Genomic DNA, 142127 nt, shown 5'->3' on the forward strand with positions numbered 1-142127 from the left:
AGAGAAAGGAGTGACTATAAGGCTGCGAGAGGGAGAGAAAGGAGTGAGTATGCAGCTGAGAGAAGGAGAGAAAGGAGTGAGTATACAGCTGAGAGAGGGAGAGAAAGGAGTGACTATAAGGCTGAGAGAGGGAGAGAAAGGAGTGAGTATACAGCTGAGAGAGGGAGAGAAAGGAGTGAGTATACAGCTGAGAGGGGGAGAGAAAGGAGTGACTATAAGGCTGCGAGAGGGAGAGAAAGGAGTGAGTATGCAGCTGAGAGAAGGAGAGAAAGGAGTGAGTATACAGCTGAGAGAGGGAGAGAAAGGAGTGACTATAAGGCTGAGAGAGGGAGAGAAAGGAGTGAGTATACAGCTGAGAGAGGGAGAAAAAGGAGTGAGTATAAGGCTGCGAGAGGGAGAGAAAGGAGTGAGTATACATCTGAGAGAGGGAGAGAAAGGAGTGATTATATAGCTGAGAGAGGGAGAAAAGGAGTGAGTATAAAGCTGAGAGAGGGAGAGAAAGGAGTGATTATATAGCTGAGAGAGGGAGAGAAATGAATGAGTATATGGCTGAGAGGGAGAGAGAAAGAAGTGAGTATACAGCTGAGAGAGGGAGAAAAATGAGTGATTATATAGCTGAGAGAGGGAGAAAAGGAGTGAGTATAAGGTTGAGAGAGGGAGAGAAAGGAGTGAGTATAAGGCTGAGAGGGAGAGAGAAAGGAGTGATTATATAGCTGAGAGAGGGAGAAAAGTAGTGAGTATACAGCTGAGAGAGTTAGAGAAAGGAGTGAGTATATGGCTGTGAGGGAGAGAAAGAAGTGGATATAAGGCTGAGAGAGGGAGATAAATGATTTAATATAATGCTGAGAGAGGGAGAGCAAATAGTGAGAATATGGCTGAGAAATGGAGAGAAAGGAGTGAGTATACAGCTGAGAAAGGGAGAGAAAGGAGTGAGTATACAGCTGAGAAAGGGAGAGAAAGGAGTGAGTATATGGCTGAGATAGCTAGGGAAAGGAGTGAGTATATGGCTGAGATAGCTAGGGAAAGGAGTGAGTATGCAGCTGAGAGAAGGAGAGAAAGGAGTGAATTTAAGCCTGAGAGGGAGAGAGAAAGTAGTGAGTATATGGCTGAGAGAGGGAGAGAAAGGAGTGAGTATACAGCTGCAAGAGGGAGAGAAAGGAGTGAGTATAAGGCTGAGAGAGGGAGAGAAAGGAGTGATTATATGGCTGAGAGAAGGAGAGAAAGGTGTGAGTATATGGCTGAGAGAGGGAGAGAAAGGAGTAAGTAATGTATACAGCTGAGATAGGGAGAGAAAGGTGTGAGTATATGGCTGAGAGAGGGAGAGAATGGAGTGAGTATACAGCTGAGAGAGGGAGAGAAAGGTGTGAGTATATGGCTGAGAGAGGGAGAGAATGGAGTGTATATTAGGCTGAGACGGAGAGAGAAAGGAGCGAGTATACAGCTGCGAGAGGGAGAGAAATGAGTGAGTATACAGCTGAGAGAGGGAGAGAAATGAGTGAGTATACAGCTGAGAGAGGGAGAGAAATGAGTGAGTATACAGCTGAGAGAGGGAGAGAAATGAGTGAGTATACAGCTGAGAGAGGGAGAGAAATGAGTGAGTATATGGCTGAGAGGGAGAGAGAAAGGAGTGAGTATACAGCTGAGAGAGGGAGAGAAAGGAGTGAGTATACAGCTGAGAGAGGGAGAAAAATGAGTGAGTATACAGCTGAGATAGGGAGAGAAAGGAGTGACTATAAGGCTGAGAGAGGGAGAGAAAGGAGTGAGTATACAGCTGAGAGAGGGAGAGAAAGGAGTGAGTATATGGCTGAGATAGCTAGGGAAAGGAGTGAGTATATGGCTGAGAGAGGGAGAGAAAGGAGTGACTATAAGGCTGAGAGAGGGAGAGAAAGGAGTGAGTATGCAGCTGAGAGAAGGAGAGAAAGGAGTGAGTATACATCTGAGAGAGGGAGAGAAAGGAGTGATTATATAGCTGAGAGAGGGAGAAAAGGAGTGAGTATACAGCTGAGAGAGGGAGAGAAAGAAGTGAGTATACAGCTGAGAGAGGGAGAGAAAGGAGTGAGTATAAGGCTGAGATGTAGAGAAAGGAGTGAGTATATGGCTGAGAGAGGGAGAAAAGTAGTGAGTATACAGCTGAGAGTTAGAGAAAGGAGTGAGTATATGGCTGTGAGGGAGAGAAAGAAGTGGATATAAGGCTGAGAGAGGGAGAGAAATGATTTAATATAATGCTGAGAGAGGGAGAGCAATGAGTGAGAATATGGCTGAGAGAGGGAGAGAAAGGAGTGAGTAAACAGCTGAGAGAGGGAGAGAAAGGAGTGAGTATATGGCTGAGATAGCTAGGGAAAGGAGTGAGTATGCAGTTGAGAGAAGGAGAGAAAGGAGTGAGTTTAAGCCTGAGAGGGAGAGAGAAAGGAGTGAGTATATGGCTGAGAGAGGGAGAGAAAGGAGTGAGTATACAGCAGATAGAGGGAGAGAAAGGAGTGAGTATAAGGCTGAGAGAGGGAGAGAAAGGAGTGAGAATATGGCTGAGAGGGAGAGAAATGAGTGAGTATACAGCAGATAGAGGGAGAGAAAGGAGTGAGAATATGGCTGAGAGGGAGAGAAAGGAGTGAGTATATGGCTGAGAGAGGGAGAGAAAGGAGTGAGTATACAGCTGAGAAAGGGAGAGAAAGGAGTGAGTATACAGCTGAGAAAGGGAGAGAAAGGAGTGGCTATATGGCTGAGATAGCTAGGGAAAGGAGTGAGTATATGGCTGAGAGAGGGAAAGAAAGGAGTGAGTATATGGCTGAGATAGCTAGGGAAAGGAGTGAGTATATGGCTGAGAGAGGGAGAGAAATGAGTGAGTATACAGCTGAGAAAGGGAGAGAAAGGAGTGTGTATACAGCTGAGAAAGGGAGAGAAAGGAGTGAGTATATGGCTGAGATAGCTAGGGAAAGGAGTGAGTATATGGCTGAGAGAGGGAAAGAAAGGAGTGAGTATACAGCAGATAGAGGGAGAGAAAGGAGTGAGTATAAGGCTGAGAGAGGGAGAGAAAGGAGTGAGAATATGGCTGAGAGAGGGAGAGAAAGGAGTGAGAATATGGCTGAGAGGGAGAGAAATGAGTGAGTATACAGCTGAGAAAGGGAGAGAAAGGAGTGAGTATACAGCTGAGAAAGGGAGAGAAAGGAGTGAGTATATGGCTGAGATAGCTAGGGAAAGGAGTGAGTATATGGCTGAGAGAGGGAGAGAAAGGAGTGTGTATACAGCTGAGAAAGGGAGAGAAAGGAGTGAGTATATGGCTGAGATAGCTAGGGAAAGGAGTGAGTATATGGCTGAGAGAGGGAGAGAAAGGAGTGAGTATATGGCTGAGAGAGGGAGAGAAAGGAGTGAGTATACAGCTGAGAGAAGGAGAGAAAGGAGTGAGTTTAAGCCTGAGAGGGAGAGAGAAAGGAGTGAGTATACAGCAGATAGAGGGAGAGAAAGGAGTGAGAATATGGCTGAGAGGGAGAGAAATGAGTGGCTATATGGCTGAGAGAGGGAGAGAAAGGAGTGAGAATACAGCTGAGAAAGAGAGAGAAAGTAGTGAGTATACAGCTGAGAGAGGGAGAGAAAGGAGTGGGTATAAGGCTGAGAGAAGGAGAGAAAGGAGTGAGTATACAGCTGAGAAAGGGAGAGAAATGAGTGAGAATACAGCTGAGAAAGAGAGAGAAAGTAGTGAGTATACAGCTGAGAGAGGGAGAGAAAGGAGTGGGTATAAGGCTGAGAGAAGGAGAGAAAGGAGTGAGTATACAGCTGAGAAAGGGAGAGAAAGGAGTGAGTATACAGCTGAGAGAGGGAGAGAAATGATTTAATATAATGCTGAGAGAGGGAGAGCAAATAGTGAGAATATGGCTGAGAAATGGAGAGAAAGGAGTGAGTATACAGCTGAGAAAGGGAGAGAAAGGAGTGAGTATACAGCTGAGAAAGGGAGAGAAAGGAGTGAGTATATGGCTGAGATAGCTAGGGAAAGGAGTGAGTATGCAGCTGAGAGAAGGAGAGAAAGGAGTGAATTTAAGCCTGAGAGGGAGAGAGAAAGTAGTGAGTATATGGCTGAGAGAGGGAGAGAAAGGAGTGAGTATAAGGCTGAGAGAGGGAGAGAAAGGAGTGATTATATGGCTGAGAGAAGGAGATAAAGGTGTGAGTATATGGCTGAGAGAGGGAGAGAATGGAGTGTATATTAGGCTGAGACGGAGAGAGAAAGGAGCGAGTATACAGCTGCGAGAGGGAGAGAAATGAGTGAGTATACAGCTGAGAGAGGGAGAGAAATGAGTGAGTATACAGCTGAGAGAGGGAGAGAAATGAGTGAGTATACAGCTGAGAGAGGGAGAGAAATGAGTGAGTATACAGCTGAGAGAGGGAGAGAAATGAGTGAGTATATGGCTGAGAGGGAGAGAGAAAGGAGTGAGTATACAGCTGAGAGAGGGAGAGAAAGGAGTGAGTATACAGCTGAGAGAGGGAGAAAAATGAGTGAGTATACAGCTGAGATAGGGAGAGAAAGGAGTGACTATAAGGCTGAGAGAGGGAGAGAAAGGAGTGAGTATACAGCTGAGAGAGGGAGAGAAATGAGTGAGTATACATCTGAGAGAGGGAGAGAAAGGAGTGATTATATAGCTGAGAGAGGGAGAGAAAGTAGTGAGTATACAGCTGAGAGAGGGAGAAAAGGAGTGAGTATACAGCTGAGAGAGGGAGAGAAAGAAGTGAGTATACAGCTGAGAGAGGGAGAGAAAGGAGTGAGTATAAGGCTGAGATGGAGAGAGAAATGAGTGAGTATACAGCTGAGAGAGGGAGAGAAAGGAGTGAGTATACAGCTGAGAGAGGGAGAGAAAGTAGTGAGTATACAGCTGAGAGAGGGAGAAAAGTAGTGAGTATACAGCTGAGAGAGTTAGAGAAAGGAGTGAGTATATGGCTGTGAGGGAGAGAAAGAAGTGGATATAAGGCTGAGAGAGGGAGAGAAATGATTTAATATAATGCTGAGAGAGGGAGAGCAATGAGTGAGAATATGGCTGAGAGAGGGAGAGAAAGGAGTGAGTAAACAGCTGAGAGAGGGAGAGAAAGGAGTGAGTATATGGCTGAGATAGCTAGGGAAAGGAGTGAGTATGCAGTTGAGAGAAGGAGAGAAAGGAGTGAGTTTAAGCCTGAGAGGGAGAGAGAAAGGAGTGAGTATATGGCTGAGAGAGGGAGAGAAAGGAGTGAGTATACAGCAGATAGAGGGAGAGAAAGGAGTGAGTATAAGGCTGAGAGAGGGAGAGAAAGGAGTGAGAATATGGCTGAGAGGGAGAGAAATGAGTGAGTATACAGCTGAGAAAGGGAGAGAAAGGAGTGTGTATACAGCTGAGAAAGGGAGAGAAAGGAGTGAGTATATGGCTGAGAGAGGGAAAGAAAGAAGTGAGTATACAGCAGATAGAGGGAGAGAAAGGAGTGAGTATAAGGCTGAGAGAGGGAGAGAAAGGAGTGAGAATATGGCTGAGAGAGGGAGAGAAAGGAGTGAGAATATGGCTGAGAGGGAGAGAAATGAGTGAGTATACAGCTGAGAAAGGGAGAGAAAGGAGTGAGTATACAGCTGAGAAAGGGAGAGAAAGGAGTGAGTATATGGCTGAGATAGCTAGGGAAAGGAGTGAGTATATGGCTGAGAGAGGGAGAGAAAGGAGTGAGTATACAGCTGAGAGAAGGAGAGAAAGGAGTGAGTTTAAGCCTGAGAGGGAGAGAGAAAGGAGTGAGTATACAGCAGATAGAGGGAGAGAAAGGAGTGAGTATATGGCTGAGAGGGTGAGAAAGGAGTAGATATAATGCTGAGAGAGGGAGAGAAAAGAGTGAATATAAGGCTGAGAGAGGGAGAGAAAGGAGTGAGTATACAGCTGAGAGAAGGAGAGAAAGGAGTGAGTATATGGCTGAGATAGCTAGGGAAAGGAGTGAGTATATGGCTGAGAGAGGGAGAGAAAGGAGTGAGTATATGGCTGAGAGAGGGAGAGAAAGGAGTGAGTATACAGCTGAGAGAAGGAGAGAAAGGAGTGAGTTTAAGCCTGAGAGGGAGAGAGAAAGGAGTGAGTATACAGCAGATAGAGGGAGAGAAAGGAGTGAGTATATGGCTGAGAGAGGGAGAGAAAGGAGTGAGTATACAGCTGAGAAAGGGAGAGAAAGGAGTGAGTATATGGCTGAGATAGCTAGGGAAAGGAGTGAGTATATGGCTGAGAGAGGGAGAGAAAGGAGTGAGTATATGGCTGAGAGAGGGAGAGAAAGGAGTGAGTATACAGCTGAGAGAAGGAGAGAAAGGAGTGAGTTTAAGCCTGAGAGGGAGAGAGAAAGGAGTGAGTATACAGCAGATAGAGGGAGAGAAAGGAGTGAGTATATGGCTGAGAGGGTGAGAAAGGAGTAGATATAATGCTGAGAGAGGGAGAGAAAAGAGTGAATATAAGGCTGAGAGAGGGAGAGAAAGGAGTGAGTATATGGCTGAGATAGCTAGGGAAAGGAGTGAGTATATGGCTGAGAGAGGGAGAGAAAGGAGTGAGTATACAGCTGAGAAAGGGAGAGAAAGGAGTGAGTATATGGCTGAGATAGCTAGGGAAAGGAGTGAGTATATGGCTGAGAGAGGGAGAGAAAGGAGTGAGTATACAGCTGAGAAAGGGAGAGAAAGGAGTGAGTATATGGCTGAGATAGCTAGGGAAAGGAGTGAGTATATGGCTGAGAGAGGGAGAGAAAGGAGTGAGTATATGGCTGAGAGAGGGAGAGAAAGGAGTGAGTATACAGCTGAGAGAAGGAGAGAAAGGAGTGAGTTTAAGCCTGAGAGGGAGAGAGAAAGGAGTGAGTATACAGCAGATAGAGGGAGAGAAAGGAGTGAGTATATGGCTGAGAGGGTGAGAAAGGAGTAGATATAATGCTGAGAGAGGGAGAGAAAAGAGTGAATATAAGGCTGAGAGAGGGGGAGAAAGGAGTGAGTATATGGCTGAGAGGTAGAGAAAGGAGTGGCTATATGGCTGAGAGAGGGAGAGAAAGGAGTGAGTATACAGCTGAGAAAGGGAGAGAAATGAGTGAGAATACAGCTGAGAAAGAGAGAGAAAGTAGTGAGTATACAGCTGAGAGAGGGAGAGAAAGGAGTGGGTATAAGGCTGAGAGAAGGAGAGAAAGGAGTGAGTATACAGCTGAGAGAGGGAGAGAAAGGAGTGAGTATACAGCTGAGAGAGGGAGAGAAAGGAGTGAGTATATGGCTGAGAGAGGGTGAGAAAGGAGTGATTATATGGCTGAGAGAGGGAGAGAAAGGAGTGAGTATATGGCTGAGAGAGGGAGAGAAAGGAGTGATTATATGGCTGAGATAGGGAGAGAAAGGAGAGGGTATATGGCTGAGAGAGGGAGAGAAAGGAGTGAGTATATGGATGATGGTCAGTAGAGATGCCCAATATTGATGACAACATTGTCCATCAACCTTTACCATATTCTCTTGTTTTCATAATACTATCTTTACGTATTAAATAGTAGACCTAATAATAACTTTTTATATGAATCACTTTTCATACCTTTTGCTCAAAGCACTAGCTAAAAACAGTTACAAATATTAAATTGATTAAATATTGATTGATGACAGTAGTAATTATCTCTTACTATTCAACCCTCTGCCCTCACTCTTTCTGTCTTTCTCTCTATCCCTGTTTATACCTGTTGCTAACATGGGTCCTTTGTCCTGATCCTTTCTACATTCTGATTGTGCCCATATTTCCAGAAATGTGTCTGAACATGGTATTAAAATGTCTGTTATCCGCCCACTGTGTATGCATTGTGACCAGATTACCTGGTCCCTTCCTTTATGCAAATTATTACACAGCTATTCTTTCAAAATGACATTTATTTATTTATTGTAAGACCCCGACCAAACCTGAACGACGCTGGGCCAATTGTGTGCCGCCCTATGACACTCCCAATCACACCCGGTTGTGATCCAGCCTGGAATCTAACCCGGGTCTATAGTGGCGCCCCTAGCACTGAGATGCAGTGCCTTAAACCGCTGTGCCACTCAGGAGCCCACAATGTATGTCTGACTACTTCCGGAGGTGGGCATGATGATCTGATCACAATCAGATCACAATGGGTCGTTTGGTTGTCTACACCTGTCTACAAATGTGGGAACAATCAGAATGTGGACAAGACTAGGACAAAGGATGCATTTTAGAACCAGGTATAAACAGGGCTTCTGTGACTGTTCTTTCCTCCTGCCATTCAGTCTTCTTTTACAATCATTCACTCCATTATTATCATTACATTTTAATAGAGAATTTGTAGAGCCAATTTTGTTTATCTTTTCCCTCGGTCCCATTCTTCTCTCGCCGAATTCTTCTCCCCTGTTCCCTCATCCCCAAGTCTATTTCTCTCTGCTGTTTCATCAGAGGGTGTAGGTGGGCCTAATGTTGCAAAATTTCAAGAACTTTCAATAAATTCCCTGGTTTTCCTGAAATCCTGATTGGACGATTCATGGAATAAGCAGGAAATACTTCAAAAATATTTTCTGGAAAACCAGGGAATTTATTGAAAGTTCCTGGAATGTTGCAACCTTAGGTGTGCCTGTACTCTTCTAGCACATAATGATCTTTGTCAAGACAGCACCTTTTTGCTTCTTGATGCACCGTCAAAGAAAGGAGTTTGTCAATAGCTTCAACTAAATCCATGGAAATAGTACTGTAGAATCTTGATTAAACTGATCCCATACTGATTGTGATTGTGATGACGTCAGTGTTATTGGAGGTGATTTGATTTCAATGTGATTTCACTCACATTGGCATGCATTGATACAGTGTGTGTGTGTGCGTGCGGGTGTGCGTGCGTGCGTGTGTGTGTGTGTGTGTGTGCGGTGCGATTCAGAGCAGTCGACTCTGAAGGTGGGGATTGGTGCAGGGTTGAAATACTGCAGGCCTTTATTATAATGCATGGCATACACAGAGTGGAGGACTGGTTAAATAGTGTGTGAGTGTAACCGAGCTGCTTCACCAGCCTATGCTTGCCTGATACTTGGAGACTCACGTTAGCTTCCTAATCTGATTCCCAGGCTTTAGCTCAGTGAGTCACAACAAGAATACAACACACCATGGGGTAATTTGCGTTGGTGTGTGTGTGTGTGTGTGTGTGTGTGTGTGTGTGTGTGTGTGTGTGTGTGTGTGTGTGTGTGTGTGTGTGTGTGTGTGTGTGTGTGTGTGTGTGTGTGTGTGTGTGTGTGTCAACTAGCTCTCACAGACTCACGTCAGAATTAGACGTTCATCCATGTTCCTCAAACATCAAATTTCGAAGTCAAACCAAATGTCAAACTGAAGGTTCATTTTAGGCATTACCTGCAGGAGTGTGCACTGCATTGCAGTGTAGGTCACTAAGCGATGAATTAAAACACTAGCCTCTCCTCTATCGTGGTACAAGCCACTACTGCCCAAGGGCAGTCTGATTGATCAGTACTGTGTGTGTGTGTGTGTGTGTGTGTGTGTGTGTGTGTGTGTGTGTGTGTGTGTGTGTGTGTGTGTGTGTGTGTGTGTGTGTGAAGGAAATGATGCAGGCCAAATGGCCAACACAAAAGGCCAACAATCAATATACGTATATAAATATAAAATGTCTGTGCTGTCTAACTTCAAGGATTTTCTATCACACAGGAGTAAGTGCTAGGATTTATAGTGTGTGAATATTGGTGTGATGTGAACGTGTGCTATTATAGCCTTTGTGAGCACATATTTATAAACATGTGGTTCTGTGACAGCTCTCTCTCTCTCTCTCTCTCTCTCTCTGTGTGTGTGTGTGTGTGTAGCAGTATGGGGTTGAGTGAATCTCTCTTTTCACCATCACCATTACTGCATGAAAGACCTGTCACTCTGCATTAGCTCTCTTCAGCTCCCCTTCTTCCGTGCGTGTGTGTATGTATGTGTGTGTGTGTGTGTGTGTGTGTGTGTGTGTGTGTGTGTGTGTGTGTGTGTGTGTGTGTGTGTGTGTGTGTGTGTGTGTGTGTGTGTGTGTGTGTGTGTGTGTGTGTAAGATAGAGAGGGTGATGAAGAGAGAGGAAGGGAGGAAGGGAATGGGTAAAGCCATTTCATTAAAGCCATTGAAGGTCATCTTTCAGTCAGTCCTCTGGTCGCCTGGTTCACACACAAATACGCACTGAATTAGAATAGTGGCAGTGTACAGGAACCACTGGCTATATGTCAACCTACAAACCAGCCGTTGTTGAATCATGCCTCAGACGATGACAGTATTTCCAGCAGCAGTGTGTATTTGAGTCAAGGAGATGATGACATAATTCTTATCAGGCGTGGAAAACCGGGCATTTTACCTTCTGTGGTCTCGAATCACCATCTTACCAAAAATAGCCTACCGTTAACGTTTTTATCACCTCCGCTCTATACAATTATGCGTGGCATCTCTCTCTCTCTCTCTCTCTCTCTCTCTGCGGAACTGTGCTACCGCAATGCTCATAACCTTGCATTTCTTTAGACAGCGGTGAAAATGGCCATCATATTCTGTTGTATGAAAAAAACAAAAAATCCCGATGAATCTCCATCCTGCCGACCTTCAACAAAATATCGACATCAATAACACTCTTAACTTGGTCATGGCTAGCATGCAATTTAGGCGTGCACGCAACTGACGCACATACACACACGCTCCAATAACCACGTGTAGAAAAATTATGATTGCCAAAAGACGGTGGTTTTAGCATCTGTGTTGCCCCAAACAGAAGAGCCCTGTTGTAGCCTACGTGCACAGCAGCAAATGAATAGCCAGTTTATTCGGATTTTCGAGTAGTCAATCTTATCCGTTCACATCACTGAAGAGTTCCGTCGGATGCGACAAGTTGCTTACGTCGATGGCTCGGTGTGAGAGATAGATAGAGGAACGGACGGGCAGACAGAGCGAACGGGCACTCGCGCAACTGGAGGGGAGGGGGAGACGCATTCTCACGGAGTACACACACGCATTGGCTACATCTACTGTAGACAAATTCGTGTTTCACTGATGTGTCTGTGTATCCGCTGTATATCTGTTAAAACCATTTCATCATATGGCTGAGTTATGTTTAGTAGAGAAATGACATACAGTTTCTTACACGGTATTTTTTTCACGTAATTTTGTCTTATTACCCCCCTGTTTGTTATTTCGAGGCCGTTATTTTGTCGTCCACCCCCTCTCTCTTTTTCTCTCCATCTCATTTTCCTCTCTTTGGGAGTGCGACGGTCTTCGAATAAGCTTCTGAAATAATAAACCGGCAGGTAAGACTTGTCTATAAGACTATTTACATTCGGGGCTTGTAATATGGGTTATAATATTGGTCATTGTTTAAGTGCTTGTATTTGGTTTAACGAAAAACCAATCAATCGATGGCTATTTGCAAGCTACATTCTCCTGCCAATTCGTTTCACACTGCATACAACTTACTAAAACAGTAACAGACCATGAATGTAGGCAATTAAACGTCCAATTAATGTGCCTTTGTTCTGCAAATTACAATACAAGAGCAGAAATGATGCTTCGAATGCAACTACATATCCCCATAATATCGCGTTTGAGCGCGGGCGACAGCGCATCCATATAAATCCGATTTTACAGGTGTTTAATATGTGTGTATGAGAATGTCCTGCACATTTTCAGTGTGTTTGAGGTCATAGTGTGTGAATGTGTCTTTGATCCTAAGTCAAACGAGTTCTCACGCACTATGCCGGTCGGTCGGTCGCGTAACACTAGGCGTCCATTTTCCACGGTGGAGGCAGTGCAGTTAGTGTGATGTGTATACTGTATTAATGAATGCACTGCGGTCCGCATCGCCGTATTTCAGTCTCTCCATGCTCTCCGCCGCGGCTCTGTCTGTCGTGCTGTATCGAACATGTGTCTGTGTGGCATTGCTTTCATATCATCCATCCTTCACACTGTCTATCACTGCCTGAATGCTCAAGCGCGCCAATAACTATGGAAGCCTATATTCGTTTCTTGCTGCAGCCTAAATGCACCGCATGATCTTATGGGCATGTCATTTGTGACCATCTTGTTTTGAGGCCTCTGCCTCCTCTCCCCAGAGGACCACCACACATGCCTTTTTTCTCTTAGATCCATACATAACTATTTATCCCACACATAGGTTGTCCAATCCTTAATTCTCCATAGGATTATGAAATCTGAGGTGGAATGGTGTGCCCCAGTGGTATTTCACATTAGTGGGTTTGAGTGACCAGAGTGCAGAACAGCATCTTTGGTATGACATGTAGCTCATAAGTATTTGTATTTTTTTTCTCTATAAATGGCCATTTGCTCAGTTGTCACCAACATCTCTCTCTCATATATACAGCTCTGCTAGTCATCCGTTCCATCCTTAGAATTAACAGGCATTCAATTCCAAGCAATGTTCGACTACATTTGGACTGGGAACCCTATACCATTTGAAATGTCGGATTACTTGACGATTATATCAAGCCATCTCTTGGAATTCACCATCTTTCCCAGTAACCTATTTCTACACCTGCTACAGTGGCACATTATGTTATTCCACTATGTTGGCTGGAGGTGGAAGAATCATGGGGGATTTTGGAGCTGAACTGTAAGGCCATTCTGTCCATTGTATTGCTATGGTTCTTTCTGCAGCTCTGTTTTCTCCTGACCCCACAACATCCCCCTCAGACATGCACTCTGTATTGGTTGTTGTTCTGTGATGATGTGTGTGACTGTCCAGAGGGCCCTGGCTCTTCCATGCATGTAGCCATCACTGCAGCTGCAGCACTGTCAGGAACCATGCCATTGCATCGTCTGACCTCTTGATCGTCTGTTCCAAACACCCTTTCTTAAAGCAGCCCTGTAAGATAGAACAGGGATTCCCAAAGTTTTTCACTCTGGGCCCCCTTCCAGCATTGGGGAACATTGTGCGTTATAAATAGCTCGCTAAGTTATGCTATGACTGACATGACAAGAGGAACTGAGGATGCACTACCAAATTTTGAAATTGTACCTTGTGCATTCTACTATTACAACTTGAAAGAGTAAGTTTAAAGCCGGTCTGAGTTCCTTTAAAAAATAAATGTATAATAATAATAATTTGGGGGAGGGTGACCCCCCCATCGACCCCCTGTCGAACCCTCGCTCAACAGTTTGGGAACCACTGTGATAGAGCACCTATGGGAAGTTGAGCTAGCTGGATAGACTTGTAGACCGTGAGCTAGCTGAATAGACCTGTAGACCGTGAGCTAGCTGAATAGACTTGTAGACCGTGAGCTAGCTGGATAGACTTGTAGACCGTGACCTCGCTGGATAGACTTGTAGACCGTGACCTCGCTGGATAGACTTGTAGACAGTGAGCTAGCTGTATAGACTTGAAGACCGTGAGCTAGCTGGATAGACTTGTAGACCGTGAGCTAGCTGGATAGACTTGTTGACCGTGAGCGAGCAGAATAGACTTGTAGACTGTGAGCTAGCTGGATAGACTTGAAGACCGTGAGCTAGCTGGATAGACTTGTAGACCGTGACCTCGCTGGATAGACTTGTAGACCGTGAGCTAGCTGGATAGACTTGTAGACCGTGACCTCGCTGGATAGACTTGTAGACCGTGACCTCGCTGGATAGACTTGTAGACCGTGACCTCGCTGGATAGACTTGTAGACCGTGACCTCGCTGGATAGACTTGAAGACCGTGACCTCGCTGGATAGACTTGTAGACCGTGACCTCGCTGGATAGACTAGAAGACCGTGAGCTAGCTGGATAGACTTGTAGACCGTGAGCTAGCTGGATAGACTTGTAGACCGTGAGCTAGCAGAATAGACTTGTAGACTGTGAGCTAGCTGGATAGACTTGTAGACCTTGACCTCACTGGATAGACTTGTGGACCGTGACCTCGCTGGATAGACTTGTAGACCGTGACCTCGCTGGATAGACTTGTAGACCGTGAGCTAGCTGGATAGACTTGAAGACCGTGAGCTAGCTGGATAGACTTGTAGACCGTGACCTCGCTGGATAGACTTGTAGACCGTGAGCTAGCTGGATAGACTTGTAGCACATGTTGAAGCCACATTGAAAGCTGTTTGATTTATTGTCACTCACCAAACTGCTTCTCCATTGTGTGTTGATCATTGTTCTATGCAGAAAGGTCAAATCCATGCTACTACGCTGGTGTATTGGTGAGACCCAGTAGGATAAGGATCCATGTCAACTCAACCCATTGACTCTGTGATTTAACAGTGAATGTTGGGCCTGCAACAGTTTGTGTATAGTACTAATCAACTAGTTGAATCCGGGGAGGAATCTGGGGAGGTCCCCCCCGTATTCTGAAATTGCATTTTAGTCCCCCCCCCCCCAGTTTTATCATTGGAATGTGATAGAAAATGAGGCAACGGTGAGCTTTAGGACGATGTGGACGCCTCCGAGCTGTTGGGTAGACTGTTTGGAGTTTTTATCCGACTGGATACATTTTTGTTATATAAAAAAATTATGCCCCCCCCACTTCTAAAACCAAAGTTGGGCCCCTGGAATGTTCTAGATCTGGAGGTCTCCCATAGATAATCAATAATAGATACGCAGTACCCCCATTGATATTACATTTACATTGAACAGATAGTACAGTTTGATCAGTTTGAGATGTAATGTCATAGTCAATTTACGACAAACCATCGGGATCTTCTGACAATTAGACAGAGACATCCAGGCCTCCATGCATCCAGCACGTGTCTTTAAACGGCATGATATATAAGTGTTACGCACTAATTAATCAAACGTTTCTTAGGTGATTCATAAAAAGTGTAATTCTTTATGACATAAGTTTATAGAGGGCCCTATCAGCTCCACTTATCTGACTCTCAATCTGTCATCTGTTGTGCTCTTACTGTTCTGGTGTTACTGAGGCCAGGCCTCTGCTCTGTCTAGCTCTGCTGCCTGCCTGGAGATCATTATTGGCCACTGACTATTGTCCTCCTTCCTTCTCTGTTTGAGGACACTGTTTCCAGGTTGCTCTGATGGAAGTGCTGGGTCATTCCATCTCCGAAATGTGGCTCCAATTCGTTTCTGTTGGTAATCTTGGTGTTGGGCAGGTTTGAATATACGTTTTTGTTCAAAATTACAAATTGCTTTACATTGAAAGGGGGGAACTCACTTCATCCAATGTCAATGTGGAACACCCACTACCCAATGAGGAGCACTGGCCTAGGGGTAAAAGTGATATCAGCCAATTTATGGGTGACCTAGAACAGTTGGACAGAATATCTGAAACTTTTTTGAACATTTCCTCTTTCTTTTCCCCTTTCCATCTCTTTTCATTTCACTACACTGTAATTCCAGTCCCAGGAAGGAATGATTTCCCCCCGTCTCCCTTTCTCTCACTCCTTCTGTTTCTCTCTTTAGTGAAACGCAGTAGTTGAGTTCTGCAATGATCATCATTTCTGTCATGCAGCAATTGTTCAGAGGATCAATGCTTTTGTAGCAGGGTTGCCTTTTATGACTATGGTTCTGGGCTCCCATTCTTCTAACCAGCCTCTCCTTACCCAGTCTCTCCTTACCCAGCCTCTCATTAACCAGGCTCTCCTTACCCAGTCTCTCCTTACCCAGCCTCTCATTAACCAGCCTCTCCTTACCCAGTCTCTCCTTACCCAGCCTCTCATTAACCAGGCTCTCCTTACCCAGCCTCTCATTATAGTGTACCCAGTCTCTGCAATCTCTCCCCCAGTCTCTTCCCAGTCTCTTCCCAGTTTCCAACCAGTCCCTCCCCAGTCTCTCTCAGTCTCTCCCCAGTCTCTCTCCAGTCTCTCCTCATCTTTATCCAGTGTCTCTCCAGTCTTGCGTCCCCAGTCTCTCTCCAGTCTCTCTCCCCGGTCTCTCTCCCCAGTCCCTCTCTCCAGTCTCTCCCCAGTCTCTCTCCCCAGTCCCTCTCTCCAGTCTCTCCCCAGTCTCTCCCCAGTCCCTCTCTCCATTCTCTCCCCAGTTTCTCCCCAGTGTCTCTCCCCAGTCCCTCTCTCCCCAGTCCCTCTCTCCAGTCTCTCTCCAGTCTCTCCCCAGTCCCTCTCTCCCCAGTCCCTCTCTCCAGTCTCTCTCCCCAGTCTCTCCCCAGTCCCTCTCTCCAGTCTCTCCCCAGTTTCTCCCCAGTGTCTCTCCCCAGTCCCTCTCTCCAGTCTCTCCCCAGTCTCTCCCCAGTCTCTCCCCAGTCTCTCCCCAGTCTCTCCCCAGTCCCTCTCTCCAGTCTCTCCCCAGTCTCTCTCCCCGGTCTCTCTCCCCAGTCTCTCTCCCCAGTCACTCTCTCCATTCTCTCCCCAGTTTCTCCCCAGTGTCTCTCCCCAGTCCCTCTCTCCAGTCTCTCCCCAGTCTCTCTCCCCAGTCCCTCTCTCCATTCTCTCCCCAGTTTCTCCCCAGTGTCTCTCCCCAGTCCCTCTCTCCAGTCTCTCCCCAGTCTCTCCCCAGTCTCTCCCCAGTCCCTCTCTCCAGTCTCTCCCCAGTCTCTCTCCCCGGTCTCTCTCCCCAGTCTCTCTCCCCAGTCCCTCTCTCTATTCTCTCCCCAGTTTCTCCCCAGTGTCTCTCCCCAGTCCCTCTCTCCCCAGTCCCTCTCTCCAGTCTCTCCCCAGTCTCTCTCCCCAGTCCCTCTCTCCAGTCTCTCTCCCCAGTCCCTCTCTCCATTCTCTCCCCAGTCTCTCTCCCCAGTCCCTCTCTCCAGTCTCTCTCCCCAGTCCCTCTCTCCATTCTCTCCCCAGTTTCTCCCCAGTGTCTCTCCCCAGTCCCTCTCTCCCCAGTCCCTCTCTCCAGTCTCTCTCCAGTCTCTCCCCAGTCCCTCTCTCCAGTCTCTCCCCAGTCTCTCCCCAGTCCCTCTCTCCAGTCTCTCCCCAGTTTCTCCCCAGTGTCTCTCCCCAGTCCCTCTCTCCAGTCTCTCTCCAGTCTCTCCCCAGTCCCTCTCTCCAGTCTCTCCCCAGTCCCTCTCTCCATTCTCTCTCCAGTCTCTCCCCAGTCCCTCTCTCCCCAGTCCCTCTCTCCATTCTCTCCCCAGTTTCTCCCCAGTCTCTCTCTCCAGTCCCTCTCTCCCCAGTCCCTCTCTCCATTCTCTCCCCAGTTTCTCCCCAGTCTCTCTCTCCATTCTCTCCCCAGTCCCTCTCTCCAGTCTCTCTCCAGTCTCTCCCCAGTCCCTCTCTCCAGTCTCTCCCCAGTCTCTCCCCAGTCCCTCTCTCCATTCTCTCCCCAGTTTCTCCCCAGTGTCTCTCCCCAGTCCCTCTCTCCCCAGTCCCTCTCTCCATTCTCTCCCCAGTCTCTCCCCAGTCCCTCTCTCCAGTCTCTCTCCCCAGTCTCTCCCCAGTCCCTCTCTCCATTCTCTCCCCAGTTTCTCCCCAGTGTCTCTCCCCAGTCCCTCTCTCCCCAGTCCCTCTCTCCATTCTCTCCCCAGTCTCTCCCCAGTCCCTCTCTCCAGTCTCTCTCCCCAGTCCCTCTCTCCAGTCCCTCTCTCCCCAGTCCCTCTCTCCATTCTCTCCCCAGTTTCTCCCCAGTGTCTCTCCCCAGTCCCTCTCTCCAGTCTCTCTCCAGTCTCTCCCCAGTCCCTCTCTCCAGTCTCTCCCCAGTCTCTCCCCAGTCCCTCTCTCCATTCTCTCCCCAGTTTCTCCCCAGTCCCTCTCTCCCCAGTCCCTCTCTCCAGTCTCTCCCCAGTCCCTCTCTCCCCAGTCCCTCTCTCCATTCTCTCCCCAGTTTCTCTCCAGTCTCTCTCCCCAGTCCCTCTCTCCATTCTCTCCCCAGTTTCTCCCCAGTGTCTCTCCCCAGTCCCTCTCTCCCCAGTCCCTCTCTCCAGTCTCTCTCCAGTCTCTCCCCAGTCCCTCTCTCCAGTCTCTCCCCAGTCTCTCCCCAGTCCCTCTCTCCAGTCTCTCCCCAGTTTCTCCCCAGTGTCTCTCCCCAGTCCCTCTCTCCAGTCTCTCTCCAGTCTCTCCCCAGTCCCTCTCTCCAGTCTCTCCCCAGTCTCTCCCCAGTCCCTCTCTCCAGTCTCTCCCCAGTCTCTCCCCAGTCCCTCTCTCCAGTCTCTCCCCAGTTTCTCCCCAGTGTCTCTCCCCAGTCCCTCTCTCCAGTCTCTCCCCAGTCGCTCTCCCCAGTCTCTCCCCAGTTTCTCCCCAGTGTCTCTCCCCAGTCCCTCTCTCCAGTCTCTCCCCAGTCCCTCTCTCCAGTCTCTCCCCAGTCGCTCTCCCCAGTCTCTCCCCAGTCCCTCTCTCCAGTCTCTCCCCAGTCCCTCTCTCCAGTCTCTCCCCAGTCGCTCTCCCCAGTCTCTCCCCAGTTTCTCCCCAGTGTCTCTCCAGTCTCTCCCCAGTGTCTCTCCCCAGTCCCTCTCCCCAGTCCCTCTCTCCAGTCTCTCCCCAGTCCCTCTCCCCAGTGTCTCTCCAGTCTCTCCCCAGTCCCTCTCCCCAGTGTCTCTCCAGTCTCTCCCCAGTCCCTCTCCCCAGTGTCTTTCCAGTCTCTCCCCAGTCCCCCTCCCCAGTCTCTCCCCAGTCCCTCTCTCCAGTCTCTCCCCAGTCCCTCTCTCCAGTCTCTCCCCAGTGTCTCTCCAGTCTCTCCCCAGTCTCTCCCCAGTGTCTCTCCAGTCTCTCCCCAGTCCCTCTCCCCAGTGTCTCTCCAGTCTCTCTCCAGTCTCTCCCCAGTCCCTCTCCCCAGTCCCTCTCCCCAGTCTCTCTCCCCAGTCTCTCTCCCCAGTCCCTCTCCCCAGTGTCTCTCCAGTCTCTCCCCAGTCCCTCTCTCCAGTCTCTCCCCAGTCCCTCTCCCCAGTGTCTCTCCAGTCTCTCTCCAGTCTCTCCCCAGTCCCTCTCCCCAGTGTCTCTCCAGTCTCTCCCCAGTCCCTCTCTCCAGTCTCTCTCCCCAGTCTCTCTCCCCAGTCCCTCTCCCCAGTGTCTCTCCAGTCTCTCCCCAGTGTCTCTCCCCAGTGTCTCTCCAGTCTCTCCCCAGTCCCTCTCCCCAGTCCCTCTCCCCAGTGTCTCTCCAGTCTCTCTCCCCAGTCTCTCTCCCCAGTCCCTCTCCCCAGTGTCTCTCCAGTCTCTCCCCAGTGTCTCTCCCCAGTGTCTCTCCAGTCTCTCCCCAGTCCCTCTCCCCAGTCCCTCTCCCCAGTGTCTCTCCAGTCTCTCCCCAGTCCCTCTCCCCAGTCTCTCCAGTCTCTCCCCAGTCCCTCTCTCAAGTCTCTCCCCAGTCTCTCTCCCCAGTCCCTCATCCCCAGTGTCTCTCCAGTCTCTCCCCGGTGTCTCTCCAGTCTCTTCCCAGTCAAATGTGTCTCACGTTGTCTACTGATTGAGAGAGGATCAAGTCTTTCTATCAGCGCAGCCAATGTCTGCTTATAGTGCGAGCACATCATGCCTGCTCCACTTCCTCATTGCTAGCTGTAGCCTGTCCTGAGGAAACACTGCTTATAGTGTGAGCACATCATGCCTGCCCCACTTCCTCATTGCTAGCTGTAGACTGTCCTGAGGAAACACTGCTTTCACTGGGAGTCTGGGCTGCATCACCACTTATTATGCTGCACAGAAGTTAACACACTTGAAAAATGCAACACGGCATGTAGAAATATTTCAACTGTTAATTACTGTTCACATAACAATGTCCATTAAAGGCTAGAACACTTTACAATGCAATAAGATACCGGTAGCTTCCAGCTTTGTAGGCTAACTTTCATTGCTAGCTTACAAGTGAAGCTAACATCAATTCACTACCATAGTACCTTTTTTGCAAACTATTGAGCAAAATATTGCTGATTTCAAAGCTGATTGTCACCAAAAATGTTATTAATTCACTTTTGCCTCACATCGCCAGCCTCGAACTGATTGTGTGTGTGAATGACGTCATGGGTCTGAAAAAGACAGCAATAACTTTTATAAAATAAGTCCCAAATGGAAGAGAAACATATTGTTTTTCAACTGTAGCCAAAACAAGCTCAATAACTCAATGCATGCACACTTGAGGTCGACCGATTCTGATTTTTCAACGCCGATATTGATTATTGGAGGACCAAAAAAAGCAGATACCGATTAATCGGACAATTATTTTTTTGATTGTTTTTTATAAGATAAGTTTAATGCTAGCTAGCAACTTATTTTGGCTCATTGCAGCCACAAGGTCCTTTTGACGCTGCACTCGCGTAACAGGTGGTCATTCTGGAGTAAAAATTCTGGTATCGTGACAACACTAATACACATCTACTTTGACAAAACAAATGTAACTAAGGCTGGGAATGTCAATACAATCAAACTAGCAAGGGCAATGATCACAAGCCATAATCATAATGTGATAATGTGGCTAGTATGCTAGTGGATCTATTTATGTATCAAGCTAAAAACACAGGGCCTAACTTTAGCTAGATAGCTAGCTGCTCGGAGAACGTCATGTCATTGACAGAATGGGTGAGTGACTTTTTGTCCTCGTATCATTTTTCGGTGGCTACACAGCTAGAGATGCACATGTCATTTGGTTAACTAGCAAGAAATGTGAATAGCTTTTATAGCTAGCTAGGTATGCTGAACGACTGTTATCCAGTTAGCAAATTCACTCTGGCTAGCTATCTACTCCGATTTCAGACCACTCTTGTCTTAGTGTGCCAGAGTGAAGAATAACTGATGAATTTAGGAACGTGCAAGACCCTCTGAATATGACTGGTGCTAGTAAAAAAGAAAAGTCATAGTTAGTCACGAACACTCTGGATAACATGTAAACAGCCTAACCAGCTCTGCTAAGGCGAGTAAAATGGTCAGTGAGGTGTTTTCTCATTTGTGTCTGGAAGTAGCTAGCTAGCAAGCTAGCCAACTTTAGCCAGTTAGTTGGGTGCTTGGTTGGGACAATGCATGCATTGGCAGGCAAGCTGCAGAAAGATGAGAAGGCTGCAATTATCCGTCGTTTATCAGTGCAATTATGACAGCAATCAAGCTGAAAAGGATTGAGGATTTATCTAATGTTCGTTAGATATTAGCTCACCATGCTTTGGCTAGCATTAGTTGTTGATCTTGTACTTGTTGATATGCATATAGGCAAAGATAGCCTACCTTTTTATGGTTGTTTGATCAATAGAACTGTATAGTTCCCAAATGTAAGAGGACTCCCATGGTATTTAGATACATATTTGCAGAAATCCAATCAGTAGACGACGTGAGTCTGATAAAACAAAATATAACTATTTGGCCATAATGACCATTGTTATGTTTGGAGGAAAAGGAGGAGGCTTGCAAGCCGAAGAACACCATCCCAACTGTGAAGCATGGGGGTGGCAGCATCAGATGTGGGTGCTATGCTGCAGGAGGGACTGGTGCACTTCACAAAATAGATGGCATCATGAGACAGGAAAAGTATGTGGATATATTGAAGTAACTTCTCAAGACATCAGGCAGGAAGTTAAAGCTTGGTTGCAAATGGTTCTTCCAAAGGGACAATGACCTCAAACATACTTCCAAAGTTGTGGCAAAATAGCTTCAGGATAACAAAGTCAAGGTATTGGAGTGGCCATCACAAAGCCCTGACCTCAATCCTTTAGAACCTTTGTGGGCAGAACTGAAAAGGTGTGTGCGAGCGAGGAGGCCTACAAACCTGACTCAGTTACACCAGCTCTGTCAGGAGGAATGGGCCAACATTCACCCAATTTATTGTGGGAAGCTTGTGGAAGGCTACCGAAACGTTTGACCCAAGTTCAACAATTTAAAGGCAATGCTACCAAATACTAATTGAGTGTATGTAAACATCTGACCCACTGGGAATGTGATGAAGGAAATAAAAGCTGAAATAAATCCTTCTCTCTACTATTATTCTGGCATTTCACATTCTTAAAATTAAGTGGTGATTCTAATTAACCTAAGACAGGGAATCTTTACTACGATTTAATGTCAGAAATTGTGAAAACTGAGTTTTTAAATGTATTTGGCTAAGGTGTATGTAAACTTCCAACTTCAACTGTATATACAGTCGTGGCCAAAAGTTTTGAGAATGACACAAATATTAATTTTCACAGAGTTTGCTGCTTCAGTGTCTTTAGATATTTTTGTCAGATGTTACTGTGGAATACTGAAGTATAATTACAAGCATTTCATAAGTGTCAAAGGCTTTTATTGACAATTACATGAAGTTTATGCAGAGTCAATATTTGCAGTGTTGACCCTTCTTTTTCAAGACTTCTGCAATCTGTCCTGGCATGCTGTCAATTAACTTCTGGGCCACATCCTGACTGATGGCAGCCCATTCTTGCATAATCAATGCTTGGTTTGTCTTCTCAGGACAAGCTTTTTTCCGGATGCCCCAAACAATCTGAAAGGGGATTCATCAGAGAAAATGACTTTACCCCAGTCCTCAGCAGTCCAATCCCTGTACCTTTTGCAGAATATCAGTCTGTCCCTGATGTTTTTCCTGGAGAGAAGTGGTTTCTTTGCTGCCCTTCTTGACACCAGGCCATCCTCCAAAAGTCTTCACCTCACTGTGCATGCAGATGCAATCACACCTGCCTGCTGCCATTTCTGAGCAAGCTCTGTACTGGTGGTGCCCCGATCCCGCAGCTGAATCAACTTTAGGAGACGGTCCTGGGGCTTGCTGGACTTTCTTGGGCGCCCTGAAGCCTTCTTCACAACAATTGAACCAATCTCCTTGAAGTTCTTGATGATCCAATAAATGGTTGATTTAGGTGCAATCTTACTGGCAGCAATATCGTTGCCTGTGAAGCCCTTTTTGTGCAAAGCAATGATGACGGCACGTATTTCCTTGCAGGTAACCATGATTGACAGAGGAAAAACAATGATTCCAAGCACCACCCTCCTTTTGAAGCTTCCAGTCTGTTATTTGAACTTAATCAGCATGACAGCGTGATCTCCAGCCTTGTCCTCGTCAGCACTCACACCTGTGTTAACGAGAGAATCCCTGACATGATGTCAGCTGGTCCTTTTGTGGCAGGGCTGAAATGCAGTGGAAATATTTTGGGGGGATTCAGTTCATTTGCATGGCAAAGAGGGACTTTGCAATTAATTGCAATTCATCTGATCACTCTTCATAACATTCTGGAGTATATGCAAATTGCCCTCATACAAACTAAGGCTGCAGATTTTGTGAAAATTAATATTTGTGTCATTCTCAAAACTTTTGGCCACGACTGTACATCACCTGTGTTTTCCTGTCATGGAAATGAACTAGCTGGTGTATTGCATGATGTGGTGGTGCTGTATATCAGTGTGATGAATCAGCCCTATGGTATCAGAGACATAAAGCCACTCTGCCTGTGTAGAGTCACTGAGTGTATAGAGCAGAGATAAAAGACTTCACAGAGCCGCCTCCTCCTTCTGACTGTCATGCTCAGTGAACAACAGTCACACAACATGGGCCCCCTGCCTGTGTGTGTGTGTGTCCTTGTGTGCTTGTGTGTGTATGCGTGGGCCCATGACAATGTAGTTGGCTAAAGCACTTTCCATTGATCTACTGTAAAGTGATGGAGTGTTAATGGTTTAGATGTTTAGATGATGTATATATTGACTGTGTATTATGCTTGTGTGTGTGTGTGTGCATGCCCACATTGCTGTTGTTTGTGTTGTCTCTGTATCATCCAATGAGACTCTATGGCATATAAGACTCAGTTTTACAGTGTAAAAGTGCTGATGAGTGGTCATATAAGACTCAGTTTTACAGTGTAAAAGTGCTGATGAGTGGTCATATAAGACTCAGTTTTACAGTGTAATAGTGCTGATGAGTGGTCATATAAGACTCAGTTTTACAGTGTAAAAGTGCTGATGAGTGGTCATATAAGACTCAGTTTTACAGTGTAAAAGTGCTGATGAGTGGTCATATACGACTCAGTTTCACAGTGTAAAAGTGCTGATGAGTGGTCATATAAGACTCAGTTTCACAGTGTAAAAGTGCTGATGAGTGGTCATATAAGACTCAGTTTCACAGTGTAAAAGTGCTGATGAGTGGTCATATAAGACTGTTTTAAAGTTACACTCGCCCCGTCCTGAACTTTTCCTAAATGAGTCTATTCAACACACTGCCTTTGTTAGAATTTCCATAACTAAGCAGTTTTAGGAGGACATGTCACCCCCCCCCCCCCTTTCTTCACCCAACAGTTGGCTGCCATCTGACAATGGCCTACTGTACACCTAAACTAGATCAAAACTAATTTCACACATAGGCCTATAATAATAGGTGTAGCCTAAAAACAAGTTTAAATTGACAATAGTCTGATGGGTGACAATATTATCAATTGCCTTGTGAATGAAGAGATTGCAGTGCAGTATGGGTAATTGACAAAGGGAACAGAGCTCACCAGAAAAGCAACTTAAAAAGCAAATCATCCTTCCTGCAGGTACGACATTTTGATTTCATAACCAATTGGAAAGAGCAGGTTAGAATGTTTCTAAAACACATACTGTACATTTGCCAAGCAACTCTTAAAATTAAGGCAAGGGCTCTATTTCAAAATGTTGAATATTCTATCCGCTATTCCATGCGATCTATAATTGAGCACTTGCAGCAGCGTAGCCATATCCAGTAAGCACAGACTAGTAACATAATACAAGTTCAAATATGCTCTTCTGTTCATTTGAAATACAATACATTTTTGTACGTTTCTTAAGACCTGCCTTAATGAAATAATAATGCATTTCTTTGTGATGGTGTAAAACACTTGAATTGTTTTTACAGCCTACAGTAACATTAACAAATGAAAAACATTTGTTACCGAAGACCTTCATAAACATAACCAAAGGATTATTTTTGCAATAGCATATATGCAATGTATTTATTAGGCTTTATTAGTCTGAATGCATTGGCTCAGAAGGGGATTGCTCAATGTTCATAGTCAGAGTAGAGAAACACAACATTTTGTACGACTCCGGGTCCAAATACGACAAAGATTCAGCAAAAAAAAAGGACCATATTTCAGGTAAAATAACAACCCAACGTTCATCTTCCAGGACATTTAGTTAGCAACATCAAGCTAGTTAAATGTCCATGAGTCTTTCATGTGTGTTTTGACATGCTCCCAAATGAATTGGTCCACAGTTGGTTTTGCTATTTTAACCTGCGTGTCATCTGGTGTGGATAGAAAATCAACATGTGTGCGATGGGGCATGTGGACAAAATTGGTTGCACAAAATAATTTCACAATGAATTAACTACATTTTCAATGCATGTCCTTTATCGGCCAAATTAAAATGTGTCCCTACGTAGCATCTGTAGATTAGAGAGGCATAATCCAAGGGGGGCAGTGCTGTTCAACCAAACCTGTATTCCAGTATTTCTGTGATAAGACAGAGATATAGCATTACTCTTCCAGGTGCTGTTTGATTGATGTGCTCTGTGACTAAATACTTTCCACTGGGTGACACAAAAATGAATCTCAACTGCTTATATAATTTGTCTTTGTCTCTGCATGAACATTTTACTCTATGCATGTGCGCACGTGAGTGTGTGCGTGCGTGCATGCATGCATGCGTGCGTGTGTGTCCGTGCATGCAAGCATGTGAGTGCGTGTGTGTGTGTGTGTGGGTGTCTGTCCGTGTGGAGCCTTGCTCAAGGTGCCAGCTGTGTAGACCCAGGAGTGAGGACCGTGCTCAGGTGTTCCAGCTCAGCCTCCTCCTCCTGCCAGACTCTCATCTGCAGCCTGATCTTACACACAACCCTCCCTGCTCATAATGACTGTGATGCTTTCAGTTGGTCTGTGTGTTGGATGTTGATAATGTTGTTGTAGTCTTATGAGCCAGACTTCTAAGCTTCCTGTTTCTGTTCTCAGAGACTTGGTTGGTGAATGAGACTAATGTCACAGAGAAGCTACAGACACAGAACATCTGTTAGTTTGTCTTCTATTCTCTGTTATGTTCTGATGTATTTTAGTCTATTGCTTCTATTGTGTTGTCATTTGAGTCCTGTAGATTCCACAAAGTATCGCTCATGAGAAATCTATTTTCAGTGCCTATCTATATTTGTATCATTCAGGGATGCAGTCATGCCAATATCATAAGTGTGTCTTAGTAGATTTCGTCCTCCTCCCTTTGTCACGGATTCCCCCGGTACTGCTGCTCATTCCGTGCACCAGTTCCGGAGGTCTACGTCACCGGACTCTAGGCGTCACTGAACTGTCTCATTGTGCACACCTGATTCCAATTCCCCTGATTAGTAATTGTATATATGTGCCCTCTGTTCACCATTGTCTTGACGGTTATTGTTCCCATGTCCGTCGGTCTTGTGAGTACCTGAACTTCGTTGTTTCGGCTTTCGCGCTGCGTGTATTGTGTACTCATTATTACAGGTCTCGTCCCTTGTATTGTTATTACGGGTCTCATCCCTTGTATTTGTTGTGCACTTGTTATTATGGGTCTCGTCCCGTGTGTTGTTATTACGGGTCTCGTCCTGTGTATTGTTATTACGGGTTTCGTCCCGTGTATTGTTATTACGGGTCTCGTCCCGTGTATTGTTATTACGGATCTCGTCCCGTGTATTGTTATCACGGGTCTCGTCCCGTGTATTGTTATCACGGGTCTCGACCCGTGTATTGTTATTACGGGTCTCGTCCCGTGTATTGTTATCACGGGCCTCGTCCCTTGTATTGTTATTACGGGTCTCATCCCTTGTATTTGTTGTGCACTTGTTATTATGGGTCTCGTCCCGTGTGTTGTTATTACGGGTCTCGTCCTGTGTATTGTTATTACGGGTCTCGTCCCGTGTATTGTTATTACGGGTCTCGTCCCGTGTATTGTTATTACGGGTCTCGTCCCGTGTATTGTTATTACGGGTCTCGTCCCGTGTATTGTTATTACGGGTCTCATCCCTTGTATTTGTTGTGCACTTGTTATTATGGGTCTCGTCCCGTGTGTTGTTATTACGGGTCTCGTCCCGTGTATTGTTATTACGGGTCTCGTCCCGTGTATTGTTATTACGGGTCTCGTCCCGTGTATTGTTATTACGGGTCTCGTCCCGTGTATTGTTATTACGGGTCTCGTCCCGTTTATTGTTATCACGGGTCTCGTCCCCGTATTGTTATCACGGGTCTCGTCCCGTGTATTGTTATCACGGGTCTCGTCCCGTGTATTGTTATCACGGGTCTCGTCCCGTGTATTGTTATCACGGGTCTCGTCCCGTGTATTGTTATCACGGGTCTCGTCCCGTGTATTGTTATTACGGGTCTCGTCCGTGTATTGTTATTACGGGTCTCGTCCCGTGTATTGTTATCACGGGTCTCGTCCCGTGTATTGTTATCACGGGTCTCGTCCCCGTGTATTGTTATTACGGATCTCGTCCCGTGTATTGTTATCACGGGTCTCGTCCCGTGTATTGTTATCACGGGTCTCGACCCGTGTATTGTTATTACGGGTCTCGTCCCGTGTATTGTTATTACGGGTCTCGTCCCGTGTATTGTTATTACGGGTCTCGTCCCGTGTATTGTTATTACGGGTCTCGTCCCGTGTATTGTTATTACGGGTCTGATCCCTTGTATTTGTTGTGCACTTGTTATTATGGGTCTCGTCCCGTGTGTTGTTATTACGGGTCTCGTCCCGTGTATTGTTATTACGGGTCTCGTCCTGTGTATTGTTATTACGGGTCTCGTCCCGTGTATTGTTATTACGGGTCTCGTCCCGTGTATTGTTATTACGGGTCTCGTCCCGTGTATTGTTATTACGGGTCTCGTCCCGTGTATTGTTATCACGGGTCTCGTCCCGTGTATTGTTATCACGGGTCTCGTCCCGTATATTGTTATCACGGGTCTCGTCCCGTGTATTGTTATCACGGGTCTCGTCCCGTGTATTGTTATCACGGGTCTCGTCCCGTGTATTGTTATTACGGGTCTCGTCCCGTGTATTGTTATTACGGGTCTCGTCCCGTGTATTGTTATCACGGGTCTCGTCCCGTGTATTGTTATCACGGGTCTCGTCCCGTGTATTGTTATTACGGATCTCGTCCCGTGTATTGTTATCACGGGTCTCGTCCCGTGTATTGTTATCACGGGTCTCGACCCGTGTATTGTTATTACGGGTCTCGTCCCGTGTATTGTTATCACGGGCCTCGTCCCGTGTGTTGTTATTACGGGTCTCGTCCCGTGTATTTATTAGAGGTTCAACCTCGCTCTTTTGTTTGGGTTACATCTCTGTGTTTTTGTATACGTGTTTGTTTTGGGCTTCGTCCTCGTGCCTTTCATGGCATGTTGTATTTTTGGGTGGAGTATTAAAACCCCTATTATGTATTCCAATCATTTATACAATGTGACACCCTTATGGAACACAGACGAAGGTCCTGAGAGGTTGATGCATATAGTTGGACATGAGATTCCAAACCTTGGCACTATAAGGTTCTAGCTGACATTATATGGTTCTTCATAGATGGTTTAGATGGTCCTCTCTGCATAAACCCATTTGAATGTGATGCTATAACGTTCTATCTTCAATCACAAGCCTGAACAAATACACATGGACCAATCAGAACTAGAGCTCGACCGATTAACCGGAATGGCTGATTAATTAGGGCCGATTTCAAGTTGTCGTAACAATCGGAAATCGGTATTTTTGGGAGCCGATTTGCCGTTTTTTAAAATATACATTTACATTTAAGTCATTTAGCAGACGCTCTTATCCAGAGCGACTTACAAATTGGTGAATTCACCTTCTGACATCAGTGGAACAGCCACTTTACAATAGTGCATCTAAATCATTTAAGGGGGGGGGTGAGAAGGATTACTTTATCCTATCCTAGGTATTCCTTGAAGAGGTGGGGTTTCAGGTGTCTCCGGAAGGTGGTGATTGACTCCGCTGTCCTGGCGTCGTGAGGGAGTTTGTTCCACCATTGGGGGGCCAGAGCAGCGAACAGTTTTGACTGGGCTGAGCGGGAACTGTACTTCCTCAGTGGTAGGGAGGCGAGCAGGCCAGAGGTGGATGAACGCAGTGCCCTTGTTTGTGTGTAGGGCCTGATCAGAGCCTGGAGGTACTGCGGTGCCGTTCCCCTCACAGCTCCGTAGGCAAGCACCATGGTCTTGTAGCGGATGCGAGCTTCAACTGGAAGCCAGTGGAGAGAGCGGAGGAGCGGGGTGACGTGAGAGAACTTGGGAAGGTTGAACACCAGACGGGCTGCGGCGTTCTGGATGAGTTGTAGGGGTTTAATGGCACAGGCAGGGAGCCCAGCCAACAGGGAGTTGCAGTAATCCAGACGGGAGATGACAAGTGCCTGGATTAGGACCTGCGCCGCTTCCTGTGTGAGGCAGGGTCGTACTCTGCGGATGTTGTAGAGCATGAACCTACAGGAACGGGCCACCGCCTTGATGTTAGTTGAGAACGACAGGGTGTTGTCCAGGATCACGCCAAGGTTCTTAGCGCTCTGGGAGGAGGACACAATGGAGTTGTCAACCGTGATGGCGAGATCATGGAACGGGCAGTCCTTCCCCGGGAGGAAGAGCAGCTCCGTCTTGCTGAGGTTCAGCTTGAGGTGGTGATCCGTCATCCACACTGATATGTCTGCCAGACATGCAGAGATGCGATTCGCCACCTGGTCATCAGAAGGGGGAAAGGAGAAGATTAATTGTGTGTCGTCTGCATAGCAATGATAGGAGAGACCATGTGAGGTTATGACAGAGCCAAGTGACTTGGTGTATAGCGAGAATAGGAGAGGGCCTAGAACAGAGCCCTGGGGGACACCAGTGGTGAGAGCGCGTGGCGAGGAGACAGATTCTCGCCACGCCACCTGGTAGGAGCGACCTGTCAGGTAGGACGCAATCCAAGCGTGGGCCGCGCCGGAGATGCCCAACTCGGAGAGGGTGGAGAGGAGGATCTGATGGTTCACAGTATCGAAGGCAGCCGATAGGTCTAGAAGGATGAGAGCAGAGGAGAGAGAGTTAGCTTTAGCAGTGCGGAGCGCCTCCGTGATACAGAGAAGAGCAGTCTCAGTTGAATGACTAGTCTTGAAACCTGACTGATTTGGATCAAGAAGGTCATTCTGAGAGAGATAGCGGGAGAGCTGGCCAAGGACGGCACGTTCAAGAGTTTTGGAGAGAAAAGAAAGAAGGGATACTGGTCTGTAGTTGTTGACATCGGAGGGATCGAGTGTAGGTTTTTTCAGAAGGGGTGCAACTCTCGCTCTCTTGAAGACGGAAGGGACGTAGCCAGCGGTCAGGGATGAGTTGATGAGCGAGGTGAGGTAAGGGAGAAGGTCTCCGGAAATGGTCTGGAGAAGAGAGGAGGGGATAGGGTCAAGCGGGCAGGTTGTTGGGTGGCCGGCCGTCACAAGAAGCGAGATTTCATCTGGAGAGAGAGGGGAGAAAGAGGTCAGAGCACAGGGTAGGGCAGTGTGAGCTGAACCAGCGGTGTCGTTTGACTTAGCAAACGAGGATCGGATGTCGTCGACCTTCTTTTCAAAATGGTTGACGAAGTCATCTGCAGAGAGGGAGGAGGGGGGGGAGGGGGAGGAGGATTCAGGAGGGAGGAGAAGGTGGCAAAGAGCTTCCTAAGGTTAGAGGCAGATGCTTGGAATTTAGAGTGGTAGAAAGTGGCTTTAGCAGCAGAGACAGAGGAGGAAAATGTAGAGAGGAGGGAGTGAAAGGATGCCAGGTCCGCAGGGAGGCGAGTTTTCCTCCATTTCCGCTCGGCTGCCCGGAGCACTATAATTTTATACCTTTATTTAACTAGGCAAGTCAGTTAATAAACATTCTTATTTTCAATGACGGCCTAGGAACGGTGGGTTAACTGCCTCTTTCAGGGGCAAAACGACAGATTTTCACATTATCTGCTCGGAGGATCCAATCTTACAGTTAGCTAGTCCAACGCAATAACGACCTGCCTCTCTCTCGTTGCACTCCACAAGGAGACTGCCTGTTACGCGAATGCAGTAAGCCACGGTAAGTTGCTAGCTAGCATTAAACTTATCTTATAAAAAACAATCAATCATAGTCACTAGTTAACTACACACGGTTGATGATATTACTAGATATTATCTAGCGTGTCCTGCGTTGCATATAATCTGACTGAGCATACAAGCATACAAGTATCTAAGTATCTGACTGAGCGGTGGTAGGCAGAAGCAGGCGTGTAACCATTCATTCAATCAGCACTTTTGTGCGTTTTGCCAGCAGCTCTTCATTGTGCATCAAGCATTGCGCTGTTTATGACTTCAAGCCTATCAGCTCCCGAGATGAGGCTGGTGTGACCGAAGTGAAATGGCTAGCTAGTTAGCGCGTGCTAATAGCGTTTCAAATGTCACTCGTTCTGAGCCTTCTAGTAGTTGTTCCCCTTGCTCTGCATGGGTATCGCTGCTTCGATGGTGGCTGTTGTCGTTGTGTTGCTGGTTCGAGCCCAGGGAGGAGCGAGGAGGGGGACGGAAGCTATACTGTTACCCTGGCAATACTAAAGTGTCTATAAGAACATCCAATAGTCAAAGGTATATGAAATACAAATGGTATAGAGAGAAATAGTCCTATAATTCCTATAATAACTACAACCTAAAACTTCTTACCTGGGAATATTGAAGACTCATGTTATAAAAGGAACCACCAGCTTTCATATGTTCTCATGTTCAGAGCAAGGAACTTAAACGTTAGCTTTCTACTTTGTGATCCGAACACCTCAAACATAGATTCGTCTGTCCATATCACTTTTTCCCAATCTTCCTGTCCAGTGCCTGTGTTCCTTTGCCCATCTTAATCTTTTATTTCTATTGGCCGGTCTGAGAAGTCTTTCTCTTTGCAACTCTGCCTAGAAGGCCAGCATCCCGGATTCACCTCTTCACTGCAGGGTAGCCTAGTGGTTAGAGTGTTGGACTAATAACAGAAAGGCTGCAAGTTCAAATCCCCGAGCTGACAAGGTACAAATCTGTCGTTCTGCCCCTGAACAGGCAGTTAACCCACTGTTCCTAGGCCGTCATTGAAAATAAGAATTTGTTCTTAACTGACTTGCCTAATTAAATTAAAATAAAACTGTTGACGATGAGACTGGTGTTTTGCAGGTACTATTTAATGAAGCTGCTAGTTGAGGACTTGTGAGGCGTCCGTTTCTCAAACTAGACACTAATGTACTTGTCCTCTTGCTCAGTTGTGCACCGGGGCCTCCCACTCCTCTTTATATTCTGGTTAGAGTCAGTTTGCGCTGTTCTGTGAAGGGAATTGTTCACAGAGTTGTACAAGATCTTCAGTTTCTTGGACATTTCTCGCATTGAATAGCCTTCATTTCTCAGAACAAGAATAGACTGACGAGTTTCAAAAGAAAGTTATTTGTTTCTGGCCATTTTGAGCCTATAATCGAAGTCACAAATGCTGATGCTCCAGATACTCAACTTGTCTAAAGAAGGCCAGTTTTATTGCTTCTTTAATCAGAACATATTTGCAAAATGGTTTTCTAATGATCAATTAGCATTTTAAAATGATAAACTTGGATTAGCTAACACAACATGCCATTGGAACACAGGAGTGATGGTTGTTGATAATGGGCCTCTGTACGCCTATGTAGATATTCCACAAAAAATCTGCAGTTTCCAGCTACAATAGTCATTTACAACATTAACAATGTCTACACTGTATTTCTGATCAACTTGATGTTATTTTAATGAACAAAAAAAATATATTTCAAAAACAAGGACATTTCTAAGTGACCCCAAACGTTTGAACGGTAGTGTATGTCTTTGCCTTCTCCCTCTAAGTATGGGCTAGGCTAGTCTAGCTTGCAACAATGGCACATAAGCAATAAAACAGTTTGAAATCTTAAAATAAATGATGCTGTCACGTCGTTGTTCAGTGATGACTAATTCATCTAATGACCATAATTACATGTCTTAATGTATTTCAGGATGTGTTGACTCTCTCTTGGTAGAATAGTGCTGTTGAATTATGTATTCAAATAGCTACATTCTTCTTAAAAAACTGAACATGTGGAATTCAGAAGTTTCAGATAAAACCTTATGGTTGAACCCAGATTGACATTTCAGAGCCACAAGGTTCCATGTGCGATTGCACCCCCCTAAAAAATGATTTACAAATGTCTCACGATTTTGATACTTTAGGTACCTGTTAAAGATGATGACCCTAATGGGTTATAAAAAAATGATTCACTACAAGAATGTTTTGAGGTCTGGGATGTGAAAACTTTGATGCTCAATATCTCAGAATTAGAGTATGCTTTGTGACTCTGAACTCTGTGAATCTCTAACTGTGGTGTGTAGTCTTTAGGCTGGGCACCTTACTGGACAGAATGTTCTGTCGCGTGTTCACTCTCCAGTCACGTACAGATGTAGGACCTTCATTTGAGACAGTTTGCTACAGCAGGAATATAATCCTGCAGCAACAGGAAATGTGAATTATTATGTGGATTATAATTAACGTACATTTTTGTAGGGGTTGATCAATTTTTCATAAGGGAAAATCAAGTCTGAAATTTCCAAGTGGGAATTACAAACTTCAGAAGCCTTTTTAAACCTCAAATACACGTTTTATATGTCCTTAATAGCAGGAAAGTTATCCTGCACCAGAGTGATCAAATTAAGATCCTACTTCTGTAGACCTTCTGCACTTCACGTGTGTGAGGAAAGTTATCCTGCACCAGAGTGATCAAATGAAGATCCTACTTCTGTAGACCTTCTGCACTTCACGTGTGTGAGGAAAGTTATCCTGCACCAGAGTGATCAAATTAAGATCCTACTTCTGTAGACCTTCTGCACTTCACGTGTGTGAGGAAAGTTATCCTGCACCAGAGTGATCAAATGAAGATCCTACTTCTGTAGACCTTCTGCACTTCACGTGTGTGACGAAAGTTATCATAGCCGTCATCATTTATTCAAAGAGCAATTTGGTAGTTGATCTGTGCAATGAATAGCTAATGCTGCAGCTGCTAAAATATCCACATCTCCTTTGTGATTTATGGGGCTGTTTTTGGAAGGAGCGGTTTATGTTTTTACTTTTCATATTCGTGAAGGTGATCTGTGGTGTGATTAGGATCCACTTCAAATCACTAATTCTTATTCGGCCATAAATGCAAAGACAACACTTGTCTTGTCTACAAAGACAACACTTGTCTTGTCTACAAAGACAACACTTTTCTTGTCTATAACGTTATATTGGATTATAATGGAATCTACAGAGAAACATTTTATTCTACCTCTCTCCCCTTCTCTCTCTCTAACTCTCTCTTACTCACTCTCTCTCGCTTTCAAACTCTCTCGCACCCTTCCCTCCAATCTTCATTGTCCATAATTAAATGACAGCAGACACAGGGGAGCTGAGGCTAAGGGGAATAACTCAGCAGCTTTTTAGTAAGGTCATTCACTAAATACTCAGAGGCACGGGATAAAATCATTTGGTTTGTGTTTTAAGGTCACACACAACCACTCCCGCTCTCTATACCTCTCTCTCTCTCTCATGCACAAACACACACACACACACACACATGCAATTGGACACAGCCACAATGGTTAGAAAGAGGGAGTTTTTGAGAGGCATTATCCACCCAGTGAGAGACAGAAACACTAGTGAAGGGGGTTATCTATAGCACAATGAAAGAGATGAGGGGGTCATCTGTAGCACAACGAAAGAGATGAGGGGGTTATCTGTAGCACAACGAAAGAGATGAGGGGGTTATCTATAGCACAATGAAAGAGATGAGGGGGTTATCTATAGCACAACGAAAGAGATGAGGGGGTTATCTGTAGCACAACGAAAGAGATGAGGGGGTCATCTATAGCACAATGAAAGAGATGAGGGGGTCATCTATAGCACAACGAAAGAGATGAGGGGGTCATCTATAGCACAATGAAAGAGATGAGGGGGTTATCTATAGCACAATGAAAGAGATGAGGGGGTTATCTATAGCACAACGAAAGAGATGAGGGGGTTATCTATAGCACAATGAAAGAGATGAGGGGGTTATCTATAGCACAACGAAAGAGATGAGGGGGTTATCTATAGCACAACGAAAGAGATGAGGGGGTTATCTATAGCACAATGAAAGAGATGAGGGGGTTATCTATAGCACAACGAAAGAGATGAGGGGGTTATCTATAGCACAATGAAAGAGATGAGGGGGTTATCTATAGCACAACGAAAGAGATGAGGGGGTTATCTATAGCACAACGAAAGAGATGAAGGGGTCATCTATAGCACAACGAAAGAGATGAGGGGGTCATCTATAGCACAACGAAAGAGATGAGGGGGTCATCTATAGCACAATGAAAGAGATGAGGGGGTTATCTATAGCACAATGAAAGAGATGAGGGGGTCATCTATAGCACAATGAAAGAGATGAGGGGGTAATCTATAGCACAATGAAAGAGATGAGGGGGTAATCTATAGCACAATGAAAGAGATGAGGGGGTCATCTATAGCACAATGAAAGAGATGAGGGGGTCTTCTATAGCACAATGAAAGAGATGAGGGGGTTATCTATAGCACAATGAAAGAGATGAGGGGGTCATCTATAGCACAATGAAAGAGATGAGGGGGTCATCTATAGCACAATGAAAGAGATGAGGGGGTCATCTATAGCACAATGAAAGAGATGAGGGGGTTATCTATAGCACAATGAAAGAGATGAGGGGGTTATCTATAGCACAATGAAAGAGATGAGGGGGTCATCTATAGCACAATGAAAGAGATGAGGGGGTCATCTATAGCACAATGAAAGAGATGAGGGGGTCATCTATAGCACAATGAAAGAGATGAGGGGGTTATCTATAGCACAAGGAAAGAGATGAGGGGGTCATCTATAGCACAATGAAAGAGATGAGGGGGTTATCTATAGCACAATGAAAGAGATGAGGGGGTCATCTATAGCACAACGAAAGAGATGAGGGGGTTACCTATAGCACAATGAAAGAGACGAGGGGGTTATCTATAGCACAATGAAAGAGATGAGGGGGTCATCTATAGCACAACGAAAGAGATGAGGGGGTTATCTATAGCACAATGAAAGAGATGAGGGGGTTATCTATAGCACAATGAAAGAGATGAGGGGGTCATCTATAGCACAATGAAAGAGATGAGGGGGTCATCTATAGCACAATGAAAGAGATGAGGGGGTCATCTATAGCACAATGAAAGAGATGAGGGGTTATCTATAGCACAATGAAAGAGATGAGGGGGTTATCTATAGCACAATGAAAGAGATGAGGGGGTCATCTATAGCACAATGAAAGAGATGAGGGGGTCATCTATAGCACAATGAAAGAGATGAGGGGGTTATCTATAGCACAATGAAAGAGATGAGGGGTTATCTATAGCACAATGAAAGAGATGAGGGGGTCATCTATAGCACAATGAAAGAGATGAGGGGGTCATCTATAGCACAATGAAAGAGATGAGGGGGTCATCTATAGCACAATGAAAGAGATGAGGGGGTTATCTATAGCACAACGAAAGAGATGAGGGGGTCATCTATAGCACAATGAAAGAGATGAGGGGGTCATCTATAGCACAATGAAAGAGATGAGGGGGTCATCTATAGCACAATGAAAGAGATGAGGGGGTCATCTATAGCACAATGAAAGAGATGAGGGGGTCTTCTATAGCACAATGAAAGAGATGAGGGGGTTATCTATAGCACAACGAAAGAGATGAGGGGGTCATCTATAGCACAATGAAAGAGATGAGGGGGTCATCTATAGCACAATGAAAGAGATGAGGGGGTCATCTATAGCACAATGAAAGAGATGAGGGGGTCATCTATAGCACAATGAAAGAGATGAGGGGGTCATCTATAGCACAATGAAAGAGATGAGGGGGTTATCTATAGCACAATGAAAGAGATGAGGGGGTCATCTATAGCACAATGAAAGAGATGAGGGGGTTATCTATAGCACAACGAAAGAGATGGGGGGTCATCTGTAGCACAACGAAAGAGATGAGGGGGTCATCTATAGCACAACAAAAGAGATGAGTGGGTCATCTGTAGCACAACGAAAGAGATGAGGGGGTCATCTGTAGCACAACGAAAGAGATGAGGGGGTCATCTGTAGCACAACGAAAGAGATGGGGGGGTCATCTATAGCACAATGAAGGAGATGGGGGGGGGGTTATCTGTAGCACAACGAAAGAGATGAGGGGGTCATCTATAGCACAACGAAAGAGATGGGGGGTCATCTATAGCACAATGAAAGAGATGAGGGGGTCATCTGTAGCACAACGAAAGAGATGAGGGGGTCATCTGTAGCACAATGAAAGAGATGAGGGGGTTATCTATAGCACAACGAAAGAGATGAGGGGGTCATCTGTAGCACAACGAAAGAGATGAGGGGGTCATCTGTAGCACAATGAAGGAGATGAGGGGGTCATCTATAGCACAACGAAAGAGATGAGGGGGTCATCTATAGCACAATGAAAGAGATGAGGGGGTCATCTATAGCACAACGAAAGAGATGAGGGGGTCATCTGTAGCACAATGAAAGAGATGAGGGGGTCATCTGTAGCACAATGAAGGAGATGGGGGGGGGTCATCTGTAGCACAATGAAGGAGATGAGGGGGTCATCTGTAGCACAACGAAAGAGATGAGGGGGTCATCTGTAGCACAATGAAAGAGATGAGGGGGTCATCTGTAGCACAATGAAGGAGATGGGGGGGGGTCATCTGTAGCACAATGAAGGAGATGAGGGGGTCATCTGTAGCACAATGAAGGAGATGAGGGGGTCATCTGTAACACAATGAAAGAGATGAGGGGGTCATCTGTAGCACAATGAAGGAGATGAGGGGGTCATCTATAACACAATGAAAGAGATGAGGGGGTCATCTGTAGCACAATGAAAGAGAGGATGGGGTCATCTGTAGCACAATGAAAGAGATGAGCGGGTCATCTGTAGCACAATGAAAGAGATGGGGGGTCATCTGTAGCACAATGAAAGAGATGGGGGGTCATCTGTAGCACAATGAAAGAGATGAGGGGTCATCTATAGCACAATGAAAGAGATGAGGGGGTCATCTGTAGCACAATGAAAGAGATGGGGGGTCATCTGTAGCACAATGAAAGAGATGAGGGGGTCATCTATAGCACAATGAAAGAGATGGGGGGGTCATCTGTAGCACAATGAAAGAGATGGGGGGTCATCTGTAGCACAATGAAAGAGATGAGAGGGTCATCTGTAGCACAATGAAAGAGATGAGGGGGTCATCTGTAGCACAGATCACTATGAGAGAGAGGGACAGATCACTTTGAGAGAGGGGGACAGATCACTTTGAGAGAGTGAGACAGATCACTTTGAGTGAGAGGGACAGATCACTTTGAGAGAGAGGGACAGATCACTTTGAGAGAGAGGGACAGATCACTTTGAGAGAGAGGGACAGATCACTTTGAGAGAGAGGGACAGATCACTTTGAGGGAGAGGAACAGATCACTTTGAGAGAGAGGGACCGATCACTTCATGAGAGAGGGACAGAAACTCTCTCCCCCTCTCTCTCCCTTTCTCTACCCCTCTCCCCCCCTCTCTCTCTCTCTCCCTCTTTCTCCCTCTCGCTCTCTTTCTCTGTCTGTCTTACTCTCTCTCTTTTGAGGCAGTTCCCTGTTTTAGGTCTCACAATCCAAACAGGATGTAACCTATTTTGATCAGGGTGCCATATTGCATCATCAAATATTGATGCCTCTAGACCGCGCTGCCTTATATTGGCTAAATTATGCGTGCCCCTTTATTGTTCTTCACATTTTTTAAGCACTACACACTGGGATTACATCGTGTGTGTGTGTGTGTGCGTGTGTGTGTGTGTGTGTGTGAGACTGTCGCTGTGGTCACACACATGCTGGTTGTTGATACAGCGCTTATACATTTAACTGCTTGAAGTGCAACGTGTGTACCTACTTCAAGTTTTCAATTGTTCTTACAATCTCTCTGTCCCTCTCTCTCTGTCCTTCTCTCTCTCTGTCCCTCTCTGTCTCTCTCTCTGTCCCTCTCTCTCTCTCTGTCCCTCTCTCTCTCTCTGTCCCTCTCTCTCTCTCTGTCCCTCTCTCTCTCTGTCCCTCTCTCTCTCAGTCCCTCTCCCTCTCAGTACCTCTCTCTCTCTCTCTCTCTCTCTCTCTCTATATATATATCTCTGTCCCTCCCTCTCTCTCTCTCTCTCTCTCTCTCTCTCTCTCTCTCTCTCTCTCAGTACCTCTCTCTCTATCTCTCTGTCCCTCTATCTGTCTCTCTCTCTCTCTTTGTCCCTCTCTCTCTCTCGCTCAGTCTTTCTCTCTCCTGCTCAGTCCCTCTCTCTCCCTCTCTCTCTCTCTCTCTCTCAGTCCCTCTCTCTCTCTGTCCCCTTCTCTCTCTCATCCCTCTCTCAGTTCTTCTCTCTGTCTGTCTCTCTCTCTCTTGCTCAGTCTCTCTCTCTGTCCCTCTCTACATTCATTCTCTCTTTCTCTCTCAGACCCTCTCTCTTTCTCTCTCTCTCAGTCCCTCTCTCTCGCTCTCTCTCAGTCCCTCTCTCTCGCTCTCTCTTTCGCTCACTCAGTCTCTCTATCTCTCTCTCTCTCTTGCTCAGTCTCTCTCTCTCAGCCCCTCTCTACATTCATTCTCTCTCTCTCTCTCAGTCTCTCTCTCTCTCATCAGACCATCTCTCTCTGTCCCTCTCTCTCGTTCTCTCTCTCAGTCCCTCTCTCTCACTCTCTCTTTCACTCACTCAGTCTCTCTATCTCTCTCTCTCTCTCTTTTCTCTCTCTCTCTCTCTCTCTCTCTCTCTCTCTCTTTCTCTCTCTCTCAAATTCAAGCTGCTTTATTGGCATGAAAAACATTGTCAATATTGCCGAAGCAACAATGTATACAATACACATTGTAATAAAATTATTAACATTAATACATTATAATTTTAAATTATACTAAATAAAAAATAATATAAAAAGCTATACATGGAAGATAAAACTATAACTAACTTAGAACTAAATAACTGTCATCTTCACCATTACATCAGTACTACAACTACCGTGATCATTACTACTACTACAACCACCACTACTTTTTGGAATGATAAACAATAATAATAGTAATAATAGTAATAACAATAATAGCAATAACAATAATACTCATAATAAGTAAGTTACTATTTACTATGCAGATGTTATTATCCAGTGTCCCTCAGGCTATTGCAGGTAAATACATATTTGCCTGCAAGAGGAGCCATTGCTCCTTCACCCATGAGTATTTTTAGTTTCTCCTCTGGGTTTAATAAGTTCAAATTTGGAATAAATGTAGTAATTTCTGTGAATAATGAATCTCTTGGTGCAGAATATTTCTCAGTGTAAAGGAGAAAATGCATCTCTGTCTCTACCTCCCCTGTTATGCAGTGACCACATACACGCTCTTCTTTGGGTAGCCATGTCTTTTTATGTCTGCCGGTTACTATTGCCAATCGGTGGTCACTCAGCCTGTACTTGGTAAGGATCTGTCTCTGCTTCGTATCTCTGACAGAGTAGAGATAATCCCACAATTCATATTCTCTGTTCAGGGTCAGATAGGAATTTAGTTTTGGGATTTTGTTTCATTTTTCCAATGTTGTAAATATGATTCCTTTGATTGGTTCATGATTTTGCTTATTGGAATTCTTTCTTTTGAAGCAGTGCTGGTGTCAGCTTGGTTGGTTAGGTCCCACACCAGCTGACTGAGAGGGCTCGTTTCTGGGCTCAGCTCTTGAGTTTGAAGTGCTTTAAATTGCAGACTTAAATTTTGACTTTTTTTAATGCTCTTTTCTGTATTTTCATTACCACTGGAAAGCGGCCCAGTTCTGCCCTACATGCATTAGTTGGTGTATTTCTCTGGACTTGTAGGATTTTTTGACAGAATTCTACATGTAGGGCTTCAATTGGATGTTTGTCCCACATTTTAAAGTCCAATTTATTAAGTGGCCCCCAAACCTCACTTCTGTAAAGAGCTATTGGTAGGATTACACTGTCAAATATTTTGGTCCAAATTCTAATTGGGATGTTGATTTTGAAAATTTCATTTTTATTGCATACAATGCTCTGCGGGCTTTTTCTTTGAGTGCATTCACTACCATATTAAAGCTTCCCGATGCAGATATGGTCTGGCCAAGGTATGTGTAATTTTTAGTATGTTCCATTATGGTGTTGTTCAGGGTGAATTTATATTTGTGTTTCTGACACCTGTTTTTAGGGGGGAAATTGTGATTTTCATTTTTTTTTTTTTTTACTTCCAGGGCCCAATTATGGCAATATTGCTGTAGAATATTAATGTTCTGTTGAAGACATTCTTTGGTTGGTGATAGAAGTACCAAGTCATCAGCATATAGCAGGTATTTCACCTCTGTGTCAAATAGTGTGAGTCCTGGCGCTGGAGAATGGTCCATGTCTGCTAATTCACTGATATATGTCACGGTCGTCGTAGTGAGGAGACCAAAGCGCAGCGTGGTGTGAATACATACTTTTAAAGAATGACGAAAAAACACAAAGTACACTAAACAAACAAACAAAATAACAAAACGAACGTGACCGCTATTGAAACTGAGTGCTAACATGCAACATCACATAGACAATAACCCACCAACCACAATACAAAACAGGCTGCCTAAATATGGTTCCCAATCAGAGACAACGACAAACACCTGCCACTGATTGAGAACCATATCAGGCCAAAACATAGAATGCCCACTCATATCACACCCTGACCAAACAAAACATAGAAACAAACAACTCAAATAATGGTCAGTGTGACAATATAAATATTGAAAAGATTTCTCTCTCTGTCCCTCTCTCACTGTCCTCTCTCTCTCTGTCCCTCTCTGTCCTTCTCTGTCCCTCTCTCTCTCTCTCTCTCTCTCTCTCTCTCTCTCTCTCTCTCTCTCTCTCTCTCTCTGTCCATCTCACGCGCCTTCTCTCTATCTCTCAGTCCCTCCCTCTATGCTGATCCAGACTTTGGAATTCAATGTTGCCTTGGTAACAATGTTGAGTGCACCCTCTCTACTCTCCCCCTTTCTCGCTCGTCTATTCAGACCAGATCTGTTATTTCTAGCTCTATATTCAGATGCACCATTTGTATTCTATTCTGTTATACTGGTATGAGAGTGGAATTGATAGGTTTTAGTTTTCTGTTATTTGTGTTTTTAGAACGTGACTTTATAACGTGACTTGTTAAAAGTCTGAACTTTCTGAATTGATCACTGTTTTTAGATAAACAGGCCTCATAACTGCACAAAACAACTAATGTTATCATTCTCCTTCTTCGTGTCTTTCTTTGGCAGCAGCCCAACTAGCATGTCCTCCTCAGTGACTGCTTCCTGAGAATCAAGAGGACCAGAGCGAGAGCGTCCAATCACAATCAGGCCTCCACCAGCACATCTGTCCAGTGAGAGAGAGAGAGAGATAGAGGCCAGAGAGAGAGAGAGAAACGAGTGCAGGAAGGAGAGGGGGAGAGAGTGAGAACAGTCGATGGATGCAGTCTGGATTGAGGCGCATTCTTCATTAACGAGGAAAAGAAAGATTTCTAAATGGAGTCGAAGGATAGAAACTCGGCGGCAGGTAAGTCTTACCTCAGCTGATGGAAATGTATACCTTGGTAACGCAATGGGGTCCCACTTTACATCAAGTGGCACTATAATCAATGTATTTACGTGGTTATTACATAGGCGGTTACAGTGTAATTACATTGCAGGTACACATTGTTAATAGTACTTTGCACAATTTCAAAGATTTGCAAATGAAGTCACAATGGAGGTAAATGTGTCATCTAGAACAGGGTGAGATGAAGCCAAATAAAATAAAACTGTTCAGATGTTATCGCAGGTGTAGCGAAATGCTTTTGTCCCTAGTTCCGACAGTGTAGTAATACCTAACAATACAAAACAATACAGGCAAATACCATAAATGTAAAGAAAGGAATGAAGAAATATGGGAATATTAGAACGAGCAATGTCAGAGTCCGGAATATAAATCTATATGTATATGATGGTGTGTATAGACATTATAGACACTGTATGAATAGAAAAGGTGTGTACAGCAGTAGTTATATAGGATGAGCCATGACTAGAATACAGAATGTACGTATGAAGTGGGTAAAACAGTATGTAAACATGATTAATGTGACCAGTGTTCCATGACTCTGTACACAGGGCAGCAGCCTCTAAGCTGCAGGGTAGAGTGGTAGCGGGTGGTAGCGGGCCAGTAACAGTGACTAAGTTCAGGGCAGGGTGCTGGGCAGAGGCCTACGTAAGCATCATGTGAAGGAACAGGTTTTAGCACCACTTCATGTACAAGGGGACCAGAGGGGTATACCATGGTGGTGGTGGAGGTAAGAAGAGGATAGGAACACTGATACTGTATCGGATTGATTGTATAAGCCTAAATGGTTGATTGATTGTTTCATTGATTGATTGAGTTGCGACAATGAAGATTTCCTGTTGAGTCTTGCTTTGTTCCTGTATGTGCTGATGTTGCTGCTGTGTTCCTGCACTGTGTGTGTGTGTGTGTGTGTGTGTGTGTGTGTGTGTGTGTGTGTGTGTGTGTGTGTGTGTGTGTGTGTGTGTGTGTGTGTGTGTGTGTGTGTGTGTGTGTGTGTGTGTGTGTGTGTGTGTGTGTGTGTGTGTGTGTGTTCTGTCTCATCGAGTGTGTTGTGTATTCTGTGCTCGCCCTGTCTATGCTGATTATGTGGGGGAGAGAGTGGTGTCATGGTCATGAATATGGAGCACATTGAGATTCTCAGAGTGTAATTTGTTGTGTTCACCATCAATTCCTTCCTGTTAAGACGAGTCAGCAGTGTCGTCCAACTCCCCTTCCAAGGACACCTCATATAACCACTTATACCCCTCCTCTTTCTCTCTTTATTTCTCTCTGCATCTCTCTCTTCCTCTCTCTCTGCATCTCTCTCTTCCTCTCTCTCTGAATCTCTCTCTGCCTCTTTCTCTCTCTTGGCCTCTCTCTCTGCCTTTTTCTGAATCGGCTTCTTTCTCTCTCTCTGCCTCTTTCTCTCTCGGCCTCTTTCTCTCTCTCGGCCTCTCTCTCGGCCTCTTTCTCTCTCTTTGCCTCCTTCTCGGCCTCTTTCTTTCTCTCTGCCTCTCTCTCTGCCTCTCTCTCTGCCTCCCTCTCTGCCTCTTTCTCTCTCTGTCTCTCTCTGCCTCCCTCTCTGCCTCTTTTTCTCTCTGTCTCTCTCTGCCTCCCTCTCTGCCTCTTTTTCTCTCTCTCCCTCTCTGCCTCTTTCTTTCTCTCTGCCTCTCTCTCTGCCTCTCTCTCTGCCTCTTTCTCTCTCTGTCTCTCTCTGCCTCCCTCTCTGCCTCTTTTTCTCTCTCTCTCTCTCTCTGCCTCTTTCTCTCTCCCTCTTTCTCTCTGCCTCTTTCTCTCTCTGCCTCTCTCTGCATCTATTTTTCCTGTCCAATCCTTTTTCATTCTCTCTCCTCCCTCTCCCTCAACTCTCCTTTCTCCTTTTTCATTCTCTCTCCTTCCTCTCCAACTCCCCTTTCTCCCTTTTTCTATCTCATCTGTTCCTCTCGTCTCTACTGCACTTCTTCTCCTTCTTCCACCCTCCACCTTTCTCATCCCTTTTCTATTTCTCCCTTTTCTTCTTCCTTGTCCCTTCTCTACTTCTCATCCCCCCTCTCTCTCTCTCTCTCTCTCTCATCCTCCTCTGCCCTCCTCTCTAGGGATGGTTTGTGAGAAGGGGATCCAGATCCTCCTCACCACCGTGGGTGCCTTTGCAGCCTTCTGCCTGATGACGGTTTCTATAGGGACGGACTACTGGCTGTACTCCCGCGCCTCCATCTGCAACAGCACCCGCAACCACTCGGACGACCCCCACAACAAGGACAAGAAGGACCCCGGAGCCCTCACCCACTCTGGCCTCTGGAGGATCTGCTGCCTGGAAGGTAGGCTACTGAAACCCACAGATCCAAGACACCATCTAATGTTCCTAGCGAACCAGTAAGGCCAGCAGGTGTGTGTGTGTATGTGTGTGTGTGTGTGTGTGTGTGTGTGTGTGTGTGTGTGTGTGTGTGTGTGTGTGTGCAATTTTGGAGGGGATGAGTTAGGACTGCTTCCATTTAAGCCTTTTGTCTTAATGTCTTTTATAGATTTAAAGGTGTGCTATGGAGAAATCATTCCCCCATTTCCTGGTTGCTAAAATTTGAATAGTTCTCATAATTTCAGTTTATGTGACAAAACAAGCAGGTATAGTGTAGAGAATCATTGTACCATCTAAACCGCTGTGAAATATATTTCCATTACCCAAAAATATAGTTTTTTCAGCTGTTTGAAGCTGGTATACAAAACCGAAAGTAAAAGACTCAAAAATTTAACTTAAGAATGGGAAGCATAGAAATAGTTCATATAGAACAGATCTACCACTTCTGACTTTATTGTCCCCATGGGTAAATGTTGTTGCAGTGTCATGTACACGTTTAAAGTGTCGTATAAACACAAAGAAAATTGACAATACAACTTTCATAACAGTTACATACCAATAAAAAGAGACTGGCCTGCTGGCCTTACTGGGTCGCTATGAACATTAGCCTGCTGGCCTTACTGGGTCGCTAGGAACATTAGCCCGAGCTGTTAAGGAGGGATATCACACCTGGCACAAATTATTGTCTAGTTCTGTTTTTCCTGCCGACGAGTGCCCTATACCTGTGCCCAGAGGGGAGTAGTACAAAGTCCGGGTACAGGGGGTGGTTTGATTTTAGACTTGCTTTCAATGAGAATGTCAGATCTATAACTCACATTTCTATGTGAATTTGGTTGGGTCACCCAAAAAGTTACATACTGCAGTTAAGAGATTCAATACTATAAATACTATGTATAATATATTGAATGTAATAGTAATAGTTGGCTAAAGCTGGTAATAGTTGGTAATAGCTGGTCATAGTTGGTCATAGCTGGTGATAGCTGGTCATAGCTGGTCATAGCTGGTAATAGTTGATAAAAGCTGGTAAAAGCTGGTAATAGCTGGTAATAATTGGAAAAAGGTGGTAATAGCTGGTAATAGTTGGTCATAGTTGGTCATAGCTGGTCATAGTTGGTCATAGTTGGTCATAGCTGGTCATAGCTGGTCATAGCTGGTAATAGCTGGTAATAGTTGGTAAAAGCTGGTAATAGCTGGTAATAATTGGAAAAAGGTGGTAATAGCTGGTAATAGTTGGTAATAGCTGGTAATAGGTGAAATTAGTTGGTAATACAGTGGGGCAAAAAAAGTATTTAGTTAGCCACCAATTGTGCAAGTTCTCCCACTTAAAAAGATGAGAGAGGCCTGTACATTTTGATCATAGGTACACTTCAACTATGACAGACAAAATTAGAAGAAAAAAATCCAGAAAATCACATTGTAGGAATTTTAATGAATTTCTTTGCAAATTATGGTGGAAAATAAGTATTTGGTCACCTACAAACAAGCAAGATTTCTGGCTCTCACAGACCTGTAACTTCTTCTTTAAGAGGCTCCTCTGTCCTCCACTCGTTGCCTGTATTAATGGCACCTGTTTGAACTTGTTATCAGTATAAAAGACACCTGTCCACAACCTCAAACAGTCACACTCCAAACTCCACTATGGCCAAGACCAAAGAGCTGTCAAAGGACGCCAGAAACAAAATTGTAGACCTGCACCAGGCTGGGAAGACTGAATCTGCAATAGGTAAGCAGCTTGGTTTGAAGAAATCAACTGTGGGAGCAATTATTAGGAAATGGAAGACATACAAGACCACTGATAATCTCCCTCGATCTGGGGCTCCACGCAAGATCTCACCGCGTGGGGTCAAAATGATCACAAAAATCCCAGAACCACACGGGTGGACCTAGTGAATGACCTGCAGAGAGCTGGGACCAAAGTAACAAAGCCTACCATCAGTAACACACTACGCCGCCAGGGACTCAAATCCTGCAGTGCCAGACGTGTCCCCCTGCTTAAGCCAGTACATGTCCAGGCCTGTCTGAAGTTTGCAAGAGAGCATTTGGATGATCCAGAAGAAGATTGGGAGAATGTCATATGGTCAGATGAAACCAAAATAGAACTTTTTGGTAAAAACTCAACTCGTCGTGTTTGGAGGACAAAGAATGCTGAGTTGCATCCAAAGAACACCATACCTACTGTGAAGCATGGGGGTGGAAACATGTTTTTCTGCAAAGTGACCAGGACGACTGATCCGTGTAAAGGAAAGAATGAATGGGGCCATGTATCGTGAGATTTTGAGTGAAAACCTCCTTCCATCAGCAAGGGGATTGAAGATGAAACGTGGCTGGGTCTTTCAGCATGACAATGATCCCTAACACACCGCCCGGGCAACGAAGGAGTGGCTTCGTAAGAAGCATTTCAAGGTCCTGGAGTGACCTAGCCAGTCTCCAGATCTCAACCCCATAGAAAATCTTTGGAGGGAGTTGAAAGTCCATGTTGCCCAGCAACAGCCCCAAAACATCACTGCTCTAGAGGAGATCTGCATGGAGGAATGGGCCAAAATACCAGCAACTGTGTGAAAACCTTGTGACCTCTGTCATTGCCAACAAAGGGTATATAACAAAGTATTGAGATAAACTTTTGTTATTGACCAAATACTTATTTTCCACTATAATTTGCAAATAAATTCATTAAAAATCCTACCATGTGATATTCTGGATTTTTTTTCTCATTTTGTCTGTCATAGTTGAAGTGTACCTATGATGAAAATTACAGGCCTCATCTTTTTAAGTGGGAGAACTTGCACAATTGGTGGCTGACTAAATACTTTTTTGCCCCACTGTAGCTGGTAATAGTTGGTAAATAGGTGGTAATAGCTGATAATAGTTGGTGATAGCTGGTATGATCAAAGTAAGGACTGTGGCCATTTTGGATCTGATGCAATTCCAGTGCAGACCTCATGTCTGTGTCCTAATGCACTTTAAAGGAATAAGGACTGAATGGAATGGAGGGTCCATTACAGGGAAGCTCAGGGTTGATGTTGTGCAGTTGTTTCGTGTCAGATGAGAGTGAATGGATGGTATGTTACCATATGTTTCAGTGGAATTATATAGTCAGCAGTGCTGCCGTAAAGGTCATCACTCAGCAATGCACATGCTGAGTTTATGAGCTCCTTGGAAGATCTGGAACGTGGAAATGCTGGAAGAGGAAACTCTTTCCTAGACTTTCCCAGTGGACTGATGTTTCTGTTGAATGATTTCCAAGGAGCATCAAATCAATTGTTATTGATCACATACACGTGTTTAGCAGATGTTATTGTGGGTGTAGTTAAATGCTTGTGCTTCTAGTTCTTACAATGCATCAGTATCTTACAAGTAATATCTAATAATTTCACAACATATACCCAATACACACAAACCTAAGTAAAGGAATGGAATTTAGAATATTTAAATATATGGACGAGCAATGTCAGAGTTAAGATACAGTATATATACTACATTAAGATACAGTAGAATAGTATAGAATACAGTATATATACTACTGTTTCAAAGTTTGGGGTAACTTACAACTGCCTAGAAGGCCAGCATCCCGGAGTCGCCTCTTCACTGTTGATGTTGAGACTGGTGTTTTGCAGGTACTATTTAATGAAGCTGCCAGTTGAGGACTTGTGAGGCGTCTGTTTCTCAAACAAGACACTCTAATGTACTTGTCCTCTTGCTCAGTCGTGCACCGGGGCTACCCACTCCTCTTTCTATTCTGGTTAGAGACAATTGGTGCTGTTCTGTGAAGGGAGTAGTACACAGCATTGTACGAGATCTTCAGGTTCTTGGACATTTCTCGGATGGAATAGCCTTCATTTTTCAGAACAAGAATAGACTGACGAGTTTCAGAAGAAAGGTCTTTGTTTCTGGCCATTTTGAGCCTGTAATCGAACCCACAAATGCTGATGCTCCAGATACTCAACTAGTCTAAAGAAGGCCAGTTTTTTTGCTTCTTTAATCAGAACAAAAGTTTTCAGCTGTGCTAACATAATTGCAAAAGGTTTTTCTAATGATCAATTAGCCTTTTAAAATAATAAACTTGGGTTAGCTAACACAACGTGCCATTGGAACACAGGAGTGATGGTTGCTGATAATTGGCCTCTGTACACCTATGTAGATATTCCACAAGAAATCAGCCTTTTCCAGATACAATAGTCATTTACAACATTAACAATGTCTACACTGTATTTCTGATCAATTTGATGTTATTTTAATGGACAAAAAAATAGGTTTTCTTTCAAAAACAAGGACATTTCTAAGTGGCCCTAAACGTTTCAACGTAGTGTATATATGAGATGAGTAATGGGAGATGTGTAAACATTATTAAAATGACATTATTAAAGTGACTAGTGATCCATTTAATGAAGTGGCCAATGATTTCAAGTCTGTGTATATAGGCAGCAGCCTCTCTGTGTTAGTGATGGCTATTTAACAGTCTGATGGCCTTGAGATAGAGGCTATTTTTCAGTCTCTCGGTCCCAGCTTTGATGCACCTGTACTGACCTCGCCTTCTGGATGATAGCGGGGTGAACAGGCAGTGGCTCGGGTGGTTGTTGTCCTTGATGATATTTTTGGCCTTGTGACATCGGGTGCTGTAGGTGTCCTGGAGGGCAGGTAGTTTGCGCCCGGTGATGCGTTGGGCATAAGAACAACAGCTTTAGAGTGGGTTCACATGAAGTTAAAGAGGTCTGAACTGTGTCTGTGCAGAGAGCTAGTACAGTGCAGGCACTTTATCTATGAACACTGGATGTTTGTGGAGATTGTGGAGATTGTAATTTCTACCCTTCAAATGAATTTGTCGTAAGGATACCACTTCATCCCTGAACTAAGGATGACCCCAGTGGTGAAGTAGGTAACAGGAGCTGATGGTCTAGATGTACAGTATACAGTGTTCCTCATGTTCCATTGTGTCAGCAGATCAGGAAGTTGAAATCTCATCTCACCCCATTCCTTCCATCACTGTATTTAATATACAGTGCCTTGCGAAAGTATTCGGCCCCCTTGAACTTTGCGACCTTTTGCCACATTTCAGGCTTCAAACATAAAGATATAAAACTGTATTTTTTTGTGAAGTATCAACAACAAGTGGGACACAATCATGAAGTGGAACGACATTTATTGGATATTTCAAACTTTTTTAACAAATCTAAAACTGAAAAATTGGGCGTGAAAATTATTTAGCCCCTTTACTTTCAGTGCAGCAAACTCTCTCCAGAAGTTCAGTGAGGATCTCTGAATGATCCAATGTTGACCTAAATGACTAATGATGATAAATACAATCCACCTGTGTGTAATCAATTCTCCGTATAAATGCACCTGCACTGTGATAGTCTCAGAGGTCCGTTAAAAGCGCAGAGAGCATCATGAAGAACAAGGAACACACCAGGCAGGTCCGAGATACTGTTGTGAAGAAGTTTAAAGCCGGATTTGGATACAAAAAGATTTCCCAAGCTTTAAACATCCCAAGGAGCACTGTGCAAGCGATAATATTGAAATGGAAGGAGTATCATACCACTGCAAATCTACCAAGACCTGGCCGTCCCTCTAAACTTTCAGCTCATACAAGGAGAAGACTGATCAGAGATGCAGCCAAGAGGCCCATGATCACTCTGGATGAACTGCAGAGATCTACACCTGAGGTGGGAGACTCTGTCCATAGGACAACAATATTGCACAAATCTGGCCTTTATGGAAGAGTGGCAAGAAGAAAGCCATTTCTTAAAGATATCCATAAAAAGTGTCGTTTAAAGTTTGCCACAAGCCACCTGGGAGACACACCAAACATGTGGAAGAAGGTGCTCTGGTCAGATGAAACCAAAATTGAACTTTTTGGCAACAATGCAAAACGTTATGTTTGGCGTAAAAGCAACACAGCTCATCACCCTGAACACACCATACCCACTGTCAAACATGGTGGTGGCAGCATCATGGTTTGGGCCTTTTTTTTCTTCAGCAGGGACAAGGAAGATGGTTAAAATTGATGGGAAGATGGATGGAGCCAAATACAGGACCATTCTGGAAGAAAACCTGATGGAGTCTGCAAAAGACCTGAGACTGGGACCGAGATTTGTCTTCCAACAAGACAATGATCCAAAACATAAAGCAAAATCTACAATGGAATGGTTCAAAAATAAACATATCCAGGAGTTAGAATGGCCAAGTCAAAGTCCAGACCTGAATCCAATCGAGAATCTGTGGAAAGAACTGAAAACTGCTGTTCACAAATGCTCTCCATCCAACCTCACTGAGCTCGAGCTGTTTTGCAAGGAGGAATGGGAAAAAATGTCAGTCACTCGATGTGCAAAACTGATAGAGACATACCCCAAGCGACTTACAGCTGTAATCGCAGCAAAAGGTGGCGCAACAAAGTATTATCTTAAGGGGGCTGAATAATTGTGCACGCCCAATTTTTCAGTTTTTGATTTGTTAAAAAAGTTTGAAATATCCAATAAATGTCGTTCCACTTCATGATCGTGTCCCACTTGTTGTTGATTCTTCACAAAAAATACAGTTTTATATCTTTATGTTTGAAGCCTGAAATGAGGCAAAAGGTCGCAAAGTTCAAGGGGGCTGAATACTTTCGCAAGGCATTGTATAACCTACCTTACACGCATCACCCACTAGCACTGTGCTCACCAACCATGTGTTGGAAACCTGATTCAACTAGATCCATCAATCCTTTGTTAAGCTGAATCAGGTGTATTACAGCTGGCCCTACAAACTCACTGCAGAACTTGTTGCCCAACCCTGCACCAGCCCAGCGATTTAGCTGACGGGATCTCTGAAAATGACAGTAGCCATCACGCCATCTTCACTGCGGAACAAGCAGCTAATTTATAATACATTAAACTGCTGCTCTGACATACAGGCTTTAGAAGGGGGAAGACAGGACAGGGCTGGATAGGACAGAATAGGACAGTAGTTGAAGCTGAATGAATGGTGTTAGCTAGCTGCCGTATGTTTGTAGTCCCATCACTACTCCTCTATAAGGCATGCAGGGTAAATCCCATCCTTGGCCTGGTCATTGTGCAAAGCTCATTTATCCTCATCTCTAAGCTTCCTGATAACAAAGCAGCCAATTAGAGATAAGCCCCAGCCCTCACAGCAATGCTGCAGTGCTCCTCTCTCTCTCTCTCTCTCGCTCGCTCTCATGCTCGCTCTCATGCTCTCTCTCGATCTCTCTCCCTTTCTCTGCTCTCTCTCTCTTTACTCTCACTCTGCCCTCTCTCCCCCCCTCTCTCTCTCTCTGTTCTCTCTCTTCCCACTCTCTCCCTCTGTCGTCTCTGCCTCTCTCATACTCCCTCTACCTCTGTCTGCTATCTCTCCCTTTACGCTCTCTCTGCCCCCCCTGCTCTCTCTTTCTCTCTCTCTCTCTCTCGACTCTCTCGCTCTCTTTCCCTTTCTTTCTCTCTCTCCTCTCTTTCTTTCTTTCTCTCCTCTCTTTCTTTCTGCTGTGCAGTGGAGCCTTCAGTGCTTTGGTATGGCTTAGAGGTCAAGTATCCTTGATGTCCTTAGAGTATTGAGTCAAGATGGATGCTCAGAAGCCATGCAGTGATGCAGTGAAGTGTAGGTGCAATGGAAACAGAGGACATATTGGCTCTAAAAGATTTAAGCCCGCGGGTGGATGTCACACCTTGCTGTGTTAGGGGCCGAAGGAGTGAATAGATGGGGTATTATCTGATTCGGCAGGTTGAGAGGATTCCAGATTTGTATTTGTATTTATTTGTACCTTTATTTAACCAGGCAAAATACTAGTAGGTCAGTACAGTCTCTCCCTTAGCTTTTAGTCAGAGGCCCCTAACATCACATTGTGGGCTGCAAATATTCAATATTCAACTGAAACTAATGGAGAGCAAGAGTTTTATGTGCATGGCATCAGACAAGCCACCATTCAACAGCAGTGATATGAGTGTTGATGCTTTAGATTGAATGCTGTTGTGGTGCTGGCTCAAATAGAGAACACTGATCTTTGGGGCAGTACTTAGAGGCAGCCTCTACTGCCCATGTAGGTCAGTGTCACCCTCCAGTACTTTTCTTACAGAGTTACCAGGTAAGTGAATGGAAGTGTGTGAAACTCAGGTCATTTTGGCTCTAGCCAGCTGTTTCTCTGTTTCCGGAGTAGCCAGTACAGCTGTAGAGTAGTTGCTCCCTAGATACTGGTTTTCCCACCTAATTGTTATGGTTAGCATTGGGAGAGAGGGTTAACTGATCCTAGATCTGTACCAATGGGGAACTACTTCCTGGTTTAGAGCCAAAATGGTGTCTGTCGGGGTTTAGCTGACACTCTGTGCCCCCATCTCTTTCTTTACAGACAACAACCATGGAAATAAAAGAACTATGAGAAAGAGACAAGCTCACCCCACATCTGTCCTTCTCTCCCTCCTCTGTCTGTGTCTCATCATTCCATCACTCCAACTCTCTCACAATCCATCCATCAGCCAGCACCAGTCGTGTGCTGTCATCACCGTGCGTCCGTCCGTCCATCTGTCTGTCTGCAATAGAGCCACAAGACCCCAGCGGGTAGCTATCTGTCTGCCTGTCTGCCTGTATGGATGGCTCTCTGTGTTGGGGTGTGTGTGGGGGTGAGTTAGTGTGTTCATTCAGTTACTGCATGCTCTTATTCAGAAATGACCACCGTGTAATTACTATTAAGTGAATATTAGTAGCTGTGGTTCACTCTAAATAAAACCTTTCTTATTAGAACTATACATACATACAGTGGGGAGAACAAGTATTTGATACACTGCCGATTTTGCAGGTTTTCCTACTTACAAAGCATGTAGAGGTCTATAATTTTTATCATAGGTACACTTCAACTGTGAAAGACGGAATCTAAAACAAAAATCCCGAAAATCACGTTGTATGATTTTATGTAATTAATTAGCATTGTATTGCATGACATAAGTATTTGATACATCAGAAAAGCAGAACTTAATATTTGGTACAGAAACCTTTGTCTGCAATTACAGAGATCATAAGTTTCCTGTAGTTCTTGACCAGGTTTGCACACACTGCAGCAAGGATTTTGTCCCACTCCTCCATACAGACCTTCTTCAGATCCTTCAGGTTTAGTGGCTGTCGCTGGGCAAAACGGACTATTGGGTTCAGGTCTGGAGACTGGCTAGGCCACTCCAGGACCTTGAGATGCTTCTTACGGAGCCACTCCTTGGTTGCCCTGGCTGTGTGTTTCGGGTCGTTGTCATGCTGGAAGACCCAGCCACGACCCATCTTCAATGCTCTTACTGAGGGAAGGAGGTTGTTGGCCAAGATCTTGCAATACATGGCCCCATCCATCCTCCCCTCAATACTGTGCAGTTGTCCTGTCCCCTTTCAGAAAAGCATCCCCAAAGAATGTTTCCACCTCCATGCTTCACGGTTGGGATGGTGTTCTTGGGGTTGTACTCATCCTTCTTCCTCCTCCAAACACGGCGAGTGGAGTTTAGACCAAAAAGCTCTATTTTTGTCTCATCCGACGACATGACCTTCTCCCATTCCGCCTCTGGATCATCCAGATGGTCATTGGCAAACTTCAGACGGTCCTGGACATGCGCTGGCTTGAGCAGGGGGACCTTGCGTGCGCTGCAGGATTTTAATCCATGACGGCGTAGTTTGTTACTAATGGTTTTCTTTGAGACTGTGGTCCCAGTTCTCTTCAGGTCATTGACCAGATCCTCAACTTCCTCATTATCATTGATGCCCCACGAGGTGAGATCTTACATGGAGCCCCAGACCGAGGGTGATTAACCGTCATCTTGAACTTCTTCCATTTTCTAATAATTGGGCCAACAGTTGTTGCCTTCTCACCAAGCTGCTTGCCTATTGTTCTGTAGTCCATCCCAGCCTTGTGCAGGTCTACAATTTAGCCCTGATGTCCTTACACAGCTCTCTGGTCTTGGCCATTGTGGAGAGGTGGGAGTCTGTTTGATTGAGTGTGTGGACAGGTGTCTTTTATACAGGTAATGAGTTCAAATATGTGTAGTTAATACAGGTAATGAGTGGAGAACAGGAGGACTTCTTAAAGAAAAACTAACAGGTCTGTGAGAGCCAGAATTCTTACTGGTTGGTAGGTGATCAAATACTTATTGCATGCAATAAATTGCAAATGAATTACTTAAAAATCATACAATGTGATTTTCTGGATTTTTGTTTTAGATTCCGTCTCTCACAGTTGAAGTGTACCTATGATAAAAATTACAGACCTCGACATGCTTTGTAAGTAGGAAAACCTGCAAAATTATCAGTGTATCAATAACTTGTTCTCCCCACTGTATATGCTGGTACCCTTTCTACATTAAATATTTTACATTAGTATTTTTCTACCCAGCACCTGATGACAAATCATGTATATATGTGAGTGTGATACTAATGAGATACTGCATGACCTTAACGGGTCAAGGACATCTGATCTAGAATCAGTTCCTAAGGGCAGAGATTGTGGATGTTTTGTGTTGGGGATGCGTACTGTTCTGTCCTCAGACCTACCTGGGAAGGGTGAACAATGACAGGACAGAACCTGAGGCACAACCAGTCTGCAGTTTCTCTCATGCCTTTTTCTCTTCCTCTTTCTCTCTTGCTCTCTTTTTATATGCTAATATAAACTGCTGTTTCTTTTTCTGATGAATCTCTGTGGAGTGGAGTTGGTGTGTGTGTGTGTGCGTGTGTGTGTGCGTGTGTGTGTGCGTGTGTGTGTGTGCGTGTGTGTGTGTGTGTGTGTGTGTGTGTGTGTGTGTGTGTGTGTGTGTGTGTGTGTGTGTGTGTGTGTGTGTGTGTGTGTGTGTGTGTGTGTGTGTGTGTGTGTGTGTGTGTGTGTGTGTGAGATAGAGAGTGTGTGTATTCTGTTCTAACCCCACCCCTCCCTCTCTCTCTCAGGGGTGAAAAGGGGAGTGTGTTCTCAGATCAACCACTTCCCTGAGGATGCTGACTTTGACCATGATGGGCCAGAGTATGTTCTACGTAAGTCAACATCTGATGGACCTGAAGTGGAGATGCAGGCTTTTGTTCCAGCCCAGCTCTAATATACCTGATTCAAATTAAATCAAAAGTTATTAGTCACATGCGCCAAATACAACAGGTGTAGTAGACCTTACATTGAAATGCTGAATACAACAGGTGTAGTAGACCTTACATTGAAATGCTGAATACAACAGGTGTAGTAGACCTTACATTGAAATGCTGAATACAACAGGTGTAGTAGACCTTACATTGAAATGCTGAATACAACAGGTGTAGTAGACCTTACATTGAAATGCTTACTGACAAGCCCTTAACCAACAATGCAGTTTTAAGAGAACAAAATAATTAAGATAATATTTACTAAATAAACTAAAGTAAAAAAATAATAAAAAAAGTAGCACAATAAAATAACAATAACGAGGCTATATACAGGGGGTACCAGTACCAAGTCAATGTGGAGGCTATATACAGGGGGTACCGGTACCTAGTCAGTGTGGAGACTATATACAGGGGGTACCGGTACCTAGTCAGTGTGGATACTATATACTGGGGGTACCAGTACCAAGTCAATGTGGAGGCTATATACAGGGGGTACCGGTACCTAGTCAGTGTGGAGGCTATATACAGGGGGTACCGGTACCTAGTCAGTGTGGATACTATATACTGAGGGTACCGGTACCTAGTCAATGTGGAGACTATATACAGGGGGTACCAGTACCAAGTCAATGTGGAGGCTATATACAGGGGGTACCGGTACCTAGTCAGTGTGGATACTATATACTGAGGGTACCGGTACCTAGTCAATGTGGAGACTATATACAGGGGGTACCGGTACCTAGTCAATGTGGAGACTATATACTGGGGGTAACGGTACCTAGTCAGTGTGGAGACTATATACTGGGGGTACCGGTACCTAGTCAATGTGGAGACTATATACTGGGGGTACCGGTACCGAGTCAGTGTGGAGACTATATACTGGGGGTACCGGTACCTAGTCAATGTGGAGACTATATACAGGGGATACCGGTACCGAGTCAATGTGGAGACTATATACAGGGGGTACCGGTACCTAGTCAGTGTGGAGACTATATACAGGGGGTACCGGTACCGAGTCAATGTGGAGACTATATACAGGGGGTACCAGTACCAAGTCAATGTGGAGGCTATATACAGGGGGTACCGGTACCTAGTCAGTGTGGAGGCTATATACAGGGGGTACCGGTACCTAGTCAGTGTGGATACTATATACTGAGGGTACCGGTACCTAGTCAATGTGGAGACTATATACAGGGGGTACCAGTACCAAGTCAATGTGGAGGCTATATACAGGGGGTACCGGTACCTAGTCAGTGTGGATACTATATACTGAGGGTACCGGTACCTAGTCAATGTGGAGACTATATACAGGGGGTACCGGTACCTAGTCAATGTGGAGACTATATACTGGGTGTAACGGTACCTAGTCAGTGTGGAGACTATATACTGGGGGTACCGGTACCTAGTCAATGTGGAGACTATATACTGGGGGTACCGGTACCGAGTCAGTGTGGAGACTATATACTGGGGGTACCGGTACCTAGTCAATGTGGAGACTATATACAGGGGATACCGGTACCGAGTCAATGTGGAGACTATATACAGGGGGTACCGGTACCTAGTCAGTGTGGAGACTATATACAGGGGGTACCGGTACCGAGTCAATGTGGAGACTATATACAGGGGGTACCGGTACCTAGTCAGTGTGGAGACTATATACAGGGGGTACCGGTACCTAGTCAGTGTGGAGACTATATACTGGGGGTACCGGTACCGAGTCAATGTGTGGGGATACAGGTTTGTCAAGGTATTTTGTACATGTAGGTAGGGGTAAAGTGACTATGCATAGATAATAAACAGCTAGTAGCAGCAGTGTAAATTGATGAATTGTTCAGCAGTCTTATGGTTTGGAGGTAGAAGCTGATAAGGAGCCCTTTGGACCTAGACTTGGTGCTCCAGGACCGCCTGCCGTGTGGTAGCAAGAGAACAGTCTACGATTTGAGTGGCTGGAGTCTTTGACAATTTTTTGTGGTCTGAAATGAAAATCATTTGAACAGGTGTGTTGGGCAGGGCTGGAACAAAACCCTGCACACACCGTTGCCACCCCCAGGACGGGAGTTCCCCATAACTGATACACAGCTGTAACTCATCCACAACTGTAAACCACTTTTTACAGAAGCCTTAGACCACATAGAGTAGTTAGATCTCACCCCTGAAGACCGGGAGAAAATAGGCTGTGTTTGAATGAAACATGTTAGTGTTTGTATGAAGTTGAGGGATAATGTGCTGCCCTAGTTCACGGGTGTTCCTCCAGGCCACAAAGGTGTGGGTGTTCCATCCTGCACTATGTGTGCCCACCCCACAATGCAGCAGGAGAAGACTGTGTACTGTTTACTATGTAGCCTCGGCATTTGGCTGGCATATACTTTGGCATTTCTGTCCTCTGGCCTATGTCCTAGATGGGAAAGGAGTGGTGAAGGGGGTGTGTGTGTCTGTCCTGGGGGTATCAGAGTTGATGCCTCTTGGGAAAGACCTGATACATTAAACACTCACTAGCTTGGCCACATGGTAATTAATTTGCTCACAGCATAATAGAGCTGTTTATTTCTCATCTTCTCCCTCTGATTCTATCTGCTACTTTGACCTTTTCTCTTTCCCCTCCCTCTCTCTTTATCACCAACTTCCTCTCTCTCTTATTCTCTCTCTCTTTCTCTCTACTTCTCTCTCACTTATTCTCTCTCACTCCCCTCCCTCTCTCTTTATCACCTGCTTCCTCACTTCTTTTTCTCTCTCTCTTCCTCTCTCACTCTCTTCCTCTCTTTCTTCTCTCTCACTTGTTCTCTCTCACTTCCCCTCACTCTCCCCGTCTCTCTCCTGTCCCTCTCTCTCGGTAGGTATGGTCAGGGCTTCCAACATCTTCCCTATCCTCAGTGCTATCCTGCTGTTGATGGGAGGGGTGTGTATCGGTCTCAGTCGCTTCTATAAGCACAAGAGGAACATCGTCCTGGGAGCAGGCATTCTCTTTGTGGCTGCAGGTGCACTAACTAACTCCTGTCAGACCTGTCTGTGTATGTGTCTGTGATTATCTCTGTGTCTTTGTGTGTCTATCTAAGTCTCTTAGTATGTATACATATGTTTATGTTCTGTTGATGAAAAGTCATGTTTTTCCTCTTGCTCCCCTGTTCTGGATAACATGACAGAGAGAGAGAGAGAGAGAGTGTGTGTGTCTGTGTGTCTGTGTGTGCATGTGTATCCTCCCCTGTGTGTGTGTGCATGTGTGTATGTGTGTTTGTGTGTGTGTATATATATCCTCATCTGTGTGTGTGTGTGTATGTATATCCTCATCTATGTGCGTGAGTGCATGTGTGTGTGTGTGCATGCGTGCTTGTATATCCTCATCTATCCCCTGTCTCCCCCAGGTCTGAGCAACATCATCGGTGTGATCGTGTACATCTCTGCAGCGCTGGGAGACATCTCCCCTAAGAAGGACGAGGACAAGAAGTGGCAGTACAGCTACGGCTGGTCCTTCTACTTCGGAGGCCTGTCCTTCATCATGGCTGAGATGGTGGGCGTTCTGGCCGTCAACATCTACATCGAAAAGAACAAGGAGCTTCGCTGCCGCTCGCGCACTGACATCTTCAAGGGGACCACGCACGCCATGCTCCGCCTACCCAGCTACCGCTTCCGCCGTCGCTCCCGCTCCTCATCCCGCTCTACTGACCCCTCACGCTCCCGAGACCCCTCGCCGGTGGGGGAGGCGGGGGAAGAACTTTGGCCTGCCCCCTCGGCCATGCTCTCCCAGGGGCCCATGTCTGTGGCCACGCTGCCCAACCCTCACTCTCGCTCCCACACCACCCTGGCGGGGGGCGACATCTCCCTCTACACTCTGTCCCGCGACCCCAAGCTGGCTGGCCTGCCCCCCATGTACGGCACCGTGGACCGTGCCACCCTCTACCAGCTCCACAACTGCTTCCCCAAGGACGGGGGAGGAGGGGGAGGAGGGGGTGTGATGATGAGCGGCACACTGCCCTCTCTGAAGTCCCACAACCCCTCGCTGTCCCAGAATTCCTCCAACTCCAATGCACCTATGGGCAACTCGGTGGGCTCGGGGCCCCCACCCTTCTCCTCGTCCACGGTGGAGAGAGAACGAGGGATGGGAACGCTGGACAGGCTAAAGGGAGATAGAGAGAGCAACTCCAATACGCTCAACAGGAAGACAACACCAGTGTAGAGAGGAGGGGGGGAGAGAGGGAGGGAACAGGGAAGGAAGAGAGAGAGAGAGAGAGAGATATAGAGGAGGGGATTGGGATAAAGGAGTATTAAAGGGTATTGAGATAAAGGAATGGAGAGGAGAGAGAGAATCTTTTTCACTGTTATAATTAGTCTACTGTATCTCACTGAGAAACAAAAGGAAACAAGTAATAACAGAACGTGATAATTACAACAATAATGAACTTTCACAACAAAACTATTTTACTATTCCAACGCACTAGAAATAATTTATTTTGTTAATGATCCAACGCGATGAACCGTGGGCTACTATTTTAAACAATCCACTTTCTTTAGTGCAATACTAACTCTGATTTAACAAGATCATATTTGACGTCAATTGTTGTTGTGATTATTATTAGCGTTATTACGAGCTAGCTCTGCTTGCAATGCTATCGTTTTAGAATGATGATATGATTTGTATAATTTTCACTCTGATTTTGGATCCTGACGACGTTTACTGTGAATTTCTTAAACACAGACACGCTGGTATGATCAGTGGGATGTGTAACTGTGTCATCGGTGTCAAGCATGAGTGTCTACAACGTATGAGAAGATGTGTGTATTATGATTTATATGATTACATTTTTATCTAATAATAATAATGATATATCATATATAATGTATTATTATTACTATTATTACAACTTGTTCTTTGGTGGAGTTCAGTTAATTTGTTTTTACCTCTATTAGGATTTCCTACCCCTTGGTTGTAACACACAGTTAAGTTGTGTGAATACTGTACATTGTCTTCCAATATTGTAACTGAAGGCTACAATAAGTGAGTGACTGAGGCAACTGAGCAACCTCAGTGTTATTCTGAGTCTGTTTTCTATGGGCCTGTGTTAGTCTGAGTTCCATTCTAATCAATGTTAGCACTAGTCGTAGCTGTAGTCGTGTTGAAGATGTTTGTTTTCTGGGCATTAACAGAAACCTCTGTCTTGAGGAGAGAAGGAGAGAAACTGATATATTTGTACAGAGAGAAAAGAAGAGAAACATGTATTCATTATTTTCTACAAGCGAGAGACCCAAAATTATTCTTTAGAACAGACACAACAGACATGCTGTCCATCCATTATTAAAATGAAATTGACAATGAAAAATGTCAATTAAATAAATGTGTGGATGGAGGTGGGGGGTTAAAATACACTATAGAGAACTTTTGAAATGAAACATGTACATTGTAATTAACGCATACCTATATTTGCAAACTCTATAAATACTTTCTTTAGGACCTCTGGTATGAAAACAGGGTGTGTATTTTGGGAAGGGGAGGGTGATGTGTTTTTGATCCTCTGTATGGGTACAGGCTACCCCCCAGTTCTCATGGGGTGCGCTGCCTCTCCCCACCCTGCCCTGCCCTGCCCTGCCCCACCCTAGCTTGGTCCCGCCCTGCCCGTTTTGGGCATGTCTTCTCCTCTGTCACATGACCCATGACAGAATCACTATGGAGACGAACATCCAAACCCCACCCCCAAAGAAAAAACTCTCACTGTGCTTCCCACGTGACCCTTGAACCTTGAACTTTGACCCCTTCTGTTTATGTTGATGAGAATGTATACACGTGTAAACACTCTCCTGCACCTCATGTATTGTCTGGAGTGATGGCAGGACTGGGATGGACACTATTGGACACCCTGCTACATTACAGACTGGGGAAAGGAAATGAAACCACCTGACGCTTCCACATTCTTTTGGATTTTGGTTTCTTCTTTTTATTTCATTTGAGAGAAAAAATAATAATGTGACAAAACTGCACACAGATAGCATTTATGTGGGCAATATGAATACTATGTAGTTGAGAATAGATATATCTAGACAAAATGATTATGGTTTATCTAAATGTGTGATAAACTCAAACACTGTATTGCACGAAGTTTATAAAAAACAACAATAACAGACCGATTTACAGACTGATGATTGTTTTCTTTAAAGGAGTGACAGCATGAGATGATCAGGGATGGAGAGAGAGAGAGATGGAGGGAATGACAGAGAGAGAAAGAATAGAAAAAGTGAGAGTTGGCGGGAATGACAGACAGAGAGAGAGTGACTTGACACAACTTTAGACCAAAGGTATGAAAACATTTATTTGCAATATCCTGTTAATGAATGTGACCATAGCATTTTATTTATTTACTTTATTTAACCAGGAATTTGTATTATTATTTTTTTTATTTAACCTTTATTTAACTAGGCAAGCCAGTCAAGAACAAATTCTTATTTACAATGACGGCCCACACCGGCCAAACCCGGACGGCGCTGGGCCAATTGTGCACCGCCCTATGGGAATCCGAATCACGGCCGGTTGTGATCCAGCCTGGAAAGAGGTGATACTACATTTGTCAGCCAAAATTTTCACACTCTTAGGTGTGAGGTGTACACTCTGAGGTGTGAGGTGTACACTCTGAGGAGTGAGGTGTACACTCTGAGGTGTACACCTGGTACAAGCCAGAAGTGCTTCTATTGCTCTCGTCAAAGAGGCTGTGCAGAACCATTAAACAGCTATATATACTATCTGAACACCGTGTCATGTGTCAGCACTGGTTTCAGTTTCTGCTCAATGGGAGCGGTGGAGGGCTAGAGTGTATGTGTGTTGGTGGTCTCTGTACCCCCCCCTTGGACAATTAGGGCAGAGGGGGTCCAAAAGGAAGGGAACAGACATGGAAGGAGGTTCTAGGACCCTTCTGACCTAGTACACCACCTCTGGGCCAATGGGGTGAGGGCAACAGAGGTGGGGGGCTTGGGAAGAGGTGCTCCCCTAGAGACAGGAGAGAAAGTGGGGTTGGGAGATGTGGGGGTGCAAGTGCACATTGGGGTAAGGGTGAGGGTAGGGGTGAGGTACATAGTTTACATTCATGGATAAGGTTTCTCAGGGATGAGCAATGTACTAATTTTAGAGGGAGAGAGTTGGGGGGGTTGGTACGTCTGTTGATAAGGGTTAAAAAACGGGTTGCATTTAAGTTCGAAGGGAGAAAAGGACTCGAAGACAAGACAAAGTATGAGAGCGTTTATTTGTCAAGTCTATTTATTTCAAAAGCAAACCCAGTGAGACATACATATGATCATAGGACCATTTATGCACAATGTGCATTTCCCCAAACAAACATGTCGGTAGAGAAAGACAAGGTGGGCTTTATTATGACAAATAAAACACATGATGAAAAAAGGGTTTGAATAAGCTAAAAACTAAAAACACCCCCCTAAGCTTGAACAAAAGGCTACAGTGTGCAGGTATAAATAAAATACAAACACATATTTTATATAAAGAGCTGTGCTTGTAAAGTGAGTCTATACAATACACTCTCAAATATAAATCTTTATCTTCCATACATACGTTAAATCATTTACACATTCTTACGTAAAAACAGCATTCATTCATGTGGACAATGTGTAGATAATAAATAGATAATATATTATTTCTAGGTATTAAGTGTAAGACGTCATAATCATTCATAATAGATTAATAGTGACAACCTCCAATCGTTTCATGTAGCAGGGATGGCTATGCCACTTCCTGGAAACAATATAGAATTTCCTCCCTTCGCAACGGTAGTGACCTACATGTTACCATGGTTACCATGTTACCATTTCATTGGCTAAGTAACATTATCAATAAGTAATGGTTAGTACATAGTTCATAGTACAGACAGGATGCTGCACCCCACTGCTGGGTCTTTTTTTGTTTAACCCAGCATTACCCCGCTGGTAAAGACCGGGAACTGCTTAGAAACATTGCTTGTTCTTTGGTAGGTCGTCAGAAACTTCTAAAAGCTATAGGTTGGTCATGATGCCAAAACGTGGAGAAGTTGTGGTCTATGTAGTGTTTTCTGGTAAGGTCGCAGGCTTTAGGGCAGGCTTGTGGAGTTCAAGGCACAGTTAGTGAGCATCATTGTTATTGCATTAAGTAAACACTGTGTCGACCTACAAGTTAGTCAGTCTTTCAGTTCAGTTTGACAATATAACTGACAATAAAAACAAGGGTCTCCAACTCAACCCCTGGGTGGCATCAGTGTCTACTGGTTGTAGCTGTTCTGATCAGTGTCTGATTTATACTTGACAACTAAAGCCTGTAGACAGTGCTTCCCTCGAGGACTGGAGTTTGATTGCAATCCTGATATAAAACTCAATTTTTTCCCACAGCTTTTGGGCCTCCCATGTGCTAGGTAGTGCTGCTGTTGCGTTGAGGCAAACATTTTTCCCATGGGCTATAGGGGAGGGAGAGGAACAGGAAAAGGATCCCCCCCATGATGAGGATGGCCCCAGCGAAGCCCACACAGGCCACGGACCAGGAGAGCTCGTGGTGGAGCGGTATGGAGTGGTCAGATGACAACAGGGCCAACACTGACTGGTGAAACACCAGTATAGACAGCAGGACCAGTAGACCTGAGGGAGGGAGGGAAGGAGGGAGGGAGGGAGGGAGGAGTAGGAAGGTGAGACGGAGAGGAGGTGTGAGGGGAGAGAGAGTGAGAAAGAGAGAGCTATACAAATTGATGGAAAGTGGTGTTGAGGGAAAAACATACAACATTCTAAAATCCATGTAGACAAGCAACAAATGTGCAGTTAAAATTGGCAAAAAAAAACATTTCTTTCCACAGGGCTGGGGGTGAGACAGGGATGCAGCTTAAGCCCGACCCTCTTCAACATATACATCAACGAATTGACGAGAACAGTCTGCAGCACCCGGCCTCACCCTACTAGAATCTGAAGTCAAATGTCTACTGTTTGCTGATGATCTGGTGCTTCTGTCCCCAACCAAATCATGAGAAAACAAAAAGATAATTACGTGACACATTGGAAAGAATTTACAAAAATATCGAGCAAACTGGAATGGTATTTGGCACTAAACAGAGAGTACACAGTGGCAGAATACCTGACCACTATTACTGACCCAAAAATAAGGAAATCTTTGACAATGTGCAGACTCAGTGAGCATAGCCTTGCTATTGAGAGAGGGTGCCGTAGGCAGACCTGGCTCTGAAGAGAAGACAGACTATGTGCACACGTCCCACAAAATGAGGTGGAAACTGAGCTGCACTTCCTGACCTGCCAAATGTATGACAATTTGTCACATGTTTCCCTCAGATTACACAGACCCACAAAGCATTTGAAAAACAAATGCAATTTCGATAAACTCCCATATCTATTGCGTGAAATACCACAGTGAGCCATCACAGCAGCAAGATTTGTGAACTGTTGCCACAAGAAAGGGCAACCAGTGAAGAACAAACACTATTGTAAATACGACCTATATTTATGTGTATTCATTTTCAATTTTGTATTTTGCACATAATTACAATACTGTACAGTCGTGGCCAAAAGTTTTGAGAATGACACATTAATTTTCACAAAGTCTGCTACCTACCTTATATGATGGCAATTTGCATATACTCCAGAATGTTATGAAGAGTGATCAGATGAATTGCAATTAATTGCAAAGTCCCCCTTTGCCATGCAAATGAACTGAATCCTAAAAAAAAAACATTTCCACTGCATTTCAACCCTGCCACAAAAGGATCAGCTGACATCATGTCAGTGATTCTCTCGTTAACAGACTGGAAGTTTCAAAAGGAGGGTGGTGCTTGGAATCATTGAATCATTGTTCTTCCTCTGTCAAACATGATTACCTGCAAGGAAACACATGCCGTCATCATTGCTTTGCACAAAAAGGGCTTCACAGGCAAGTATATTGCTGCCAGTAAGATTGCACCTAAATCAACCATTTATCGGATCATCAAGAACTTCAAGGAGAGTGGTTCAATTGTTGTGAAGAATGTTTCAGGGCGCCCAAGAAAGTCCAGCAAGCGCCAGGACCGTCTCCTAAAGTTGATTCAGCTGTGGGATCGGGGCACCACCAGTACAGAGCTTGCTCAGGAATGGCAGCAGGCAGGTGTGAGTGCATCGGCACGCACAGTGAGGTGAAGACTTTTGCAGCATGGCCTGGTGTCAGGAAGGGCAGCAAACAAACCACTTCTCTCCCAGAAAAACATCAGGGACAGACTGATGTTCTGTAAAAATGTACAGGGATTGGACTGCTGAAGACTGGGGTAAAGTCATTTTCTCTGATGAATCTCCTTTCCGATTGTTTGGGGCATCCGGAAAAAAGCTTGTCCGGAGAAGACAAGGAGAGCTCTACCATCAGTCCTGTGTCATGACAACAGTAAAGCATCCTGAGACCATTCATGTGTGGGGTTGCTTCTCAGCCAAGGGAGTGGGCTCACTCACAATTTTGCCTAAGAACACAGCCATGAATAAAGAATGGTACCAACACATCCTCCGAGAGCAACTTCTCCCAACCATCCAGGAACAGTTTGGTGATGAATAATGCCTTTTCCAGCATGATGGAGCACCTTGCCATTAGGCAAAAGTGATAACTGAGTGGCTCTGGGAACAAAACATTGATATTTTGGGTCCATGGCCAGGAAACTCCCCAGACCTTGATCCCATTGAGAACTTGTGGTCAATCCTCAAGAGGCGGGTGGACTAACAAAACCCCACAAATTCTGACAAACTCCAAGCATTGATTATGCAAGAATGGGCTGCGATCAGTCAGGATGTGGCCCAGAAGTTAATTGGCAGCATGCCAGGGCGGATTGCAGTGGTCTTGAAAAAGAAGGGTCAACACTGCAAATATTGACTCTTTACATCAACTTCATGTAATTGTCAATAAAAGCCTTTGACACTTACGAAATGCTTGTAATTATACTTCAATATTCCATAGTAACATCTGACAAAAATATCTAAAGACACTGAGGTAGCAGACTTTGTGAAAATTAATATTTGTGTCATTCTCAGAACTTTTGGCCACAACTGTATATAGACATAATATGACATTTGAAATGTCTTTATTCTGTTGGAACTTTTGCGAGCGTAATGTTTACTGTACATTTTTGATTGTTTATTTCCCTACAGGGAGGTCTAAGTCTACACCCAGAATAGTGGCTGCTCTCTTTGTAGTCTATTTCCCGTTACCTGATAGGATGAAGCAGAAGGAGGCGGGCTTGAGGAAGAAGGGCACTCCTTTACTGAGGGACATGGTGATACAGATTGCTCCCATCACCATCATAGACAGAGCTATCATTGCTAGGATAGCAGCCGCTATGTTCAGGTCTGGGGGAGGTGGGAGAGAGAGGCGGGGGAGAAGGGGAGGTGAAAGAGACCGAATGAGAGGAGGAGGAGAGAGGGATGGAGAGGAAGTGAATAGAGGGAGAAGTGGTTAGAGAAAGAGTGAAGAGGTGTTGGAGAGGAAGACAGGGGAGAATGAGGGAGGGAGGGCAGAGTTACACCTCAGTGAGCATTGTGCATCTGAGAGTGACATCACAGGGGATAAATACAGCACTGTGAGAAAGAGAGAGAAGGTGAGAGGGAGAGAAGGAGGGGTAAGGTGAGAGGGAGAGACGGAGGGGGAAGGTGAGAGGGAGAAAAGGAGGGGGAAGGTGAGAGGGAGAGAAGGAGGGGGAAGGTGACAGGGAGAGAAAGAGAGGGAGAGAGGGAGAGAAGGAGGAGGAGGCGAGACTTAAGATGCTGACTTACTCTTGTGGGTTGTCTTCATAAATATGACTGCGTTGTCTCCATTGGTGAAGAATTTGAAGTAAGTGCAGTTGGATTCTGAGAAGAAAACAGAGAGGGAACATCACACACACAGTATATTGCTGGTCCCTGTGCATCCATCCCCTCTGTCCTCCTAGACATGAAGACACACTTTATCTGTGTGGTGGGAGCACCAAGAGAAACACTGCTCACTGCTCTACACAGTCCCACATCCACAGCACATATGGTGCCACGAGAGAGGTGAGAGAGAGGGGGGATGGAAGAGAGGGAGATGGACAGATAGAAAGAGGGGGCAGGTGGAGGGGAAGGAGAGAAAGCAAGACATTTGTAGGGAGGAAGAGACAGAGAAGGAGAGAAGGAGAGAGCGAGAGAGCGCAGAGAACATGAGAAAGAGGGGGAAGGAGAGATAGGGAGTGATAGAGTGGGCAGATGGAGGGAGGGGTGAGAACAAAGAGAAAGAGGGAAACAGATGGAGAGGGAGGTGAACGAGATGAAAGAAGGAAAAGAGAGAGGATCACAGGGGCTTGGTTAATACAGCATTAGATAGACACTCTTCCTCTCTGTCTTTCATATACATTATCTCGTCCTCTGCTGCTCATCCTCTCTCTCACTCTCTCTCTCTCTCTCTCTCTCTATGTTTAATATATATTTTCTCGTCCTCTGCTGCTCGTCCACTCTCTCTCTCTTTTATATATATTTTCTCGTCCTCTGCTGCTCATCCTCTCTCTCTCGCTCTCTCTCTCTCTCTCTCTGTGTTTTATATATATTCTCTCGGCCTCTGCTGCTCGTCCTCTCTATCTCTGCCTTTATATATATTTTCTCGTCCTCTGCTGCTCGTCCTCTCTCTCTCTCTCTCTCTCTCTCTCTCTCTGTGTGTGTTTTGTATATATTCTCTCGGCCTTAGCTGCGCGTCCTCTCTATCTCTGCCTTTATATATATTTTCTCATCCTCTGCTGCTCGTCCTCTCTCTCTCTCTCTCTCTCTCTCTCTCTCTCTCTCTCTCTCTGTGTCTTATATATATTCTCTCGGCCTCTGCTGCTCGTCCTCTGCTGCTCGTCCTCTCTATCTCTGCCTTTATGTATATTTTCTCGTCCTCTGCTGCTCGTCCTCTCTCTCTCTCTCTCTCTCTCTCTCTCTCTCTCTCTCTGTGTGTTTTATATATATTCTCTCGGCCTTAGCTGCGCGTCCTCTCTATCTCTGCCTTTATGTATATTTTCTCATCCTCTACTGCTCGTCCTCTCTCTCTCTCTCTCTCTCTCTCTCTCTCTGTGTTTTATATATATTCTCTCGGCCTTTGCTGCGCGTCCTCTATATCTCTGCCTTTATATATATTTTTTCGTCCTCTGCTGCTCGTCCTCTCTCTTTCTCTCTCTCTCTCTCGCTGTCTTTTATATATATTTAATCATCCTCTTCTGCTCGTCCTCTCTCTTTCTCTGTCTTTTATATATATTTTCTCGTCCTCTGCTGCTCGTCCTCTCTCTTTCTCTCTCTCTCTCTCGCTGTCTTTTATATATATTTTCTCATCCTCTGCTGCTTGTCCTCTCTTTCTCTCTCTGTTTTTTATATATATTTTCTCGTCCTCTGCTGCTCGTCCTCTCTCTCTCTCTGTCTTTTATATATATTTTCTCATCCTCTGCTACTCGTCCTCTCTCTCTTTTATATATATTTTCTCATCCTCTGCTGCTCATCCTCTCTCTCTCTCTCTCTCTCTCTCTCTCTCTCTCTGTGTTTTATATATATTCTCTCGGCCTTAGCTGCGCGTCCTCTCTATCTCTGCCTTTATATATATTTTCTCATCCTCTGCTGCTCGTCCTCTCTCTCTCTCTCTCTCTCTCTCTCTCTGTTTTATATATATTCCCTCGGCCTTTGCTGCGCGTCCTCTCTATCTCTGCCTTTATATATATTTTTTCGTCCTCTGCTGCTCGTCCTCTCTCTTTCTCTCTCTCTCTCTCTGTCTTTTATATATATTTAATCGTCCTCTTCTGCTCGTCCTCTCTCTTTCTCTGTGTCTTTTATATATATTTTCTCCTCCTCTGCTGCTCGTTCTCTCTCTCTCTCTCTCTCTGTCTTTTATATACATTTTCTCGTCCTCTGCTGCTTGTCCTCTCTTTCTCTCTCTGTTTTTTATATATATTTTCTCGTCCTCTGCTGCTCGTCCTCGCTCTCTCTCTCTGTCTTTTATATATATTTTCTCGTCCTCTGCTGCTCGTCCTCTCTCTCTCTCTCTCTTTTATATATATTTTCTCATCCTCTGCTGCTCGTCCTCTCTCTCTCTCTCTCTCTCTCTCTGTGTTTTATATATATTCTCTCGGCCTCTGCTGCTCGTCCTCTCTCTCTCTCTCTCTCTTTTATATATATATATTCTCGTCCTCTGCTGCTCGTCCTCTCTCTCTCTCTCTCTCTGTGTATTTTATATATATTCTCTCGGCCTTAGCTGCGCGTCCTCTCTATCTCTGCCTTTATATATATTTTTTCGTCCTCTGCTGCTCGTCCTCTCTCTTTCTCTCTCTCTCTCTGTCTTTTATATATATTTAATCGTCCTCTTCTGCTCGTCCTCTCTCTTTCTCTGTGTCTTTTATATATATTTTCTCCTCCTCTGCTGCTCGTCCCCTCTCTCTCTCTCTCTGTATTTAATACATATTTTCTCGTCCTCTGCTGCTTGTCCTCTCTTTCTCTCTCTGTTTTTTATATACATTTTCTCGTCCTCTGCTGCTCGTCCTCTCTCTCTCTCTCTGTCTTTTATATATATTTTCTCGTCCTCTGCTGCTCGTCCTCTCTCTCTCTTTTATATACATTCTCTCGTCCTCTGCTGCTCATCCTCTCTCTCTCTCTCTCTCTCTCTCTCTCTCTCTGTGTTTTATATATATTTTCTCGGCCTCTGCTGCTCGTCCTCTCTATCTCTGCCTTTATATATATTTTCTCGTCCTCTGCTGCTTCTCCTCTCTCTCTCTCTCTCTCTCTCTCTGTGTTTTATATATATTCTCTCGGCCTTTACTGAGCGTCCTCTCTATCTCTGCCTTTATATATATTTTTTCGTCCTCTGCTGCTCGTCCTCTCTCTTTCTCTCTCACTCTCTCTCTGTCTTTTATATATATTTAATCATCCTCTTCTGCTCGTCCTCTCTCTTTCTCTGTGTCTTTTATATATATTTCCTCCTCCTCTGCTGCTCGTCCCCTCTCTCTCTCTCTGTCTTTTATATATATTTTCTCGTCCTCTGCTGCTTGTCCTCTCTTTCTCTCTCTGTTTTTTATATAAATTTTCTCATCCTCTGCTGCTCGTCCTCTCTCTCTCTCTCTCTCTCTCTGTGTTTTATATATATTCTCTCGGCCTTTGCTGCGCGTCCTCTCTATCTCTGCCTTTATATATTTTTTTTCGTCCTCTGCTGCTCGTCCTCTCTCTTTCTCTCTCTCTCTCTCTGTCTTTTATATATATTTAATCGTCCTCTTCTGCTCGTCCTCTCTCTTTCTCTGTGTCTATTATATATATTTTCTCCTCATCTGCTGCTCGTCCCCTCTCTCTCTCTCTCTCTCTCTCTGTCTTTATATATATTTTCTCGTCCTCTGCTGCTTGTCCTCTCTTTCTCTCTCTGTTTTTTATATATATTTTCTCGTCCTCTGCTGCTCGTCCTCCCTCTCTCTCTCTGTCTTTTATATATATTTTCTCGTCCTCTGCTGCTCGTCATCTCTCTCTCTCTTTTATATATATTTTCTCATCCTCTGCGGCTCGTCCTCTCTCTCTCTCTCTCTCTCTCTCTCTCTCTGTGTTTTATATATATTCTCTCGGCCTCTGCTGCTCGTCCTCTCTCTCTCTCTCTCTCTTTTATATATATATATTCTCGTCCTCTGCTGCTCGTCCTCTCTCTCTCTCTCTCTCTGTGTATTTTATATATATTCTCTCGGCCTTAGCTGCGCGTCCTCTCTATCTCTGCCTTTATATATATTTTTTCGTCCTCTGCTGCTCGTCCTCTCTCTTTCTCTCTCTCTCTCTGTCTTTTAAATATATTTAATCGTCCTCTTCTGCTCGTCCTCTCTCTTTCTCTGTGTCTTTTATATATATTTTCTCCTCCTCTGCTGCTCGTCCCCTCTCTCTCTCTCTCTGTATTTAATACATATTTTCTCGTCCTCTGCTGCTTGTCCTCTCTTTCTCTCTCTGTTTTTTATATACATTTTCTCGTCCTCTGCTGCTCGTCCTCTCTCTCTCTCTCTGTCTTTTATATATATTTTCTCGTCCTCTGCTGCTCGTCCTCTCTCTCTCTTTTATATACATTCTCTCGTCCTCTGCTGCTCATCCTCTCTCTCTCTCTCTCTCTCTCTCTCTCTGTGTTTTATATATATTTTCTCGGCCTCTGCTGCTCGTCCTCTCTATCTCTGCCTTTATATATATTTTCTCGTCCTCTGCTGCTCGTCTTCTCTCTCTCTCTCTCTCTCTCTGTGTTTTATATATATTCTCTCGGCCTTAGCTGCGCGTCCTCTCTATCTCTGCCTTTATATATATTTTCTCGTCCTCTGCTGCTCCTCCTCTCTCTCTCTCTCTCTCTGTGTTTTATATATATTCTCTTGTCCTCTGCTGCTCGTCCTCTCTATCTCTGCCTTTATATATATTTTCTCATCCTCTGCTGCTCGTCCTCTCTCTCTCTCTCTCTCTCTCTCTCTCTCTGTGTTTTATATATATTCTCTCGGCCTTTACTGAGCGTCCTCTCTATCTCTGCCTTTATATATATTTTTTCGTCCTCTGCTGCTCGTCCTCTCTCTTTCTCTCTCACTCTCTCTCTGTCTTTTATATATATTTAATCATCCTCTTCTGCTCGTCCTCTCTCTTTCTCTGTGTCTTTTATATATATTTCCTCCTCCTCTGCTGCTCGTCCCCTCTCTCTCTCTCTGTCTTTTATATATATTTTCTCGTCCTCTGCTGCTTGTCCTCTCTTTCTCTCTCTGTTTTTTATATATATTTTCTCGTCCTCTGCTGCTCGTCCTCCCTCTCTCTCTCTGTCTTTTATATATATTTTCTCGTCCTCTGCTGCTCGTCATCTCTCTCTCTCTTTTATATATATTTTCTCATCCTCTGCTGCTCGTCCTCTCTCTCTCTCTCTCTCTCTCTCTGTGTTTTATATATATTCTCTCGGCCTCTGCTGCTCGTCCTCTCTCTCTCTCTCTCTCTCTTTTATATATATATATTCTCGTCCTCTGCTGCTCGTCCTCTCTCTCTCTCTCTCTCTGTGTATTTTATATATATTCTCTCGGCCTTAGCTGCGCGTCCTCTCTATCTCTGCTTTATATATATTTTCTCATCCTCTGCTGCTCGTCCTCTCTCTCTCTCTCTCTCTCTCTCTGTGTTATATATATTCTCTCGGCCTCTGCTGCCCGTCCTCTGCTGCTCGTCCTCTCTATCTCTGCCTTTATATATATTTTCTCGTCCTCTGCTGCTCCTCCTCTCTCTCTCTCTCTCTCTCTGTGTTTTATATATATTCTCTCGGCCTCTGCTGCTCGTCCTCTCTATCTCTGCCTTTATATATATTTTCTCATCCTCTGCTGCTCGTCCTCTCTCTCTCTCTCTCTCTCTCTCTCTCTCTCTGTGTTTTATATATATTCTCTCGGCCTTTACTGAGCGTCCTCTCTATCTCTGCCTTTATATATATTTTTTCGTCCTCTGCTGCTCGTCCTCTCTCTTTCTCTCTCACTCTCTCTCTGTCTTTTATATATATTTAATCATCCTCTTCTGCTCGTCCTCTCTCTTTCTCTGTGTCTTTTATATATATTTCCTCCTCCTCTGCTGCTCGTCCCCTCTCTCTCTCTCTGTCTTTTATATATATTTTCTCGTCCTCTGCTGCTTGTCCTCTCTTTCTCTCTCTGTTTTTTATATATATTTTCTCATCCTCTGCTGCTCGTCCTCTCTCTCTCTCTCTCTCTCTGTGTTTTATATATATTCTCTCGGCCTTTGCTGCGCGTCCTCTCTATCTCTGCCTTTATATATATTTTTTCGTCCTCTGCTGCTCGTCCTCTCTCTTTCTCTCTCTCTCTCTCTGTCTTTTATATATATTTAATCGTCCTCTTCTGCTCGTCCTCTCTCTTTCTCTGTGTCTATTATATATATTTTCTCCTCATCTGCTGCTCGTCCCCTCTCTCTCTCTCTCTCTCTGTCTTTATATATATTTTCTCGTCCTCTGCTGCTTGTCCTCTCTTTCTCTCTCTGTTTTTTATATATATTTTCTCGTCCTCTGCTGCTCGTCCTCCCTCTCTCTCTCTGTCTTTTATATATATTTTCTCGTCCTCTGCTGCTCGTCATCTCTCTCTCTCTTTTATATATATTTTCTCATCCTCTGCTGCTCGTCCTCTCTCTATCTCTCTCTCTCTCTCTCTCTCTGTGTTTTATATATATTCTCTCGGCCTCTGCTGCTTGTCCTCTATATCTCTGCCTTTATATATATATTCTCGTCCTCTGCTGCTCGTCCTCTCTCTCTCTCTCTCTCACTCTCTGTGTTTTATATATATTCTCTCGGCCTTAGCTGCGCGTCCTCTCTATCTCTGCCTTTATATATATTTTCTCATCCTCTTCTGCTCGTCCTCTCTCTCTCTCTCTCTCTCTGTGTTTTATATATATTCTCTCGGCCTTTGCTGCACATCCTCTCTATCTCTGCCTTTATATATATTTTTTCGTCCTCTGCTGCTCCTCCTCTCTCTTTCTCTCTCTCTCTCTCTCTGTCTGTTATATACATTTAATCGTCCTCTTCTGCTCGTCCTCTCTCTCTCTCTGTCTTTTATACATATTTTCTCGTCCTCTGCTGCTTGTCCTCTCTTTCTCTCTCTGTTTTTTATATATATTTTCTCATCCTCTGCTTCTCGTCCTCTCTCTCTCTCTGTCTTTTATATATATTTTCTCGTCCTCTGCTGCTCGTCCTCTCTCTCTCTTTTATATACATTCTCTCGTCCTCTGCTGCTCATCCTCTCTCTCTCTCTCTCTCTCTCTCTCTGTGTTTTATATATATTCACTCGGCCTCTGCTGCTAGTCCTCTCTATCTCTGCCTTTATATATATTTTCTCGTCCTCTGCTGCTCGTCTTCTCTCTCATCCTCTCTCTCTCTCTCTCTCTCTCTCTCTGTGTTTTATATATATTCTCTCGGCCTCTGCTGCCCGTCCTCTGCTGCTCGTCCTCTCTGTCTCTGCCTTTATATATATTTTCTCATCCTCTGCTGCTCGTTCTCTCTCTCTCTCTCTCTCTCTCTCTCTCTGTGTTTTATATATATTCTCTCGGCCTTAGCTGCGCGTCCTCTCTATCTCTGCCTTTATATATATTTTCTCCTCCTCTGCTGCTCGTCCCCTCTCTCTCTCTCTGTCTTTTATATATATTTTCTCGTCCTCTGCTGCTTGTCCTCTCTTTCTCTCTCTGTTTTTTATATATATTTTCTCATCCTCTGCTGATCGTCCTCTCTCTCTCTCTCTGTGTTTTATATATATTCTCTTGTCCTTTGCTGCGCATCCTCTCTATCTCTGCCTTTATATATATTTTTTCGTCCTCTGCTGCTCCTCCTCTCAATTTCTCTCTCTCTCTCTCTGTCTTTTATATATATTTAATCGTCCTCTTCTGCTCGTCCTCTCTCTTTCTCTGTCTTTTATATATATTTTCTCCTCCTCTGCTGCTTGTCCCCTCTCTCTCTCTCTCTGTCTTTTATACATATTTTCTCGTCCTCTGCTGCTTGTCCTCTCTTTCTCTCTCTGTTTTTTTATATATTTTCTCGTCCTCTGCTGCTCGTCCTCTCTCTTTTATATACATTCTCTCGTCCTCTGCTGCTCATCCTCTCTCTCTCTCTCTCTCTCTCTCTCTCTCTCTCTGTGTTTTATATATATTCTCTCGGTCTCTGCTGCTTGTCCTCTCTATCTCTGCCTTTATATATATTTTCTCATCCTCTGCTGCTCGTCCTCTCTCTCTCTCTCTCTCTCTCTGTGTTTTATATATATTCTCTCGGCCTTTGCTGCGCGTCCTCTCTATCTCTGCCTTTATATATATTTTTTGTCCTCTGCTGCTCCTCCTCTCTCTTTCTCTCTCTCTCTCTCTCTGTCTTTTATATATATTTAATCGTCCTCTTCTGCTCGTCCTCTCTCTTTCTCTGTGTCTTTTATATATATTTTCTCCTCCTCTGCTGCTCGTCCCCTCTCTCTCTCTCTCTGTCTTTTATACATATTTTCTCGTCCTCTGCTGCTCGTCCTCTCTCTCTCTCTGTCTTTTATATATATTTTCTCGTCCTCTGCTGCTCGTCCTCTCTCTCTCTTTTATATACATTCTCTCGTCCTCTGCTGCTCATCCTCTCTCTCTCTCTCTCTCTCTCTCTCTCTCTCTCTCTCTCTCTCTCTCTCTGTGTTTTATATATATTCTCTCGGCCTCTGCTGCTCGTCCTCTCTATCCCTGCCTTTATATATATTTTCTCGTCCTCTGCTGCTTGTCTTCTCTCTCTCTCTCTCTCTCTCTCTCTCTCTGTGTTTTATATATATTCTCTCGGCCTTAGCTGCGTGTCCTCTCTATCTCTGCTTTATATATATTTTCTCATCCTATGCTGCTCGTCCTCTCTCTCTCTCTCTCTCTCTCTCTCTGTGTTTTATATATATTCTCTCGGTCTCTGCTGCTTGTCCTCTCTATCTCTGCCTTTATATATATTTTCTCATCCTCTGCTGCTCGTCTCTCTCTCTCTCTCTCTCTCTCTCTCTCTGTGTTTTATATATATTCTCTCGGCCTTTGCTGCGCGTCCTCTCTATCTCTGCCTTTATATATATTTTTTCGTCCTCTGCTGCTCGTCCTCTCTCTTTCTCTCTCACTCTCTCTCTGTCTTTTATATATATTTAATCATCCTCTTCTGCTCGTCCTCTCTCTTTCTCTGTGTCTTTTATATATATTTTCTCGTCCTCTGCTGCTCGTCCTCTCTCTCTCTCTCTCTCTCTCTGTCTTTTATATATATTTTCTCGTCCTCTGCTGCTCGTCCTCTCTCTCTCTCTTTTATATATATTTTCTCATCCTCTGCTGCTCATCCTCTCTCTCTCTCTCTCTCTCTCTCTCTGTGTTTTATATATATTCTCTCGGCCTCTGCTGCTCGTCCTCTCTATCTCTGCCTTTATATATATTTTCTCATCCTCTGCTGCTCATCCTCTCTCTCTCTCTCTCTCTGTGTTTTATATATATTTTCTCGGCCTTAGCTGCGCGTCCTCTCTATCTCTGCCTTTATATATATTTTTTCGTCCTCTGCTGCTCGTCCTCTCTCTTTCTCTCTCTCTCTCTCTGTCTTTTATATATATTTAATCATCCTCTTCTGCTCGTCCTCTCTCTTTCTCTGTGTCTTTTATATATATTTTCTCCTCCTCTGCTGCTCGTCCCCTCTCTCTCTCTCTCTGTCTTTTATATATATTTTCTCGTCCTCTGCTGCTTGTCCTCTCTTTCTCTCTCTGTTTCTATATATATTTTCTCGTCCTCTGCTGCTCGTCCTCTCTCTCTCTCTCTCTCTCTCTCTCTCTGTGTTTTATATATATTCTCTCGGCCTTTGCTGCGCGTCCTCTCTATCTCTGCCTTTATATATATTTTTTCGTCCTCTGCTGCTCGTCCTCTCTCTTTCTCTCTCTCTCTCTCTGTCTTTTATATATATTTAATCGTCCTCTTCTGCTCGTCCTCTCTCTTTCTCTGTGTCTTTTATATATATTTTCTCCTCCTCTGCTGCTCGTCCCCTCTCTCTCTCGCTCTCTGTCTTTATATATATTTTCTCGTCCTCTGCTGCTTGTCCTCTCTTTCTCTCTCTGTTTTTTATATTTATTTTCTCGTCCTCTGCTGCTCGTCCTCTCTCTCTCTCTCTGTCTTTTATATATATTTTCTCGTCCTCTGCTGCTCGTCCTCTCTCTCTCTCGTTTATATATATTTTCTCATCCTCTGCTGCTCGTCCTCTCTCTCTCTCTCTCTCTCTCTCTCTCTCTCTCTCTCTCTGTGTTTTATATATATTATCTCGGCCTCTGCTGCTTGTCCTCTCTATCTCTGCCTTTATATATATATTCTCGTCCTCTGCTGCTCGTCCTCTCTCTCTCTCTCTCTCTGTGTTTTATATATATTCTCTCGGCCTTAGCTGCGCGTCCTCTCTATCTCTGCCTTTATATATATTTTCTCATCCTCTGCTGATCGTCCTCTCTCTCTCTCTCTCTCTCTGTGTTTTATATATATTCTCTTGGCCTTTGCTGCGCATCCTCTCTATCTCTGCCTTTATATATATTTTTTCGTCCTCTGCTGCTCCTCCTCTCAATTTCTCTCTCTCTCTCTCTCTCTCTCTCTTTTATATATATTTAATCGTCCTCTTCTGCTCGTCCTCTCTCTTTCTCTGTGTCTTTTATATATATTTTCTCCTCCTCTGCTGCTCGTCCCCTCTCTCTCTCGCTCTCTGTCTTTATATATATTTTCTCGTCCTCTGCTGCTTGTCCTCTCTTTCTCTCTCTGTTTTTTATATTTATTTTCTCGTCCTCTGCTGCTCGTCCTCTCTCTCTCTCTCTGTCTTTTATATATATTTTCTCGTCCTCTGCTGCTCGTCCTCTCTCTCTTTTATATATATTTTCTCATCCTCTGCTGCTCGTCCTCTCTCTCTCTCTCTCTCTCTCTCTCTCTCTCTCTCTCTCTCTCTCTCTCTCTCTGTGTTTTATATATATTCTCTCGGCCTTAGCTGTGCTTCCTCTCTATCTCTGCCTTTATATATATTTTCTCATCCTCTGCTGATCGTCCTCTCTCTCTCTCTCTGTGTTTTATATATATTCTCTTGTCCTTTGCTGCGCATCCTCTCTATCTCTGCCTTTATATATATTTTTTCGTCCTCTGCTGCTCCTCCTCTCAATTTCTCTCTCTCTCTCTCTGTCTTTTATATATATTTAATCGTCCTCTTCTGCTCGTCCTCTCTCTTTCTCTGTCTTTTATATATATTTTCTCCTCCTCTGCTGCTTGTCCCCTCTCTCTCTGTCTTTTATACATATTTTCTCGTCCTCTGCTGCTTGTCCTCTCTTTCTCTCTCTGTTTTTTTATATATTTTCTCGTCCTCTGCTGCTCGTCTTCTCTCTTTTATATACATTCTCTCGTCCTCTGCTGCTCATCCTCTCTCTCTCTCTCTCTCTCTCTCTCTCTCTCTGTGTTTTATATATATTCTCTCGGTCTCTGCTGCTTGTCCTCTCTATCTCTGCCTTTATATATATTTTCTCATCCTCTGCTGCTGCGTCCTCTCTCTCTCTCTCTCTCTGTGTTTTATATATATTCTCTCGGCCTTTGCTGCGCGTCCTCTCTATCTCTGCCTTTATATATATTTTTTCGTCCTCTGCTGCTCCTCCTCTCTCTTTCTCTCTCTCTCTCTCTCTGTCTTTTATATATATTTAATCGTCCTCTTCTGCTCGTCCTCTCTCTTTCTCTGTGTCTTTTATATATATTTTCTCCTCCTCTGCTGCTCGTCCCCTCTCTCTCTCTCTCTGTCTTTTATACATATTTTCTCGTCCTCTGCTGCTCGTCCTCTCTCTCTCTCTGTCTTTTATATATATTTTCTCGTCCTCTGCTGCTCGTCCTCTCTCTCTCTTTTATATACATTCTCTCGTCCTCTGCTGCTCATCCTCTCTCTCTCTCTCTCTCTCTCTCTCTCTCTCTCTCTCTCTCTCTCTCTGTGTTTTATATATATTCTCTCGGCCTCTGCTGCTCGTCCTCTCTATCCCTGCCTTTATATATATTTTCTCGTCCTCTGCTGCTTGTCTTCTCTCTCTCTCTCTCTCTCTCTCTCTCTCTCTCTCTCTCTCTGTGTTTTATATATATTCTCTCGGCCTTAGCTGCGTGTCCTCTCTATCTCTGCTTTATATATATTTTCTCATCCTATGCTGCTCGTCCTCTCTCTCTCTCTCTCTCTCTCTCTCTCTCTCTGTGTTTTATATATATTCTCTCGGTCTCTGCTGCTTGTCCTCTCTATCTCTGCCTTTATATATATTTTCTCATCCTCTGCTGCTCGTCCTCTCTCTCTCTCTCTCTCTCTCTGTGTTTTATATATATTCTCTCGGCCTTTGCTGCGCGTCCTCTCTATCTCTGCCTTTATATATATTTTTTCGTCCTCTGCTGCTCCTCCTCTCTCTTTCTCTCTCTCTCTCTCTGTCTTTTATATATATTTAATCGTCCTCTTCTGCTCATCCTCTCTCTTTCTCTGTGTCTTTTATATATATTTTCTCCTCCTCTGCTGCTCGTCCCCTCTCTCTCTCTCTCTGTCTTTTATACATATTTTCTTGTCCTCTGTTGCTTGTCCTCTCTTTCTCTTCCTGTTTTTTATATATATTTTCTTGTCCTCTGCTGCTCGTCCTCTCTCTCTCTCTGTCTTTCATATATATTTTCTTGTCCTCTGCTGCTCGTCCTCTCTCTCTCTTTTATATACATTCTCTCGTCCTCTGCTGCTCATCCTCTCTCTCTCTCTCTCTCTCTCTCTCTCTCTCTCTCTCTGTGTTTATTATATATTCTCTCAGCCTCTGCTGCTCGTCCTCTCTATCCCTGCCTTTATATATATTTTCTCGTCCTCTGCTGCTTGTCTTCTCTCTCTCTCTCTCTCTCTCTCTCTCTCTCTCTGTGTTTTATATATATTCTCTCGGCCTTAGCTGTTCGTCCTCTCTATCTCTGCTTTATATATATTTTCTCATCCTATGCTGCTCGTCCTCTCTCTCTCTCTCTCTCTCTCTCTCTCTCTCTGTGTTTTATATATATTCTTTCGGCCTCTGCTGCCCGTCCTCTGCTGCCTGTCCTCTCTATCTCTGCCTTTATATATATTTTCTCGTCCTCTGCTGCTCGGTCTCTCTCTCTCTCTCTCTCTCTCTCTCTCTCTCTTTTCTCTCTGTGTTTTATATATATTCTCTCGGCCTTTGCTGCGCGTCCTCTCTATCTCTGCCTTTCTATATATTTTTTCGTCCTCTGCTGCTCGTCCTCTCTCTTTCTCTCTCACTCTCTCTCTGTCTTTTATATATATTTAATCATCCTCTTCTGCTCGTCCTCTCTCTTTCTCTGTGTCTTTTATATTTATTTTCTCGTCCTCTGCTGCTCGTCCTCTCTCTCTCTCTCTCTCTCTGTCTTTTATATATATTTTCTTGTCCTCTGCTGCTCGTCCTCTCTCTCTCTCTTTTATATATATTTTCTCATCCTCTGCTGCTCATCCTCTCTCTCTCTCTCTCTCTCTCTCTCTCTGTGTTTTATATATATTCTCTCGGCCTCTGCTGCTCGTCCTCTCTATCTCTGCCTTTATATATATTTTCTCATCCTCTGCTGCTCGTCCTCTCTCTCTCTCTCTCTCTCTCTCTCTCTCTCTCTGTGTTTTATATATATTTTCTCGGCCTTAGCTGCGCGTCCTCTCTATCTCTGCCTTTATATATATTTTTTCGTCCTCTGCTGCTCGTGCTCTCTCTTTCTCTCTCTCTCTCTGTCTTTTATATATATTTAATCATCCTCTTCTGCTCGTCCTCTCTCTTTCTCTGTGTCTTTTATATATATTTTCTCCTCCTCTGCTGCTCGTCCCCTCTCTCTCTCTCTGTCTTTTATATATATTTTCTCGTCCTCTGCTGCTTGTCCTCTCTTTCTCTCTCTGTTTTTATATATATTTTCTCGTCCTCTGCTGCTCGTCCTCTCTCTCTCTCTCTCTCTCTCTCTGTGTTTTATATATATTCTCTCGGCCTTTGCTGTGCGTCCTCTCTATCTCTGCCTTTATATATATTTTTTCGTCCTCTGCTGCTCGTCCTCTCTCTTTCTCTCTCTCTCTCTCTGTCTTTTATATATATTTAATCGTCCTCTTCTGCTCGTCCTCTCTCTTTCTCTGTGTCTTTTATATATATTTTCTCCTCCTCTGCTGCTCGTCCCCTCTCTCTCTCGCTCTCTGTCTTTATATATATTTTCTCGTCCTCTGCTGCTTGTCCTCTCTTTCTCTCTCTGTTTTTTATATTTATTTTCTCGTCCTCTGCTGCTCGTCCTCTCTCTCTCTTTTATATACATTCTCTCGTCCTCTGCTGCTCATCCTCTCTCTCTCTCTCTCTCTCTCTCTCTCTGTGTTTTATATATATTCTCTCGTCCTCTGCTGCTCATCCTCTCTCTCTCTCTCTCTCTCTGTGTTTTATATATATTCTCTCGGCCTCTGCTGCTTGTCCTCTCTATCTCTGCCTTTATATATATTTTCTCATCCTCTGCTGCTCGTCCTCTCTCTCTCTCTCTCTCTCTGTGTTTTATATATATTCTCTCGGCCTTTGCTGCGCGTCCTCTCTATCTCTGCCTTTATATATATTTTTTCGTCCTCTGCTGCTCCTCCTCTCTCTTTCTCTCTCTCTCTCTCTCTCTGTCTTTTATATATATTTAATCGTCCTCTTCTGCTCGTCCTCTCTCTTTCTCTGTGTCTTTTATATATATTTTCTCCTCCTCTGCTGCTCGTCCCCTCTCTCTCTCTCTCTGTCTTTTATACATATTTTCTCGTCCTCTGTTGCTTGTCCTCTCTTTCTCTTCCTGTTTTTTATATATATTTTCTCGTCCTCTGCTGCTTGTCCTCTCTCTCTCTCTGTCTTTTATATATATTTTCTCGTCCTCTGCTGCTCGTCCACTCTCTCTCTTTTATATACATTCTCTCGTCCTCTGCTGCTCATCCTCTCTCTCTCTCTCTCTCTCTCTGTGTTTTATATATATTCTCTCGGCCTTAGCTGCGCGTCCTCTCTATCTCTGCTTTATATATATTTTCTCATCCTCTGCTGCTCGTCCTCTCTCTCTCTCTCTCTCTCTCTCTCTCTGTGTTTTATATATATTCTCTCGGCCTCTGCTGCACGTCCTCTGCTGCTCGTCCTCTCTATCTCTGCCTTTATATATATTTTCTCATCCTCTGCTGCTCGTTCTCTCTCTCTCTCTCTCTCTCTCTTTCTCTCTCTGTGTTTTATATATATTCTCTCGGCCTTTGCTGCGCGTCCTCTCTCTCTCTGCCTTTATATATATATTTTCGTCCTCTGCTGCTCGTCCTCTCTTTCTCTCTCACTCTCTCTCTGTCTTTTATATATATTTAATCATCCTCTTCTGCTCGTCCTCTCTCTTTCTGTGTCTTTTATATATATTTTCTCGTCCTCTGCTGCTCGTCCTCTCTCTCTCTCTCTCTCTCTGTCTTTTATATATATTTTCTCGTCCTCTGCTGCTCGTCCTCTCTCTCTTTTATATATATTTTCTCATCCTCTGCTGCTCCTCTCTCTCTCTCTCTCTCTCTCTCTCTCTCTCTCTGTTTTATATATATTCTCTCGGCCTCTGCTGCTCGTCCTCTCTATCTCTGCCTTTATATATATTTTCTCATCCTCTGCTGCTCGTCCTCTCTCTCTCTCTCTCTGTGTTTTATATATATTTTCTCGGCCTTAGCTGCGCGTCCTCTCTATCTCTGCCTTTATATATATTTTTTCGTCCTCTGCTGCTCGTCCTCTCTCTTTCTCTCTCTCTCTCTCTGTCTTTTATATATATTTAATCATCCTCTTCTGCTCGTCCTCTCTCTTTCTCTGTGTCTTTTATATATATTTTCTCCTCCTCTGCTGCTCGTCCCCTCTCTCTCTCTCTGTCTTTTATATATATTTTCTCGTCCTCTGCTGCTTGTCCTCTCTTTCTCTCTCTGTTTTTATATATATTTTCTCGTTCTCTGCTGCTCGTCCTCTCTCTCTCTCTCTCTCTCTCTGTGTTTTATATATATTCTCTCGGCCTTTGCTGCGCGTCCTCTCTATCTCTGCCTTTATATATATTTTTTCGTCCTCTGCTGCTCGTCCTCTCTCTTTATCTCTCTCTCTCTCTGTCTTTTATATACATTCTCTCGTCCTCTGCTGCTCATCCTCTCTCTCTCTCTCTCTCTCTCTCTCTCTCTCTGTGTTTTATATATATTCTCTCGTCCTCTGCTGCTCATCCTCTCTCTCTCTCTCTCTCTCTCTGTGTTTTATATATATTCTCTCGGCCTCTGCTGCTTGTCCTCTCTATCTCTGCCTTTATATATATATTCTCGTCCTCTGCTGCTCGTCCTCTCTCTCTCTCTCTCTCTGTGTTTTATATATATTCTCTCGGCCTTAGCTGCTCGTCCTCTCTATCTCTGCCTTTATATATATTTTCTCATCCTCTGCTGCTCGTCCTCTCTCTCTCTCTCTGTGTTTTATATATATTTTCTCGGCCTTAGCTGCGCGTCCTCTCTATCTCTGCCTTTATATATATTTTTTCGTCCTCTGCTGCTCGTCCTCTCTCTTTCTCTCTCTCTCTCTCTGTCTTTTATATATATTTAATCATCCTCTTCTGCTTGTCCTCTCTCTTTCTCTGTGTCTTTTATATATATTTTCTCCTCCTCTGCTGCTCGTTCCCTCTCTCTCTCTCTGTCTTTTATATATATTTTCTCGTCCTCTGCTGCTTGTCCTCTCTTTCTCTCTCTGTTTTTATATATATTTTCTCGTCCTCTGCTGCTCGTCCTCTCTCTCTCTCTCTCTCTCTGTGTGTTTTATATATATTCTCTCGTCCTCTGCTGCTCATCCTCTCTCTCTCTCTCTCTCTCTCTCTCTCTGTGTTTTATATATATTCTCTCGTCCTCTGCTGCTCATCCTCTCTCTCTCTCTCTCTCTCTGTGTTTTATATATATTCTCTCGGCCTCTGCTGCTTGTCCTCTCTATCTCTGCCTTTATATATATTTTCTCATCCTCTGCTGCTCGTCCTCTCTCTCTCTCTCTCTCTCTGTGTTTTATATATATTCTCTCGGCCTTTGCTGCGCGTCCTCTCTATCTCTGCCTTTATATATATTTTTTCGTCCTCTGCTGCTCCTCCTCTCTCTTTCTCTCTCTCTCTCTCTCTGTCTTTTATATATATTTAATCGTCCTCTTCTGCTCGTCCTCTCTCTTTCTCTGTGTCTTTTATATATATTTTCTCCTCCTCTGCTGCTCGTCCCCTCTCTCTCTCTCTCTGTCTTTTATACATATTTTCTCGTCCTCTGTTGCTTGTCCTCTCTTTCTCTTCCTGTTTTTTATATATATTTTCTCGTCCTCTGCTGCTTGTCCCCTCTCTCTCTCTGTCTTTTATATATATTTTCTCGTCCTCTGCTGCTCGTCCTCTCTCTCTCTTTTATATACATTCTCTCGTCCTCTGCTGCTCATCCTCTCTCTCTCTCTCTCTCTCTGTGTTTTATATATATTCTCTCGGCCTTAGCTGCGCGTCCTCTCTATCTCTGCTTTATATATATTTTCTCATCCTCTGCTGCTCGTCCTCTCTCTCTCTCTCTCTCTCTCTCTCTCTGTGTTTTATATATATTCTCTCGGCCTCTGCTGCCCGTCCTCTGCTGCTCGTCCTCTCTATCTCTGCCTTTATATATATTTTCTCATCCTCTGCTGCTCGTTCTCTCTCTCTCTCTCTCTCTTTCTCTCTCTGTGTTTTATATATATTCTCTCGGCCTTTGCTGCGCGTCCTCTCTCTCTCTGCCTTTATATATATATTTTCGTCCTCTGCTGCTCGTCCTCTCTTTCTCTCTCACTCTCTCTCTGTCTTTTATATATATTTAATCATCCTCTTCTGCTCGTCCTCTCTCTTTCTCTGTCTTTTATATATATTTTCTCATCCTCTGCTGCTCGTCCTCTCTCTCTCTCTCTCTCTCTCTGTCTTTTATATATATTTTCTCGTCCTCTGCTGCTCGTCCTCTCTCTCTTTTATATATATTTTCTCATCCTCTGCTGCTCCTCCTCCTTCTCTCTCTCTCTCTCTCTCTCTCTCTCTGTTTTATATATATTCTCTCGGCCTCTGCTGCTCGTCCTCTCTATCTCTGCCTTTATATATATTTTCTCATCCTCTGCTGCTCGTCCTCTCTCTCTCTCTCTGTGTTTTATATATATTTTCTCGGCCTTAGCTGCGCGTCCTCTCTATCTCTGCCTTTATATATATTTTTTCGTCCACTGCTGCTCGTCCTCTCTCTTTCTCTCTCTCTCTCTGTCTTTTATATATATTTAATCATCCTCTTCTGCTCGTCCTCTCTCTTTCTCTGTGTCTTTTATATATATTTTCTCCTCCTCTGCTGCTCGTCCCCTCTCTCTCTCTCTCTGTCTTTTATATATATTTTCTCGTCCTCTGCTGCTTGTCCTCTCTTTCTCTCTCTGTTTTTATATATATTTTCTCGTTCTCTGCTGCTCGTCCTCTCTCTCTCTCTCTCTCTCTCTGTGTTTTATATATATTCTCTCGGCCTTTGCTGCGCGTCCTCTCTATCTCTGCCTTTATATACATTCTCTCGTCCTCTGCTGCTCATCCTCTCTCTCTCTCTCTCTCTCTCTCTCTCTCTCTCTCTCTGTGTTTTATATATATTCTCTCGTCCTCTGCTGCTCATCCTCTCTCTCTCTCTCTCTCTCTCTGTGTTTTATATATATTCTCTCGGCCTCTGCTGCTTGTCCTCTCTATCTCTGCCTTTATATATATATTCTCGTCCTCTGCTGCTCGTCCTCTTTATCTCTGCCTTTATATATATTTAATCATCCTCTTCTGCTCGTCCTCTCTCTTTCTCTGTCTTTTATATATATTTTCTCATCCTCTGCTGCTCGTCCTCTCTCTCTCTCTCTCTCTCTCTGTCTTTTATATATATTTTCTCGTCCTCTGCTGCTCGTCCTCTCTCTCTTTTATATATATTTTCTCATCCTCTGCTGCTCCTCCTCTCTCTCTCTCTCTCTCTCTCTCTCTCTCTGTTTTATATATATTCTCTCGGCCTCTGCTGCTCGTCCTCTCTATCTCTGCCTTTATATATATTTTCTCATCCTCTGCTGCTCGTCCTCTCTCTCTCTCTCTCTGTGTTTTATATATATTTTCTCGGCCTTAGCTGCGCGTCCTCTCTATCTCTGCCTTTATATATATTTTTTCGTCCACTGCTGCTCGTCCTCTCTCTTTCTCTCTCTCTCTCTGTCTTTTATATATATTTAATCATCCTCTTCTGCTCGTCCTCTCTCTTTCTCTGTGTCTTTTATATATATTTTCTCCTCCTCTGCTGCTCGTCCCCTCTCTCTCTCTCTCTGTCTTTTATATATATTTTCTCGTCCTCTGCTGCTTGTCCTCTCTTTCTCTCTCTGTTTTTATATATATTTTCTCGTTCTCTGCTGCTCGTCCTCTCTCTCTCTCTCTCTCTCTCTCTGTGTTTTATATATATTCTCTCGGCCTTTGCTGCGCGTCCTCTCTATCTCTGCCTTTATATACATTCTCTCGTCCTCTGCTGCTCATCCTCTCTCTCTCTCTCTCTCTCTCTCTCTCTCTCTCTCTCTCTCTCTCTGTGTTTTATATATATTCTCTCGTCCTCTGCTGCTCATCCTCTCTCTCTCTCTCTCTCTCTCTGTGTTTTATATATATTCTCTCGGCCTCTGCTGCTTGTCCTCTCTATCTCTGCCTTTATATATATATTCTCGTCCTCTGCTGCTCGTCCTCTTTATCTCTGCCTTTATATATATTTTCTCATCCTCTGCTGCTCGTCCTCTCTCTCTCTCTCTGTGTTTTATATATATTTTCTCGGCCTTAGCTGCGCGTCCTCTCTATCTCTGCCTTTATATATATTTTTTCGTCCTCTGCTGCTCGTCCTCTCTCTTTTTCTCTCTCTCTCTCTGTCTTTTATATATATTTAATCATCCTCTTCTGCTCGTCCTCTCTCTTTCTCTGTGTCTTTTATATATATTTTCTCCTCCTCTGCTGCTCGTTCCCTCTCTCTCTCTCTGTCTTTTATATATATTTTCTCATCCTCTGCTGCTTGTCCTCTCTTTCTCTCTCTGTTTTTATATATATTTTCTCGTCCTCTGCTGCTCGTCCTCTCTCTCTCTCTCTCTCTCTCTGTGTTTTATATATATTCTCTCGGCCTTTGCTGCGCGTCCTCTCTATCTCTGCCTTTATATATATTTTTTCGTCCTCTAATGCTCGTCCTCTCTCTTTCTCTCTCTCTCTCTCTGTCTTTTATATATATTTAATCGTCCTCTTCTGCTCGTCCTCTCTCTTTCTCTGTGTCTTTTATATATATTTTCTCCTCCTCTGCTGCTCGTCCCCTCTCTCTCTCGCTCTCTGTCTTTATATATATTTTCTCGTCCTCTGCTGCTTGTCCTCTCTTTCTCTCTCTGTTTTTTATATTTATTTTCTCGTCCTCTGCTGCTCGTCCTCTCTCTCTCTCTCTGTCTTTTATATATATTTTCTCTTCCTCTGCTGCTCTTCCTCTCTCTCTTTTATATATATTTTCTCATCCTCTGCTGCTCGTCCTCTATCTCTCTCTCTCTCTCTCTCTCTCTCACTCTCTCTCTCTCTCTCTCTGTGTGTTTTATATATATTCTCTCGGCCTCTGCTGCTTGTCCTCTCTATCTCTGCCTTTATATATATTTTCTCATCCTCTGCTGATCGTCCTCTCTCTCTCTCTCTCTCTCTGTGTTTTATATATATTCTCTTGGCCTTTGCTGCGCATCCTCTCTATCTCTGCCTTTATATATATTTTTTCGTCCTCTGCTGCTCCTCCTCTCAATTTCTCTCTCTCTCTCTCTCTGTCTTTTATATATATTTAATCGTCCTCTTCTGCTCGTCCTCTCTCTTTCTCTGTCTTTTATATATATTTTCTCCTCCTCTGCTGCTCGTCCCCTCTCTCTCTCTCTCTGTCTTTTATACATATTTTCTCGTCCTCTGCTCCTTGTCCTCTCTTTCTCTCTCTGTTTTTTATATATATTTTCTCGTCCTCTGCTGCTCGTCCTCTCTCTCTCTTTTATATACATTCTCTCGTCCTCTGCTGCTCATCCTCTCTCTCTCTCTCTCTCTCTCTCTCTCTCTCTCTGTGTTTTATATATATTCTCTCGTCCTCTGCTGCTCATCCTCTCTCTCTCTCTCTCTCTCTCTGTGTTTTATATATATTCTCTCGGCCTCTGCTGCTTGTCCTCTCTATCTCTGCCTTTATATATATTTTCTCATCCTCTGCTGCTCGTCCTCTCTCTCTCTCTCTCTCTCTCTCTGTGTTTTATATATATTCTCTCGGCCTTTGCTGCGCGTCCTCTCTATCTCTGCCTTTATATATATTTTTTCGTCCTCTGCTGCTCCTCCTCTCTCTTTCTCTCTCTCTCTCTCTCTCTGTCTTTTATATATATTTAATCGTCCTCTTCTGCTCGTCCTCTCTCTTTCTCTGTGTCTTTTATATATATTTTCTCCTCCTCTGCTGCTCGTCCCCTCTCTCTCTCTCTCTGTCTTTTATACATATTTTCTCGTCCTCTGTTGCTTGTCCTCTCTTTCTCTTCCTGTTTTTTATATATATTTTCTCGTCCTCTGCCTCTTGTCCTCTCTCTCTCTCTGTCTTTTATATATATTTTCTCGTCCTCTGCTGCTCGTCCTCTCTCTCTCTTTTATATACATTCTCTCGTCCTCTGCTGCTCATCCTCTCTCTCTCTCTCTCTCTCTCTCTCTCTGTGTTTTATATATATTCTCTCGGCCTTAGCTGCGCGTCCTCTCTATCTCTGCTTTATATATATTTTCTCATCCTCTGCTGCTCGTCCTCTCTCTCTCTCTCTCTCTCTCTCTCTGTGTTTTATATATATTCTCTCGGCCTCTGCTGCCCGTCCTCTGCTGCTCGTCCTCTCTATCTCTGCCTTTATATATATTTTCTCATCCTCTGCTGCTCGTTCTCTCTCTCTCTCTCTCTTTCTCTCTCTGTGTTTTATATATATTCTCTCGGCCTTTGCTGCGCGTCCTCTCTATCTCTGCCTTTATATATATATTTTCGTCCTCTGCTGCTCGTCCTATCTCTTTCTCTCTCACTCTCTCTCTGTCTTTTATATATATTTAATCATCCTCTTCTGCTCGTCCTCTCTCTTTCTCTGTGTCTTTTATATATATTTTCTCGTCCTCTGCTGCTCGTCCTCTCTCTCTCTCTCTTTTATATATATTTTCTCATCCTCTGCTGCTCATCCTCTCTCTCTCTCTCTCTCTCTCTCTCTCTCTCTCTGTGTTTTATATATATTCTCTCGGCCTCTGCTGCTCGTCCTCTCTATCTCTGCCTTTATATATATTTTCTCATCCTCTGCTGCTCGTCCTCTCTCTCTCTCTCTCTCTCTCTGTCTTTTATATATATTTAATCGTCCTCTTCTGCTCGTCCTCTCTCTTTCTCTGTGTCTTTTATATATATTTTCTCCTCCTCTGCTGCTCGTCCCCTCTCTCTCTCGCTCTCTGTCTTTATATATATTTTCTCGTCCTCTGCTGCTTGTCCTCTCTTTCTCTCTCTGTTTTTTATATTTATTTTCTCGTCCTCTGCTGCTCGTCCTCTCTCTCTCTCTCTGTCTTTTATATATATTTTCTCTTCCTCTGCTGCTCTTCCTCTCTCTCTTTTATATATATTTTCTCATCCTCTGCTGCTCGTCCTCTATCTCTCTCTCTCTCTCTCTCTCACTCTCTCTCTCTCTCTCTCTGTGTGTTTTATATATATTCTCTCGGCCTCTGCTGCTTGTCCTCTCTATCTCTGCCTTTATATATATTTTCTCATCCTCTGCTGATCGTCCTCTCTCTCTCTCTCTCTCTCTGTGTTTTATATATATTCTCTTGGCCTTTGCTGCGCATCCTCTCTATCTCTGCCTTTATATATATTTTTTCGTCCTCTGCTGCTCCTCCTCTCAATTTCTCTCTCTCTCTGTCTTTTATATATATTTAATCGTCCTCTTCTGCTCGTCCTCTCTCTTTCTCTGTCTTTTATATATATTTTCTCCTCCTCTGCTGCTCGTCCCCTCTCTCTCTCTCTCTGTCTTTTATACATATTTTCTCGTCCTCTGCTCCTTGTCCTCTCTTTCTCTCTCTGTTTTTTATATATATTTTCTCGTCCTCTGCTGCTCGTCCTCTCTCTCTCTTTTATATACATTCTCTCGTCCTCTGCTGCTCATCCTCTCTCTCTCTCTCTCTCTCTCTCTCTCTCTCTGTGTTTTATATATATTCTCTCGTCCTCTGCTGCTCATCCTCTCTCTCTCTCTCTCTCTCTGTGTTTTATATATATTCTCTCGGCCTCTGCTGCTTGTCCTCTCTATCTCTGCCTTTATATATATTTTCTCATCCTCTTCTGCTCGTCCTCTCTCTCTCTCTCTCTCTCTCTCTGTGTTTTATATATATTCTCTCGGCCTTTGCTGCGCGTCCTCTCTATCTCTGCCTTTATATATATTTTTTCGTCCTCTGCTGCTCCTCCTCTCTCTTTCTCTCTCTCTCTCTCTCTGTCTTTTATATATATTTAATCGTCCTCTTCTGCTCGTCCTCTCTCTTTCTCTGTGTCTTTTATATATATTTTCTCCTCCTCTGCTGCTCGTCCCCTCTCTCTCTCTCTCTGTCTTTTATACATATTTTCTCGTCCTCTGTTGCTTGTCCTCTCTTTCTCTTCCTGTTTTTTATATATATTTTCTCGTCCTCTGCCTCTTGTCCTCTCTCTCTCTCTGTCTTTTATATATATTTTCTCGTCCTCTGCTGCTCGTCCTCTCTCTCTCTTTTATATACATTCTCTCGTCCTCTGCTGCTCATCCTCTCTCTCTCTCTCTCTCTCTCTCTCTCTCTCTCTGTGTTTTATATATATTCTCTCGGCCTTAGCTGCGCGTCCTCTCTATCTCTGCTTTATATATATTTTCTCATCCTCTGCTGCTCGTCCTCTCTCTCTCTCTCTCTCTCTCTCTCTCTCTGTGTTTTATATATATTCTCTCGGCCTCTGCTGCCCGTCCTCTGCTGCTCGTCCTCTCTATCTCTGCCTTTATATATATTTTCTCATCCTCTGCTGCTCGTTCTCTCTCTCTCTCTCTCTTTCTCTCTCTGTGTTTTATATATATTCTCTCGGCCTTTGCTGCGCGTCCTCTCTATCTCTGCCTTTATATATATATTTTCGTCCTCTGCTGCTCGTCCTATCTCTTTCTCTCTCACTCTCTCTCTGTCTTTTATATATATTTAATCATCCTCTTCTGCTCGTCCTCTCTCTTTCTCTGTGTCTTTTATATATATTTTCTCGTCCTCTGCTGCTCGTCCTCTCTCTCTCTTTTATATATATTTTCTCATCCTCTGCTGCTCATCCTCTCTCTCTCTCTCTCTCTCTCTCTCTGTGTTTTATATATATTCTCTCGGCCTCTGCTGCTCGTCCTCTCTATCTCTGCCTTTATATATATTTTCTCATCCTCTGCTGCTCGTCCTCTCTCTCTCTCTCTCTCTCTGTGTTTTATATATATTTTCTCGGCCTTAGCTGCGCGTCCTCTCTATCTCTGCCTTTAGATATATTTTTTCGTCCTCTGCTGCTCGTCCTCTCTCTTTCTCTCTCTCTCTCTCTGTCTTTTATATATATTTAATCATCCTCTTCTGCTCGTCCTCTCTCTTTCTCTGTGTCTTTTATATATATTTTCTCCTCCTCTGCTGCTCGTCCCCTCTCTCTCTCTCTCTGTCTTTTATATATATTTTCTCGTCCTCTGCTGCTTGTCCTCTCTTTCTCTCTCTGTTTTTATATATATTTTCTCGTCCTCTGCTGCTCGTCCTCTCTCTCTCTCTGTCTTTTATATATATTTTCTCGTCCTCTGCTGCTCGTCCTCTCTCTCTCTTTTATATATATTCTCTCGTCCTCTGCTGCTCATCCTCTCTCTCTCTCTCTCTCTCTCTCTCTCTCTCTCTCTCTCTCTCTCTCTGTGTTTTATATATATTCTCTCGGCCTCTGCTGCTCGTCCTCTCTATCTCTAGCTTTATATATATTTTCTCGTCCTCTGCTGCTCGTCCTCTCTCTCTCTCTCTCTCTCTCTGTGTTTTATATATATTTTCTCATCCTCTTCTGCTCGTCCTCTCTCTTTCTCTGTGTCTTTTATATACATTTTCTCGTCCTCTGCTGCTCGTCCTCTCTCTCTCTCTCTGTCTTTTATATATATTTTCTCGTCCTCTGCTGCTCGTCCTCTCTCTCTCTCTTTTATATATATTTTCTCATCCTCTGCTGCTCATCCTCTCTCTCTCTCTCTCTCTCTCTCTCTGTGTTTTATATATATTCTCTCGGCCTCTGCTGCTCGTCCTCTCTATCTCTGCCTTTATATATATTTTCTCATCCTCTGCTGCTCGTCCTCTCTCTCTCTCTCTCTCTCTGTGTTTTATATATATTTTCTCGTCCTCTGCTGCTCGTCCTCTCTCTCTCTCTCTGTCTTTTAGATATATTGTCTCATCCTCTGCTGCTCGTCCTCTCTCTCTCTTTTATATATATTTTCTCGTCCTCTGCTGCTCATCCTCTCTCTTTCTCTCTCTCTCTCTGTCTTTTATATATATTTAATTGTCCTCTTCTGCTCGTCCTCTCTCACTGTCTTTTATATATATCTTCTCATCCTCTGCTGCTCTTCCTCTCTCTCTCTGTCTTTTATATATATTTAGTCCTCCTCTTCTGCTCGTCCTCTCTCTCTCTCTCACTGTCTTTTATATATATTTTCTCATCCTCTCCTGCTCGTCCTCTCTCTCTCTCTCTCTCTGTCTTTGGTATATATTCTCTCGTCCTCTGCTGCTTGTCCTCTCTCTCTCTCTGTCTTTTATATATATTCGCTCGTCCTCTGCTGCTCGTCCTCTCTCTCTCTCTCTCTCTCTGTCTTTGGTATATATTCTCTCGTCCTCTGCTGCTTGTCCTCTCTCTCTCTCTCTGTCTTTTATATATATTCGCTCGTCCTCTGCTGCTCGTCCTCTCTCTCTCTCTCTCTCTCTCTGTCTTTGGTATATATTCTCTCGTCCTCTGCTGCTTGTCCTCTCTCTCTCTCTCTGTCTTTTATATATATTATCTCGTCCTCTGCTGCTTGTCCTCTCTCTCACTCTCTCTGTCTTTTATATATATTCTCTCGTCCTCTGCTGCTCATCCTCTCTCTCTGTCTTTTATATATATTCTCTCGTCCTCTGCTGCTCGTCCTCTCTCTCTCTCTGTCTTTTATATATATTCTCTCTTCCTCTGCTGTTCTTCCTCGATCCCCTGTCTGGTAGTCACCCCTGCATACTCTATGTGGTCAGAGACGCAGAGGGACCCACAAACACACAGCCATACACACATGTTAGTTTTACTATCCATGTGGGGACCAAACAACTGATTCCCATTCAAAATCCTATTTTCCCAAACCTTATCCCCAAACCCTACCCCTAAACCTTAGCCTAAAATAACATGTTTCCTTGTTTGGTCATCACAAGTATAGTAAAACCAAACACACACACAAGTACAAACACATACAGCAGACTCTCCTATCAACCTTAATGCTATTCTGTCTGCAACACTGGTGCGTTACAGGAAACCTGTATATGAAAACCACAGATAAATAGTGAGATCTACTTCTCAAGCTCTCCAACTGTCCATCTGTAATCCTGTCCACCTGTCCACTAGTCCACCTCTGAGTGGCTTAGTCAGTTAGTCAGAGGTTAAGGTAATGTACAGTAGCAGTGAGTGAATGATGTATTAGTTGGTCTGGCACTGACAGACAGTGACAGAGAATGACTGTGATGTTGTTTCCCAGGGACAGGCGCCAGGGGCATGTAAACATGAATGTGAAATAGAGACGCACAGACGGAGAAACAGTTGTTTTTCTCCAAACATGAGAAGTCCACACACACACACACAGCAGAGCCTGTCTGTCAGGCGCTGTGGGCCAACAGTGTTTTGACGCAAGGAGACGAGGAAGTGTCAGAATAGATATTGACTCGACTCCAACACACAGACCGTCATCGTAAACACAGATGTTTATCTGCTAGACAAGACACACAAGGTGAGTCAGACATAGATGTTTATCGACTAGACATCCAAGGTGAATCAGCCCTCTAAAATACCGGAGGCTGATAAACAATGCACCAGATGGATATAGCGTGTAATCTACATTGTAATAGATATGAACATTCATAGGATTCATCCACCCTAATAAAACAAGCTAAATCAAGACTGCAAAATGAAATACATCAAGTTTATATTTATACAATGTCAAATATATATACATCCTATTAAAAACAATACATACATCATATTGGTCATGTATCAAAGCCAACCACTGCTAGCCTGGCTGAATATCAGACTATTCTGGCAGATAAAGCACGAATACAGGAGATAGCTACCTCATCATACCGTAGGCCCTGTCTGGCCCCCTCTGTGGGACAAGTGCTTTAATACCTGCATTCATCCACCACTGGACGATCCCTACAGACAGAAACGGGTCATTCCACAGATAACAGACTTACATGGAGGAACGTAACAGTACAGGATGGAGGAAGTGGCTGAAAATTGTAGTTTATTAGCTTTCTTTTCCTGAAATGTCAAAAAGTAAAATGTTTAATATAATGACGAATTCCTGCAATCAAAATATATTTCGGACTGATCATTCAATAAATGAAAATTCTAAAACTAAAATATATTGAAATTAAATAATAATCCATTGAAATATTCCGAAAGACGAAGCTCCATCATGCAGTAAAAGGGAAGCATCTGTCTTATTTAAACACACTGAAAGTTTGGATCTTTACAAGGATACTGGAAACATCCTTTTCTGACTCACCAACGATTCTAAATAACTAACAGACAGACCAGTAACCACATTCAGATTTGTCAAATTCAGACTGGCTCCATTTCAAAGCAGTATTCCTTTAAGGACTCAATTTGCACATTATCTGTAGGATGACCCAGATACACACGCAGCAAAGCTGGCATACACGCCTCCCAGTCACACATGTTTGCATAAGCACATGCGCGCGCACGCACGCACGCACGCACGCACACACACACACACACAAGTGCATGCACACGCATACATACAATATACACATGCATACACACACCCACATATTGATGCACATTCCTGGAAGACATCCAACACATTGCTTCCACCTATCCTATGTTTACAGATCATTATAGAGGACGGGGAGGAAGCCCTAACTAACACACACAGCACTGCAGTGCAATCAGGGGTTGGTCATGAAATCAGTGCCCCAGTTACCTCCATCATTACCTCCATCTCTGCGGTTGTGATTTGAGGGAGTCCAGCTACGACCGGAAGAGGTTTTTCGTAGCAGGTTAGGAGAGCATTTTAGCTAACCTTAACCCTTTTCCTAACCTTAACCTAAGTCTCCTAACCTGCCACATTAATTATCCTAACCTGCTGTGCACATTCTCCTAACCTGTTACGAAAAAATCCCTTCCGGTCGTAGCTTTACTCCCTCTAGTCAGAACCCATTTTTACAATGTTGTCATCAAAATGAGACCCTAAGGATATTAACTAGCCTGTCCCCAAAATCAACTCATGGCCTGCCCTAATGCAACAGACAGACAGGTTCCTCACCTCCGGGCAGGTCGGCGGGGCCACAGCTCTCTCTCTCGGGGTCGATGTCGTCCACCCACAGGGTGCGGGTACACCCCTTCCACAGGCCATAGTGGGCTGTCTGACACGTCTGGTTGTTACTCCAGGTCTTGGGTGTGGCCAGCTCCACCCAGAACTCTGTTCCCACCCCCAGCACTGTCAGGGTCACGCCCACAATGGCCACAAAGAACGCCAGCTTGATTTTCCCCTCCTGGCTGTCACTCATCCTAGGGGTCCGCCTTGTAGCACGCCCAACTCCCTTCACCCCTGCCAGGCCCCCATGGGGCCCTGCTCCTACCACCCCCATACGGCCATCCTCCTCCGGCTGGACAATGTAGTTGGCCCACATGGTGACCTCTACCAGAGGCCAACAGAGGCTGGATGGAGAGAGGAAGGGAGGGAAAGAGGGAAGAGGATGGGAAAGAGGGTGAAGAGAGAGAAGCAGGGAAATAATTGAAGGAGGGTGAACCCCAAAAAGAAGAAAGGAAGGTTGAAGACAGAAGGAAGGGAGAGACACAGATAACAGCAGTTCAGAGGTGGATGTGGGGATGGAGAATGGAGAACGGGGGGAGGAAAGGGGAGAGAGAGATGGATGGTTCAGTATGGGAGTAGAAAAGATGGGAGAAAGGGAGTGATGAGAGAAAGATGGAGGAGGAGAGGACTGGGTGACGAGGAAGGATGACGTCTATTTTTTCTGGAACACCTGAATATAAACAAGGAAAGAAGAAGAAAAAACGGTTAACGACGACAACACCCTCTTTGTCCCCATCCATAACAAGAGAGATGATGATTCCCTAAAAAGGGGCATCAAGTTCAGGTGGGAAAAAACACTTCGGCCAACACTGATCTCTCTGTGGATAAAACTGTCTGTCTGCCAGGAGTAGAGATCCTTTGTTGCTGCCCTATGCAGCAGAGTACAAGCCTAGATACAGCAGGTAGCCTAGTGGTTAGAGCGTTGGGACAGTAACTGTAAAAGTCACTAGTTTGGATCCCTGCATTGACAAGGTGAAAAGAACATATGTTAATGTGCCTTTGAGCAAGGCAATATCCCAACTCCCCTGTTAATGTGCCTTAACAATGGCTGACTGTGACCCCACTCTGAAGGTGTCTCAGGGGGAGTTGGGAAATGTAAAAACACACATTTCCAATTCATACATGTGTGAAATAGTACAAATACAAGCACCCACCAAATCATTTCTTCTTATTAAAGAACTGCCTGGGTTGGTCATGTTTTTGTTGCTGTCCTATACACCAGAGAGAGTATGAGCCAAATACAAGCTATTAGAGCAGACTGCTGTCAGGGTCAAGGTGAGTGTTGAATCCTCCATTAGGAACTGTGCTGGCTCTGGGCCAGACAGCCATAAGGAAAGTCTATTGTTTTCGCCAGACGCCGACCAATAACCCAGCCAGGTATCCCTGGGTCCGCCCCTACAGATCCTCCTCGCAGGTTGCTATTAGTACCCTCTCTGAAATATATATTCTGCATTACACTGAGTGTAATGTACAGTTGAAGTCAGAAGTTTACATACACTTAGGTTGGAGTCATTAAAACTCATTTTTCAACCACTCCACACATTTCTTGTTTAACAAACTATAGTTTTGGCATGTCGATTAGGACATCTACTTTGTGAATGACACAAGTCATTTTTCCAACAATTGTTTCCAGACAGGTTATTTCACTTATAATTCACTGTATCACAATTCCAGTGGGTCAGAAGTTTACATACACTAAGTTAACTGTGCCTTTAAACAGCTTGGAAAATTCCAGAAAACTATGTCATGGCTTCAGAAGCTTCTGATTGGCTAATTGACATCATTTGGAGGTGTACCTGTGGATGTATTTCAAGGACTACCTTCAAACTCAGTGCCTCTTTGCTTGACATCATGGGAAAATCAAAAGAAATCAGTAAAGACCTAATAGACTTTCACAAGTCTGGTTCATCCTTGGGAGCAATTTCCAAATGCCTGAAGGTACCAAGTTCATCTGTACAAACAATAGTACGCAAGTATAAACACCATGTGACCATGCAGCCGTCATACAGCTCAGGAAGGAGATGCGTTCTGTCTCCAAGAGATTAACGTACTTTGGTGTAAAAAGTGCAAATTAATCCCAGAACAACAGCAAAGGACCTTGTGAAGATGCTGGAGGAAACAGGTGCAAAAGTATCTATATCCACAGTAATCTGAAAGACATTACCTGAAATGCTGCTCAGCAAGGAAGAAGCCACTGCTCAAAAACGTCCATAAAAAAGCCAGACTACAGTTTGCAACTGCACATGGAGACAAAGATCATACTTTTTGGTCTGATGAAACATAAATAGAACTGTTTGGCCATAATGACCATCGTTATGTTTGAAGGAAAAAGGGGTAGGATTGCAAGCCAAAAAACACCATTCCAACCGTGAAGCACGGGAGTGGCGGCATCATGTTGTGGGGGAGCTTTGCTGCAGGAGGGACTGATGCACTTCACAAAATAGATGGCATCATGAGGCAAGAAAATTATGTGGATATATTGAAGCAACATCTCAAGACATCAGTCAGAAAGTTAAAGCTTGGTCACAAATGGGTCTTCCAAATGGACAATGACCCCAAGTATACTTCCAAAGTTGTGGCAAAATGGCTTAAGGACAACAAAACCAAGGTACTGGAGTGGCCAGCACAAAGCCCTGACTTCAATCCCGTAGAAAATGTGTGGGCAGAACTGAAAAAGCATGTGTGAGCAAGCAGGCCTACAAACCTGACTTAGTTACACCAGCTCTGTCAGGAGGAATGGGCCAAAATTCGCCCAACTTATTGTGGGAAGCTTGTGGAAGGCTACCCGAAACGTTTGACCCAAGTTAAACAATTGAAAGGCAATGCTACCAAATACAAATTGAGTGCATGTAAACTTCTGACCCACTGGGAATGTGATGAAAGAAATAAAAGCTGAAATAAATAATTCTCTCTACTAATATTCTGACATTTCACATTCTTAAAATAAAGTGGTGATCCTAACTGACCTAAGACAGGGATTTTTTTACTAGGAATAAATGTCAGGAATTGTAAAAAACTTTAAATGTATTTGGCTAAGGTTTGTGTGTGTGTGTGTGTGTGTGTGTGTGTGTGTGTGTGTGTGTGTGTGTGTGTGTGTGTGTGTGTGTGTGTGTGTGTGTGTGTGTGTGTGTGTGTGTGTGTGTGTGTGTGTGTGTGTGTGTGTGTGTGTGTGTGTGTGTGTGTGTGTGTGTGTGTGTGTTCTGTCTCATCAAGTGTGTTGTGTATTCTGTGCTCGCCCTGTCTATGCTGATTATGTGGGGCAGAGAGTGGTGTCATGGTCATGAATATGGAGCACATTGAGATTCTCAGAGTGTAATTTGTTGTGTTCACCATCAATTCCTTCCTGTTAAGACGAGTCAGCAGTGTCGTCCAACTCCCCTTCCAAGGACACCTCATATAACCACTTATACCCCTCCTGAGTGAGTGAGTGAGATAATTCAGCCCTGGGTGGCAATTAATGGCGAGCGCAGATAGTGGTGGTGGACAGATTGAGTGTCCCAGGGATAGGTCCCACATCAGGGGACAGGGCGGTGGAGTGAGTCCCATGGACAGCTCCCAGGTTGGGGCACAGCCAGTCAGACAGCAGGTGAAAAAAGAAAGACTTGATCCTAAGTGTCTTCTCTACTATCAAACTGGAATCCTAAATCAACCCATTGCCTACACATAAGTAAAATAGATGAAAAGTCCTCGTAGCCTATAGGAGGGTACGTTGGTATACTTTGCTTATACATACAATCCACTAACATCTACACAAGTGCCTGAGGGGTTAGGGACAAAGTTGAGTTGGGGCAACGTGATAGGATAGGAGACAGCAGTTCCATTTAAATGTGGGAATTTGGGAGTTTGAATGACTATCTAAATGTGATAGAAATGTGGGGAAGGAGTGAGGATAGGCTGGTGGGAGGAGCTATCGGATGGCTGGAATGGAATAAAAGGAACGGAGTCAAACGTGATTTCCATATATTTGATACCGTTCCATGAATTCCATTCCAGCCATTACAATGAGCCCGTCCCTCTATAGCTCCTCCCACCAGCCTCCACTGCTGTGTTGTAATCCATTAGGTGTGCACTCTGCTATCAGTCTATATCTCCTCCCACCAGCCTCCACTGCTGTGTAGTAATCCATTAGGTGTGTACTCTGCTATCAGTCTATATCTCCAAACCAAAGTCAAACGGCTGAGAACTGTCTGCCCTTTTTTAAATGTTGCACTGGGACGTCCTTCTGACAGATCTGGCAACCACAGTGGAAGGGATCACTTTCTGTCTGTCAAAGAGCATCATGTGCTCCCTATGGAATGTCCCACAGAACCAAAATAAAGATTATTTAATGGCATACACTATTAGAGATATGTATATCCAATGGCTAGACCGAAACTTCTCTTGCACATGAAGTAACCTATAGCTTATATCTATAGCATAAGGCATAGCACTGAACCTAATGGAAAATAACAAGAGCAACTGCTGACAGTTGAATTAGGAGCTGTAGAATTACACACACCTCACATGGATAGATATCCCATTACATCACGCACTGCAAAAAGTGACATCTAAGCAAGCAAACATATGTTATATTGAGTGATAAGTCACTTATGTTCTTTTTTTTGCTTAACTAAATTATGTAACGTCATTGCCAGATTATTTAGCTTATTTTAATAAGGCGATTATATATCTTGAAAAAATATATTCAAATAAGATAAATGACTTGTATTTAGCCTTTTTTAGGTTAAAAGAAGCCAAATATCTGCCAGTGACGTTAGATATTTTAGCTTAGTAAGTCAAGAAACACTCATTTCAAGTGAATTATCACTCTAGAAAACATATTTAAGTTGCTTAGATGTCACTTTTTGCTGTGCAACGTCCGTGATTTCCTAGTCATGGTCAAAATAGTCAAAATAACACAGCAAACTGTTTTACCAATCAGATCAAACCTAATCGCGTGTACATATCCGTCAAAACTAAGATCGACTGCAGAAATGTTTCATTTCAAAAGAATCTGTCCATTACTTGTTGAGCAGTAGAACTAAAACGGCAGGCTCTAACTGCTCACACATGTTAGGAAAAAAGACATCTGTGAAAATCAGCAACACTCTCTCCTACTTAACCACCACTACTGCAACCAGCACAACATGCAGCTATAAGCACGATCTAAAGCCCAGCACCAATAACAACAAGGAGAAAAGTAAGTCTGACCTGTTTGGAATATGTTGTTCACGTCAGATTGAAAGAAGCTTGGAACTTAATAGAGGGGAGAAAGTTGGGAGTGTTGGAGAGGGAGAGGGGGGAGAGAGAGAGAGAGAGAGAGACACACAGAGAGAGAGACAGAGAGACAGAGAGAGAAAGGAAGAGAGAGAGAGACCCGTTTATACCTGGTGCTAACATAGGTCCTTTGTCCTGATTGTTTACATTCTGATTGTGCCCACATTTCCATATTTCCTGGTCCCTCCCTGTATGCAAATTAACTGTGTTATTCTTTTAAAATAATATTTATTTATTTATTTTAAGACACACATATTGATGTCATAATTTAATGGTGCCACCTGTCAATGATTTTAGAAGGTGGGAAAATGATGATTTCAATTGTTTCTCTGTCCAGATCCGTCTACTGTACACACAATAGAAAACATTGAGACACAATGCATGTTTGACTACCTCTGGGGATGGTCAGAAAGATCTGATCAAAATCAGATCGCAATGCGTATTGTTAATCGTCTACACCTGTCTAAAAATGTGGGCACAATCAGAATGTGGACCAGATCAGGACAGATGATGCATGTTGTTAAAACCAGGTATAAATGGGGCTAAAGAAAGAGAGAGGCAGAAGAGAGAGATAGTCAGTGTGTGTTAAGGGGGTGGGGTAAGTAAAGGATATGGAAAGAGAGAGTAAGAGGAGAGGGAGCGCTGGGTAGGTTGGTTCTGTGGTTGATTAGCTTTGTCTACTGGCCTCTGACCCTCAGAATGTGTGTTTGTGTGTATCCAGGTCCATGTTCAAACTCAACTCTACATTTGTTTAAAATATTTATGGTTTTGTCTTCTGCCATGATGACAGGCAACGTTTGTGTGGGTAAAAACATTGTGTGTGTGTGTCTATTTAAGAAAGCCAGCTGTTAATGACATTAAGTGGTGGAAAAGGAGGGGCCTCTGTACTGTTTATATGAGTGGTGGCCAGGGTAGCACTTCACAGCAATCCATAACACACTGTTAATCAGAGAGAGAGAAGATGAAGAGAAAGAGAGAGGGGGGGATTAGTGGAGAAAGACAGAAGGAAAGAAAGACAGAGAGAGACAAACTGGAACAGAATGACAGACAGAAAAACACTGGAAAGAGAGCACTACAGAGGAAAAGAAGAGGTGGAAAGAAAAAGAGAGTGTGTTGGAGAAAGAGATGACAAGAGCAGTCAAGGTCCAACTACATTTCATACAGTTTGCTTTCCTGTAGAGCTGCAGAACCATAGTTGTTGTTCTAAAGCAGAGTGGAACCCCATTCAACGTTCTAAAGACAATTAGAACTGTAATCACTATTCTAAAGCACAATCAGAAGCCCAGTCAGTGGTCTATAGTACATAACCTCCCTTTAAGGAAGCAGAGTGTAGAGAGAGGTCCAGCCTGGTCTCATGGAAGTTCTCCACATGATCCAGCTCCTGCTCTGCTTTACTGCTCACAGTTTGGGTTACACGTGACACGTGGCACAGAGAGAGAGAGAGAGATGCAGAGAAAGAGATGTAAACATAGAGCGGGAGAGAGAGAGAGACAGAGAGAGAAAGAGAGAGAGAGAGAGAGAGAGAGAGAGAGAGAGAGAGAGAGAGAGAAAGAGAGTGTCACGGGGAACTCGGTGAATGAGGTACGGGGCTGACAGGAATACCCCTCCCCCAGTCACCACTCATCTCAGTTCCTCACCACTTCCTGGGATTGCAGCATAACAACACGCTTGTTCTGTAGGTGATGATTATTTTCATAAAGTGGACAATATGGTGGGCATATCGGCTTGATGAATAGCCAAACATCCATTCAACTAGATTCATTTTCCTAGCACCCTGTGTGGGTGGGCAAGGGTCCAGAAACACGCAAGGCATGAGGGAAGGGGGGCTGTCAGATTTGACAAAGAAATGCATTGAATTAATGTGGTATCAATCATAAAAGGTGGCCTACAGTATTTCATCTTGCCTATGCAAATTAGCTTTCCTGACAAAATACAATTATACTTGTGTGCTTTATTTCATAACTTTTTTCTAGTTTACCTCTCCTCCCTCATATGGTCTGATAGGAAGACAGTGGTAATCTCAGCTCTTTTATAATACACGGTGTGCTGATGTGATCAACCTCAGGCTCTCATATACACATCACTCAAAGTTCTTCTGTCACCACTGGAGTGATGTGTGCTCACACTCACACACACACACACACTCATGCAAGCACGTACACCAAAACGCACGCGAGCGCGGACACACAATGACACGCACACACACTGCATGATGTCATCTATAAAATATTCTATAGTTGAACTAAGGACTGCGTAGAAGAGTAAAAACACTAAATGTTTGTTTGATCTACTGCTCTGTGATGCCATGACAAGAGAAATCTGAACCTTAAACCTATGCATTTACAAATTGTGCTCTACTTTCACACACACAGGCACACACATGCACATGCCCACACAGGCACACACATGCACAAGTGCCTCCATCCCTTGATGTAGTGTTTAGAGTTGCTCTCTCCCTAGCTACTGCAGCGTTCCATCTTTCTGAATGAAGATCAGTTGGGAGGCGTGGTGTAGAATGACAAGGACCAGCGCCAGTGGTGTGGACTTCCCACTAGAGGGCAGCAGTACATGGATATACGACTGCAGCATCAGACCTGCCTGGTCTGGGCTCCTATAGTGGGTTACAATGGAAAGATCTCAATTGCATACTCCTCGCATCCTCTCTCCTTGTCTCCTTCTCAAAACCATTTGGAGGAGAAGGTCAGAGGGGCAGGTCCTCTGGCTTTCTCATCCAATGGGTTTTGAGGAGGAGACGAGGAGAGAAGATGGAATGAGTACGCAATTGAGATCTTCCCTGAGTCTCTATACTGATTCCCATTGGAGTAGGATGAAGTTGTTCCTCTTGGGATTGGGGTGGGTAAACTGATCTTAGATTCTGTGCTTTCTGGCAACATCTACCTGCCTGGTTTGGAGGAATTGCACCATATTGCTGGCCTTCCTCAGTGGAGTGCAACGGTGCAGACAGACATGGGATGTATAGAGACACGGTTCATTATTCCCACGACAGTGTCATGTCTGTGCTGCACTATACACTTCTGTTGCTGTTCCCTCCTGAATAAGCCCCAGGTGAGTGAAGATGGAACACTGAAGGCTGCAGTGTCAACCTGTTTTCATGCCACTTAGGCAAGCCTCTACCCATGAATACTGCTGACCAGTCAGCTCAGGTTTATGTGTACTGTGGTTCTGAATCTGTCACCTTGACGTTTCAATGGAAAAACAGTCCAAATCAGTCCCATGGCGCTTACAATGCCAGGATTGTGGGTTTGATTACCATGGGGGAACAGTATGAATATGTATGCACTCACTACTGGAAGTCTTGGCTAAGAGCATTTGCTAAATGACTCAAATGTAAACATATAAGTCTATTTGCACTGTTAGTCAACTCCTGCTTTTCAGTGTGAGCAAAAGAAATTCTGTTTGAGCAACTTTTGAAAACGAGAACTAAGTGGCACAGCGGTCTAAAGGCACTACATCTCATTGCTAGAGGCATCACTACAAACCCTGGTTCAATTCCAGGCTAGATCACAACCAGCCGTGATTGGGAGTTGGCGCTGCACAATTGGACCATCGTTGTTAGGGTTTGGCCGTCATTGTAAATAAGAATTTGTTCTTAACCGACTTGCCAAGTTAAATAAAGGTTCAATAAAAGATTCACACTTCTATTATAAACTACATGTGGTTTTAGCCATTTTTTATTCCATTAATTCACATTTTCCCACCCAAAAATATTCAATTAAAATGACATGGTAAGATTTAAAAAGCAAATTTTAGAAAGGGAGGAAGTCACATTTCACTGGTACTGCCCAACTCTCGGTCTGAATAGAAAGCATCATGGGAACTCCCTCAACCCCAGTGTAACCAGTGGTCCTTGGAGTCATAATGACAAAGGTTGAGGGAGATGAGGAAGAAGTGAGACCATATATACAGTTGAGGGGACAACCTTCTGATGAGTATGAACATTTTGTTGAACAGTCCAATAGAACACTTGAGAACCTGTCCAAAAGACTGCACTCCCCTTCAGTTAAAAAACAATCCGTTTAATACCTCCATCTCACCCTTTATGACAACAAACCCATTACTTAACAGAAGAGGTTTACAATCACACAATACTACCTGACTTCTATGGTTACTAAAAGCCTGATAACTTGGTCAAAGTAAATAGTGCATTTTATTTGTGGGCAGTAGAACAGGAAACAGTGGTATTAGTCTGTATACCTTTATTTTGTCTGCTGAGGTGAGAAGTTACACAAACACTACCTGGGCCAGAGATTTCTGTATGAGCAGTCCAATAGTCTATAGGTCGGTTTGAAACAGGAAGCAAAACAAACTCAATCCAGACAAAGCAATACAATAGTAACTTGAATATTGACTACAATCTCAAATCATTGTTACCTGAAAATACCAAAGCATGAAATGACTCCATGTATTGACAAACTTGCTAAGCACAGACATGAATGAGTACTCCACATATTTTACTCTCGAATGTGACATGAAAAATAACATTAAGGCTTTTAATCAGAACCAGATCAAGCCTTACTCAACACCAATCCAATATTTACCACTCACAATTAAAAAAATAATAATTCAGAACTTCAAAAGCCTGCCTTTCCCCTCTCCCAGTCTCTCTTATGGGTAAGGGTAGGGTGTAGGGACAGAATTATTTTGCCTGCTAAAAATGGCGATGGATAAATTCACACTAGATGAAAGGTTTCAATCCAAAAAATAAACTAAACCTTCAGAGACAAAGGCAGTAAAAAAAACGTATGGTCAAACTCCAGCCCTGGTGACAATGCAAGGTGTGACAGTGGAAATATACAGTATTGGAACCACAACAGCTGACATTCAGATAAATTAGTCCAATATGACATTGGAGTTGGTTATGTGTAGTTACAGCTTCTCCCCCTCTCGCTACACACAGGGAGAGGGGAGGGGCTTAGTCTGATGTACATGGAAGAAAAGAAACGAGGAAATGTAAAGGTCCAAATCTGAGAAGGAAAATCACAAAACGAGGCCATTCCTGTCAATAGCTTTCCATCCTATCCTGTCAATAGCTTTCCTTCCCCCTTTTCACAACAAGAAACTGACCATGTTATCTACATTGGTGGGTCAAATAAAAAATGTCACCACCTCCCTCTCCCCATATGAAATGATGAATACTCCTGTCCACCCATCTATCCACCACTCTTATAGAGTAGACCAGTCCACTTCCCCCTCTCTACACCTTCCTAAAGTACTTAAAACAGGCTCCCTCCATTTAAATACAAACCATAAGGTGTGGCAAGACCACCCCCCCCCAGAATGACCCATCTATTTCTCACAAAGTATAAAAAATCATTTACCCCTGTCCTGTTACTACACACAATTCACAAAAATCTTTGAACCCCCCCCCCCCTCCTGGTTTTCATCAGAATACAAACCCTTCATCTCTCCCTTCTCTTTTGCCCAATAGCAAATAGATCCCCAGCCCCTACCCCTGGGTACTTCTCTGAAATCCACCTGGCCTTCTGATGGACTAGGTGAAACATTATGTCGCTCACACCTTTTCAGGTCAAAACAAGTGCCCAGGTGGTGGGGGGTTAGGGGTCGATTTGAAACATGGCAATCCACCCCCCCTCACTATCCTCTTCTGTCATCATCCTCTACCAGAAGTCTCGGCGGTGGTAGGCATCAGGGTCGCAGTATTTGGTCACCACCACCCGGTTAGCAAACTTCCTGCCCGTCAGACCCTGCATGGCCTTCTGGGAGTCAAACACTGACATGAACTCCACAAAGATCTATAGGACAGAGAGGGATAGAGAGAGGAAATGTAAGGAGGTTCAATGGAGATCATTCAAAAAGGCATAGTCAGAAAGCTGAAGACAGACAGAAGCTTCTCTCTCTCACCTTGCCAGTGCCAGGGACCTCCAGCCCATCCACAGGTCTGGGGATCTCGATGCTCTTGACCTGGCCGTACTTGCTGCACTCGTCCCTCACATCCTCCACGATCTCCTCGTATTCCTCTTCATCCACCAGCTCCTCCACAGCCACCATATTCATCAGACACAGCACCTCTGTGGGCAGGCCGGCCATCTGGGTCATTGAGCTGTTCATCAGGCCCGGCACCTGCAGCGTCACCGGGGTCTGGTTTATACTTGTCTGGAGGGGAGAGGGGAGGGTTGGAGAAGGAGTGTTGGTGGATACAGAACATGCCGTGAGGGATTGGAAAAGTAAAAACAAACAGCACAGATCACCCCAAGGGCACAACATATGCTCCCCCTCATCTCTATCTAAGATCCTCTGCACAAGTGCATCTTCCTCAAATGTCCTGAAGGCTCCCTGGACCAAGCGTTTCCCCTCTACCTTCTACTTCCCTCTCCACTGTAGCACACTATTCCCTGCCTGAGCAGCTCCATCTCTCAGTCTTACCAGAGTGGCATTCTTGGATCCCACGCTGGCTCTCTGCACCAGGAGCTTTTTATCCCCCAGCTGCATGCCGTTGAGTCCTGCTATGGCCTGTGGGGACAGGGCATCTCCAAGTGGTTATAATACAGCTGTCAATCAGCAGGGACAACCCCCCCAGGGTCTATGCACTTCTACACTATATATTGAAATTATCCCTTTCAAGAACCCAATCAAAAGCTGAATTTAGGATTTTTACCTTTCTACAGATGGTCATTTTAAAAGGTTTTATTACATTTTTACTGCAATTCAGTTCAATCATAACAGATTACTGTGAAATATTGGGAGCGTAACCATATGAAATCACTTTGTCAAGAGTTATGTCTCTTGCTGTGGGGGATAAAGTATTATATATGAAACACAATAATATCGCAAGAGCAATATAGTTCCCCTTTAACATTCATTTACATTTGTATTAATATGCAAGTAATTCAAAATGTGAAGAGATATGGCAAAAATGTGAGAGAAAATAAAATAAAAACCTGGATCAAATCCAAAACCATGACATGGTGTGTGAAGAACTCAAATTAAGGGGGTGGTTAGCTACCTGATTCTCCATGGTGATCTGGTCGTTCAGGTTGACGTCTACATACTCACAGAACGCATAACCCTTAGACAAACCTGTGGCACTATCCTTGACCAAGTTAAAGGCCTTGAGAGGCCCAAACGATGTCAGGAGCTCCTTCACCTGGAGAACACAGAGATGGAAGATTATCATAGAGATCAGAGGGGAAAAGATGGGAGGGACAGGGGTAATGGGAGAACAGTCAGATGAAGAGAAGAGACATTGTTGAACACTTAACATCTCAGACTATTGGAGCTCTTTCAAGCTGTCTGGCTTCCATCAACAGTGTTATTCCAGTACACTTAACCGCGTCCAGCATTGACTAGGCATGTGAGGAAACAGGAGGTTTTCACTGGGCCAGACTGGGACGTCACGGGAGGTGAGCAGCCAGCCAGCATGTGGCCCCAGGTGACCTGGTTCGAAGGCTAAGCTGCTTAAGGTTAGCTCACTGACCTGGTCATCATTCAGGTAGTTGGGCAGGCCCCCGATGAACAGCTTGTGGGCCGAGTCAGGCACCACTGTGGACACCACGCCTACACAGACAGAGAAGGAGAGAGAAGTTATTTAAAGTCAACCAAACATCGATATAAACAGCCTACATCCAGTCTGATCCTATAGAGACGGGTAAATAGTTCAAGTAGGCCAGACTAAGAAGGGTTTAAAGATGGACTAAATAGAGAGTGAAACAGAGAAGTTTGGAAAGTAAACCGAGAGACAGAGACAGACAGACCAGGCACGTAGACGCTGGGGTTCTCGCTCATGCCGGGCAGAGGCTGGTAGTCATGGGGACGGCGGATCTTCAGACTCTGTCCCTGGAAGATGATGCCATCGAACGCCATGGCCTGGGTTGTCTCATCCACTGAGCGGAACTATGGGACAACAAACACAGACCAGGTTTTAGAAAGGTAGAGGGTTAACTTTCACCTGTCAGATTATTTCAGAAAGCTCAGATAAAAGGGCCAAACAAGCCCCCATTAACATCGACAGGGCTGTAGTGGCGCGGGTCGAGAGTTAAGTTCCTTGGAGTCCACATCAACAAACTAGAATGGTTCAAACACACCAAGACAGTTGTGAAGAGGGCACGACAACACCTATTCGGTGTCAGAGGAAAGCCCATAAAATTGTCAGAGACTCCAGTCACCCAAGTTATAGACTGTTTCCTCTTTCCTGAGCGGCAAGCGGTACCGGAGAGCCAAGTCTAGGACCTAAATGCTCCTCAACAGCTTCTAACCCCAAGCCATTAGACTGCTGAACAATTCATAAAAATCACCACCGGACAATTTACATTTACCCCCCCCTGTACACTGCTGCTACTCGCTGTGTTTGTTACCTATGCAGTCACTTCACCCCTACCTACATGTACAAATTACCTCAACTAGCATGTACCCCCGCACACTGACTCGGTACCGGTGACCCCTGTATATAGCCTCGTTATTATTATTACTTTATATTTTTATAGTTACTTTATATTATAACTTTTATTTTAGCCTACTTGGTAAATATTTTCTTCTTCTTGAACTGCACTGTTGGTTAAGGGCTTGTATAAGTAAGCATTTCACGGTAAAGTCCACACTTGTATTCGGCACATGTGACAAATAAAGTTTGATTTGAAAAGAGGTCCTTTTGGACTATTGAGGAAGGTCACATTTCTTCTCCAGTATTGCGTATAGTCAAGTGGGTGTTGAGACCCACCTCAAGGAAGGCAAAGTTCTTGTCCTGGTTGATCTGAACAGCGAGGACGGGGTTCCCTGGAGCCTGAGTGAGACCACCCAGACGCATCTGAGCATTGAAGAAATCCATCATGGACTCCTACACAGGTAGAGGGAGAGACATTGAGACAATACTCTGGAAGACTCACTCCAACAACAGTATTTATTATGCACTCTCTGATCCCCCTGAGCTTGAAATACTAGTTGACAGAATTAGATGGCCCAGCCCCTAGCCTTAACCTGACAGAATCAGATGGCGCGGCCCCTAGCCTTAACCTGACAGAATCAGATGGCGCGGCCCCTAGCCTTAACCTGACAGAATCAGATGGCGCGGCCCCTAGCCTTAACCTGACAGAATCAGATGGCGCGGCCCCTAGCCTTAACCTGACAGAATCAGATGGCGCGGCCCCTAGCCTTAACCTGACAGAATCAGATGGCGCGGCCCCTAGCCTTAACCTGACAGAATCAGATGGCGCGGCCCCTATCTTTAAACTGTCAAAGCTCTATGGTGAACTTTTTTCTTTTTACAAGGAACATGTGAAAAATGTAGGCGCAAACAAAGAAATGTAAAACCACAATGAAAAATGAGGAAATAAAAGCTAGAATCCGTAATTTTTCTAGGCACACTGGTCCTCCTAAATAAAAATTCCAGGTCCCACAACTACATATTCAGGCACATATGCAAGTAAAATTGCGGTACTGTAGAGCCCTGTTAACCTGTATCAACTTCTACCTACTCCATCTCTCTGATCTCTGTCCCTACATCCATCCAGGAGCTAACTGACCTCTGTGATGCCGAAGGGGATGTTGCCCACATAAAGCCGACGGGCCTGTCTGGTCATCTGGCTTCCCACCACAGGGACGGGAGTGGGGGTCACGGCCAGGCCGTCTGGGGTCATGGTGGGCAGCAGGGCCGTGGCTGGGATCTGACCCGCAGCTTGAGGAGAAGTCACATGTTTAAAACACAACATTCATACAGCTTCCAGAACAAGACCGTATTAGTAAGAACACAGTTAAATAGGAGGCCAAACGAGGATCAAAGAGTTGAATAGAGTAGATGAAAATAGAGAGGAGAGAGAATAAGGAAGAGAGGAAGAGGATGATGAAGTGAGGCCTCCTCTCTTACCCTGCATGGCTTTGTACTGCATCACACTGATGTGTTCAAAGCCAGGAGGAGGGACGTCCCAGTACTTCTTCACTTTGTTCTTCTTCTTCGTTTCACGGTGCGGGGAACGACTGATGGAGAGAAAATAGGACAGGAGGAGTGAGGACAGAAAGACCAACAAAGGAGTGCAGGGAGAAACAGATGACGTAAAAAGACAAAGAAGTCATTACTTGTGATGTCCTGTGAGTCAAGCCTTAACATAGACCTTTAGAGAAACCTACAGCTTCTCTTTAACCCATCTATGAGAAACACCAGGTTTACACTTCTGAGTCCATGTTATAAATTATTATACCTTTTACAAATACAAGAGATTTTAAATGACATTTACAGTGGATGTCACAGAGCCCTACAAATCTAACCCATTATTAGAGTTGACCCTACAGTTTCATTTTTCTCTCTCCATAGAAACCCCTTACTGAAACCTTCCCACACAATGGTATACACAGGATATAATATGCTGTCGTAAACATGAGTGGATAGTACACAATCAGAGGAAAGATCACTTGCTAGAGTGACTGGAGTGATACTGTAATAATGCAGAAACAAGCTCTGTGTTAGTTTGCTGTATTACCTTACAGCAATCTCTTGGGGTTGTTGTTGGGATGGTGAGCTGAAATGACATTGGAAGGAGTTCACATTTCATTTCACTCCAACCCTGGTCACAGGTAGTTCCAATGAAGAAAGTGGAACTAGAGTGCAATTGGAAATTAGCCCCAAGCCACTGTTTGTATGAACTTCACATTGATGCTAAAGGATTGGATGGGTATAAGCAATATGGTCTTCTGCTGGAGCTCTCACCACATCCACTCCTTTCAGATCTACTACCGATTTGGAATCTTCTACAGAACACTGAGGTCTAGTAAGTGTACGCTATGGCTCTTTCCACTAAAACAACTTCAGGGACCAGGTGTAGAATGTTCAACGTATGTGTGAACACTGTTAGATGTGAGTCTTCCTCCACAAACTTGCATCTCACTGTCAGGACAATAGGTGGGCTACCTCATACAGAGGAATAATGCTGTATATCAATATGCTTGAGAGCTTTCTATTTCAGATTTAAACTTTTTACGAGGTACAGTCAGTGTTGCCTGGGTTGCTTATTTCCCAAGTATCCTGATACTGTTCACTCATCAGGTGTGCAGATACTCCAACCAGTACGCAGTACCTGCACGTAACTAGGGCTCTTACACACCTGAGGGCGTGCAGTAAGACAATGCAGTAGTTACCTGCGTCTTGGTCTGCGCTCCTTGCTGTCTCCACGGCGATCCCTGCTGCGTCTGTCCTTGTCTCTGCTCCTCCTCTTCCTCTCTCTGCTGCGGCTGCGAGAGGGGGAGCGACGGTGGTGGCGGTTCTCCTTGTCCTTCTCCGCTGGAGGAAGGGAAAGAAAGGGGAAGGAACGGTGAAACAATAGAACAAGGGGGGATGGGAGGAAAGAAAACAGAAAGGGAGGAAAGAAAAACAGAGGGGGAGGAAAGAAAACGGTTGAGTTAAAATAATATAGCTATGCCATTAAACAGACGCTTTTATCCAAAGCGACTTACAGTCATGCGTGCATACATTTTACGTACGGGTGTTCCCGGGAATCGAGCGCACTATCCTGGCGTTGCAAGCGCCATGCTCTACCAACTGAGCTACAGAGGACCATAGAGATGGGGAGGAGAGAAGATGGTACAAGGGGCAAGAGGATTGACACCGTTACGTGTTTACTTTCATAGGATATAGCTACCATGGCCAAGAGATGTTAACTTTTCATTGATTAATATTTTAACTGGCAACTTCAACACATTCAGAGCAGGAAAACGTCAGCTGGCTCAAAACAGGGTCGATTAGTGACAGAAATATCGTTACTTTTAAACAATGGGGTAGCTAGTTATAGCCACTGAATGTGCCTGGGACGACAGCTGCAACAGTGTGGATTCTAGCAGCCAACGTTCCTACTAGCTAGTTAGCCAGCCCGCGCTCTTGTGTTGTGATGATATGCGATTGCTAACTAGCTAGTTTAGAACCTGGCTATAAAATATAATTGATTAACTAGCTAGCTTACCTTGTTTGTTTTCAGACAGTTGTCTCTCGAATTCGTCGAAATCCGACATTGCCGTTTCTTATTTTCTAGCCCTAGCTAGTTAGTTGTGACTGTAAAATGGACGGGAATGCTGAGCGGTCGCTAGCTTGCGAAAAAAGTGCACAGCACACTTAGTAAAATGCTAGATAACTACACACCACCAATGCAACGGTTTAGAAATATCAAAATAAACAACTCTAGGTGAGTTAAAGATGTGGTTCTAGTTTATACTAAGAAGTGAAAATAACTTTGATTAAGAAAACGTGTGATAGCTAGTTAGATAAAGCAAAGTCCAGGCTGGGGCCTGTTCTTGAAGCAGTCGTGGTAGCGAGCTAATGCTAACTAGCAAGTCGAGTGAATAAGGATATGCTGGTACAATTGCACATCCAATGTTATGCCGTTCGTCCTGTTGATGCTGCAACGGTGTTTGGCGTCGTCCCAATATATGTTTTCAAATTAAATGTATACAAGGAGAAAATACGGTATATGTTCGGTATGCCCGCTTTTTGCGTTTCGTCTCCCAGGCACCCCGTGACACCGGAAGTTGATATACACATTTTACTTTTAGCGCCCCCTTTGGGCCTGTAATTCAACCTACAAAACATGTACATACAGTATATTATCTTTGCCCTAGCACCAAACAATAAGTTCTTACAAAATGCGTGATATTTTCTAACATTGGACATTATATTTGGCATTGGATACATGAAAGCTAGATATCCCTTTATTGATTTCAGAAACAATCTCTGTGATTACAACAGAAAGGAGTTTGACCCAGGGCCACTGCATTTGTTTTTCCTAGCATCTCCCTATCTACACACTCATAGAGAATCAGACGTCAAATCATGATTTTTTTAAAGAAATCAAATGCTTTAATGGCATTTCTGATTTTACAGTCCATACAATTTGTATAATCAACCAAACATGTTCAGTTTTTGAATATAGGCTACTCCTCGTGATCATTGAAGAGAAATACAATATTAAACATTTTTGAAATGCTGCACACACAGAGACCGGTATCTTAAATGATACAGGTTGTACTGCACCGTTCAGTAAATTATTGGTTCCTTATTAAAGTCAAAATGACATCTCTGACCCGTATAAAAGGTGTTGTAACATAACATGATTTCAGCAGTTGTTTACACTGACATCGGTCAGTGGGTGAGTTTGTGTTGTGAATAAGTAAGACATGAAGTTTAAACTGAGAGGTACCCTTTCACACACTCAGACAACCTGGGGTCTCAGCAATTCCTTGTACCAGTATAATAAACACACAATATACCACTATATTACACCATCGCCAATACTACTGCTATTTTTTTAAACATCATTATTAAGTTCAACAACAGCTCTGTCTAAACAACTGACCAACAAGAGTTAATTTCACATGCAATTGTAATGGGGAACTGGTGATTGATATGTTCAAATAAAAATCAACATTTGTATTTTGTCCCTTTTGTGGAAATCACTGAGCTTACTGGAACACAAAAAAGAGAAACGTAATAGTATGCAATCTAATTGCAATAAATTATTCTCAAGCAAACAAAGTATTGCAGTAGAGGACTGAAAAAAAATCTCAACTGATGGTGAAATAGCACCGTAAATCGTACTACTATTATAGTAAAAAACTAATCTTCGTAGCACAGTACAAAGGGTACGTGATGTTATACTACACCACACTTCAGTCAAATGACACATCTCATAACTGTATGCTACAGTGGCACTTTACATTGACAGAATATATTCTGGTGCAATAAAAAAAGTGATGTATTTGTGGTACAACAGATTAGCATCACAGTACAATTGTCCCCAAAACTGGCCTCATCCTCCTTCCAAAGCAAAGAATATCTGCTTATTCTGTTGTTCTGGTGCAGACACAACACCAGTGGTCAGTCAGCTAGCTAACTTCCTTTGTTTCAGAACCTGGAAGCTTTCTGACAGAACACTGGAATGATTCTACTAAAGGATTGAATCTGAGCAATAGAGTGTGCAACTACTCTTTGCTTTGTTCAGTTTGTGGTCGCGTGAGTTTCCTTCTCTTTAAGAGAATCCTCTCCTCCTTTCAACCTGGAGAAATGAGAGACAGATCCAAAATCACTGGGTGTGGGCTTTTTTAAATATCTAAATAAGGTCATCATTTAAGAGCACAAATAATACACTTGTTTTTGAAGTGCTAGGAAAAGGATGTTATCCAAACAACAAACATTTATCTGTAAATAAAGATATATAGTATTGACATTGCTTTTGTGAGTGTGCAGAATATGACACCACTTTTACATGAAGACACTAAAAGGTGAACTGCAGACAGCTCAAAATAGATGATCGTCAAAAAAGTCTGTATTACCTCAAATAGTTAGCATGGCACTTATTTCAAGTATGATGAAAATAAAGAGCCAGTTTGGAATGCTACAAATCTATGATTTGATCACTATACCTTCATGCTGCTACTGTAAGTAATTGGGAGAAGCACAGCCTCTTCAGACAATAGCACCACTTTTTGGCAATGGCAAAATGGGGCCCTACGTGTCAAAATTGCACTGATATACAGTACTACAAAGTTCAATAGTACTCTGGTCAGAAATAAGGAATGCCATAGTTCATGACCTCTACTTCAAAAGGATTCTGAACAAATAGTTAAGAATATAAAACAAACTCTGTACGGGATAAGCAACAACCTCCCCTACATATCCAGGGCACCCATACACAAATCTTAACTTTCCATAAATGTCTGAATCTTAGGGAGATGGTTGAGTGACGACCTTCTCCAAAAGTCCCACCCTGCTCTTCTTCACAACAAAATGAAGCCCTCCTCCCCCCAGATTCCCCCATCCCCTTGGCCCCCAGATTCCCCTCATCCCCTTTGGCCCCCAGAATCCCTTCATCCCCTTGGCCCCCAGATTCCCCTCATCCCCTTGGCCCCCAGATTCCCCTCATCCCCCAGATTCCCCTCATCCCCTTGGCCCCAGCGTCCCTCCCCCATCAGTGTCTGAACCTGTAGGAGATGGGTAGTAGCAGGTTGTTCTTCTTCAGGGCCTGCACCCTGCTTAGCGTCTCCTCGTCCAGGGCAACGTAGCAGCGCCGTGCGTAATCCAGCAGCTTCTCCTTGGACGGGTCAAACTCGCCCACCTCCGCCACCTTTTCCGGGGCCACCAGCAGCATCTCAGCGATGGGCGTGGTGGAGGCCACCGTGTTGCGGTCTACGCCGTGGATCTGGAAGGCCTTAGACATGTTCTTCAGCCGCTGGTAGGTCAGCAGGATCTTCTTGTAGCGAAACAGAACCCCTGCAGCGTCTTTGACTAGAGGGGGAGGAGATGGAGAGAGGTGGGGATTGATTAGGCCTACTTCAAGGAAGGAAAGATGCATTTCTAAAGAATTTTCTTATTTATTTTTTTGTTTCACCTTTATTTAACCAGGTAGGCCAGTTGAGAACAAGTTCTCATTTACAACTGCAACCCCTATTACTAGATAAAGCAAAGCAGTGCGACAAAAAAACAACAACACAGAGTTACACATGGGATAAACAAACATACAGTCAATAACAATACAAAAATGTATATACAGTGTGTGCAAATGGAGTAAGGAGGTAAGGCAATAAATAGGCCATAGTAGTGAAGTAATTACAATTTAGCAAATTAACACTGGAGTGATAGATGTGCAGCTGATGATGTGCACGTAGAAATGCTAGTGTGCAAAAGAGCAAAAATAAATAAATAAAAACAATATGGGGATGAGGTAGATAGTTGGATGGGCTATTTACAGATGGGCTGTGTACAGCTGCAGCGATCGGTGAGCTGCTCAGATAGTTGATGCTTAAAGTTAGTGAGGGAGATATAAGTCTCCAACTTCAGCGATTTTTGCATATCGTTCTAGTCATTGGCAGCAGAGAACTGGAAGGAAAGGCGGCTATGGAGGTGTTGGCTTTGTGGATGACAAGTGAGATATACCTGGTGGAGCGCGTACTACGGGTGAGTGTTGTTATGGTGACCAGTGAGCAGAGATAAGGCGGAGCTTTACCTAGAAAAGACTTATAGATGACATGGAGCCAGTAACTCTGGCGACGAATATGTAGCAAGGGCCAGCCGACGAGAGCATACAGGTCGCAGTGGTGGGTGGTATATGGGGCTTTGGTGACAAAACGGATGGCACTGTTATAGACTGCATCCAGTTTGCTGAGTAGAGTGTTGGAGGCTATTTTGTAAATTACATCGCTGAAGTCGAGGATCGGTAGGATAGTCAGTTTTACGAGAGTATGTTTGGCAACGTGAGTGAAGGAGGCTTTATTTGCGAAATAGGAAGCCGATTCTAGATTTAATTTTGGATTGGAGATGCTTAATATGAGTCTGGGAGGAGAGTTTACAGTCTAGCCAGACACCTAGGTATGTGTAGTTGTCCACATATTCTTCACATATTCACAAGTCAGAACCGTCCAGAGTAGTGATGCTCGTCGGGCGGGTGGGCGGGTGCGGGCAGCAATTGGTTGAAGAGCATGCATTTAGTTTTACTAGCGTTTAAGAGCAGTTGGAAGCCACTGAAGGAGTGTTGTGTGGCATTGACCTCGTTTGGAGGTTTGTTAACACAGTGTCCAAAGAAGGGCCAGATGTATACAGAATGGTGTCGTCTGCGTAGAGGTGGATCAAGGAATCACCCACAGCAAGAGCGACATCATTGAGATACACAGAGAAAAGGGTCGGCCCGAGAATTGAACCCTGTGGTACCTCCATAAAGACTGCCAGAGGTCTGGACACCAGGCCCTCTGATTTGACACACTGAACTCAATCAGAGAAGTAGGTGAGGTAGTAATTTGAGAACCCAAGGCTGTTGAGTCTACCGATAAGAATATGGTGATTGACAAAGTCGAAAGCCTTGGCTAGGTCGATGAAGACAGCTGCACAGTACTGTCTTTTATCGATGGCGGTTGTGATATCGTTTAGTACCTTGAGCGTGGCTGAGGTGCACCCCTGACCAGCTCGGAAACCGGATTGCATAGCGGAAAAGGCACGGTGGGATTCGAAATGGTCAGTGATCTGTTTGTTAACATGGCTTTGAAGACTTTGGAAAGGCAGGGCAGAATGGATATAGGTCTGTAACATTTTGAATCAAGAGTGTCACCCCCATTGAAGAGGGGGATGACCGCGGCAGCTTTCCAATCATTAGGAATCTCGGACAATATGAAAGAAAGGTTGAGCAGACTAGTAATAGGGGTTGCAACAATGGCGGCAGATCATTTTACAAAGAGTGGGACCAGCTTGTCTAGCCCGGCTGACTTGTACGGGTCCAGGTTTTGCAGCTCTTTCAGAACATCTGTTATCTGGATTTGGGTGAAGGAGAAGCTGGGAGGCTTGGGCAAGTAGCTGCGGGGGGTGTGGAGCTGATGGCCGGGGTTGGGGTAGCATGGCCAGCCGTAGAGAAATGCTTATTGAAATTCTCGATTATCGTGGATTTATAGGTGGCAACAGTGTTTCCTAGCCTCAGTGCAGTGGGCAGCTGGGAGGAGGTGCTCTTATTCTCCATTGACTTTATAGTGTCCCAGAACATTTTGAAGTTAGAGCTGCAGGATGCAAATTTCTGTTTGGAAAAGCTAGCCTTTGCTTTCCTAACTGACTGCGTGTATTGGTTCCTGACTTCCCTGAAAAGTTGCATATCGCGGGGACTATTCTACGCTAGTGCAATACGCCACAGGATGTTTTTGTGCTGGTCGAGGGCAGTCAGGTCTGGAGTGAACCAAGGGCTATATCTGTTCTTTGTTTTGTTTTTTGAAAGGGCCGTGCTTATTTAAGATGGTGAGGAAGTTACTTTTAAAGAACAGCCAGGCATCCTCTACTGATGGGATGAGGTCAATATCCTTCCAGGATACCCGGGCCAGGTCGATTAGAAAGGCCTGAAGTGTTTTAGGTAGCCTGTGACAGTGATGAGGGGTGGTCGTTTGACTTTGGACACATAACTGATGCAGGCAATGAGGCAGTGATCGCTGAGATCCTGATTGAAAACAGCAGAGGTGTATTTGGAGGGCAAGTTGGTCAGGATAATATCTATGAGGGAGCCCATGTTTACGGATTTAGGTACGGATTTACGGTAACTTGTGGTTCCCTTGTGTGAGATTGAGGGCATCTATCTTAGATTGTGGGACGGCAGGGGTGTTAAGCATATCCCATTTTAGGTCACCAAGCAGAACAAACTATGAAGATAGATTGGGACGGGGGGCATTCAATTCACATATGGTGTCCAGGGCACAGCTGGGAGCTGAGTGGGGTCTATAACAGTAAGAGACTTATTTCTGGAGAGATTCATTTTTAAAATTAGAAGCTCAAACTGTTTGGGCATAGAACTGGAAAGTATGACAGAACTCTGCAGTAGATTGCAACTCCTCCCCCTTTGGCAGTTCTATCTTGACGGAAAATGTTGTAGTTGGGAATAAAAATTTCTGAATTTTTGGTGGAACATGAAATGAGTAACATGGCTGCCATTGTCCCTCACCTCTCTGCCTCTCCCTGGTGATTCGGAAGACCCGCCTCCTCTTCATCCCTGGGTGCCCACCGCTGCTCATGCCCTCGGACATCACGTCCTCTCCTGAAATCATTTCCTCCTCGTTCATGTAGCCATCCTGCTCCAGGAACTCCTCGGCCTCCCCCAGGAGGGACAGGGAATCTGAACAGACAAACAAGACCATGATAAAAAACAACTTTAGACTAGAGGTGCTAGACTAGAGGCGCTAGACTAGAGGTGATGGACTAGAGGTGATGGACTAGAGGTGCTAGACTAGAGGTGCTAAACTAGAGGTGCTAGACTAGTGGTGCTAGACTAGAGGTGATGGACTAGAGGTGATGGACTAGAGGTGATGGACTAGAGGTGCTAGACTAGAGGTGCTAAACTAGAGGTGCTAGACTAGTGGTGCTAGACTAGAGGTGATAGACTAGAGCTGATAGACAAGAGGTGCTCATCGTTTGGATTAGAGATTGTCATGTAAGTGAACATTTATTCCTGTCCCATCTGGTACTGTCCATTTTCCCCCTGTACTGTCCTGATTAGTGGTAGGAAAAGTACCGATTGTCATACTTGTGTAAAAGTAAAGATACCTTATTAGAAAATGACTCAAATAAAAGTGAAAGTCACCCAGTAAAATACTACTTGAGTAAAAGTAAAAGTATTTGGTTTTAAATATACTTAAGTATCAAAAGTAAATGGAATTGCTCAAATATACGTAAGTATCAAAAGTAAAAGTATGAATAATTTCAAATTCCTTATATTAAGCAAACCAGCAGGCACAATTGTCTTGTTTTGTTATTTATTTTAAGGACAACCAGGGGCACACTCTAACACTCAAACAAAATGTACAAACAAATAATTTGTGTTTAGTGAGTCCACAATATCAGAGGCAGTAGGGATGAGCAGCATTTTCTGTCCTGCTAAGCATTCAAAATGTAACGAGTACTTTTGAGTGTCGGGGAAAATGAATGAAGTAAAAAGTACATTATTTTCTTTAGGAATGTAGTAAAGTAAAAGTTGTCAAATATATATAGTACAGGTAAGTATAAATACCCCCAAAAAATAAGTATTTTTCCTTAAGTACTGTACATCACTGGTCCTGATCCCAAAATAGTTCTAGAACCCCGGGAACTTTCCTGTCCTATCCAGATAAAAATCCCACATTTTTACACAGAAATGAGAAATAACTTCCTCCATTAGCTGCTCATCTCTGTCCCCCACTCTGCTTGTGAGTAGCCATCATCAATGACTGTATATATGGTAGCCATAGCAACTGGTTTGTTTGGCTGCTGCTCAGCGCTCACTAGACAGTTGCCTGCAGTTCACACACAGCTGATAGCAAGCCCATTACCCGATTTTGGCCCTCAACCAGATTAAATGGTCGGAGGCCATATCTGCCACCCTATGGCCATCCTATTCGTTACTTCAGATGGCACAGGTTTATGTGCAAACAATTGGCCAGTAAACGTTGTTGGTGGAGCAGCTATGCCGCTTCATGCCGCTTGTCCCGCTCTCCGGTTGGTTCTGTGTACTCGGTTCTTTCGTTGTCAAAGACAACTCCATCACATTTAGCTAAAACATAGCTCATTCCTTTTAATGGCTCTAATGTTAGTGATGGGTCCTTGGCTGCAACAATATATTGCAATTCCTCTCTTGAATGCTTCATCATTCACTGATGTACGTTGGCATCTTAGGTAAAGTAGGGACTGGCTAAAACTGGAGCAAGGAGCGAGAGTGATTAGACTAGAGTGAGCCTAACCCTCCCCCCAAAAATATTTGTATAACTATTCCTGTACTGCGACCGTTCCTGTGGACTGTCGATCCTGTCCAGTCCTGTCCTGAACTCGACCCTAGAACTTCCCTCCAATTCCTTTTTATTACTCCTTTTTCCCAAAAATTTTGTGGTATGCAATTGGTAGTTACAGTCTTGTCTCATCGCTGCAACTCCCGTACGGATTCGGGAGAGGCAAAGGCCAAGAGCTGTGCATTCACCAAAACACAACCCAACCAAGCAGCAATGATTCTTGGCACAACACCCACTTAACCCAGAAGCCAGCTGCACTGGGCCAGCTGCATGTGTCGGATGAAACACCATACACCTGGCGACTGTGTCAGCGTGTAATGCGCCCGGCCCACCACAGGAGTGATGGGACAAGGACATCCCTGCCGGCCAAACCCTCCTCTAACCCGGACAACACTGGACCAATTGATCGGGAGACCCATGGTTCGGCGCACGCGGCCGGCTGCGACAGAGCCTGGACTCGAACCCAGAATCTCTAGTGGCACAGCTAGCACTGCGATGCAGGGCCTTAGACCACTGCACTACTCGGGAGGCCTCTACCATTCCTGCCGGAATCCCTTGGCACGTGCAAGAGTCCTGTTCCCATATCAACCTTTTGTTTGGATCCCCTTACCTGGCCCTATGCTCCCGTGTGCATTCATGTCACTCATGGTGGCTCTGTTAGCACTGCTACTGCCACTGCTGTGCCCCTGCAAGAGGGTCTGGGAGGCCCCGGAGCTGAACATGGAGCTCATTGCGGCCATCTGATTGGCTATCGTGCTGGAAGTGTGGTTTTTGGGTGGGGCCATGGCAGTGGGGGAGGGTCTTCGCTGGAATATCTGACGAGATGTGAAACGCTGTGGCTCGGACTTCTGCTCTGAAAGGGTTAACGAACGGAAAAGGAGAAGATCAATGAGGGTGATCAGTGAACTGAGGCCAGTAGTGGTGAGAGGTGATGAGAATGTATAGAATATGCTCTGGATCTAGATACATGTATCATGTACAACAAGGGACTAGTGAGGTCATAAAGCAGTCCTTACCAACTGGGCGCTCTACCTCTCTCCTCGGCTTCCATTCAAAACGTCTAGAGTCATAGCCTGCAGGAGGAAAAATAACGGTTCCAGTGAATAAATCTATGCCTGTAAAAAGTATGTTGTCGTACATGCTGACAAACCGGCTCCACGCGTGCGTGCGTCTACCTGCTGATTTTGTCTATCCCCACCAGACACGTTCATGACATACAGGTTAAAATATCAAACCAACTGTGGACAAACTATATTAATTTGGGGACAGGTCGAAACACACATGAAACTTTCATGGACATTTAGCTAGCTTCCCGTTGCTAGCTAATTTGTCCTGGAAAATAAACATTGGGTTGTTATTTTACCTGAAATGCATATGGTCCTTTTTTTAAGGATCTTTTTCGAATTTTTATCTATGTAGAGTCATACAAAATCGTGTGTTCTCTACTCCGACAATTAATCCACAGATAAAAGGGGAAACCTAGTTAGTTTTTTGCCTTGTTCATTTTTCTTATTCTGTGGAGTTTTATATGGTGGTTGGCAACCATATTTAAGGTACATTACCACTACCAAATAGATTGGAGTGTGGACCTCCATCTTTTAATCACCCACATGGGTATATGCTCCTAAAAACCAATGAGGAGATGGGAGAGGTGGGTCTTGCAGCACATCAAGTGTCTAAAATAGAATCAAGTTCTATTTTAGCGCCTGTCTACGCAGGCGCTGGTTGAGGCGCACAAGCAGTTGGGATGAAATTATTGAATAACGTGTACATTTATTGAGCAACACTCGTGCACACAATGTGAGTGGTGTGGTTAGCATGGTAGAACTTCTCTAATCACAATACATCTTTCTACATCATGGTTGTGTCCATCCTCCTTCCCAAAACCTCTCCATGCCCCTCTCTCACCGTTGCTGTACTGGCTCTCGCTGGGGCCCTGGTTCTGATGGCCCTGGGTCTTGGTAGAGAAGATGAAGCGGTCCAGCTGGCAACGCAGGAAGTCCCTCTCCTCCTCCAGGTCCTCTATGCGTTTGTGCAGCCACGAGTTCTTCTCCAGGGAGATCTGCAGCTGCGTCCGCAAGTTGGTTATCAGCAGGTACGAGCTGCCTGGTGGGGGGGCACCCGAGGGAGGGGGCGACTCTGAGAAACACACACAGGAAGTTAAGGGTCTGGGAATAAATATTAGGATTCATCTTAATCACTAACTGATTCACACCGGAGAAACTCGGTGAGTGGACTCACTGGACTGTCCTTCCAGATGGTCATTCAACTACATTCATTTATGGTATGGGTTCTGATCTAGTAGGAAATACAAGCTTTGATATGAACCTTCAAAACTCTGCTCATTCTGATTGAAGAAGCCTTGCTGCTCAAAGTTGTTCTCCTCAAAGGGAATGGAGATTTCATAGGCATCCTCGTTCTTCGGAGCTACAAAGGGAGAAATATACAGTAGGCATTATTATGGCAAAATAACTGTTATCACTTTGTCTTGAAGAGGTACATACACAGCTATATCAATGATGCAGGTTTTAGAAGGTTTAGTAATCTTACTCTGCATGGGGTGGGAGCCTGTGTGGTTCTTGGAGGTAGGCAAAACGTCATTAATATTTCCCTCCTGCATCTCGTGCACCCTTCATTGTACAGAAACAATACAGGTTTATTAATGTATTACATTTGGCACACAACATCCAATGATGGATAACAACTCCCATTGACGATGTTTCGTTGCAAATGTAACAGTATGCAGTCAGTTTTGTAATAACTTCGAAGTGTTGCTTTTAGCTTGCTAACTAAGCATTTGTGGATGCAATTATGCCACTAGAAATGTAATTACTAGTAGTTACTGTATGGCAATTCTCAGCAGAGATGCAGAATAAGTTACCTACTTATTTCGCACAGATCGCTTTATTCCCCTTTGTCTATAACGTTACACTTGCGAGCGTACTAGCAAGTTATGTTAGCACATTATACACGATGTTCGTCGCTGACATGCTAGTTTGCAAGATGTAGCGTTATAATTTTAAAAAATGGACACGTTAGCTAGCTACACATCAAATTGCCATAAGGACTCTGCTAATCTTACACAGGCTAGTTAGATAATCAGCAGCTAGCTATTTTACTAGTAAGTAGCAAGCTAGCAGCTTCTTTTACGCACAAACTATTTTCTGGTGGAGTTCTCCACAAATCAATGATATACGAACCGTTATTCCGTCGTTATAACAATGTATTTCATATGTAAATCCCGTTCATTCTGTCCACTTTCGTACCTAGCTATAACAATAATAATTTAGCGTTAATTTTACAAGTCTTGTTTACGTCCTTCGCCGTCGTTTCCGGTTACCTAAGGGAGAGTCTATCATTTACTGAAATGTAGTTTGTAACGAAAAGACCCTGCTGTACAGTCAGGATCCCGTCCCAGTTGTCGGTGTCAACCCAGATTTCGAACTGTAAATACATATCAGTATCAATGGAAAGCTCTTGTGTATTGTATTAATTGGTCACTATTAAATAAGAACACGTTAAATTACATACTGAACAAAATCTAACATGTAAAGTGTTGCTCCCATATTTCATGAGCTGAAATAAAATATCCCAGAAATGTTCCATAAACACAAAAATCTTATTTCTCTCAAATTTTGTGGACAAATTTGTTTATATCCCTGTTAGTGAGCATTTCTCCTTTGCCAAAATAATCCATCCATCTGACAGGTGTGGCATATCAAGAAACGGATTAAACAGCATGATCATTACATAGGCACAGGCCACATCTAAAATGTGAAGTTTTGTCACTTAACACAATGCAACAGATGTTTCAGGAATGTCCACCAGAGCTGGAGCCAGAGAATTTAATTGTCATTTCTCTACCATAAGCCGTCTCCAACTTCGTATTTAGAGAATTTGGCAGTATGTCCAATTTTCCTCACAATCACGCCAGCCCAGGAACTCCACATATGGGTTCTTCACCTGTAGGATCATGTGAGACTAACCACCCGGACAGCTGATGTGTCTGAAAACTCATTCTGATTGGCTGGTCTCAGATGATTAGGGCCTAATTCAATTATTTAAATTGACTGATTTCCTTATATGAACTGTAACTCAGTAAAATCGTTGACATTTGCAGTGGCGATTCTAGACCATTTCAACTGGGGGGGCCAAGCTGGGGCCAGTTGTACTGTTAGAGGGGCCAGTTACATTAGACGTCATTGTTGTCATATCGTTTTCTTCACTGCATTGTAGGCATTAGCAGGCAAGAGACCATGTTCATAATCATTCAATGTTCCACCTAAAGCCGTCCCTCTAGAAAATGTGTGGGTTGAATTAGTGTTCCGCGTTGCCATGTTGTCTAATAACGGATGTAGAAAAAGAAGGATTGCAAAAATTAGTTATGTAAAAATTATTTCATACTCCACATTTAGGGGGGCCACAAGGGGGTCCAAAATTGTTTTCACAGGGGCAGAACTGCTAGTGGACATTTGTGCATGTGGCATTTATATTGTTATTTAGCATATACATTAGAAATCATATTCCAAAATAAATGTCAGGGTGAAAGGAATTGAAAAGTAAAATATTGTTTGACATGTTTTTCTTGCTTTCGTTTAGTGCTGCTCTGACCAAAAGGACACCGGACCAATGATATTCGTCAGTGCAGAAAAGCTCAGGTGAGGGGGGAGTGGAGAGGTGTCAGGTAACATTATTCACTCATGAGTCACTGTTTTTACCTGCCAGTGAAGAACCGGAACGATACAGTTTGAGTGGGTTCTACTTACATTTTTAAGAGATAAATATTGAAAAGATACTAATCCAAACGCATTTGCACTTGTGATGAGGTGAGTATTAATCTGTTATGTTTTTCTGTGTTTAAATCCGTTTTTTAACAGGCATCGAAACACAAAAGTGACTTGGTTGTGCTGGGAGTATCGTAGCGCTCAGGTGTGGCACCTGTTTTTCCTATGAATAAAGATACATTGAAAAGTATTGTAGGAACCTACAATGTTATATAAATACAGTGCCTTGCGAAAGTATTCGCCCCCCTTGAACTTTGCGACCTTTTGCCACATTTCAGGCTTCAAACATAAAGATATAAAACTGTATTTTTTTGTGAAGAATCAACAACAAGTGGGACACAATCATGAAGTGGAACGGCATTTATTGGATATTTCAAACTTTTTTAACAAATCAAAAACTGAAAACTTGGGTGTGCAAAATTATTCAGCCCCTTTACTTTCAGTGCAGCAAACTCTCTCCAGAAGTTCAGTGAGGATCTCTGAATGATCCAATGTTGACCTAAATGACTAATGATGATAAATACAATCCACCTGTGTGTAATCAAGTCTCCGTATAAATGCACCTGCACTGTGATAGTCTCAGAGGTCCGTTAAAAGCGCAGAGAGCATCATGAAGAACAAGGAACACACCAGGCAGGTCCAAGATTCTGTTGTGAAGAAGTTTAATGCCGGATTTGGATACAAAAAGATTTCCCAAGCTTTAAACATCCCAAGGAGCACTGTGCAAGCGATAATATTGAAATGGAAGGAGTATCAGACCACTGCAAATGTACCAAGACCTGGCCGTCCCTCTAAACTTTCAGCTCATACAAGGAGAAGACTGATCAGAGATGCAGCCAAGAGGCCCATGATCACTCTGGATGAACTGCAGAGATCTACAGCTGAGGTGGGAGACTCTGTCCATAGGACAACAATCAGTCGTATATTGCACAAATCTGGCCTTTATGGAAGAGTGGCAAGAAGAAAGCCATTTCTTAAAGATATCCAGAAAAAGTGTTGTTTAAAGTTTGCCACAAGCCACCTGGGAGACACACCAAACATGTGGAAGAAGGTGCTCTGGACAGATGAAACCAAAATTGAACTTTTTGGCAACAATGCAAAACGTTATGTTTGGCGTAAAAGCAACACAGCTCATCACCCTGAACACACAATCCCCACTGTCAAACATGGTGGTGGCAGCATCATGGTTTGGGCCTGCTTTTCGTCAGCAGGGACAGGGAAGATGGATGGAGAAATTGAGGGGAAGATGGATGGAGCCAAATACAGGACCATTCTGGAAGAAAACCTGATGGAGTCTGCAAAAGACCTGAGACTGGGACGGAGATTTGTCTTCCAACAAGACAATGATCCAAAACATAAAGCAAAATCTACAATGGAATGGTTCAAAAATAAACATATCCAGGTGTTAGAATGGCCAAGTCAAAGTCCAGACCTGAATCCAATCGAGAATCTGTGGAAAGAACTGAAAACTGCTGTTCACAAATGCTCTCCATTCAACCTCATTGAGCTCGAGCTGTTTTGCAAGGAGGAATGGGAAAAAATTTCAGTCTCTCGATGTGGAAAACTGATAGAGACATACCCCAAGCGACTTACAGCTGTAATCGCAGCAAAAGGTGGCGCTACAAAGTATTAACTTAAGGGGGCTGAATAATTTTGCACGCCCAATTTTTCAGTTTTTGATTTGTTAAAAAAGTTTGAAATATCCAATAAATGTCATTCCACTTCATGATTGTGTCCCACTTGTTGTTGATTCTTCACAAAAAAAGGCACTGTATATATTGACATTTTATTTAAAAAATGCTTTTAAAGTGTAGGTCTAAATACAGACACAGTAAATATTTAAATAACATACTGTAGTTATATGAACAATGGTTACATAATTTCATACATAGCTGTACTTTAATAGCTACAGAACATACCCACCATGGTGTCATAGGCCTAGAGTGAACCCTAGAGTGAACCCCATATCATTGCTAGAGGTGACTATTGTGATTCTACTCTGAGCAATGTCAATGTACAAGATTTATGTCTGTCAATGTGCCACACACCTCACCTCCTCTCTGTCCCCCAGGTGAGTGACCATGGCGCAGCACTATGATGGTCTGTCCCACTGTAAGCTGGCCCTGGTGTTTGCCATATTGATGGACCTGCTAGGTGTCTCTGCTCTTCTGGTGGGGGTTTTCGCCCCATTAGAGATTAAGGGACAGGACTTTGGGGACCTGTTGGTGTACTCTGGGGCTCTACTGATGCTCATGTCCCTGGGAGGATGGGTCATGTGGTACAGCGGGAACCTTGAGGGCCTGACCTCCAGGAAGGAGCTAGGGGGAACCATGGGTGCCATGGACCGGCTGGCCCGCTCCCTCAGCCGCAGGATACGACTCCCCAGGAGCCACAGCAGCCCCTCATGATGCTTCATGGTCAGGCGTAGGAGAAGGGCGTGGTTGTAGGGGAGGATCCTCAGTGTCTCCATTAGACTATTGGCCCCTGACAGTGAAACTGCCTGGGGGTCTGGGAGCAGTATTGTTGGCATTGAGGGAGTGCTATTAAATGAACCAGGCTATGGTCCGTGATGTGAACAGGCAAAAGCGGGGTTGGGAGGAGCACCCTTCTCAAACCAAACAGTAATCTGCGCCGCTCGGTCATGTTATCATCAAGGCAGCATATGTTCACATTTTCAAACTAGTTTTCAATAGGAAGGCAGATAATGATTGCTTTTTATAAAAATTATTTTTGGTATGTGTAAACGCAGAATCCTATTCATTACTACCCACACGATTAACCTGTCACCTTTTTTTTTGGAGCTGACGGGGAGGATGCCCGGTTCCAAAACGAATGTAATCAACGCCAACCCATTTCACCCGGGACAGGAATAAGATTCCGCTTTTAAGATATTTTTTTATAGAACTCCCTCATTCTTTAACCCAAGTTCCACCGCCTCCAGTGGAAGAGACTTACATACTGCTAGTTCACTAGTGTCAATTACAAGATGAAAAAAACTGTTGGTCATTGCATTTTATTGTGACTTGACCTTTGCTGAAACACCTCCGGTAGATAACAGAATTGTACACTGTCTGAATAGGATTTTAAACGATCAAGCATGGAGGTTATTCATAGTTCACTTGGTTGGTTTGTTTCGGCTTGAATCTGTACAGAATTGGTCTTTATATTCATAATAATTAATGTGTTGTGGTTCTTTGAATCGTAATAGGGTTTTTGTATTAAATTATACAATTGTATTAAAACTATAAAAGAACCTACCATAGGGCATTTGTGAAGATTTGGGGTGTAAAGTATTACATTATATTGACTTGAAAACATCTTTTATGAAAGTATTTACAAAAGTTTATTTGTCATAGATTATCTTGCATAGAGTCCAGTTGTGATGAACATTTTCAGACATGAGTCACACACAAACACTATCAAATACGGCATAAAATACTTGAAGTATCTTTTGAGACTTCCACTCCCTTATCGCTCTGCAAATGAAAACTTAGAACAAAACAAAAAAATCTAATGTGTTTCACAAGGTCATGACGAGCAGACATAAGATCATTTCTCTGGGAGAAATACTAGCACTTTATTTCTCTAGAATCTTCCAAGAGGATTAGCCAATAATTTCAAAATATTTGACACACACACACACACACACACGGAGATGATAATAAAGTGCAATTACGCTGTAGATTTACCCAGCATGGGAACTGAAGGCCAGGGTCTTATGCAACAATAGTTACTAGGAACCTAGCAGCTTCAACACTACATCTCAGTGTCAATGTAAACGAGTTTGATCAAACGTCATGGAATGATGATATGAATCTGAGTGTGCATGTTTTGTGGTAAAAACAAACCTTAACCACTCTTAACTAACCAACCAAAAGTCAGAGACTCTTACTGTAAAATACTGACTAACGGATGACCTAAAGTCAAGACTCTTACTGTAAAATACTTTGCTACAGTGATGAGTCATTTAGCAGACACTCTTATCCAGAGTGATTTACAGGAGCAATTAGGGTTAAGTGCCTTGCTCATCATGTGCACAGACCGATTTTTGACCTAGTCGGCTCGGGTTTTCGAACCAGCGATCTTTGGGTTACTGGCCCAACGCAGCTAGGCTACCTGCCGCCCATATATGATTACCATAATGAGGAAACGTTTCACAAAAAAACACAAAACATTGTACAATCTCACAGCAACGATTGCCAAATCATATTAAGGCACACATAGAGGACACTGGCTTAACCAGGTGAAAGGTTTAGTCAAGGGGATGAGGGTAGCAACTGAATAACAGAGTGAGACAAGAAGGATTAAGCTGTGATGTCTTAATTTAATCCCAAGATTCTAGAACAAAAATCCAAATGGAACTCCTAGTGAATGAAGCCCATTAAAACATGGCTCCTATTTGTACTTCCTGGTCTCTTGTATGACATCTCTGACTAATCCTTCCTTGTCTCATTCTAGACTGGATGTGGGTGTGGTCAAAGGGCGGAGCTGGGCAGGGAGGGGGTGGGGCTCTGCCAGATGATCATGTGACTGCGGTCTGATCGCAGTGGAGCAGCTTCGGGTGCGCCGTCATTCGCGTCGTCCCCTGGAAAAGGTAAGAGGGAGACAGTCAGTCAGACAACCACTAATGACAATCACGTGATGTCCTCAACTCACCGATACGGAAGTTGATGTAGCCCTCTCCTCCACTGAGAATGAGTTGAGAGGTAGAGACGAGAGTTACAGCACCGCCTCCTATTGTAGAGAAGCTGGTCACACAGCCTGGGGAACACAGATATAGAATACTAATAACCATGTAATAACTGCATAGTATCACAATATAATACTACCGAATAACTACGCAATAACTGCATAGTAGCACAATATAATACTGTCTAATAACTATGTAATAACTACATAGTATCACAATATAATACTTTTTAATAACTATGCAATAACTGCATAGCATTTAATACTGTAGAACAGGGCTATTCAACCATATTCCTACTGGGGACAGATGTAAAAAGGTTAATTGCAAGGGGGATGGACATTTTCCACATGCAATTAATGTTCGGCGGAACTGTATAAAAAAAGCAACGCACATGACCAATAAAGCACTTTTCTTCAAATTAAATGTTGCTAAAAGTAATTAGGAAAGAAGTGGAGGGCGCTCAACCAACGTGAGTCGAGGTGCAGCCCAAAAACGCTCATCATTGAAAAGGAAGTCACAATACTTGCTCATTATTTTAACTATTAAAAGCTTCTTAAATGTAATTAGGTTATTTTAAAATCTGAAAACTAGGCATCTTAATAAAGAACACAAAGATATGTAAAATCAGGTGATGCCAAATTCCAGTTTGTGGGACGGAAGTTTTGAATTAATTTCCCACAGTCATTAGGTGCATTCATTTGTCCCACTCCCTTCTAACAAGTTCCTGTGAGCATCAGAGAGGGAAACAGAAGGCGTGTAGTGTTCCTGAGCGTCGTAGCTTTCAGGAATGGGGTCATAATATGTTGTAGCTTAAACCGTTCAAACACCAGAGACAAATTCATATAAAGAAAAAATTATCAACATGCCACATAGGCGCTAGAAACCACAAAAAAAACCACCATAGTGCTTGTCATTTTGACAGTGAACATCTGATTTTTTTAGTTGTTTTTTTTTGCAGATCTTTGATTAATGTTTAGAATTGATCAAAGGGCCAGGGTAAATTAATAAATGGGCCGGATATGTGCCGTCAGTTGAATAGCCCCGCTGTAGAATAACTGCATTGTTACACAACAGTGAATGAATGAACAACGATAAGAGATTGTCACCAGGTGCAGCAATGATGAACTTGACAGCTTGGCGGTGTCCATGGTAACACAGTTGTGCTGCCGCCAAAGAGCAGTATGGTATAGAGGCAGACTCTGAACCTATGGAACGCAGAGAAGAAGACAATTGAGATGTGACCAGTGTAAGGACATTATCTCTCAGGTCATTCTGTTGTTGACCCCTGGGTCTCAGTGGTCAGCACTCACTGAGAGACACAGGGATGGAGAAGATGGCGCCACTTCCTGTTCCCACCCACAGCCGGCCAGAGATGAAGGTGAGGGACGAGATCTGCAGCGGAGAGAGAGACAAGAAGGCAGGGCCTGGAGGAGGAGACAGAGAGCCAAACAGTCAGGAACTTATCAAGCAAAATTGAAGAAAATTCATTCAAAGTTATACATTAACTCATATGTGGGCCATTACATGCTCACATCAGCAATATAAACATTAACAGATTCATGAACTGAGAATCCTGTTCCTACCCAGTGTTTTGGTGACCAGAGGGGTCAGATCCACATCCTGCAGGGGCCGGCCAGTGGACCAATCGAAAAGCCTGAGTGTAGGGTCGAGCCGACAGGACGTCCACACACCACTTCCTGCCGCACACAGGAAACGCACCTGCTGCTCACTGCGCTCCGAGATGGTTAAAGTTTGCTGAAAGAGAGGTGGGAAATAGACAAAATAATACAAAGTACAAACCATTCTGAATTCACACACACAATATTTTCAGGTTCGTCAAACTCTTACCTCCACTTTTCTATTCTCGATATTGACCACATGAACCCGATTCCAGTATCCTACCCATAAGCCCGCCCCCTTCGCTAGGCAACAGCGAATGGGCTGCAGTGGAGTTGATCCCAGAGGCAAAACCTCATGTGATTGGAGATCCCATCCACCTATCAAATATGGTGATGATTAGTCATCATTAGTCTTTTACAATCACAGGTTGTATCTGGTATTGGATAGATGGTATGAAGTTTGTCAAATTGACATCAAAACATATATTTTTTTGCATTTTAGCTAACACTAACCCTTTTCTTAACCTAATTATCCTAATCGGCTATGCTAATTCTCTTAACCCGTAAGTTCTCCTAACCTGTTACAAAAAGTCCATTCTGACATAAACTGTATCGCTTCTAGCAAGAACCATCGTATCTCAAACTTAAAATGGTACCACTTCTACCCTCCTTTCCTTCATATGCACTGATATGATCCTGACAGTGGCCTGACCTGATCCTGACAGGAACCTGACCCTGATAGTAACCTGATCCTGACAGGAACCTGACCATAGCCTGATCTGATCCTGACAGGAACCTGACCATAGCCTGACCTGATCCTGACGGTAGCCTGACCTGATCCTGACCTGATCCTGACGGTAGCCTGACCTGATCCTGACGGTAACCTGACCTGATCCTGACGGTAGCCTGACCTGATCCTGACGGTAGCCTGACCTGATCCTGACGGTAGCCTGACCTGATCCTGACGGTAGCCTGACCTGATCCTGACGGTAGCCTGACCTGATCCTGACAGTAACCTGACCTGATCCTGACAGTAACCTGATCCTGACGGTAACCTGACCTGATCCTGACCCTGATCCTGACAGTAACCTGACCTGATCCTGACAGTAACCTGATCCTGACGGTAACCTGACCTGATCCTGACGGTAACCTGACCTGATCCTGACAGGAACCTGACCCTGATAGTAACCTGATCCTGACAGGAACCTGACCATAGCCTGATCTGATCCTGACAGGAACCTGACCATAGCCTGACCTGATCCTGACGGTAGCCTGACCTGATCCTGACCTGATCCTGACGGTAGCCTGACCTGATCCTGACGGTAACCTGACCTGATCCTGACGGTAGCCTGACCTGATCCTGACGGTAGCCTGACCTGATCCTGACGGTAGCCTGACCTGATCCTGACGGTAGCCTGACCTGATCCTGACGGTAGCCTGACCTGATCCTGACAGTAACCTGACCTGATCCTGACAGTAACCTGATCCTGACGGTAACCTGACCTGATCCTGACCCTGATCCTGACAGTAACCTGACCTGATCCTGACAGTAACCTGATCCTGACGGTAACCTGACCTGATCCTGACGGTAACCTGACCTGATCCTGACAGTAACCTGACCTGATCCTGACAGTAACCTGATCCTGACGGTAACCTGACCTGATCCTGACCCTGATCCTGACAGTAACCTGACCTGATCCTGACGGTAACCTGACCTAGACAGTAACCTGACCTGATCCTGACGGTAACCTGACCTGATCCTGACAGTAACCTGATCCTGACGGTAACCTGACCTGATCCTGACCCTGATCCTGACAGTAACCTGACCTGATCCTGACAGTAACCTGATCCTGACGGTAACCTGACCTGATCCTGACGGTAACCTGACCTGATCCTGACAGTAACCTGATCCTGACGGTAACCTGACCTGATCCTGACCCTGATCCTGACAGTAACCTGACCTGATCCTGACAGTAACCTGACCTGATCCTGACAGTAACCTGACCCTGATAGTAACCTGATCCTGACAGTAACCTGACCTGATCCTGACAGTAACCTGATCCTGATCCTGACAGTAACCTGACCTGATCCTGACAGTAACCTGACCCTGATCCTGACAGTAACCTGACCCTGATCCTGACAGTAGCCTGACCTGATCCTGACAGTAACCTGACCTGATCCTGACAGTAACCTGACCTGATAGTAACCCGACCCTGACAGTAACCTGACCCTGATCCTGACAGTAACCTGACCTGATCCTGACAGTAACCTGATCCTGACAGTAACCTGACCTGATCCTGACAGTAACCTGACCCTGATCCTGACAGTAACCTGACCCTGATCCTGACAGTAACCTGACCCTGATCCTGACAGTAACCTGACCCTGATCCTGACAGTAACCTGACCTGATCCTGACAGTAACCTGACCCTGATCCTGACAGTAACCTGACCCTGATCCTGACAGTAACCTGACCCTGATCCTGACAGTAGCCTGACCTGATCCTGACAGTAACCTGACCTGATAGTAACCCGACCCTGATCCTGACAGTAACCTGACCCTGATAGTAACCCGACCCTGATCCTGACAGTAACCCGACCTGATCCTGACAGTAACCTGACCCTGATAGTAACCCGAACCTGATCCTGACAGTAACCCGACCCTGATCCTGACAGTAACCCGACCCTGACAGTAACCCGACCCTGATCCTGACAGTAACCCGAACAGATCCTGACAGTAACCCGACCCTGACAGTAACCCGACCCGATCCTGACAGTAACCCGACCCTGATCCTGACAGTAACCCGACCCTGATCCTGACAGTAACCCGACCCGACCCTGACAGTAACCCGACCCGATACTGACAGTAACCCGACCCGATACTGACAGTAACCCGACCCGATCCTGACAGTAACCTGACCCGATCCTGACAGTAACCTGACCCTGATCCTGACAGTAACCTGACCCTGATAGTAACCTGACCCTGACAGTAACCTGACCCTGATCCTGACAGTAACCTGACCTGATAGTAACCCGACCCTGACAGTAACCTGACCTGATCCTGACAGTAACCTGACCTGATCCTGACAGTAACCTGATCCTGACAGTAACCTGACCTGATCCTGACAGTAACCTGATCCTGACAGTAACCTGATCCTGACAGTAACCTGATCCTGACAGTAACCTGACCCTGATCCTAACAGTAACCTGACCTGATCCTGACAGTAACCTGACCTGATCCTGACAGTAACCTGACCTGATCCTGACAGTAACCTGACCCTGATCCTGACAGTAACCTGATCCTGATCCTGACAGTAACCTGATCCTGATCCTGACAGTAACCTGACCTGATCCTGACAGTAACCTGACCTGATCCTGACAGTAACCTGACCTGATCCTGACAGTAACCTGACCTGATCCTGACAGTAACCTGACCCTGATCCTGACAGTAACCTGACCCTGATAGTAACCTGACCTGATCCTGACAGTAACCTGACCCTGATAGTAACCTGACCTGATCCTGGCAGTAACCTGACCCTGATCCTGACAGTAACCTGACCCTGATCCTGACAGTAACCTGACCCTGATCCTGACAGTAACCTGACCCTGATCCTGACAGTAACCTGACCTGATCCTGACAGTAACCTGATCCTGACAGTAACCTGATCCTGACAGTAACCTGACCTGATCCTGACAGTAACCTGACCTGATCCTGACAGTAACCTGACCCTGATCCTGACAGTAACCTGACCCTGATCCTGACAGTAACCTGACCCTGATCCTGACAGTAGCCTGACCTGATCCTGACAGTAGCCTGACCTGATAGTAACCCGACCCTGATCCTGACAGTAACCTGACCCTGATAGTAACCCGACCCTGATCCTGACAGTAACCCGACCTGATCCTGACAGTAACCTGACCCTGATAGTAACCCGAACCTGATCCTGACAGTAACCCGACCCTGATCCTGACAGTAACCCGACCCGATCCTGACAGTAACCCGACCCTGACAGTAACCCGACCCGATCCTGACAGTAACCCGACCCTGATCCTGACAGTAACCCGACCCGACCCTGACAGTAACCCGACCCGATCCTGACAGTAACCCGACCCGATCCTGACAGTAACCTGACCCTGATAGTAACCTGATCCTGATCCTGACAGTAACCTGACCTGATCCTGATAGTAACCTGACCTGATCCTGACAGTAACCTGACCTGATCCTGACAGTAACCTGACCTGATCCTGACAGTAACCTGACCTGATCCTGACAGTAACCTGACCCTGATCCTGACAGTAACCTGACCCTGATAGTAACCTGACCTGATCCTGACAGTAACCTGACCCTGATAGTAACCTGACCTGATCCTGGCAGTAACCTGACCCTGATCCTGACAGTAACCTGACCCTGATCCTGACAGTAACCTGACCCTGATCCTGACAGTAACCTGACCCTGATCCTGACAGTAACCTGACCCTGATCCTGACAGTAACCTGACCTGATCCTGACAGTAACCTGATCCTGACAGTAACCTGATCCTGACAGTAACCTGACCTGATCCTGACAGTAACCTGACCTGATCCTGACAGTAACCTGACCCTGATCCTGACAGTAACCTGACCTGATCCTGACAGTAACCTGACCCTGATCCTGACAGTAACCTGACCTGATCCTGACAGTAACCTGACCCTGATCCTGACAGTAACCTGACCCTGATCCTGACAGTAGCCTGACCTGATCCTGACAGTAACCTGACCTGATAGTAACCCGACCCTGATCCTGACAGTAACCTGACCCTGATAGTAACCCGACCCTGATCCTGACAGTAACCCGACCTGATCCTGACAGTAACCTGACCCTGATAGTAACCCGAACCTGATCCTGACAGTAACCCGACCCTGATCCTGACAGTAACCCGACCCGATCCTGACAGTAACCCGACCCTGACAGTAACCCGACCCGATCCTGACAGTAACCCGACCCTGATCCTGACAGTAACCTGACCTGATCCTGACAGTAACCTGACCCTGATCCTGACAGTAACCTGATCCTGATCCTGACAGTAACCTGACCTGATCCTGACAGTAACCTGACCTGATCCTGACAGTAACCTGACCTGATCCTGACAGTAACCTGACCTGATCCTGACAGTAACCTGACCCTGATCCTGACAGTAACCTGACCCTGATCCTGACAGTAACCTGACCCTGATAGTAACCTGATCCTGATCCTGACAGTAACCTGACCTGATCCTGATAGTAACCTGACCTGATCCTGACAGTAACCTGACCTGATCCTGACAGTAACCTGACCTGATCCTGACAGTAACCTGACCTGATCCTGACAGTAACCTGACCTGATCCTGACAGTAACCTGACCCTGATCCTGACAGTAACCTGACCCTGATAGTAACCTGACCTGATCCTGACAGTAACCTGACCCTGATAGTAACCTGACCTGATCCTGGCAGTAACCTGACCCTGATCCTGACAGTAACCTGACCCTGATCCTGACAGTAACCTGACCCTGATCCTGACAGTAACCTGACCCTGATCCTGACAGTAACCTGACCTGATCCTGACAGTAACCTGATCCTGACAGTAACCTGATCCTGACAGTAACCTGACCTGATCCTGACAGTAACCTGACCTGATCCTGACAGTAACCTGACCCTGATCCTGACAGTAACCTGACCTGATCCTGACAGTAACCTGACCCTGATCCTGACAGTAACCTGACCTGATCCTGACAGTAACCTGACCCTGATCCTGACAGTAACCTGACCCTGATCCTGACAGTAGCCTGACCTGATCCTGACAGTAACCTGACCTGATAGTAACCCGACCCTGATCCTGACAGTAACCTGACCCTGATAGTAACCCGACCCTGATCCTGACAGTAACCCGACCTGATCCTGACAGTAACCTGACCCTGATAGTAACCCGAACCTGATCCTGACAGTAACCCGACCCTGATCCTGACAGTAACCCGACCCGATCCTGACAGTAACCCGACCCTGACAGTAACCCGACCCGATCCTGACAGTAACCCGACCCTGATCCTGACAGTAACCCGACCCTGATCCTGACAGTAACCCGACCCGACCCTGACAGTAACCCGACCCGATCCTGACAGTAACCCGACCCGATCCTGACAGTAACCCGACCCGATCCTGACAGTAACCCGACCCGATCCTGACAGTAACCCGACCTGATCCTGACAGTAACCTGACCTGATCCTGACAGTAACCTGACCCTGATCCTGACAGTAACCTGACCTGATCCTGACAGTAACCTGACCCTGATCCTGACAGTAACCTGACCCTGACAGTAACCTGACCCTGATCCTGACAGTAACCTGACCTGATAGTAACCCGACCCTGACAGTAACCTGACCTGATCCTGACAGTAACCTGACCTGATCCTGACAGTAACCTGATCCTGACAGTAACCTGACCTGATCCTGACAGTAACCTGACCTGATCCTGACAGTAACCTGACCTGATCCTGACAGTAACCTGACCCTGATCCTAACAGTAACCTGACCTGATCCTAACAGTAACCTGACCTGATCCTGACAGTAACCTGACCTGATCCTGACAGTAACCTGACCTGATCCTGACAGTAACCTGACCCTGATCCTGACAGTAACCTGATCCTGATCCTGACAGTAACCTGATCCTGATCCTGACAGTAACCTGACCTGATCCTGACAGTAACCTGATCCTGACAGTAACCTGATCCTGATCCTGACAGTAACCTGATCCTGATCCTGACAGTAACCTGATCCTGACAGTAACCTGACCTGATCCTGACAGTAACCTGATCCTGACAGTAACCTGACCTGATCCTGACAGTAACCTGACCTGATCCTGACAGTAACCTGACCTGATCCTGACAGTAACCTGACCTGATCCTGACAGTAACCTGATCCTGATCCTGACAGTAACCTGACCTGATCCTGACAGTAACCTGACCTGATCCTGACAGTAACCTGACCCTGATCCTGACAGTAACCTGATCCTGACAGTAACCTGACCTGATCCTGACCTGATCCTGACAGTAACCTGACCTGATCCTGACAGTAACCTGACCTGATCCTGACAGTAACCTGACCTGATCCTGACAGTAACCTGACCTGATCCTGACAGTAACCTGACCTGATCCTGACAGTAACCTGATCCTGATCCTGACAGTAACCTGACCTGATCCTGACAGTAACCTGACCCTGATCCTGACAGTAACCTGATCCTGACAGTAACCTGACCTGATCCTGACCTGATCCTGACAGTAACCTGACCTGATCCTGACAGTAACCTGACCTGATCCTGACAGTAACCTGACCTGATCCTGACAGTAACCTGACCTGATCCTGACAGTAACCTGACCTGATCCTGACAGTAACCTGACCTGATCCTGACAGTAACCTGACCTGATCCTGACAGTAACCTGACCCTGATCCTGACAGTAACCTGATCCTGATCCTGACAGTAACCTGATCCTGACAGTAACCTGATCCTGACAGTAACCTGACCTGATCCTGACAGTAACCTGACCTGATCCTGACAGTAACCTGACCTGATCCTGACAGTAACCTGACCTGATCCTGACAGTAACCTGACCTGATCCTGACAGTAACCTGACCTGATCCTGACAGTAACCTGACCTGATCCTGACAGTAACCTGACCTGATCCTGACAGTAACCTGACCTGATCCTGACAGTAACCTGACCCGATCCTGACAGTAACCTGACCCTGACAGTAACCTGACCCTGATCCTGACAGTAACCTGACCCTGATAGTAACCTGACCCTGATCCTGACAGTAACCTGACCCTGATCCTGACAGTAACCTGACCCTGATCCTGACAGTAACCTGACCCTGACAGTAACCTGACCCTGATCCTGACAGTAACCTGACCCTGATCCTGACAGTAACCTGACCTGATCCTGACAGTAACCTGACCCTGATAGTAACCCGACCCTGACAGTAACCTGACCCTGATCCTGACAGTAACCTGACCCTGATCCTGACAGTAACCTGACCTGATCCTGACAGTAACCTGACCCTGATCCTGACAGTAACCTGACCCTGATCCTGACAGTAACCTGACCCTGATCCTGACAGTAACCTGACCCTGATCCTGACAGTAACCTGACCCTGATCCTGACAGTAACCTGACCCTGATCCTGACAGTAACCTGACCCTGATCCTGACAGTAACCTGACCCTGATAGTAACCCGACCCTGATAGTAACCCGACCCTGATAGTAACCCGACCCTGACAGTAACCCGACCCTGACAGTAACCCGACCCTGACAGTAACCTGACCTGATCCTGACAGTAACCTGACCTGATCCTGACAGTAACCTGACCTGATCCTGACAGTAACCTGACCCTGATAGTAACCCGACCCTGATAGTAACCCGACCCTGATAGTAACCCGACCCTGACAGTAACCCGACCCTGACAGTAACCCGACCCTGACAGTAACCCGACCCTGACAGTAACCTGACCCTGACAGTAACCTGACCTGACCCTGACAGTAACCTGACCTGATCCTGACAGTAACCTGACCTGATCCTGACAGTAACCTGACCCTGATCCTGACAGTAACCTGACCCTGATCCTGACAGTAACCTGACCCTGACAGTAACCTGACCCTGATAGTAACCCGACCCTGATAGTAACCCGACCCTGACAGTAACCCGACCCTGACAGTAACCTGACCTGATCCTGACAGTAACCTGAGAGGGGGAATTACCTGGGTTGTGCAAGAAGAATGCAAGCATCCCATTGGCTAATCCAGCAATGACTTGACCATGTGAATACCTGAAAGGTTTAGAGTTGAAAGTAAACATAAATAAAGCAATATTCAAACTGGTACACAATTATCCTTTCAGATCTAGTCATCCAAGTGTCCAACTGTAGGGGCTCGCGGTCTATATCGGACTGGATACAGGAGTTCTCACGTGAGAGAGTGCACACCCTCAGACAGAGAGATAGACTGCAGACAGCGCCTCCTAGCTGTGGACGCGGAGTGGACCAATACACTGGGAATGGAGGAAAAAAGAAAAAGAGAGGAGAGAGGGAGAATGAGCAACTGTCAAATGTTTAACATTATCATGGAACAGCATGGTTCTGATCTCCACACCTCACCTTCCTTCCTGAGTTCCAATCCACACAGTTCCTGAGGTCTCACCTGATGACACAGAAACAGAACAGAGACGGTAAGCTGATAACAATGCTTTAAACACTGGCAATGCTAATGGAAATAACTAGTTGAGTGACGATTTGGAAATGGTGGTGGCTATGGTTAACAAGTCCACAGAAATCTAAAATTGGTAAGCTGATCCTAGATCTGTGCCCAAGGGTAACTTTTACCCGGAGAGTAATAGATAGCACTGACCAGTGGGGGGCACAGCACAGATGCATAGGGCGGGCGAGGTGGGCGGGAGGCTGAACTGATCCAGCACCGTATTGGACCGTGCAGGGTTGATCACTGTGACATCACTATTGGAGGCGGGACCAGAGACCACCCACACTGCACACTGACAGAGTGGATGGAAGAGAGAGGAGTGATGCCTACTACTGAAAAATTACAGATCAACCCCTAGCCCAGTGTTTCCCAAACTCGGTCCGGGAAACTCCAAGGGGTGCACGTTTAGCTTTTTTCCCCTAGCACTGCACAGCGGA

At 44.5% G+C, this 142127-nt stretch overlaps 6 protein-coding genes across 14 annotated transcripts in view; 2 read left to right on the forward strand and 4 right to left on the reverse strand.

Annotated features, from left to right (window-relative positions):
- Positions 1-10895: 10895 nt before the first annotated feature.
- LOC135521871 (voltage-dependent calcium channel gamma-4 subunit-like) lies at positions 10896-59947 on the forward strand. Its single transcript, XM_064947650.1, has 6 exons — positions 10896-11240; positions 42058-42334; positions 44449-44670; positions 55596-55679; positions 58610-58750; positions 59135-59947. The coding sequence occupies exons 2-6, from the start codon at positions 42304-42306 to the stop codon at positions 59944-59946; spliced, it is 1290 nt and encodes a 429-aa protein (XP_064803722.1). The 5' UTR covers positions 10896-11240; positions 42058-42303; the 3' UTR covers position 59947.
- A 3050-nt stretch (positions 59948-62997) lies between these two features.
- On the reverse strand, positions 62998-96268 carry LOC135521875 (voltage-dependent calcium channel gamma-6 subunit-like). The gene is made up of 4 exons (XM_064947655.1): positions 95810-96268; positions 67515-67589; positions 66954-67091; positions 62998-64367 (listed from the first exon to the last, which is right to left on the reverse strand). The coding sequence occupies exons 1-4, from the start codon at positions 96174-96176 to the stop codon at positions 64144-64146; spliced, it is 804 nt and encodes a 267-aa protein (XP_064803727.1). The 5' UTR covers positions 96177-96268; the 3' UTR covers positions 62998-64143.
- An 8505-nt stretch (positions 96269-104773) lies between these two features.
- On the reverse strand, positions 104774-113623 carry LOC135521870 (splicing factor U2AF 65 kDa subunit-like). 4 transcript variants are annotated; one of them, XM_064947646.1, is made up of 13 exons: positions 113038-113623; positions 112562-112624; positions 112220-112361; positions 111565-111603; positions 110955-111064; positions 110614-110765; positions 109812-109928; positions 108850-108988; positions 108573-108652; positions 108102-108242; positions 107522-107608; positions 107000-107251; positions 104774-106890 (listed from the first exon to the last, which is right to left on the reverse strand). In XM_064947646.1, the coding sequence occupies exons 1-13, from the start codon at positions 113084-113086 to the stop codon at positions 106756-106758; spliced, it is 1506 nt and encodes a 501-aa protein (XP_064803718.1). In that variant the 5' UTR covers positions 113087-113623; the 3' UTR covers positions 104774-106755. The 4 variants fall into 4 exon arrangements, with proteins under 4 accessions (XP_064803718.1, XP_064803720.1, XP_064803719.1 ...); XM_064947648.1 differs by lacking the exon at positions 112562-112624; XM_064947647.1 differs by lacking the exon at positions 111565-111603.
- A 281-nt stretch (positions 113624-113904) lies between these two features.
- On the reverse strand, positions 113905-124702 carry LOC135521872 (coiled-coil domain-containing protein 106-like). 2 transcript variants are annotated; one of them, XM_064947651.1, is made up of 9 exons: positions 124543-124702; positions 123893-123972; positions 123671-123769; positions 123251-123481; positions 122359-122415; positions 121953-122195; positions 119530-119700; positions 116048-116351; positions 113905-115122 (listed from the first exon to the last, which is right to left on the reverse strand). In XM_064947651.1, the coding sequence occupies exons 2-9, from the start codon at positions 123960-123962 to the stop codon at positions 115065-115067; spliced, it is 1233 nt and encodes a 410-aa protein (XP_064803723.1). In that variant the 5' UTR covers positions 123963-123972; positions 124543-124702; the 3' UTR covers positions 113905-115064. The 2 variants fall into 2 exon arrangements, with proteins under 2 accessions (XP_064803723.1, XP_064803724.1); XM_064947652.1 differs by lacking the exon at positions 121953-122195.
- Positions 124703-126031: 1329 nt separating this feature from the next.
- LOC135521878 (transmembrane protein 238-like) lies at positions 126032-129413 on the forward strand. Of its 2 annotated transcripts, none has more exons than XM_064947658.1 (2): positions 126032-126168; positions 128198-129413. In XM_064947658.1, exon 2 carries the CDS (start codon positions 128208-128210, stop codon positions 128532-128534), a length of 327 nt encoding a protein of 108 aa, XP_064803730.1. In that variant the 5' UTR covers positions 126032-126168; positions 128198-128207; the 3' UTR covers positions 128535-129413. The 2 variants fall into 2 exon arrangements, with proteins under 2 accessions (XP_064803730.1, XP_064803731.1); XM_064947659.1 differs by lacking the exon at positions 126032-126168 and adding an exon at positions 126181-126271.
- Positions 129414-129445: 32 nt separating this feature from the next.
- LOC135521865 (C-Jun-amino-terminal kinase-interacting protein 4-like) overlaps positions 129446-142127 on the reverse strand; it is a 29334-nt gene continuing 16652 nt past the window's right edge. For all 4 annotated transcript variants that reach the window (XM_064947640.1, XM_064947638.1, XM_064947639.1 and 1 more), the window contains 10 exons: positions 141841-141982; positions 141591-141633; positions 141404-141484; positions 141196-141263; positions 132665-132813; positions 132400-132571; positions 132127-132240; positions 131923-132021; positions 130783-130887; positions 129446-130711 (listed from right to left, as the gene is read on the reverse strand). In XM_064947640.1, coding sequence (XP_064803712.1) covers positions 130602-130711; positions 130783-130887; positions 131923-132021; positions 132127-132240; positions 132400-132571; positions 132665-132813; positions 141196-141263; positions 141404-141484; positions 141591-141633; positions 141841-141982 — 1083 coding nt within the window. In that variant the 3' untranslated portion in view covers positions 129446-130601. The remainder of the gene's footprint in view (positions 130712-130782; positions 130888-131922; positions 132022-132126; positions 132241-132399; positions 132572-132664; positions 132814-141195; positions 141264-141403; positions 141485-141590; positions 141634-141840; positions 141983-142127) is intronic.

Source organism: Oncorhynchus masou, chromosome 30 (genome assembly GCF_036934945.1).
Source record: "Oncorhynchus masou masou isolate Uvic2021 chromosome 30, UVic_Omas_1.1, whole genome shotgun sequence".
In the NCBI taxonomy this organism is placed as follows: domain Eukaryota; kingdom Metazoa; phylum Chordata; class Actinopteri; order Salmoniformes; family Salmonidae; genus Oncorhynchus; species Oncorhynchus masou.

What these genes read in the sequence shown, in the direction of transcription:
- LOC135521872 (XM_064947651.1), bottom strand. Translation starts at nt 123,962, where the DNA reads ATGCAGGAGGGAAATATTAATGACGTTTTGCCTACCTCCAAGAACCAC. An exon ending in AGGCTCCCACCCCATGCAGA is followed by an intron (nt 123,770 to 123,892) that starts GTAAGATTACTA and finishes CTCCCTTTGTAG; the next exon opens with CTCCGAAGAACGAGGATGCC. An exon ending in CACCAGGGAGAGGCAGAGAG is followed by an intron (nt 116,352 to 119,529) that starts GTGAGGGACAAT and finishes CTCCCCCTCTAG; the next exon opens with TCAAAGACGCTGCAGGGGTT.
- LOC135521875 (XM_064947655.1), bottom strand. Translation starts at nt 96,176, where the DNA reads ATGTGGGCCAACTACATTGTCCAGCCGGAGGAGGATGGCCGTATGGGG. An exon ending in TATGAAGACAACCCACAAGA is followed by an intron (nt 67,092 to 67,514) that starts GTAAGTCAGCAT and finishes CACCTCCCCCAG; the next exon opens with ACCTGAACATAGCGGCTGCT. An exon ending in CTTCTGCTTCATCCTATCAG is followed by an intron (nt 64,368 to 66,953) that starts GTAACGGGAAAT and finishes TCCCTCCCTCAG; the next exon opens with GTCTACTGGTCCTGCTGTCT.
- LOC135521878 (XM_064947658.1), top strand. Translation starts at nt 128,208, where the DNA reads ATGGCGCAGCACTATGATGGTCTGTCCCACTGTAAGCTGGCCCTGGTG.
- LOC135521870 (XM_064947646.1), bottom strand. Translation starts at nt 113,086, where the DNA reads ATGTCGGATTTCGACGAATTCGAGAGACAACTGTCTGAAAACAAACAA. An exon ending in ACTGTCTGAAAACAAACAAG is followed by an intron (nt 112,625 to 113,037) that starts GTAAGCTAGCTA and finishes GGTCCTCTGTAG; the next exon opens with CTCAGTTGGTAGAGCATGGC. An exon ending in GAGCGCAGACCAAGACGCAG is followed by an intron (nt 111,604 to 112,219) that starts GTAACTACTGCA and finishes ATGTCATTTCAG; the next exon opens with CTCACCATCCCAACAACAAC.
- LOC135521871 (XM_064947650.1), top strand. Translation starts at nt 42,304, where the DNA reads ATGGAGTCGAAGGATAGAAACTCGGCGGCAG. An exon ending in GGATAGAAACTCGGCGGCAG is followed by an intron (nt 42,335 to 44,448) that starts GTAAGTCTTACC and finishes CCTCCTCTCTAG; the next exon opens with GGATGGTTTGTGAGAAGGGG. An exon ending in CATTCTCTTTGTGGCTGCAG is followed by an intron (nt 58,751 to 59,134) that starts GTGCACTAACTA and finishes TGTCTCCCCCAG; the next exon opens with GTCTGAGCAACATCATCGGT.